The 144,179-nt window shown below is 39.4% G+C and overlaps 3 protein-coding genes and 1 pseudogene across 13 annotated transcripts; 3 read left to right on the top strand and 1 right to left on the bottom strand.

Annotated features, from left to right (window-relative positions):
* The first annotated feature begins 72,105 nt into the window (after positions 1–72,105).
* PLSCR5 (phospholipid scramblase family member 5) lies at positions 72,106–83,550 on the top strand. Its single transcript, XM_068692429.1, has 8 exons — positions 72,106–72,325; positions 74,848–74,999; positions 78,890–78,932; positions 79,756–79,976; positions 80,790–80,951; positions 81,793–81,954; positions 82,931–83,009; positions 83,096–83,550. Exons 1-7 carry the CDS (start codon positions 72,313–72,315, stop codon positions 82,967–82,969), a joined length of 792 nt encoding a protein of 263 aa, XP_068548530.1. The 5' UTR covers positions 72,106–72,312; the 3' UTR covers positions 82,970–83,009; positions 83,096–83,550.
* Positions 83,551–88,058: 4,508 nt separating this feature from the next.
* Positions 88,059–116,014, top strand: LOC137861155 (phospholipid scramblase 2-like; annotated as a pseudogene).
* PLSCR1 (phospholipid scramblase 1) lies at positions 101,918–136,999 on the top strand. 11 transcript variants are annotated; one of them, XM_068692252.1, is made up of 10 exons: positions 124,955–125,661; positions 127,938–128,040; positions 128,561–128,587; positions 129,374–129,475; positions 131,281–131,450; positions 132,443–132,485; positions 133,579–133,799; positions 134,243–134,404; positions 135,424–135,585; positions 136,633–136,999. In XM_068692252.1, the coding sequence occupies exons 1-10, from the start codon at positions 125,626–125,628 to the stop codon at positions 136,690–136,692; spliced, it is 1,086 nt and encodes a 361-aa protein (XP_068548353.1). In that variant the 5' UTR covers positions 124,955–125,625; the 3' UTR covers positions 136,693–136,999. The 11 variants fall into 11 exon arrangements, with proteins under 11 accessions (XP_068548361.1, XP_068548357.1, XP_068548363.1 ...); XM_068692256.1 differs by lacking the exons at positions 124,955–125,661; positions 127,938–128,040 and adding an exon at positions 101,961–101,984 and having other exon boundaries at positions 128,556–128,587; XM_068692262.1 differs by lacking the exons at positions 124,955–125,661; positions 127,938–128,040 and adding an exon at positions 124,125–124,393 and having other exon boundaries at positions 128,556–128,587.
* On the bottom strand, positions 116,316–122,756 carry LOC137861156 (uncharacterized). The gene is made up of 2 exons (XM_068692263.1): positions 122,481–122,756; positions 116,316–118,833 (listed from the first exon to the last, which is right to left on the bottom strand). The coding sequence occupies exon 2, from the start codon at positions 117,619–117,621 to the stop codon at positions 116,656–116,658; it is 966 nt and encodes a 321-aa protein (XP_068548364.1). The 5' UTR covers positions 117,622–118,833; positions 122,481–122,756; the 3' UTR covers positions 116,316–116,655.
* Positions 137,000–144,179: the final 7,180 nt, after the last annotated feature.

The following is a 144,179-nucleotide window of genomic DNA, read 5'->3' as shown; positions in this document are numbered from 1 at the left end:
TGCTTAAGTATCTTAAATATATGAGTAATTCAACTGACTTATCAGGGACTGCTCAAGAACCCTAAAATTGATAGTACATTTCAGGATCATGACCTTAATGTGTGTGTGTGGAAATATTTTTGTGGGGATTTCCTATTTTCAGTTCAGGGGCATTGTACTTAAAAGTCCTTGTGAGTGAAACTGACTGTATTACCAAGTTTATAGCACTGCTTCACTTTACAGTCACTGTCATAAAAACAAAAACAAAACAAACAAACAAACAGAAAAACACACACACACACACACACACAAAAAAAAAGTTTAATATTGTTCCATTGTGTACATTTTACAAATACTTTTATAAGAAAGAGTTAATGATAAACCATTTTCTTTCTTTTTCCCATAATGGTTGTTGTGACATGACTTCCAAATTTTAATGCCTAATATGATATTTGAAAAGCTATAAACTTCTAACAGACTTTAAACATAAAGTGAGTGAATAAATTGCCAGGGAGTCTGTGGTTTGATCCCAGGAAATCCTGATTAATAGCCTTTAGTTTTAGTTAGACCACCCTGAATAAATTGTGAAAAACAGTTGACTCATTTTATGGCCATTTAGATTGCAATTCAACGTACTAAATTTATAACATTTTTTTTAAAAACACTAAATGAAGACATAAGAATTTATATTTCTTCATATAAGACCATATGCTGAACACATTTCTTGGTCTATTTAATTCGATCTTATAAATGTATAATTCTGTATATTTGCTAACCACATAAAATCTATTTTTAATGTAAAAAGGGCTTAATCCAAAACCAGTGCAATAAAAATAATTGTATTCAGAATATTTCTAGTGATTTTCATTGATTAGGACTCCCGCATTTAAAAGTGAAACTGTTGCACATGTGTTTTTGAAACCCTCCTAATAATGTTTTTGGTAGGAATTATAAAAAGTAAAATAATTTTTGAAGATAATTCAATAGATAATCTTTTTTTTTTTCCCCTCTTTATTTAATGTGTAGTTTATATAATGAGTATCTTAATAACATGGTAATCACATTTTATTATTTGTTAGTATTAATTAAAAGAAATATGTTGTACTTACTGCTGGTCTAAATCTTGACTTTGCTAGTCAAGGTCAAGGCATAGTGATAAATATACTCATTTTGTTTAAACATCATGGTTATCTTCAGTGTGCATCACTTTACAGAAACTTAATTCCTTCATAGGCTAAGTTTCCAGAAACTTGACTGTGTATTGACCCTAGAATGAGCATGAGCAAAGGTGGCAAAATATGACCCATGGTTTGCAATTGCTGCATAAAAAGGCTCTCTCCATACAAATAACATTTTAATGTTCTTCTGCAGTTTTCATGTGTACATACAAAAAGAACTTGATTTTTTTTCTTATTGAAAATGGGATTCTTTTGGGGAGGTCACAGTATTAGCAATAAGATGCAAAAGAAAAGAAATAATATTCTACAATGCTACTGCATAAGGCTGATTACTGAAAAATTAATTTGCATATTGTACACAATTTAACAAATCACACTGAGTAAAAAAGTAAACAAAACATCTATATAAAAACCTCCAATAGTTAAGTAGCAGGGTATAAAATAAATAGAGGGTATTTGCATTGTGTCTTTTCAATATGCTTGGATTTTCTTTTTCTTTTCAATAAAAAAATAAAGGATTTTCCACATAATAGAAAATTGACTTTACTATTTCTAAAATGCTCTTAACATAGAAAAAGGAAACATTTTAATATTAGTGCTTATCACAATATCTAAGGCATCACCATCCCCCTCTCAGGCTTTCTACTCTTAAATAAAAAAGGAAAAATCCTATTGTTTTCCTAGCTTCACTTTGCTTGTAGTGATTGATGTAGAATTTTACTGCCATCCAATGGCAAGGACCTATTATAGCCTAAGTAAATGTCTAATTCTTTTTGATCAAATTGCAGTCTAGGGAATTTAAGTATGTAGTACACTTAGAATTTACATCAATACATCTCTGTTCGTTACACAGTGAGAAAGAAATATGACTACAGTTTCAATTTATTCCGTGTTTCCTAATTCAATTTAACTCTGAATTACTAATAGTGGTACATAATTACTTAAATGAATAAATCAACCTAAGCTATTTACGAAAAAGAACATTAGCATATAATATTAATTTTTGTATGTACCTTGTCATGTTAGTTTAAAAGATTCCTTTCTCTACAATTAAGAGTTTTTTCTTAGTCAGCAAAATATGTTTGTACTATTATACTCTTCTCCATTTTACTTATTTTGTCTAGAGACTTTACAGATGTTATTGTATGCTAAATAATTGCTTTATGACTCTCAAATGCGTCTTTTTTTTTTTTCTTTTTCTTTTTGGTGTTTACTAACACACACACACAAACCTCTTAGAAGGACAATTGCTGAAAACTATTATCTGCAATGTCTGGATTTTGGTATACTTTTTTTCCTTTATGCTTTTCAGATTCAGCTTCAACTGGCAGTCCAACTTAATGGCTACTTTATACAGTTCTAAAAAGCAATTTAGTATTCTAACAATGCAGATACATCTAAGTGATATAACTTCAATTTGGGGCAAGAATATAAAATAAAGCCACCATCTTTTACTGCTAAGGAATATTAAATTAAGTAGAGACTCTTACAGGAAAAAACAAACAAACAAACAAACAAACAAACAAAAACTACCAGAATGGGGACAAATATAAGTATAGAGTAAAAGACCAAAAACTAAATAATGCAGAGAAAGGATAGACTCCTTTATTTCTGTTTAATTCTGGTTGGAAGACTCATGTATGGTCACTCCATTAGCATTCTCTCCATTGCCTGCTAAAGCCAACAGACACATTTCAAGTGACATAAAGGAGAACTGAAACACGTCCCTCTGAACCATTCCTATCTCCTGACATGGATGGCTACCTGCTGTCCCACAAGTATATTTCAATTCAGACATTTGTAAGAACCTTTATGGTTTCTCATGAAGATACATCCAGTGGATAACTAGTTAAACATCACACCAGTTAGGAACACTTTGTCAGACATTCTGTTGATGTCTTGCTGATATTTTAATTCTAACAATTCTTTGCCCACAGTCTTTGACTATTACCACAGTTGTACAGAAAGAATAATCTTAGATTAAATTACCTCGTTAAGATGGAGCATGTTACAGAGTGTAAGGTTATTGGAGGTGAAGCAAGAAGTAGAACATAGAAGAAAGTCCCAGAAGCCTCAGAAATATGCATTATTTAGCCACGCCTTAGTCACTGTAGAAAACAATTACAAAATTAGAACTTTCCTGCTATAACTGAAATACGTTGGTTTTAACCTGCACAATCTCTCTGGAGTGAGTGTTCATGGAATAGATTGACTCGGTTAAAAAATAAATATTAAAATAGGCATGCGTCTGCTGTCTGACACTTTAGTGCTTTAAGAGGATCAATATAATAGAAAAGTATGAGGAGAAAATGAGGATCGTTGGAAATATATGATTTGTATTATTATACTTATTTTGCAATTAATATCAGGACACCGCAACTGTACTTGGAAAACAAAACTCACTTTTCTCAGTATTGCCATATGAACATTTAATTACAAAAGAAATTAAATTTTCTCTCCACTTTTTAGTTTAAATTTTTTTGAAAATTAAATGTTTCATGTAATGTTGATGTTCATGAGCTTAGAACTGGTTGAAACGGGTGGATTGCTATGATATCATGACATACAGATATATCTTCTTTTTTCCCTTCATAATTTAGATTAATTTCAAAGAGCACTAATCTCAGAAAAGCAATTTATGTGAGTCCAGCACATATGTTCTTCCTAGGAAATAGCCATTTATTGCTAGGTAAGTTCCTAATTTATTCTCTAATATGTTCTTATTACCATAGTTCTCAATGTTTTTGCAGCATATGCTTATGCAAATTTATCCAGTGAATTCAGTTTTAGTTTGTTCAAGACAAAACACTGCTACACTTTAGGTATTAATGCTCCAAGTGAATACACTTTTCACAGAGCAAATACATTCCCATATTCCTCAAAATCCACTTGATCAATTTCTAGAAATGGATGGGAGGAAAAATTGATTTCAACCACTTCCTTCATGTTTTGAATAATACTTTCCCTCCCACCCTGGTCTTTGAAGGAAAGATCTACGTGACAGCTAACAAAGCTGCCCTGTCTTTGTAGCCCTCATTTTATGAGATGTGAGATAAGAAGCTCTCTGTATGGGTCTTGGCGAGTTCAGCTGGCCGCAACACGTGGGAATCTTTCAGGAAACGAAGCCTTCACCCTTGTTTCTGCACACAGATGTGTGCAAGGAGTCTCTGTGTTGGTGAGAGGCAAAAAAAAGGAGCTTGGGAGCTAGGCAAGGTGTTCTTGGGCAGGTTTGGGGCTTTACCATTACTGCAGTGTTCCTGAAGCACAGAACTGGTAAAATGAAGACTCTGGAGAATACGGAGTGTAGCATTTGTAAAGGGTGATGGTTGCCTCTGCTCAGATCCTTCCCTCACTGCAGGAAATATCAGTGGTTCATCCTCTGAGGAGCAGAGGCTGTGTGGTGACACGAGACAGCACACGTGACTTGGCCACCAGCCTTGCCTGGGAGAACTTTCTGTGTTACAGCCCTCCTTTCACTCTCCCCACCCATTCATGCATATTCAGATAATGCATCAAAATAACTGGAAGGCAAATATCCCCAGAATCACCATCTCCATTTCATGAATAAGAAACTCACAGTTGATTGCCTTTTTCCCTGTTTAATTTTCCTTGAGCGCATTGCAACAGTCTGTATACTCAATGATGATCACTTTTGTGAAGCTGCATTTCATTTCCTCTGAGCACTAAAACTGGCTTTTCTCACCTGAAACACATATCATGCACAGATTTTAATTATTTAGTTATGATTTAACATTCATGATATATGGGTATCATTATCAATGGCTGCAAACCCTCTTTTCTTTTGGCTACTTAACACAAGGAAGATGCTCTTTGTTATTAACATCTGTTCATTGAGGGCACAGGCCTTCTCAGCATTGCTAGTACCTTCTGTTTTTGTCAGGAGAAGAGATAGGGATCAAGAGCTTCATCAGAGCCTAACTTGGCACTGATGTGTTTTTTCTCTTAGCATAGCCTAGATCTAAATTGTTCCTAAAAATTGCAGTAGCTTTTAAAATACTACTTAATAACTAGATCTGACTAGGTGAAGATGAAGATGGTTCAGATACAAATGTAATATTATTTAAATGTTATGATTATGTACGGGCTACAAGATGAAAAATGAGTTATAAAAAAGATGCTAATCTTATTTTTCCCCACTAAGCTCATTCTAGTTTTTCTACAGCTCAGCAAAGGCCTCACAGCAGAAATGTCCCCTGTAAATAACATTTACCTTGTTATTTCAGCAGGCTTTTTATTAAGCCTTTCAAGGCTAGATCTTTGGCTCCCAGTAAAACAAGGTGTTGTTTCCTCTCTAATGACATTGCTGCGTAGGCACCGAGTCACTTGCAGAAAGGTTCCTCTGTGCTGACGCTTTCCATCCCGACTGATCCAGAGGGGACAGTTGTGCTCAGAGGGGAGACTGAGCCTGAACTTTTTTGCAGATCCTTCTCACAGAAAAGGTAAACAGAAAAGAGATTTCTACTCAATCACTCAATTCTGTGAGCTTTGCCAATACATACGAAATGTAACAATGTTTGTGCTCCAGACTAGGATCTTATTTCTTCCTAAAAGAAAGCATCAAAATCTGATCATGTAGATAAAAGAGAAAACTTCTCATGAATATACTCTACATGATTAAAACTCAAGCTCCCTATGGTTTAGACCTGGAAGACATTTTAATTATCTATCTAACATCTTGCTATTTCTGGAATTTTTACTGCAAATGTTTCTGACATACTGTTTCATGGAGTATCCTTTCCTCACACTGTGCTTTTTTTTATACTCCAGATGTACAGTAAATAACAAAAGCTTGTTTTATCTTTTACTCTCCATCAGATGAAAGTGAAAGATACCTAAAAAAAAAAAAAAAAAAAAACACACACCACCACCATCAACAACAAAACCTTGTAAAAATATATTTTAATCATAGACATCGTGCTTATAATCTAAAAGTCTTATAACAATTTCAGTTACACTTTACCAAATAGACAACTACTACACATAACTACAAATAATTGAAACATTAACTTTGCTGTGAATAAAATTAAAAAAAAAAAAAAGAAAAAAAATCTAAAATCATCTTATTACTTTTTAAACTAGAACAGCAGACTAATGGTTTACTGAATCTAAAAAGTTGTCAAAAGTTTTCCAAAGTTTCCATTTCCTATATTAGTCCCCGAGTTGAATTTATATCAAGAAAATGATTGGTATCTGTCAGGCCAGGTTTTAACCTGTAGGAATGCCTACGCTGTAAAAGTGAATGTAGCGGCTAGATTTGTGAGTTATTATCTTATCTTGTAAGGCAGTCCTGTGTTATATAGCTTGCCAAACAGAGTTTAACTTCATTACCCGAGCAGTATTCACTGCTGCACTTGGCACTCTTTTACAGGATGTACTAGCTGAAGCACAGCAGCCTGTAAGCACAGCTGGCACCTGACTCAGGGTCTTCATCGCAACTGGCACCTCAACCTGTGCCAGACAGGGCTTTACTTGGATGTGGGCGTACCTCAGGTGTCACGGTGTCTGTTGTCTTCAGCAACATCAACAATTTGCAAGTTGCAAAGAAGTTTGTAAATGAAGTCTCTGAACTAGAGACATGGTTTCATGAGACAGGTCTACAAATATTATCTTTCCTCATGAGGAGAAGAAAAACATAGAAAAATGAAATAGTGAATTCTTACATGTTTTTAAGACCAGACTAAACACTTTGATGATAATCTAGCTTGTTTTAGTGAGTAAGGTGTACTTTCATCTAATGATTCCTATGTTCCTAACTTCACATTGAGAAGGAGAAGGATATCTTTAAAAAGCCTGCTTCTTTAAAAGCAGTCATGTCAAACTAATTTTATATGGTGACCTGCTCTGATATTGTGGTGTTTGGCATCAAACGGTTTCAAATAAATTATTAAATTAAACAGTATTAATGAAAGAAATAAGCTATATGGTATGGTTACTTTTTTTTTTTTTTTTTTTTTTTTTTTCCCCATTATCAACCACTATATGTGTGTTAATAACTATATGGGAAATTATTGCTACATCTATTGGCTGCTGCCTCTTTTCTGTTCACCTGAGTAGAAATGGTGGTGTTTTGAAGGCTGATATGGCCAGCTTTTAGTGAGCTGGTTTGTGAATTACTTGGGCCATGGATGTAGTGATTGCTCAGGACCACTCAAGTGCAACAAGACAGAAGCTGCTCTCAGGAGTCAGAAAGTGCAGCAGGTCTCCTACCACACAGGGCCTGATAAAATACACCTGCTCTACCCATGACAGTGGAATATACATGTATGTTCAGCCCCAGTGCTGCCTGGCAGGAAGTAGAGGAGGAGTATGCTATCTCAAAGGCAGTCAGATCCATCAGGCATCTGCGAAGTCCACTCAGGTTATGCCCTTTGAACTGCCCATATGGAAACACTCTTTTAGTAGCTACCAGATTTCAGAAGGGCTATTTCAGGCAGGTATTCGTCTGTAACAATGTATGGACATGTTCAGGGCTAACACTGGCCTTTGTATAATAAAATCTTGGTACTGAGGTGCTTAGAGCATAATGTAGGCATACCAAATAGCTCTGCAGGAAACAGCTTTGATACAACAAAACTCATACTGTTTTGGAGTTAATTAGTTAGTCTAACTAAACCAAGCCTGATTTCTTATGGAGAAGCTGTGAGATACATATGTAGTGCTCTGGGTTTGAATTTTGTAACACTTTTCTTCTTTGGGCATTTACATTAGCTATGGCCAAGTCTCTCGTTCTCAGAGAACAAAGAGTTGATTGGAGAGTGGATGGCACACACACACATTGCATTCAGCCTACCAGGAGCTGCTGCAGAACTACTCCAACCTACATTAACTGCTACAATGCCTCTAAGATGAGTAAATATGGAGCATCTGGAGTGACTCTTGAAAGCATCATGTCCCACTTAAAAATACTGATTTACTGCTTCCTCCCAAAACAACATCCAAGCCTTGTTGTCCTTGGAGTATAGGAGTGTTTAAAACACATATCTGGGGTAAATTCAACTTGTAAAAATGTCTTGTACAATCAACTCAAATTGTCACCCATACTTGACAGATCAGAAATTACCTGCAATTATGCAAGTTTGGAAATTTTGGGCAACATCAGAGTATATTCTGAGTGACCATTTCTGCTCAATATCTCTGCACATCAGGTTGTGTATAAAAATCATCCATGTAATGGATGACCATTAGTTCTCTGACACAATAACAAGCCACTGAGCTATCAAAACTCATTGCTTTCTCTTAGCAAGGCAGCTTTAGGTCAGCAAAAGTAAATGCAGGGAGGTGAATTTGTGAAAGGTTTTCTTTCCAGTTGTAGGTAAATGGTTCTGTTAATAGATAGCCAGCTGTGGTAGTACCTCAAAAATTTTGAGATAACCCACCACACAATTTATATTCTGAAACGCGTTAACTTCTGAACATGGTTCAAGAAGGTTCTCAGCTCTCCCCGTACTGCCCATGAAGGGTAAATGGCAGCACTCACCCAGAAAGCTGAACACTTGTGGGGCACAGCCACACTCATGCATTGGGGCTATAACAGGCTGCATCTGGGCTTACTTGACTGGTTACTGAAGGGGAAGGCATGGGGCAGCTCTGAGCCTTGACCAGCAAACAGCTGATTTGGAGGCTTTGCTTGTGCTGCTAAGGCTTGGAAACGGGAGGGGTTGATTGGAAGTGGTAAGTGATTTACATGGATGTCATGGTCATGAACCCATGGTGGGTAATGGGAAAATTATACTGTTTTAGAGAGGGGTGCTAATGACTGAGATCTCTTTGTGAGGGGGAAAACTTGCAATAATGGCTTAGCCTGTTGAAGCAATGATTTCGGTGTTTCTGTGTTTGGCAGAATGAAGGAAGTGCATTCATCATGAATGTCAACAGGCAAGTGTGAATCATCAAAAGCTGGAAGGTTCATCCCCTGGAACAGAGATATCCAGAAGTGAATGCTATTACATTAACTAATGGCAGTCAGCCAGGCAAGAAAAACTAGTTAATGTAAAAGGTTCTGTGACGACAGTCAATGTAGTACTGGTATGGAAGTGTAGGCTTAGTTTTTAGTAAGAGATTGTCTTGGCCGTGGTAGGAATAGAGAGTATGACATCAGTTCCTGCTTTTTGGTGCCACTTTGTATAATGCTTACACAGTGTTTCAGATTAGGTGGACTGATTGAATTCCTGTGAAGGAAGGCTTATTTTCTGGTGTTGGCTGATGAATCTTGGTTGACATTTTTGTTATTTAATTTTAGTTGTGAAGAATGCCAGAGTAACAATGAGGGGGGGGAAAATGTTTGTGAAGTGCAGGCAGTGGTAGGCAAAGTGTCCAGATATTGTCTTCTGTGTTTTATCTCTCTGCTCTGGAAGCTGTTTTAGAGCTTGAAAGATAGTGCAGTCTCCATAATCATTGCTAATCCAAGAATCCAGTATGTTAAAAAATGTTATTTATGCCATGAAATTGTTTCAAAGATTAAAATGTCTTATGTGCCAGCACAGCAAGTTTCCCTCGAGGTTCAGTTAGGACTGGATTTAAATGGCCTTGAGTCCAGCTAATTGCAGGCCAGTTAGCTTTAACCATGCTGAATCCGGAAAATTGCCTCTTTCAGGAAGTAACCAGATTCATGCCTAGAAAACCCCATTTGTATTCTGCTCTGGGGGGTGGGTATAAATCTTTAGTATTCTCATTAATCTTTTAAGCTGGTGAACATAAACATCTGGAAGCTTGCACTTTCAGAGTTCTGTAACAACATCTCCAACTGGTTATTTCACTTCTTTTGTCTATAATATTGCCCTTTTCACTCCCTGTGTATTATTCATATCTTAAATTTAATCACCAACCCACTAAAGTTAAAATCACTCTACACCTGAAATATAAACACCATCACACTGAAGTTGAGAATGCATTATGCCTTATACATAATTACCGTTATGCTGAGGTAAGGTTCCCACCTTTTTTTGTGAAGCCACAAAAGATTTTTCTGGTTATCGGTGCCTTTTCATACCTGTGTAACAAATGCAACCTTTTGCAGTTCTTCTTCTTGTACCTTTTCAGAGGAAACTCTCCCACACAGAGAGAGTTTTCACATTTCCTGCTCAGTCTTCATGGCATCTAGGGCTGTGCTGCCTCCAACTGCTAAAATCACTCTGGGTGTCCTTCACATTCCCCAGCAGAAGCACTGTTGTGCTTTCTTATGTTAGGCAGGGAATATCTCCAGCAACGAACCAATACAGTGTCCTGCTTTTCTTGAGCCAGCTCATCCTGGCTGGCAGCTCTTGTCTGCATTTGCTCCCCAGACAATTCAGTGATTTCAGTGGTGAACAAAGACTCTACTATAGGTTGTTGGCTGAGTATTTCTACAGAGAGCTCTTCTGTATTGTTGGGGTGCATGTTATAACAGAGTTCCCAAGAGATGGAACAGTGTACAGTGGCAGAGTTGCAGTGTGCCAGTGTTTGCATGAAAAAGGATTGAAGCATCCTTGTTAGAGGGGCACTGTGTCAATAAAGCTGGTCTAGTAGTTTGGGCTTTTTGTTGAATTGCTTGATCTTACCTGAAAGTCTGTAGACCAGTTGAATTCTTATTCTGTCTTCGATTTCTGCAGATGTTTGCTGTTGGTTACTCATCTTTTATGTATGTTTTCTGAGCAGTATCATTCCTTTTTTGCTCTTGGTTCTCAGGTCTGTTCAAGACACTAGCTGAACATCAGCTTTCCTTCAGGATGTCTTTGAATAGTGTAGTTTATTACTGACATATATTAGCCGACTATCTTGAGTTCTGATGTTGCCTCCCTACATTTCTTTCACAGCAATGAATTTTGGGAGGATGAAGATTGCAGGATCATGCTTCTAGTATATTTTGCCACATCACATAATAAAACCCTGGTTCTGAGGGGAAAAATAACTTAACACTTCAGACACATAGTAATCACATTTAAGGGTCCTAAAAGGTACTTATTTGCAATATTTACTCAGTGTATATCCAATCGGTATCAAACGTCTTCAGATGATGGAACGGAATTGTGTACTTTGAATATTTCTTAATTTAAACTTTTTCATGGAAAGCAGAAACAAGTTACACAATGCAAAAATTAAAATGAACTTACGTCTATTAAACAGTATTTAGTATGGAGTATTATTCCCAGTATTTTCTCATGCTTTATATGAAGGTAATATGTACACTTAGTGCTTTTTACAGAAAGCTGAACTTTTCTCTGACCTTTGAAGTACCTGGGTTCAACAGTGCATAATGGAGTGAGAAAAAATTATTTGAATTTGTTGTCTGGAAATAATTAAAAACAGTAATGTAGTTCTAATGCTGCCTTTGTTACAGGAATCACAGCGGTGAGTGTTACATCTCACCTTATGTTATCTTCAAGAAGCCTTTCATGCTTATGTATTTAATTATCTAGCTTTCTTTTAATGTATTTGTCAAGCAATCTTAAATATATTATTGCAATACCATATCTGTAATAGTATCTCCACATAAACAAATGTGCTTTTTAACTACAGCATTGAGAACTCCCTCTGGTAGGATTCCCAAACTGCTCTGCAGGTTGCTGGCTACAGCAGACTACCAAAACAAATTTCTTACCATGATCAAGGTCAGAACCAGGTCAGTCATTCACAGAATATTACATCTCTGTTTGGAAGCAGGAAGCATTTGATATTTGATTTCCCTATGTGCCATTCTTTGATGGATTTTCCTTTTCTTTCCTGCAGAGGGAAGGATCTGTTATGTTAAAACTGTTATGTGTATTTACATATAATGACTGATATATATTTAATACTGATAGTGTCCTGGAAAACCATTAAGGAAATGCATCTTCTGGATCCGCAAAAACATGTAATAGGCATTCTGCTGGAGTCTAAGGTAATTCTTTATGAAAAGTATGTTCACATGAGGACAACGGTCATAGTGACTTACTTTGACATCAGGTATTTCAGTAAAGTCTCAATCCCTAAATAGACTTCTGCAATGATTTAGGAGTGTTCAAAGAGAGGAATGCTGCTATCACTATAGCTGTAGCTTGTCTAATTTTGTTAGACTAATTTGTAAGGGTAAGTCAGAGCTTTCCATTGTCTGTATGTGTACATATTTACAGCTATGGAAAGTGAGCCCCAGAATACTGGGGCTTAAAACTGAGCAATGTGTATGCGTGTATGCAACCCTTAAACCTTGGGTTCTAGAGTTTTGATAACACAAATAACAAAGTTTACTGAGACTCTAGGATTTGTATTTTTCATTTCATGGTCTTCTCACTTTTTTTTTTTTTTTTTTTTTTTTTTTTACTTTATAGCTGATAAAATGTTTATTTTGCATAGTTCTGTGATTTGGGATTGTTTTGCATGGATTCAACTACTTGCTTCAATTCCTCCCTCCCCAGCTCTTTAATACTAGGGTTGTAAGGGACTTCTGATGTAAAGAAAATCTGAAAACCTGAATGTGTTACATATATTCAATATGAAAGGGGGTACTTGTTGGTATTCTGTGAGTGTTGTGATGAAATGAAGAAAAACTTTTGGTTTTAAGAGCTCAGAATAGAGTAAAAACCCGCTTAACTGAAATTGAATAACTTCCCTGACCTTGTCACATATAACAATGTGCTGTAGAAAGCCAAAGATGGTAGCAAAACATTTCATTGAACTTAGCAATGATAAACAAAGCTGTGGTAGGTCACATTCCTACTGTAGTGCAAGAGCCCTCCCTCATGCTGTCATGGAGCATGACAAGCATGACCAACGGCCAAGGGAAACTAAGACCAAAGAACATGGAATTTTATCATGTGCATAAGTGCTTAATTTTACTTGCAGACCTGTATGTTGCTCAGATATACCTGATGCACTAAGTACCTGAATACATAGGAGAATTTAGTTTGAGGTACTTAGGACCCATGCTTGGCAGCTCTTCAAGCTCTATAACCATAGCAATGGAGTATATTCACCTGAAAACAATAGTTGAAAATTTTCTGTGTGATAAAGTAGATTAAAAGTGTCAGGTTTTTTTTCAGTATAACGCTAAGGAAGTTTAGGTATCTTATCTGGTATCTTATCTGGTTTGCAAGCACCACATAATAGTAAAAAGTTTGCAAGGATGGATAACTGTTTATAGTTACTCAATGTGTAAGTAGAAGTTAAAGTATAATGGGAAGTTTCCATAACCACACACATTTTCACCTCACATGAGGTGATGGTAGGCACTGCTCAATTCTGCATTAGTATGCCCTATATCTAATGTAATACCTGTTCATGTGCACACAATAAGAAAGAAAAATAGTTTTCTTGTCATTCCTGATCCAGACATCTAGAATGAAATAAAATAATCCAGATACCACAGATAAGTTTAAAAACAGTGCAATGATATGCTCATTTTTTGCCTTCAAGTCTAAAACTTTAGACTTCGCAAGATTCAGTTTAAGCATTTGCAGTCACTTAAAGTAGCAAAAGCAAAACCACAAGAAAACAAACACAGAGAAGCTTGCAGAAATGTGTATTTGAATCAAAGTTTCTTATTCTGTACTAATTTGATCTGTCACTTCTGATGAAAGATGGTGTATAGAAGCGTCTGGATAAGTGGAAAGTAGCTTGGAAAATATAAGTTCCCCTATCTTGCTAAGTGGGGTAAGGGAATGAATACAGATTGCATGCAAGAAAGGGGTGTGTGTAGGCAGGACATAGTAGGGAAGTGGTAGCTGGGTAATTCTGTGACTACGTCTGTAAGGGCCACAGAAGGAAGGCAACCTCACCTCCATAAATTACTCTGCATGTGTTTTTATGTGCATGTTTGCAAGGACATCTTAAATGCAAAAGCTTCCAAAATAACAAGATCTCTTTGACTATTTTTGGTTTAGACCTGGCTCAAAGCACTCAAAGCAAAGGGTAGTCAGGGTAGGCTGCAAGTTGCATGTACTCAAGAGAAGCTGTAGCACACTCATGTTTCAGACTTAGTTTCATGTTTCCCTGGACAGTACTAGGAATGAACCAAATGGTACCCAAGCTACTGTAAGTCATGTCATAGTTGATGTATTAGAGAGTAGCCAAATATGTCTCTGTTGCTTGTTCTTTCTGATCTGGCTTTGTTGTTTTTGGTTATGTGAGTAGACATACCAAAAATTCTTCTACTAGTTTGATGAAGTATGTAATCCAATGGTAAATTGTACTTATTTTGGCATTTGTCTCGTTATTCAAGATAGATGAAGACTAAAATGTGAAGTAAATCCTAATATAAAGTGGCTGTGATGGATGGTTGGCTTTCTTTTATTGTTGCTTATAGTCCTTTAACTGCTTGTCATTAAGGACTAAGATGGTAGAAGTGTGAAAATGCCTTGGAAGTTTTTAGGGCTCATTACCTTCATAGTTTCTTAGCTTCCAGTGTCCTGGGAAGATGTTAAAAATCTTTGTTCTTAGAAAAGTTAAAAACCTAATTTTAAGTAATTTCTTTGCAATCAGTTTTGCAGTTTACTAAGAAGCTGAGGTTGAATTGAGGGGTGCCAGACAACGTGCATAGCTATCTCTGGACAGTGAGTCTAACATTTACTTCTGCAAGTCTTTCTCTAGAATGGAGACTGTCATTCTCACAGTTATAACTGTGATTATCATTGCTTGCAATCAAAGTCTGAGAAGGTAGAGACTTAGTTCTGTTGAGGAAACCTGTAGGTGCTGGATTAGTGCAATAAATACAGTGGTCTTTCATCCAAACAGCCTCACTTACTGAAAAAAGAAACACATAGATGCACATAATGTACCTTTTTGGTTTCTTCTCTCCAATTATGCTAACAAGCTTCATGCTGAGAGAGGATTAGGGATGGTGGACAATCAAAGGCAATGCTTTCTTCTTGGTAAAAAGGTGTGAAAAGATATAGGCACTAGAGCTGGAGTTATTAGGTGTACCTGCAGGAGGCCATATGACTAAGGCCACAAGAGAGTGAAGAATTGAAAATGCTTAGTCACTATTCTAAGCTCTTCAATGACATCTTTAACACCTTTTGATTCGAAAGGAAAAGCCACAATGCAAATATTCCCCTGGCAGGTTCTGCTTAGTGTTTGTGGCTCAGCGGGGCTGTGACACCTGGCTGAGTAAAATTCCCAGTGGGAGACCTGCACTCACCCTGCCAGCACTGAAGGGTACGGCACCTGCAGGAGCTCAGAAGGCAAAGCTGAAGATTAAAGAGGCAGGAAGGTCCTATGGAATAAGCCCTCTACCAATTTTATTATGTATTCCATAGTGTAAAAGGAGTGAAATAAAAGGAAAAATCAAAAGAATTGTGTAAGCCCCTCTAATACTTCTACTATTAACAGTACTGTTGCTTCTTTGGAGCATTTCAAATAGCCAAAGCAAGATGGTCAGAAAAGACAAAATTTCTTGTTCAATTGCATTATGAATCAATTATGAATTTTTAAAAGGAAATGTATAGATGCTCTGGCTGCCTTGGTCTTTTATTTGGCCTTTCCTGAAAATATTTCACTCTAATTTCAATAAGTGAAATTTAAAAATTGGATCAATTTTATTTCTGCTTTGTTGCTGGCTGTTTATTATCCCTTTTAAATGTATTCCTAACTTATGTGTGCAGCAGTTATTCTGGAAAACCTGAATTATATCTCAGCTGCTCTGTGACTATATGCAGTATTGATGCTTGCCTGTGAAACCCACTGGTCGCCAATTGAACTAATCATAAAATACTATGTCAACATCTCCCTGCATCACGGATATATATTAAGTTACATTCCACACAGACAATGTGAAATGCAAATAATGTAACTTAGAAATGGGTATCTAACACAAATGTTATTAATGTACCTCCCAAAGACTGCTCAGAGGCAAAGGTGACCACAGGGGTGGAGGTAGCTGGTTACAGGCTGCCTTCTCTAACATCTGTGTAAATAGTGGAGTGGTGGCCCCTTGAAGTTGCAAGGGCTGCAGTTTCAAATATTAAACTACAAAAAAAAAAAAAAAAAAAAAAAAAAAGGCTGCTTGTGACTGTACTAAAGAAATTGCCTCTAGTATCTTTTCTTTTTTCTTTTTGGCTGCTGTTATTAAGAAAAATATCAGAAGACCACCAAGGAAGAAAGGAGCGGGAAAAGGACACAAGCATAATGAATGCCAAGATTTAATTGACACAGTAGCAGCTCATACTGCCTGTTCTCTTTGTGGAGATGTTATCCTTCATATGTTGATAACACTAATCTAAAGAACTATATTGAACTGACTCATACCTCTCTCCCCAATATTCTAGAAATAAAACATTTCTAAAAAAATAAAATAAAATTCCCTAAAGCCAAATATCCTGAATGTTCAACCACCTAAGCAGAATGTTTACAATAAATTTTGATCTGTAGGAGAGAGAGTTATCATTTAAGGCTATTTAAGTGAGAATGCAGGTATGAGGCTGTGTTAAAATTTGTCTTGTTTTAGTGCTTGAAGGATGAATGCAAAGAAAATGTGGTTGTGTATAGATGTAGTCTGCCATTTATATACAAAGATAAGGTAATAGGCTGGAAATCACCAGTTCTAAATTTCAACATTTCCATTTTATTTTCAGTAGATAGAAATGTCTGCACAGTATGTGGTCTTATGACCAGTCCAAATCCACAAATATCAGTAGTAACAAAATTAGAAAACTTAAGAACTGTTTTCCACTGCAGTCGGTCACATCAGCTTAATATCAATGCCAACTTCTGATTATAATTAATCTAGGAGAAAACTGCATTTTACAGCAGAAATGTTAATGAATTTGGATAATGTGATATAAGAAAACAGTAGATTGTATCGGAACTTGTTTGCTGCACATCAGAAGTACTGCAGCATTATTTTAGAAGCTCCCTTAAGTGAGAAGGCTCTGTAGTACACTGGAAATTTCTGTAAGGCAATTGTTCTTTCAAATAATGTCCAGGGAAAAACTCTAGAACTCTTTATCATTGTGGCGAAAGTCCTCTGCAAGTAGTTTAAGTTCACAGACAGTATTTTGAATATTTACCCTTTTCATTCCTAGTTTTCACTTTTTTCCTAAAATCTTATATTTCAGGGCAAGCTGTGTTTAAGTTACAGTCTTGTCTGAAGCCTAGATTTTCCCATTGGAAGTGGGGAGTGGGAGGGAAGGAATGCAGGGACAGTAGAGAAGGTAGGGTACGGAATTGCTAATACCTCAGGGGTATGGTAATTTACTTGGTTAGTGAAGAAGTTGAGTTGAGTTTTAACAATGGGAGCTAGAAAGGCAAAAAATAAGAAAGTTCAAAACCAAGCAGATATAGGTATTTTATGATCAGCATACAGTTCTGTATACAGTTCCTATAAGTTCCTATAGAGTTCTTATAGGTGATGGTCTTCCCTATGACAATGTCAATGTTATAGTTTGTGTAAACAAACTGAACCCAAAACCCCAGAGATCTATTTTTTGATCTCTAATCTTGTCTTTTGGCAAATGAGGATTGATGAGGCTAACTACTTAATTTCAAGAACGTAGTTTCCAAAATAAATCCAATGCTTTTCTTTAAAAAATATTTATATTCCATATATTCTTTAATGTGGCCTCTCAGAGGAGGCCTGTGTAGTGCAGTACAGTGAAGATATATGTGAGGAAGCTCTGAGCAGACATGTGGGATGACTTAAGTACATCTTCTGTATGGCAATATTGCCTCTGGATCCTGAACCAGATCATTTAACACTGCACCTTTCACAGCTGTCCTCTTTCTATTTCCTCAGGAAAAACATTTGAATCAAGCCTCACTGTAACTGAAAGAGTTGAGAGGTACATATGCAACTGAAAGAATGTCAGCAACAATGTATGCATGCTTGAAGATTTTGATTGACGAGCTGGCAGAAGATTGGTCAGAAATATGTAACTGAATTTTACTGGAATATGTTTAAGACAGAGTAGGTGTGGACTTAATGCTGAAATGACTTATTGCTTAACATTAGCAGGACAGCTTTGCTTTTTGTTTCATTGTTTGGTAGCTCTGACTTAGTGAAGCAGCTCCTGATTAGGTGATGTTTTTCAGATGAAGGTTTTCAGGCCAAACTAAGAATGCTTCAGGCACATAGCTCAGATGTAGACATTCAAGTGAAGCAGTGTAAGATGTGAAATGAAATCCCTTTGTACTCAGGAGGGAGTTAGTCTAACCTAACTATTATGGCTATTATGGCCATTGCATGAAAACTGGGTGACTTTTTTTTTTTGGAGGATACTGCTACTGGAAAGGTAATAGTGATTGCTGTGGTATGTGCTGGGCTCAGTGGTCTCCTGATGTGGTTCAGGACACAGGACGAGGAACACTAACCTGGACACTAAATGGGAGTAGAGATGCCTACTGGCCAGTTCTGGGTGCTTTAATGCAAAAGTATGTGCAAACCCAGGCAGAAATGTTGTGTGGGTGTCCGAAAATACCAGAGTAGTCTGTAGAATAGGCCGCTGGCCGAATTGCTGACTTGAGCTGAGCCAGTACAGGGACCTGGCAGCTGGTTTGTGCTCCCACCTCAGAGAAGAACTGGGGACACAGCACAGAAGTGCTCTGCCATTATTGCATGCCTCTTCCCAATGGCTTCCCAACACGTAAGAGGATTTTTTCCTCCTCACTCATGCAGCAGCTGCAGAAAGCTGGTACTAGATGAACTGCCTGCTTTCAGCTGAAGTTAGCGCAATATTTTCACAGTGGCACACTACTTTATTGACTAGAACATATGTATATTTTTATTGTATCAGAATTTACAATTTCCCAACATTATTTTAATTGGAAGTTAATGATGTATGGCTCTTCTAGTAACTAAATGAATATTTGAACTACTGCAAGTTGCTTTAATAATTGTTCAGCTAATCATTTAAATTATCAAAGATCTTTACTTGTGCAATGTCATATAAATGGTAAGAATTAAAAATTAATCAACTTGATTTACGTAACTAAAAGCTGCAATCTAATGGATATTGTTAAATAAGAAGACAGCAGTAATTATGCCAAAAAAAAAAAAAAATTGTTCCTGTAGTTTGAACGATTATAGCAATTTCCACCGGGGGATTTTGCAGTCAGGTTCCAGTTCTGGGCAACAGTGATTAATATAATGGTTATTAATGAGAATCCATTTTTGTACATGGAAGGGTGCTTCAGTGTTCCAAAAGCAATGTGGTTAGCATATTAATTATAAAAGATAGCATTGGACTGGTGACTAAGTAACTATATTGATTTTTTTTCCTCGTTTTCTGTGATGTGAAAGGTCAATTAGCCTTATAGAAACAATGGAGTCTTTCACAGCAGGAACCATCATTTCTCTGTGCTGACATCTTTTTAACCATGTACAAAGTTCATTAAATGTGCAAAGGTAGTAATGTTAAAAGGAAGAAAGTGATTGGGTCAGAGGTCACAAACCGTGGCAAGCTGACAGCCTCTTGTGGATTACGCTACGGGAGCTAAGTAATAGTGAGAATTGCCTTTCAGGTTGCCCACTGGGACCAAGGGGAATGATGTCATAAGCAGCTAATACTATCGGGTTAATTAAAAGGAATATTGACAGCAGCTTTGTTTGTCTTTGGCTTTGAATAGGATGCTGTTAACCAAGCATTTTATCGGGTTACATAACATTAGTGAATTTGTCTTGAATAACAGATTACCAAATCTTAAAATCTACTGTGTTCCAGTAAGCAAGTATTGAACGGAGCATGTCTGACACTTGTACAGCCTTCTATTTCACTGTGTCCCTCTATATGGTATGTTGTCAGATGTAACCCATTCAAGTCATTTTCCTTTCCACTGAAGCTGGCTCTCCCAGGTGTTAATGTCCAGACATTTTCACAGGAAGGTTACAAGCAGCTAAAGCTCTGCTTCCTGAGATATCATAGCTTGCTAAATATAACTGGAGTGCCCACTATCCTCCTGTTCATTTACTCAAGCATTTATAACACTTTTAAATTCTAGTCACTGTCTCATTTAAAACCATAAGAATCAAAGCATGGAAGGTAAAACAAATTCCAGTGTTGAGGACAACAGGTATTTCAATTTAAAACTTGATTTGTTATTGTTCTAATGCTGGCAGAAGAGCTGGGCAAAGTATTCTTGATCATCTTGGTGAAATTAATAACTTAATAAGCAGCACATCTGCAGAGATTTAAAAATTGTCACTGTTGCATGAAAATGGCAGGCTTTCATACTATACATTCAAGAAAATAATCCTACATTTTTAGAAGTTTTTAAAGTGTTTTTCTTCACTGAAATGCTGAGAACATTAATTATATCCTAGATGTAACTAATTTGCTTGTAGTCTTCATCTCAACACGTCAGGGTTTTTACTTCTCCATGCTAAAAAGAAAAGTTGATGTGAAGTCTCCTTGTAGCAATGCATCTGATTGCTTCGAATTTTGTATGATCGTTCTTTGATTTCAAAATGAGCTCAGAGCTGGCTGTGCAGTGAAGATGTACAGGTAGACTTCAAAGCTGACTTTCTTCTTCCATTTTCTGTTCTGACACTAATGTCCCTTTGGTTTGTTTTGCAGAAGCCTACAGTAACACAGCCTGAATTATCTGACAATGCTAGCAAAAAATGGAAGCAGAAATATAATTACTCTTCTCCTTTCATATCTTGGTTGATAAACGGTGAAGATGAAATCATTCCTTGCATGTACAAGAGAAGCACTTATGAACTGTATTTACATCAGAAAATTGTAAAAGCATGTGTTATTGTGATATAACCAGATTGCTATGAAATAGGGATTTCTACCTTTTAAAAACTGCTATGACTGCAAGAGAGCTGGGAGTGTAGGAGACTTTTGAAGGAATTGTACATCCACAGATTATTAGAACCCCCTGTTTATGCTTTTTAAAGGTTGGATGGCTTAAGTTCAAGAAGGAACAAATTTGACACCTGACAGAAGCTAGCCTTCTAATAAAGAAAATGATCTTGCCTTTCTGTGCTTCTTCGATTAAATAGCTATGCAGTTGTAGACATCTGTTTTGGTACATTTATACTGTAGGGAGGGTGCACATTCTGCACATAAAGTTCAATTCATTAATGACAGCCATCTCACTTGCAGTTACTCTTCTCCAATATCTTTTTGTAGCAGTGTAGATTAAATCTTTCACTGCACTACAGATCAGATCATGTATCAGATAACCATTGTCTTGCATGCTTTGAATGGATGGAATCTTACAGGAATGCCCTGCAATAACTGTTTTGTGCTGTTTGTATTCTTAGGAAGTTAAACCTCTCATCTCAGAGGAAGTGCCCAAGCTTTTCAGAGTTAAGGTTTACTGCACAGCACCCTGTCAGGTACAGAAGTTCTGCCATTCAGTCTCTCACGCAGGGATTTGGGCAGAGTCTTGCCCAATGTTTTACAGTGGTATGGTATAATAGATATCTCAGGGCAGGGCCTGCTGTTTAGTATCCTAATTGCTAATTCACTGTTGCAGGAAGAATGGCCTAAAACACGACAGACACTAATATGGTCAGATCATGCTCTCTCCTTATTACCCAAATAGCCTGACTTTTATAGCAAACTTAACAGGGGCAGATAGTGTCTCACACAAGATTATTGGTCAAAAGCACTCAGACAAACAACTGCAAGAAAACAACCCCTTTGTCATTAGCAGTCATGTAGATCCCATCCTTGAAGCCAGTTGCTGGCAACAATGTTTTTCTGAATTCCTCAGTCGGGCGATGTGGGAATACTGTCATGGGAACTTTTCGTACTCATCCTGGTAGCTTGGTTTGCTCAGCTGCAGCAAGTCATGGGATCTTTGCTGTTTCAAAAATCCCTCAACAATTCACCTGTTCTTTTATGAGGTGTGGGTGCTATATTGGTTAAGGTAGGGCCATCAAGCAATAAAACTTCCTGCTTCTATAAAAGTTAATAATAAGTAATATCTCCACTGATAACTCTCTTATCAGTAGAGAGCTCAACAGATATAAAGAAGGTGAGATGGAAAAGCAGCGTCTGTTCACATATACTGTCTCTGAGGTAAAGCAATATATGCAAGTTCAGTCAATGAGCACTGCACTCTAGAGAGAGAACTTGACACTTGTATTCACATCTTTCACAGTTCTTTTCTGCAAGTGACAACTTTTGACACCACTACCTGTGTGTGAAGGGTACTGATGGCCAGAGTAATACACAGTTACTGTCCTGGTAGTGTAAGGCTGGCACTTGAAGCATGTATAACCCCTCTAATGAAATAGCTCCATGGGTTTGCACTCCAAGCTTACGTGATCTAATTTGAAGGCAAGTGAGTCATACCTAGTACCTAAGCATGAGCCCTCATCATTAGTGTGCCTGTTATCCAGTGTTGTGTAGCATATCTGCAGGGGTGCAATCTTGCCTCTGGGTGTCCCTGATATTTGTGGTTACTGATTAGTTGCTGCCACAAATTCTTCCTGATAAATTCCACATATAGAGGCTAGAGCCTGCAGTAGTCTGTCATGATGCACTGGAAGTGTATAACCTGTAGTTTCATCAGCATTACTGATTTGTATGCTTTCCTATGCTACTTTTTAGTTATATGTCTGACTTGTTGACCAAGATTTATGTACAAAAGCAGCATTGCCCAAACTTTACCTGCAGCACGGGTTATATTTAAAAGCTGCTGCTGTTTACAAAGCATGCTTTTGTCTCTACAGTGGATTTACACATGAATATCAAGTTGGCAGAAAGAGCAATGGGGTGCAAAGGATTATAAAGCTAATCAGATTAATTCACCTCCTCTTGTACTGATTACAAATGAAGTATATTTTCATACTTGTACTCTGAAACGATCAAAAGGTTTTGTCCTAATGCATGTTAATTTGCTACAAAAAGGGTGGACCTATGAGCTTGGTTGAGCACAGACCTCTGTGAGTTAGCACCACATGTATTCCTAACGTATGGGCATAAGCCAGTTCAAAACCATGAGCTATAGCTGCCAGTCAGATGTCCCAGTGTGCCTATGCAGTGCTCTTGCTTCCAAAAAAGCTTTGGTCTCACAAGTCACCCTCCTGAGCCATGGGGATCTCTGTGCTAGCACTTCAGTGGAGATCAGGAGTGAGGACCTGAAACAACTCTCCCAATTGTCCTGTTGTGTTGGAGCACATCAGCTGGATTCCTGGCAGGTGAAATGCTTAAATATAAGTCACATTTAAGTCTGATATATATCTGATATCTGTCAGGAAGACCACTTTGACATCCCATGGCAGCCTGACTTTCAAATAGTTTGCAGATTTATAGCCTTCAGCAACTGTGTGGATTCTGTGAGGGGATGTAGAGCTCCTATGCCCTGTTTGTTATTCCCTGCCATATTTTTGATGTTCTTTGAGAACAGCAGCTTTTACTCCTTTCTCTTCTGCAAAGACTTCTTGATCATGTAAGCTAAAGTTACCACAAATTTTCTGGAGGCTGTCTGCTTTATATCTCAAATATTTTATTCTATTTTAAAAAGTGTTTTTGGAGCAAATGCCTCTTGAGTAGAAAGCGCTGTTACTGAGAATGCGCTTCAATGGGAAGGTGCAAAAATTTAAACAATCTTAAAACAATCTTCTAGTATGTCAGATGTTTGCTTCCCTATGCATCTTTCTGTTGTCATTCAGGCTGATGTCACTGTTTCTTCACTCACAACTGCCTTATTTCAATGTTATATGAGAAATGAAGCAATTATGCAAACCTCCTACCCACTCTATTACAATGTCATGTGCTTGAGGACAAATGAACTCATTTATTTGGGAGAGATGACATCCCAACAGATGTGCATGGCTGGTTGTTACCTTTTCAATAAAAGATAATGGTGTAAGAATGAAAGAAAACTTAGTAAGTACTATTTCTTTAAACTTCTGTTTTAGAGATGCTTTCCTGAGTAGAGACCTTATTGCAGAATGGCATTTCATCATCCAAACTTTCTTATTGAAGGTGGAAGGATTAAATAATGTATTTGAAGTTATTCCTGTGCCTCATGGTCACAAGCTTCTCCTTCAGTAAGCTATTTGGTGCCAACTATTCACAGTGATCAGTTATACCTACTGAGTTTTATTACTCTCAGACTTCTCTTGGTTCTTAATTGTTCAATAGAATATGAACTAAAGTGTGTTGTTTCTTTGACAAGCAGACTGTTTGTTTTCCTATGCTTCAGAAAAGAAAAAAGTTGTTACGTAAGTTATATCTATTCTTTATTTCATTTCAAAAAGAATTTTGAACTGTCTGCAATAGTGAATCAAAGTCCTGATTTCTAATCTGATAAATTGATCTGCTGAATGTCTATATTCAAGCTTACTCTACTAGTTTGTATGGCTGTCTAATAGAGTCATAAAAGTTACAAAATCAAGTAACAAAAGTACATGCAGTGATAACCCAATAATGCCAGAAGTGCCCTTTGTCCACCATTATGAAGAATAATACCAGAAAATGGCGATTTTGAGCTTCTAGAATGCCAGACTTAATTGCAAATTTTTAGGAATTTTATTTTCTATCTTTAAATCTGAAAATTAGAACACTATTAATTACTTCCAGATAATTAGCCCTACATACCAAGGCAAACTCCCAGGCCATTCCCCTTGATTCAGTGTCCTGACTACGAGCAAGGCTGTTACTTAGAAGAAATGACTAACTTCTGGACTGAACTGCCCACAGGGACAGTTTTTCTCTAATCCTCATTATTTAATGTTGGCTTATATTCCACAGCATGATGTTAAGCAACTAAGATATATCATCGGCGGCAGGAACATCCCAGACCTGAAAAGCAAATTATTTAGGTATGTTTTCCACAACTTATCAATTTGCACTTCAATGAAAAAAAATAAATAAAAAAAGTCTGCAACAAGTTCCTTTCAAACGTATATTGTGCTGCAGCATAACAGTTCTATAGGAAGCAAACTTACTCTTATTAAAGTCAGGCTTCATCTAATAGCTTTGACATACTTTAGCATGGAAAAAAAGTTATATACAAATGTCCTCAGCCTTTTGGAAAGGCTGTGACCTGCATGATACTTAAAAGTCCACAGGAGTATATAGGAATGAACACAGCAGTTGTTCTCTCATACTATGTTATTACAAAGAGAACTGGGGGTCAAATTGCATGAATGATAAATGGAAGGTGCTTGAAATGAGTTGGTTCTTTTTTGAACATTATACATTGACCTTGGCAGTTTTGACAATTACATCCATCATTTCTAAGAATCCATTCCAGAACACCCGTCTGTTCTCTAATGTGGCCAAGTAAACAGGATTTGTGAGTATATGAATCAAAGACTGATCTCCTGTGCCTATACACTGATTAACAGTTGGTTTCTTAGTGCAACTTTTTCATTCTATGAATTATGTGAAGATCATAATTCACCATGTCACACCTGTAGACAAGCATGTTGGAATGCTTTAAACTTTACTCACAAGTTCTCAGTAGGATCGATAGTTGACCTATGAGTTTGATAAGCAAAATGGAATAAAAACATTAAGAAGCACATTGTATAGAGTAAAAATGATGTTTCAATGCCTTGGTGTTCCTCGTAGCAACAGAACTTGATGAAGACAAAAGATGGGACAAATGGGTGGAAAAACTTAGCTGCCATTGAGCATCAACATTCCCAGACTTGTAAAGTGAAAAGCTTTTCTGTTAGGAATTTACAGCTTATCCATCTCAGACTGACTGTGCAAACAGGTTCTGTAATCTTAAAAGAAGTAACAAGGCATGCTTATAAGTGCACTGCTAAATAGGGAGGTACTCCTGAGTAATGTTTTTTTCAGATCACTTCAATTCATTTGAAAGTCATTAAGCTGAATCAATGAAGCTGGCATGCAGCTTAGCATTACTGTAATACACAAAATCATCTCTTATGCATGCTGTATGTCTTTCAGTGTTTTACTACATTTCTTTAACAAAAAAATGGAAAGTGATGCAAGCCTTCCTTGAAGAAATGAAGGCTGAAATAACAGAACTTGCTCAGAGTAGAAATGGATGCAGATTAAGATTGAAGTCCCCACAGCAGTAACAACCAAGGCTTTGTCTGCTTGGAAAGGAACCAAGTAGGAGCCATCCACACATGAAACAGTAATGTCAAAACCTGCATCCACAGAGTTCATATAAGGGGATTCAGTTATAGTGTTAACTGTAAAATAGAGCTTTATCTCAACTTTTAATTCTTCTTTTCAGAGTACATGGCAAATCTGATGCTAAGGAGAGCACCAAGAAATAGGTGGATTGTTTGAGAGGGTTCTAAGATTTAAGCTTTGCTAAAAAGTTTTAACTTCTGTAATCTTTGGGTAATTACGTAAAAAATAATATTTAGTCTTTACAAAATGATTCAGAATTGGAATGTATTAAGAGAATAAAATCTTTACTCTGTGAAAACTCAATCTTAATTTTACCTGCTATTCTTTCCTATTTATTTCAGTAGGATTGCTTGTGCTTCTGTAAAGCATATTTGTGAGTCTACAAAAGAATCAAGCTTAAAATGCCTGTAGAAAATGTTCTTGTTTGGGATACAAACCATAGAAATTTAAAATGTGAACAGTACGATGCCAATAAAATAACTTTTGTCCACTGATATCTTTGATTTGTGCTCATCCAGGTTATCTGTAGGTGTGTATTACTTTTAAAAACTGAAAATTTTGCTTTTTAAAACAAAGCAATTTTCTCAGTTGATTCTTATTTTAAGGTGGAACATGCACTTAAAACTGAGTATTTAACTTCCTTCAGGGACACAATCTGGCATAAAACTTAGTGACTCATGTCAAATATATTAAAGCATTCAGAATTGCCTTAATCAAAGTCAATTCTGAGCTTTCTTGCTGTTGTGGTTTAATCTGGCCAGCAGCTAAACACCACACAGCCGATCACTCACCCTTCCCCCTCCCTCTCAAGGATGGGGAGAGAAACAGGAAAGTGAAGCCTGTGAGTTGAGTTAAAGACAGTTTATTAAGATAGGAAAACAATAATAATAATAACAATAATAACAACAACAATAATGATGATGATAGTACAACTACTAATAATGTGTACAAAACAAGTGATGCACAATGCAATTGCTCACCACCCACTGACCGATGCCTAGCCTAACCCCGAGCATTCTGGCCCCCCTCCCCCCGGCTAGTCACCCCTATATATTGTTTAGCATGACATCAGATGGTATGGAATACCCCTTTGGCCAGTTTGGGTCAGCTGTTCTGGGTCTGTCCCCTCCCAGATCTTGCTGCACCCCCAGCCTGCCCGTTGGCAGGACAGAGTGAGAAGCTGAAATATCCTTTGCTTGGTGTAAGCACTGTTCTGCAACAATTAAAAGATCAGCATGTTATCAGCACTCTTCTCATCCTAAGCCAAAACATAGCACCGTACCAGCTACTAGGAAGAAAATTAACTGTCCTAACTGAAACCAGGATACTTCCACACTCATGGTACCAGCACAGAACTCTGTGAGGTCTTAGAGCTGAGCATCTGCTGTGAGTGGCTCTTGAACCACTCATATCTCAGATTCAGTGAGAAGTATTTCCAATCTCCATTTTTTCTTTGTATTGCTGTTCTCTTTTCATGTTGCTGTGAGAATGTCATACCTCACACAAAGATGTGGTATTTCAAATTGAGTCACTTATTAGCCCATGTGATCTCTTAATAGCTATGAATAGCAACATAACATTTCCTTGCCTACAGTTTAGGCTGGCTAATACAGATGCTGCCATTGGTACATGAACCTATTTTGGTTTTTGGTTCCCTATCTATCTTTGTGTATTACAATACTCTTTTTTTCCACACTTGTATGATGTGCCCTGAAGAAAAAAAAATTAAAAAAAAAAAAAAGCTACATGTAAGCACCCATGGGAGCAAGTTCTGGTATTAATTTCATGTATAGGAAATGACAATCTACTGTTATTAAGGTAAATGTCACAGTGCAGTAAACATTACCTTTAACCAAGTCCTCCAAGCTGTCCACCAGTTTGGTGCTTAACATATCATTATGAGGGAAAAATGGATTTCAGCTACACTTCAACGAAGACTGCACTGTATTCCTGTTTTTTTCAGTTTGTTTTAAATCAGTTCTGTAAATTTAACTTTTTATAGAAACTGCCTCAAGTTTCTAGAGAGAAACATTCTAGAGCAAGTTACTTGAAATATTATTTGTTTTCCAGAACTGTGCTTCCTAATAGCAGCCAGCCTCCTGTCCTCCCTCTCCATTTCAACAACAAAAAAACCCACCACCAAAATAACCCACCCCTACCCTGGTCATGTGAAATGCAAGTCCTCACCTAAATCAATAGGATTCATTTATGTTCATATTTTCCTGGATATTTTGTCTTATGATATAAATATATTTGAAACAGTTCTTCTCCAGTGGTTTGTCTGACACTTGATCTCTTCAACCTCGAGTTACCAGTGACTGCATTAAAGCATTTTTAAAAAATTGTACGTTTTCTGCTGTGGGATGTTGAACTATCATGCATTCTTTCCATTCCTCTCTTGGGAAATAACTAGTAACATCTTAAAACATGAACAGCTAACATCACTGTCTGTGGAAAAAACAGCTTGCATGATATGTCCCTGAAAATCACAGGACAGGTTTGAAGAGTCAGAATTTTCCATGCTACTCTGTATCATGAACAGAACTTTCCAGTTATATATTGCCTTGGGGCAACTTGAAGGAAGTATGCAAGAAAGTGACTTTCTACATAAAATCATCTTGTCTACCTCTTGAGGAAGAGAACTAGAAGAGAAGAATGGTTATTAAAATATTTTAAGGGCTTCTTGTTATTCTTTTCCTGTGGGGGGAGGGAAGGGACAAGAATAAAGATTAGGATTAATGAACTGCTCTTCTGTTGGAGCAGAAGGTTGCCTCTCACATAATCTAATCAGGTAGAACTCTTTCATACTGGGCCATGACCCAGGAATTTTCTTTTTCACACATGGTTCCCAATGTCTTTAACTGCTGCAGTTTCAAAACAAAATTGGTAATGTTTATACTCAGAAGGTTAAAGTATATCACTTTGGCTCTTGAGTATATCAACAACTGATACAGCACTTGCAGTTTACTCTAAGGTAGAACCAAAGGTGAGCAGGAAAATACACAGACCAAGGAAAAAGAAAATCTTCCTAACCTGACTGGTAATACCACAAGTGTACCTTCATACCTTACAGATGGTGGGAAGTAGCAATGGTTTTCCTTTCCGCTCCTCCTGTGGCACTAAATGAACTATAAAATGACTCAAGTGGTTATGTGGCACAGAATTAGAGATTGCAGCAGGTGGTATCACAGGTGTGTGCTTAATCCCTGTTGACGCACTCTGTAGCTCAGAGATGGAGGGATGAAGATTCCCTGACTGCTGGTAAGAATAAGGGCAGGAAGAGTCAGATTAATAGCTCTTGCTCAAGACATGAGCCTATTATAGGGGATTATTATTAGTGGAATTAGGCATCTTGTAACAGACCATGGTTCCTCTTGAGTATTGTGTGACATAGGAGGCATCTCCTGATGTGTTAAATGAAGGTCTGTGGTGTTCCCTTTCAGCCCTCCCAATAAATGCAAAATGGTCAAATTTGTGTTGTGTCCCTCCCTCTCCCTGGACCAACAGAGGGATTGCTTCAGCAATTTGCTTACAGCTGGCTAATGCAAGCACAAAAATGTTCAAGCTGTGATGAGCTCTGTATTGTTGATGCTGTTGGTCAGAAGACGAACTCCTCTCCAACCTACTGACAGAGCTGTTGAATTTGGATTGTAAGGTTCCCGATTGGGAGCATCAGATGTTGGTTCATGAAGGACATGCATGGAGTCCTCCTACCAGATGGGATGCTTTGCTAATCAGTTAAATCTACTTTAGCTGATCTTTTCATAGCATGGACAGAAAACAGATTTTTGAGTTCATTTGAGTGGGATGGGAATATCTAGCAGCCGAATGCAGACTTCGCTTTAGACTGCAATGCTTTAACTGCAAGGAGATATAAATTAATTCCCCTTATAAAGGCAAATGTATCTGTTTAATACAAGTGTATGTATCTTTTTTTTTTTGTAAGGATTGTTCTCACATGTCTGCCTAGGTGAGCAACAACCAGATATAAATTCATTGCAGTTGGGTGTAAATAACTCTTACCTCTGTATGTTAAACTTTTAGTGATGGCTTCCAGGAAAATCTAAGTCTTTGAAAGACTACAATAATGCCCTGGTTTCAGTTGGGGTACTGTTAATTTTCATCTAGGTAGCCAGTATGGTTCTGTGTTTTGGGTTTAGGATGAGAGTAGTGCTGATGACACACTGATGGTTTAGTTGTCACAGATCAGTAACAACCAGTAACTATATTTGCAGAGGATATTAATATCATACAAGACAGGAATGGTAGCTCTGTTTTGTACAAATAAACTTTCAGTGGTGTAATGAAAGCAAGAGGAGAATAGCTCCCATGTGAATGACAGAAGTATCGGAATTATGCCCCAAATCAAGAAGGAGGTATGTAACTGTGGCTGAGGAAGAAGTCAGGTGAACAAAAGACACATGTGAAGGTCAGCCCCTAAAAGCTCAATTGTGATGAAGCTCAATTGAGATGAAGTACAAAAGGATGGAGAAACATGAATTTCCTGTATCCATCAAAGGGAAAATCTGCTGTGAAAAAGGGTTTTAAATCTGCAGGCAGTTTTGGATAAGGAATGTCTGTTTTTCTTCTGTGGTCACCTATAGCTGCTGCACTGCTTCTGTTCAGTGTGCTTGCCTGTGTATGGGGCTGTATGAGGCTCTTGGGGTTGGGGTGAGCTGTGGCACAGCTGAGCTCCTGGAAAGTCCTGCAGTTTGGTGACTTCTGAGGCACTGAACAGGGTACTAGGTACTTAGCTACTTCTTGGCTGGGGCTGGGGATGTCATCCTTACCTCCTCTGTGTGCCTACCCCATACTGCGTGGATGCAAAAAGAACGGAGAAAATGCCCAAAAACATATGTTAAAACATGTTTTAGGATTGAAATTTAAGTAGAGTCTGGGCATTTTAATCTCTAGGTCTGAGTGCTTGTAGCTTTACCTAGAGCCTGATTTATATAGATAAGCAATATGTGCTTATAAGTAGTCTGTTTTAAATGGATTGTGCTTTATTAAATGATGTAGTCTTGATCCATGCAGAAACCTAATAATAGGTAGAAACATTATGCACTTTAATCCAGTCTGCATAAATCAGGCCACATGAATGACTTTCTGTGCATTGAACACAGTGCATCACAGGGTGTTACAGTAGTCACAACCAATCTCCAAAGGATGAATTTTAAACCCTGAATATCTGCATGAACTTAGTAACATCAGTACCTCTTCACTAATAACGAAGAATGGTAGTATCTCTTATAAATTGGACAATGTATCTTTAAGGGCAACTCTGCACAATTGACACATATATAAGTGCAGAAGGGCATGAATTTTTTGTTTGTCTTCTGAACTGGATGCAGATCTAGTCCAGCTTGAGGACATCTTGTCGTGCTAGTATGGCGTAATGCTGAAGCATGTCAGCTTAAAAACAGCAGTTATTGAGTTTGGTGCAGCCTGGTGATAATGTGGTTACTTGCGTCTGGACAGGTGCAGACTGCGAGCATAGCTTGCAGAAGCTGAGCTCTGCCTCTACATCACGGTGTTTTAATTTTACATCAACACTTGCAGAGCCTTTTCCCTCTGCCTATAAAGAAGCACCTAATAAAGGTGGTACTTTTATTTTTGCTCTTTTTTATCTCTTTACTTCTCAAACCATGTAGTTGCTAAAAGATACAGTTCAGGTCAAAAGCTGAGAAAAGATGTTTCTTGTAATTTGTTTGATTATAGGTGATCCGCTTGTGATGGTATATTTTTTAGTGAATAAAATAAAGGGACCTGCAAGTCATAGTCTCTCTTTTAATTGGTTTGAATTTTCTTCCTCTTTAGTTACTAAGGTCAAATTTCTCTTCTCAGTTTTCCTGGTTTGTATAGTGGATGTTGTGAGGAAATGAACTAAAGAGGAAATGTGAATAGTAGTATATTTTTGTTTGTTTGTTTTGGTAGCACTTTATATCCTTCAAGGGAGTATGTAAGCATTTATTAATGAGTAGCAATCTTTCTAATTAAAAATTATCGATTTGTTGCTTCCTAGTCAATGGGAATTGGGTTTGCAGACAAGAACAGGAAGAGTTTTAGATATAGGGAATCTTTTTAAAAAAAAAAAAAAAAAAGCAGATTCAGTAGAGATGTCTTGACATTCTTGACTTTATCTAATGCTGGTAACTTAGTTAAAATCATGTCTATGCTGAAGTGTTCATATATACATGACTAAAGTAATATGGGATCAACTCCTGATTGCCACTAGCCAAATATCTTCGGTATTAGGCTCGATATAGATCAACGGTTTTGGTATTTGGTGTCTCAGACTGGGTTTCATATTAGCAATTACCATCCTGGTACTTTCAGAACTGCATAGCTAAAAACTACCTTACCCCTATGTGAGCTACAACCACAGTAGTGTCAATGGTTCTGAAAAACACCAGCTGATTTTGATGAAACCTTGGGTGAAATTTTGCCTGTGTACACTCCAGCTCCAGGTCAGTCACTGGGTAGACATCCGAATTAAGCTAACATGTATATAACTCTTGTTTAAGAAAGAATGAATGGTTTTGTGTAAAAAGGACAGGCCTGATTTCCCATTCAATCTATGCATATACAGTCTGCTTTTTAATGTCTATTGTGTTTGTGTGCCTATATGATAATGACTCAATACAACATATGGGTGTTACTTTTTTATTGAATATATATTACTTGCATATGCATAGGGCTGGATTGTGCTAAATCCTATGCATAAAAGATCACTTCATAACTTTCACATCCCTTGGTAAGAGGCATAAAAAGGAATGTGAAGTGGATTATCTTTTTTTTTTTTTTTTTTTTAGAAATGTCTAGAGGCTTAATGTGTGGAGACAATTTACTGTCATATGTACAGCTATTGCAACATGAAGAAAATTCTTTGCCTAGTGAATGGCACACCTTACATTAACAGAATAGTTTTCATACTTTTATGATGATACCTAACAACACAGAGTGTGAAGGGAAGCATAAACCATTACTTTTTTCTATTAACTCATTTTAAATGTTAGAGTAGCTGGAGCACTAAAATACACAAGGGGCATCTCCCTGCACAAGGATTTTCTAAAATTTGCAGGAAGAGGCAGGTTTTATCTGTGCCACTCTGGATTTGGTGAATGTTGTACGGTTTCCCATGTTACCTGAGGCACAGTGGTACTGACAGCAGGAAACAAAATTTTAGACTGCCTGAGCTGGATTTTAGATGTAGCACTTTTTGTAGATAAGTTTAAAAACACATTGGTCCAAGCCCCTGCACTGCCACTGGTCAGGGATTAGTACTGTGATGTGTTAAGCATTCTCATGCCTATGTAGCCCTGATAATTTGATATTCAATTTGATATTCCCTTTTGAAAAGAACAGCTTTTGGTCACTTTAGACTTTATGTACCCACTAGGTAGTGCTCTTTTGTTTTGTTTTGTTTTGTTTTGTTTTTTACTTGGCATCTATACATTATTTAACTACTGATTTCCAAATATACAGCATATCTAGAGCCTAAGTATATTTGAGCAGTCTGTTTGCACAGTAAGCAATAATTGCATAAGCAATATTTTCCAACCAGCTGCATGCCTAAGCTTTAAATGGCAACTTTCAAGAGTGGTCTTTCTATTGCTTATAGTACAAGATATAAGAATCTGTATACAGTTACCTTAGGTTAATAGCATATTTTACTGCGATGCTTAATCCCTTCAGTTTAAAATAGTGATTTGCTTTCAACCTGTGTGCACTGAAGACATTTTTGTCGGGGGTAGCTACTCAGCTTCTGCATTTTTGCATACCCTTCCTAAGCTAGATGATGACATGAAATTAATAATTTAGTCAGAAACCACTGTTGTAACAGTACGTGCATGACTCAAAAACAAATTCCAGGCAGGTTTCCTCTTTCAGTGAAGCAGTCAGTTACCATGGTGATGGGAAGTGTATAAGAACTAGAAGAGAGAGAATAATGTATGACTTCAAAGTACAACCCTTCCCACCAAAAATGTCACTGCTCCCCATTCCCTGGCAATTCCTCTATATTGAATAGTATATGCAAGGACATTGAACAAGTCCTAAAAAAGTTTATGCAAAAGCACAGAGATTAGCCCTATTTTCTATTAAGCCAAGTTTTGGTGTCATTTGTGTTTTCTAAATTCTTCCAGTGCGTTGGAAAGTCTTCTGCCAAAAACAACTATTTTTATTCAGAAATCAAATTACTGTAATACAGTGCTTGCTGAATTATAATATTACATTGCTCAGAAGAATAGTATAATTAATATACAAACAGAAAAGCACATGCCAAAAAGAAACAATATAGTTTTTGTTTTGGTACTATATTGTTCCAACTCTGTGATCCAAGCATTAGCTAAATAGAAGAGTTAATGATAAAACTATGAAGAGTTAATATTTAATCTTAAATTTTATGCTAAAATGTATTATTTGAAGGCCAATTTCTGTCCTGACTCTCATCTACAATAATGTCAGAGGGGAAGCAACATCATGCAAGTCAGGGTAGAGATTGCCCCCAAGAGAGAGGCTTTCAACAAAAAGCCAAGTAGGCCCGGAGCCCCACAAGAAATAGAGAAATGTCTGTGTACAAACGGTGGTGCCTGTAGGCAGTGGTAGGCATGCAATTGCATTCACATCTAGAAAATAAGCCATGGGCTCTCGGAAAGGTGGTATAAGGGTAGAGTACTTACGCTCTCTTCCGCTTTAATTCCTACCAGTAGTGGGAACAGATGGTGCATTACATCTCCTCCCCAAAACAAACCACCATCTGCACTCCCACCCACCAGTTTCAGCATTGCAAAAGAGGCAGAGACCTTGGAACAGAGCTCTTTCATGCTGATTTTTTGTTGTTTTACTTCCATTGAAATGATTTGCATAACTCTAATGGAACAGATAGTTGGTGCTAGAAAATAATCATGTTGTCTTCAAGAGAGGGAAGAAGAAGTCTCAAGGGATGTTTGGAAGAGCATATTGAAGACGGATCCAATTCTAGAAAATGAAGTAGTCAAGAAGGCTAAGTTCAAAACTGTCTTGATGGAGCAGATATCACCAAGTAACCTATGTGGGGGAAAACACATTTTTATAAATCAAGCAATTTCCCTTGAGGACACTGTTTAAAGACATGCACGAGAACACCAAAGAAGTCAAAACCATTCACCCACTCCTCCATATAGAGGTATCTCAGACTCTAAAAGAAATTCCCAAACTGAATAGATATGTACTCCTTTCAAACTCATGAAATTATACTGACCACAACCACTCTGACTAGGTTAGAAGTCAACTGAGTCAAAGCTCATTAAAATTGATGTGCATATACCAAAATGAAATTATGAAACTTTGATATGACCCCAAGTGAGCACCTAGACTTCATTGTAAACAAAGATATTATACATGTACACATATTGCAGCGTTTGGGCAAAGCAAAAATGGTTTTGAAGAATATCTTTCATGTTCTGTTATGCTCAGAGTCGGAATTTTTTACTTCAGAAGTCTTTATTGCCCAGAACTATTTAGTTTTAAGGAATTTCTCATGGTTTATGTTCTTTCCATATATATCAATGTTTTCTGGTCAACTTGTCCTCTATATTTCTGTTTTTTTATGTGTTTGTGTGACACCAGGTGACAAGAAGTACAATAGTAGCAATAGTAGATGATTCATAAACAAATATTACAGGAAATGCCTAGAAAATAATTAGCAAGTTAGTTTTGTGGTTTTCTTTCTTCCGTTCTTGCTCTCTTTCTCTCTTGCTCTCTTTCTTTTTTGACCTTTATGCAGCTGCAAAGTCAAAATAAACATCAGAGGAACACTTGTCCTGTGTATGACAATAAGGTGCAGATAAGTTACTGGCTATTTATCAAGAAACTAATCATCCTCCTTGTTAATGTTTTCATATTGTTTTGTTTAGTGAAGCTGGTTTAGATGAATGCAAAAGATACCTGGGTTATGTTGCACAGTTCTGGGTTGTACAATGGGTGTAGAGCACCCTCTACTTTCTTTTGATCAAATAACACTACTGGGCTTGAAGGAGAGGGTGTGTAGGGGGAACATAGATGCTGTTTTTCTGCAGATTTTTGTACTGAAATCAGAAGAAAGAATTTGTCTATAAGGTTCATTAACTGTTGGCCTCTGCTGGCAGTAACCCATGTTATAGAGGCCACCGTTGTGACATCCTCAAAAGAACTCCCTGAAGGAGGCAAAGTCTAGAAGGAGAATATCTACTCTGAGGTTTCCCACCTTCCCTGAACTATATCTGCAGAGCCACCCCAGGAGGGGAGAATGTGGCTTTGAAAAATAACACCTTTGTTATTCCAAGTGTTAGAGATGAAGCAGAGTTTTCAGATGGCCCCAAGGTTTTTGCACCCTTCACCAAACACAGATGGAAACTGGACTCTTTGAACTGCTTTGAAAATCTGTTACCGTGCATTGCTGTGGGGCCTGTGAAGCAGCCATTGCTAACTTCTGTCTGCCTGCAATTTTTATGGCCATGTGATGACAACGGATTACATAGCTTCATTTTAGCAGCAGACAGCTTTTATATGTAAAAATGAAAAACAGAATAAAACAAAAATCCCAATAATTCTTTGCTCAAGGCAAAACCTTAATAGACATTGAGGTAGCATTTCAATGAATGAGGTGAATTTTGAAGTTAAAATGCAAGCAGTTTAGAAATCAGAATTTTATCTTAGGCAATAGTTGCAAAACCTTTATAACATTATGATCTTAGTACGTTGGAATCCAGAAAATAAAGATTATCCCTTATTTCTCTATTTAGAAATCTATTGGAATTACAGTATATAGTACCATGACTGTTCCTTGTGGTGTAGCTGTAATTTACATGGAATTATTATGGAGGTGCTGAAAAAAAGTCAATTGTCAATTCATATAATGAAAACTTCTTTGACTCATCTGAATTGTTGTTGATGGTGAATAGCATAGTTTTCTATAAGAAAACATGTTCTCTAAGATTTCTGTTCCATCTTATTCATTATTCAGACCATTATTAATGTATGTGTTTATTTCAACTGCTCTTGGTTTATTAGAAAAGCTAGAGCTTTTTTTTCCTTGTCATTATTCAATATATTGAATTTAACTAGCAATAGATTGTCTTGTATTTTCATCTTTTTTATTCCAACAGTATTTAGTTTGCATGTTAGTGAATAAAAACAATCTATTTTTCATAGATATAAAGCAATTATCTCATTTTTCCAATTTGTATAGCATGACTGATTTCAGATGTATGAATCAGGAGATGCACCATGCTATAAACTTCATCCACTTTTCATGAGCATAATTACTTTGGGCAAATTCAACAGCATGCAATACAGCTGAATTAACTGACCGACAGAGAGACACAAACCTAGGCTATAGACAGTTGTATTCTTATCCATTATAGATATAAAACTTATGTGCATCAGCTTTGCTAGTGGAGCAGCTAGCAAAAGGAGACAAAAGTGTGATGTTTTCTACATATTCTGCCTTTGTTGCCCAGGCAAAGGTCTTCGGCACTGCAGTGGGCACAGGATCATCTAGGCTGCACTTCCTCCTCCTTCAGGCTAAGGTCTCGTCTCCGGATACTCATCTCTTTGTTAAGGCATGAGAATCAGCTTTCCATGAGCCGTGATCCTTTCTGAAACATGATTTAATGATCTGATATTCTGTCTGGAAGGTGAATCTACCCAGGAAAAGAGACTACTGCTTTGCAGATTCTCTGTAAATTCCTCATCCCAGAGATGACCAAGGCTTTCCCTTCTCTCCACCAAAGACTCCCACCTGATGCTCCTTCCCCAGGAACTGGTACTTGCTCTGACCAGTAAGAGAGGCCAGTTTGGGTCTGCTACATTTCTGGGTGGCATTGTTTATTTTGAAATAAGTTGGTAGTGATGGCAAGTGCTGGGAGGCACAAAGGAATGTAATGCAACCTCCAAGAACCAAGGTTGGTTCAGCAGTCCTATGGCTAATTTCCAACTCATCACTGAAGTGATGGAATTGATCTACCCATTACCACAGCAAGGCAGTAGAGTTCGCTATAAAATTTCTCTGCTCTGTGTAACATATATATTATATTATAATATATATAGCATATATATTATATATAATATAGCTAAAAGAACAAAAGTGTGTTCTGCATATATTGCCACTGCATATATACTCATGAAATGAAACTTTATTCCAACTCGAGGAATTTTAATTACAAGCCTCATTGTCATAGCTGCATCTTACATGGAAAACAGCTTACAACAGACATGTCATGTTTTAGAATTTTCCCTTTAGAATTATTTTTTTCTTTAATTTATATGATACTATACAAAAGAAAATTTTGTGATGAGATGAAAAATAATTAACATGCAAGTTATTCTCTTTCACTTGCTGATAAAGACAGGAAGAGTTTAAGACGAAGTGGGACAGCTGGTAGCATGAGGTGTGGAGACACTGGGTCAGTGAGGGCAATTATAATCTTGTAGCAAATCTATAGTACTTGCTTGCCATTAGTCCTGCTGAAATTTCTTTATCTGCTAATTGAAATATTTTTTTTCTACTTCAGTGAAAAGCACAAATCATTTTAACTCTGAAGAAAACTCAGGATTTTAATGTTTAATCATAAGTTTAAACCAATACTGGAAACATAAGGGATCGTACTTCCTTTATTAGAGGTACTAAAAAAGAATATAAATTTTCTGTATATTTTGCTAGAGACATGTAATCCTCAACAGAATTCTGATTACTAATTTAAAAAGCTACGTTATCTAAGATGCATTCAAAGAAAATTTTCTGGCTCGCTTTTTTTTTTAAACATTTCCTTAAAGAGTAAGGGTCACTAACTGATGCCAATAAAATCAATGAAGCTGTGTTAACAATATTTGGAACGAGAACAAATACACAGGCAATTATGTCAACCCCTTCTTTTTTCTGTAGATTTTTTTTGTACGCATTTTAAGTCTTATAGGAAATATTCTTAAGAGCTTGTTCATCAAGCATGAGGTAGATTTTGATCAGAAATTGGATCTTAGTCCTGAGACCTTCCCAGAGAGAACCTCTCAAAAGCAACAAAAGATTGAATAAATTTTCATTATACTACTAAAGTGTGTGGTAAAGTATTTGGAGTTCCTCTAGACTGGCTAGACTCAGATGTTCAAGATCAGTGCAGAGTCCAGTAGGAGGAAAACAGTGAACAGTGAACAGTTAGCAGGACTGTTGCTGAGTTTGCAACTGGATGAAATTTTCATAGGCTTCAAACGTAATCCTTGTAGGTGTAGTGGTGAGGGGTGGAGGTTGACAGGGTAGCATCCTGTGCAAGTGAGCGTGCACCAGTGGGCTGTCTTATTATGAAGTGTGTCAAGTTTTGGAGATGTACGTCCCCATATCAGTGGCTGTATTGAGAGAGATCTGAGTCTCAGCACTCAATTACCCCTGTACTTCCTACTGCTGATGTAGGCTGTCTGCAAATCCTGCTACAGGCACAGATCCCTGTTATGTTGCTAATACAATCGAATTATCTGCTCAGAGAAAAGTGATATTACACTGGAGATATTCACTCTTCTTTCTATGGCCAAATCCTTTTGTAGCTATGTAGCAATGAAAGATCACTTCATAAGCTTTTCCTTCTCTGAACTGCATGCATGCTAGTCCTGCTCGCCTTTGCAGTATAACTGCATTGGTCATGTCTAAATAGTAGATCAACTGATCTTTTTTTTCTCCTCTTGGGCCTCAGCACAGAAATTGGAACATACAAAATGTAATATGCTTCAGACTGTATGCACTGACCCTTGGTTGACTCATGAACTTTCGGTGTCTTCCTGTATATGGGCCATGGTGTCTGCCCAAAGCAGACTGCTGTGCAGAAGACCATTGCCTTCTACCTCTTCCTTCACCCCAGAGGCAGGGATGGATTCTTTCCTTTGTACTATCTGCAAAGTGGCCCCAATTCTTAGTTGTAGCAAGAAGTCTGTGAGTACCTCTGTGGGATGTCTTCATTCATTGGCAGGAGTGGGGCTCATGCATCAGCTTGGCACTGTGTCAATCACTGGGCAAGAGAAGTCTCCACTAATCATTTCTCTTGAGTAGTTTGAAAGTATTTGGTATTTCTGCATTTGTATTTACCAAAACTATTTGGTACTGACTGCTGCTGCTAAAAGCGTACAGCTAAATGCTACTCATAAAATATTTTACTGGTCTGTAGGTATGTAACATGCCTATGCAGATACATAATGTGGCATACACTTCAGATACATGCTAAATATATGCCCGAGGGGAGCCAGGAAATAACTGGAGGGGAGCAGGTAGTGTTTTTTAGACTCCTTCAGCTTTAAATGCAATGGGAAAGAAATTCCACTTTTTCAAAGGAAGTTATGAAATACTGTGTTCTATATTGTTATTTTCATGGAGAAACATTCATTTTGCATTGATAGATGACGAATAGTGACACTTGCCTCTTGGAGGTTTTCTGACACATAAGAGACAGTAGAATTGGTGGAAGCAGATTCAAGTCTCTTCTAACACTTTCTAATCAGTGAGCGAAATTCCCTGCAGTAAACGGCCAGCGGTGCAACATTTTGGGTAAAACTCTTTAGTATGTCTCTGTGCAAGATTTGGACATGGTCAAGAAATACTTTTTAGTACATGGATGGCAACTCCCCATTTTATGGTTTATCAACTTCTGCTGAACATGGCACAGCCATGTAAAACACTTTCACAGCATATAAAACACTTTCTGTACTTGCAGATGTCTGTGCTTTGGCTTCTCACCACTGAGTTAATCAGTTATTAACAAGTTAAAAGACTAGAATAAATGTTAGATCCTGATGCCTTATATAATCAGTCATGTAAATACAAATTCTCTGGGATTCTGCACTGTGGGGATGGGAAAGACATGAAAGCCTTAGCAACAATGAACTTGCTGGCTCCTTAGTAATCTACAGTGCTGTGTATGTAGAAGGTAATGAAAATTGTATTGGATACAATTTAAGAAAAAACAACCTATTTATAATTTTTTTAAAAAGAGGGTTATGCCATTCTGAAAATAAGTGTTTGTGAAACAAGTTTCTAAAAGGAACTCTGGTATTATAAATAAAACTACTAAACTGCTAAGCAACTTATTTTAGTAGTCGTAAAAAAAAAAAAAAACAACTCACCTAATTAAATTTAGGCAGCACACTGATCAACCAAAATCATCAGGGAAGAGCAATAAGACAAATCTTGTGAGCAGCTGTAATCAATCTGTACAGCCTAACCTGAAAGTTTGTGGGGGGAAACAATGCAGAAATTACATAAATCTTAATTTCTTTCATATATTTTATATCTCTTAAAATGAAGGAAATCTCGCTCATAAGGTTTTTCAAGGAGGAACGTTGGGTGAATAGAAGCTGAATCTATAGAAACTGAATCTATTGTGTGTCCTTTTGTGGCCTTACAGTCTTTACTTCCTATTTTTTCCTTTTTTTTTTTTTTTTTTATACTGCAATTGTAGTTCAGCATCTCATTTTTCATAATTTTGATATTGAATATGCAGTTATTCCTTTGATGCACTCTTCTCTTGGAGTGCTACATCCTCAGCTGGTTGGAGCTGTTTAGCTCCTGTTGTTCCATCATATTCAGCTTTGTTTATTCACATCAGCATAGGATCAGGGCCTGGATCTTTTTTTTATTTTTTATTTTTTTTTAAATATGAACTTTAATGTTCTTAAATGTTTTGGCATATATTAATGCTAAAGGTCACCTGGCTGATTTTGTTATTTCTTTGCAACAACCCTTTGAAGAGTGTTAATTAATTGTAATCATTTTAGTTAATAAATTTCAGGGGATCATGAGCCTATTTTACATGCAGGAATTGTTTACTTTCAGGCAGTTCACAGAAGAAGTCAAAATTGCCTTAGGTTAATTGTTTCTTTATTGCAAGAGATTGTTTTGTATGTATGACACTGGTTTTATATGACTGGAGCTATGGGAAGAGTATGGCTTCCTGATACACAAGTTGGAGAAAAATGTTCTTTAACAATTGCTGAAATGGATTAACATTTCAGAAGGTTTAAAGTTTCCTCCCAGAACAAAAATTCAAAGATACAGAGAGTGTGAATGGGACTCTTATGGATTCAACTTTTCTAAAAACTCTTTTTTTTTTTTTTATTGAAGAAAAAAAATAAATTGGAAAACAGGAACCTTCTACACCTTGATTTTTATAACATTCAAGGATGCTTCACTTGTGCAACATACTACCCTTCCAATCCATATAGTAACTTTCAAAATTGGCAGATGTTCAGATATATTAAGCACTGAAATTCTGAGGGGAAACAGAAAAGGCTCCTGACAGAAGTATTGCTGGCTCACTAAGGGGCATGCTATTAGTGGAAAATGAGAGGGAAGGTAGTTAATGTGAATCCCAGATTTCTGGTAGAAAGAAAAAAAAACATAAGTATCAATAAAATGAAATTACCCGGGTAAAAAATCTTCACTTGTGGGTGAAATAGGATAAATACTGTGAGAGAGGGGGACTGCAAATTAAAGTCAGTTGAGCATAAATTTGACCAGATAATTGGAAACTCCACAGATGGAAGCAGGCGAAGGGAGAGAGAGGAGCAGCATTCACTTCAAAAAATGAGTAGAAATAAAGAGTACGCGCTGCCATGGAGGCAAGGAGGTACGTTTACAGGGGGTGCAATTTTTCATGCACCTTCCCTGCACCTGGGACTGCTGAAAAGGGGTAGTGTAGCTGCTAAGCCCACTAGCTGGCAGAAGCTGGGCACATAGGCCTGTGCCCTCCGCTCTACCTGCATGTTCCCACTTTGAGGCATGGGGGTTGTTTGGCTTCCAATTCAATACTACTTGTATGTGAAGGTTTTAATGGTCGAGAGGAGTGAAAGCAGCAGTGATTAGTCTGGTGAAGCTCATGTCGAGCCTTCAATTTTGTCCTTCCCTGCACGAGGTTTGGAGGGGGGGAATGGTTGTACCTGGGACTCATCCTGATCCATTTTCTCTTGGGCCAAACACCACTTCAGTCCCTTGGCCCATAAGGGAAAATACATGGAGCAGGATTTGCAGGAAAAAAAATATATATAAAAATTGTGCTCTGTGGAAAAAAATTAAACTGTTTTCGGTATGCTAACTTCCAGAAAGAAACAGGAGTTACAGCAAACTATAGCATGTTCCTTCTGAATTTGTCTGCCTCAAAAAATCTCAGGTGCCTGACTCATTTTATATACCTTTCTGGCAAGAAATTTGAGAACAATATAATTGTCAGTATGATAAATGAGAAGGCAAAATACTGTTGAGTAGTAGAGGACACCGGGTGTTATTATGGCCTATTGTTGCTATGAATAGAACCACCCAGACACCAATTAACATCTCATTGCTATGATTACTTGCTACAATATCTATTCCACTAATCAAACTTGCACCTTTTTAGTCCATATTTTGATTTCAAAAAGTTATACTAAGAACAGATTACATTTGTCTCAAATGCAAATAAATGTGAAGCTTAAGAAGCTAATTAAGCTTATAACCACTGAGAATAACATTAAAAAGAAAATTAAATTGCTTGGTTTGGAGGAAAACGTTTTAGGAAACATTTGTTGAATAAACATAAAAGAAGTTCTCTTAATGTACTCTTATGCAAATAGTGTTCTGTTTATATTTTTCCATATGTCAATCATATATAACTCATAATTTTTCCTTCACTGAAAGTTCTTCTTTATAGGAATATTTACTGTCAAGTATACAATATGTATTAAGTATGAAAGCTATATGACAGCAATCTGCCCAAACTTTCTGAGATATTCCTTTTCTCTCTCTCTCTCTCTTTTTTTAGTGGTCATAAAAAGTACCAGATTGAAAGCCCTGGAGGAAGAAAGTTTCTGCTTATGTATAGCACAAACATCAATAATGCAGAATTTTTGGGGCTGGGCTCCATCTTATGATGTGCTGTGTGGCATTGCTAGTCTAATAGTCTAATGCACCTGCTAAGACGCATCCATCATCTATCGAAAGTCGATGAGAAATCAAGGGTAGTTAAGCAGACTGGTAAGTGTTTTGGTGGGTCATGTTGCTCAGTGCCTTGAAAAGCTGAGCCCATGCCGCAATGCCTCAGCTGTGGGACTTCCCACTGGGAGCAGTCCTGGCTGGTGCAGGTGTCCTCTCTGCAATTCCAGAGAGGACGAGGCTGGGGAAAGACTCCCTTCTTGGTGCCTACATACTGGTTTAAGATTTGTAAGCAGCAGAGTTGTTTGCAGGGTGTCATGGCAATACAACTGTAGCTCTGACTTGTCCTGTAGGGTCTGGGTGTCCTGGATGAGCTGTGTGGTGGCCCTACCCTACCCTACCCTACCCTACCCTACCCTACCCTACCCTACCCTACCCTACCCTACCCTACCCTACCCTACCCTACCCTACCCTACCCTACCCTACCCTACCCTACCCTACCCTACCCTCTACTGGCAAGAGCTTAGTTCCTCTGAGCTGGACATGATGAATATAGGGAGGAGAATATTGTGATGGAAGTGATGGGTATGATGACATTACCGAGGCCTTGGAATTAGTATTTTGTTAATCCTTAACACTTTAGCTTGCTGGTGTTCAGATAGCATCACTTTCATTTCAAGGGTTTCAATTACAACTACAATATTTTGAATTTTGAAATGTGCCCCTGATGATCCATCACATTTTTTTTAAAGCTTTGGACATGGAAGAGCAGTGCTGAACTTGGATCTTGGATTTAGATATAATTTTTTTATAAAGCAGCTGACAGGTTTGCTGTATTAGTGTTTATAATACTTATTGACATCCCATGATACCTTTCCATAGCTGAGCAGAGTTTAGATTGACTCTGGGGTGTTAGTACTTGATGAAGGTAATCTGTTTTCTTGGCTGAAGCTCACAAACAAAGCAGTTAAATCCCCATTACAAATGGCTAAACAGGGACCCATTAAACTTCTTATAGGCCTGTCTGATTTCTATAGCCCCTGAAACATTTATAAAGGGCACTGTTAAAAATTTACAGAACCTTGAGATAGTTTCTTAAGCAAAGCTACTCTGTATATATTACCTGAAATATACAGTCTTCCTTTAAAGAATAAAATAAAAGTCAGTAATTTTTTTTCCTATACCCTTTGACCTACAGTAGCTGTTTAGACTTTTCATTCTTTATTTTCAAAGTTTCATAGAAAAATAAGTGTTACAGGTAGGAAAGACCAATTCATACTGAAGCTATCATAGGAAGCACTGGGATTGGAAATTAATAATCAAACTGTCTTTGTTAATGTCTATTTCCATTATTACTTCTTCAATCGCCCTTTTTATATAGAAGTCACTCTGGAAATTGTTGGCACCAAATTTATGATGAATATGGTAATACTGGATGTTTCATGCTAATGAGAATTCTCATATTAAGAAATATAAGACATTATTTTAATGATTCTACTGGCATCAAACCATGGAAGCCACAAAGTTACTTTTTATTGAGTAAATCCCTGCAGGCCTAAAATAATTGTGTGAAAACTGTTTTTTATTTTATTTTTCTTCCAGTAAAAGACAACCCCAAAATGAAATTATACTTTTCACTGTTTTGGCTGATGTTTTGCAATGATAATACCAGGTATTTGCAAACCTCAAAAGAAAGAAAATGTTTAGCACAGTGCTGGATTGGGGAGGTTGAATGAGGCCTCCCAATGCATGGCAATAAAGAGGTGATAATTAGAAGAAGGAAAAAAAAATTAAAAAAAAGCCTTCATTAGGCCACAGATTATTTGAGTTGCATGGGCAAACTGTCAAATTGAGCTCACCAGGGATGACAGTATTTGTGAGACAGCCTGTACCTTAGTGTGTGGGGATAGTGGCATTTGTTTGCATAATGCAGACATGGGACTGGGAAGGGAGAGGGGATGTCCAAGAACTGAAAAGCACTATTGTCTGGTTTGATTCATTATATTCTTATTCTGATCATCCTTTCTAAGAGATTAATCTTCTGCTCAAGTAATAAAAAATAAAAATAAAAAAGTTAAAAAAAAAAGAGAGAGAGAGAGATTCTGTCTTCCTAAATATAGGAGGTGATGCAGAAGGGTAGGAAATAATAAAACCATTCTGTGTATATATTTTCTAGTTCCTGTGAATTTTGGTAATTTGCAGATGGTGACTTGTAAGTTTATCCACCAAATGTGAAGGATGGTTTTTTAGACCACAGTATGTATTCTAAGACACCTCTAAAATGTCCAGAAAATTGGAGTCTTTAGGAACTGTTTTTCTCCCTCACTGACCACTGTTGTTGCAAGGAACAGTAATAAAGAAGTTAATATGATAGTGTGTTTTTTATTTATATGGATTCTGAAAATATATATTAAGCCATCTATACCATCTGCTCCACCAGGGTCAAAGCTGCAGCTGTGCAAGCTTTAGGAGTAAGTGCTGTAGAATTCATATTTTATGTGGGATGAATTTGGTGTTTAAAGTAGCCTTTAAACAAGCAAGTCTTTCACAAAATTCAAGGATGCAACTGACACTTGTGAGTAGATTCCTTCTTGTGAGTTTTTAGTTGAAAAATAACAGACTTCTTTGCCAGGTGTCTTAAGCAAGTTATTAAAAAATTCCCATCTGATCCCAGCTGAGATGTTAAAGTGGCTTGTTTACTTTTACAGTATGTAAGGGAACTACTGGTCCAAATAGCCAACTAAATATCCATCATCACTTAATAAGGCAGTCTTCCATTTGAACAATTTCTACCTGCCCAGCTCCAGAATATAGATCAACTAAAAACACATCCCTGTGCTGGATTCCTTTCTCTTCTTTTTGTGCTGATGTTTGTCAGTTTCTTGTTAGCTAAGTGCAAGACATTAAGGAATTATACAAGCCCTTATGGTACTTGTATGTGTTCCAGGTACTTTTTTCAGCCCTGTATCCTTTTCAAGTGGGGAAGTCAGACAAAGGACATGAAGTGTAGGAAATTAGAAGCAGCAAAAAAGATCTCTTTTGGATACCCATGTCCCAGGATAGTTAGGATGTCCCTAGGATGTCCTGAAAGAATCATCCTTGTTGCTAAACAGTTTGTTTTGAATCTTGGCTGTTTTTAATCTTTGTAGATAAAATGTGGCACAAGTTAAAGATTGCAGAACTTCACACAAATATTTGGTCCTTTTTTATACTGTCTTGGCTGGCTAGTTTCCTAGAAGATCACATTCTCATGTTGCAATTACTTTCACATCCTTATTGATCCCAAATGCTTTTTTACTAGAAGTAATTTTAACTATGAGTATTTATGATCCTGTGCATCACAGCTGTATGATGCCGTATAATCATAAAAGCACATCTTCAGAATATGACAGAGTTGCATGTAAAATTACCAGGGATAATCTTCCACTTTCCCACAGACTTTGTAGTCTCTTCACTCCTAGATATCACCAAGTATGTCAGTACTTACATACATGACAGCCTATGCTTGAAGACAATCGTGAAAACAGGACTGAAAATACATGTAAAATTCAGAAATACTGCTGAGGGAGAGCAGGGAAAAGTAAACCTCACATACCACAGTCCTACTGTTCTGTCTGTTTAGCAGTTATGCCAAGTGCCAACATGACATGCCAGAATGTTTCAATCATCAATTTATTATCGTTATTACTAAATAAAGAATTTTAAATCCATGGCTGGCACCACTTCTTGAAATGCCATCTTACTAGCATATCTGATGAAGTGCTATTTGTTTGATACTTGCAGGTCATGCTTAGATTAACTTTTCTGGGAGCTGAGTTTGCCCTTTGGAGCATTATATTGGTACTGGTATTAGTTTGGAATAAGCAACTCAAGTCCTCTATGCATTCTTCTGCAAATCAAATTATCTACTACATAACTGTGAAAGCAACAGCAGACAAAAAAACAACTTGTCTGAAGAAAGAAAGTCATAAAGAAGGGTAGTAGTAAGAACTCAAGTTATGGCATTTCATACATCAGTGGAAGAGAGGAATGCAAATCTGGAGTCTGACCACAAGCACTGTTTAGTAAAAATGCAGTTGTAATTGCACTTGCTACAGGTCTGTCCTGCTCTTTTCCTCTTTGCTGAAAGTCTGACTGCAAGAGGTGTTCCTTGTTATGAGAAGTTATTCAAGGGCCACACGAGGCCTGCTGTAAAACCCCTCAGTTACTGGGAGGTGGTATTTTCTCCAGACACAAGTATGTCTCTAGTCCAGTGCCAATGAAGTAATGAAGATGTGTCAATTTAGGCGTTAAAAGCTGAGGATGTTCTATGGAGTCTGCTTCATGTGCAAGGCAGATTGTTTCAGAGTTCAATCCATTTTTAAAATGTCACGTCAAAAATTAGTTTTTAAAAAACAAGTATTTGCAGGAATATGGTACAATTACAGCAACGCTTTTGGGAAAACTTCTGTACCTCTGCAAGGGAATTTCACAAGAACTGACAACGCTGTCCCAGAAGGTCATTTAGTAGTTTTGTCTTCCTGCTCAGGAGGAGGAGACAGCAGCTCATATACTTGTCTTCCTGTTTAGGTTAGGGGCTAAATTGATAGTTCTTAATGTTTATTGTATTGCAACCTCTGAGTGGACAAAAATGGGTGTAATTGCTTTCTGTCCCATAGGACAGAAAATCCTGGGCCTGATTCAGAGTAGGAATATCTCTGCGATGTCATGGCCTTGGATATGCCCATCGAATGGCTGGGATTCCTTCTATGTCTGTTTGGCAAAGGTTGTTCTTCAACCTCCTTACAAAGCAAGAAAATCGTTTCCTACTAGTTCTTTCATTCACATTGCTCTTTTTCAATAGAAAAACATTGACAACAAGTTTCTACAAAATAGTTCTGACTAATGTGCTCATACACTTGGGGAAAGGAGAGAACAGAGTACTCAGTGGTCACCTTGCTTAACTTGTTACTGGAAGTTGTCGAAGGTAGCGTTGTGGGAATACTTATATAAAGCATTGTGTAAGTTATCCTGAATCTCTTGGTCATGCCTGCAGTGTTCCAGAATATATCTCAAGTATCTTAAACTGTTTATTTTCACTTCCATACCTTGATGATATTGTTAGATACTGTGGGAGTTTTGTGGGGGTTGTGGGTTCATCTTGCTGTGAATTCAGAGAAGCCACACTAAGCCTGATATGGGTACTGAATGAGTTGGGCCGGCTGTCAACCTCTGCCCAGGCCTCCAGGGAACTTGGTGGGCAGGTGCAAGACACCTTGTTGTTTCATGAGCCAGTGCCAAGGGCCAATGCTGCTGAGTGAGGTTTAACACGTGCTTGCCCAACCTTGAGTGTACTCAGTATTTATTTCCCTATTTTTTCCTTTAGCTCAGACTATCCCTGCTTACCATTACCCCAGATAATGGACAAGTGTTTCATTTTTGTGGATATGATTGACTACTTCTTTTCCATTCTCTTGGGTTCTCTAAATATTTCAGAAGCTCTCAGAAGTAGGAGCAGACTTCCCATTTCCAAAATCATGACTGCAGGCTCTGTGAAGTAATGTCTCTTTCTCGTCATAAGGTATCTACTTGTATGAGAAATGTGTGGTTTTGGCAGGTGCTAAATATTACTGCTTAAATCTGTTACAAGGAAGCACAATTTTCTGTAACTTAATTTCCTAAGCCTAATGAACCTAGTAAAGTTCCTCTGATGTCTTCCCAAGTTAATATGATAAATCTAATTTATTTGGGGGAAAAAAAAAAAAAAAAAAAAAAAAAAAAAAGACAAATTTCCTCTTAATTGGATTAACCTAGAAGAAAAAAATGTATTGTTATGGAAATCTGTGACTAATAATTTCTGGGTTTAGCTCCATTCATTTACTAGCCTACAATTGCTATTTTTGTTTGCTATAATTTAACTAGAAAGAGTTGACTGCTGCATATATGTATTTGAAAAGTTTCATAGATGATACTGAATTACTTTCTTGTAATGAAATGTCACAGAAGATTTTCTATCCTACATGATTATTTGTATACTTACTGGATATTATATTCACCCATTGATTTTCTTGACAAGTTATTGGTATTTTGTGAACAACACTAATAAGTGGATGATGTATTTTCATAAGCAGTAATATGTTCAAAGTAATTTTGCAATGTTTGGAAAATTGAATCACTGAGAAGTTCCATCAAAAGCTAAAACAAAACCATGACTGGGAGCAGGTCCTGGAAAAGTTCAGTAGCAAGACCAAAACATGAGTTTGTCTATGTATCCTACTTTGATATTTTGTGAATAGGGTATAAGAGAGATATATAGATAAGAGGGACACGATTATGTTTTGTTCTGGAATGCAATTCATACTCTTCATGGCATCATCTATGCTCCTGCTTTCCTGACGCCTGTTTATTACATGTGGAGAATTATGATATAAAGAGTGGAGCCAAACCTCTGAAAAATATATTACAAGGGCCAATAATGAGTGCAAATCCATGTATGACCTTTAGAGCATTCATGCAGCTGTCTCCACCCTCTGATGTGGCTTGCGCTGGAGGAATCCTACTGATACCTAGCATTTCAAAATGACTATGTATATCAAAAGGATAGGACTGGATTCTTTTGTTTGTACATCTCTACTGATTTCAGAATTGCTCAGAAGAAAATATGATTTTAAAACCATATGCTAAAGATCTTTCTAACATTCTTATATTTTAAAGTGACAGCTAGTGATGTCTGATAATATTTGTAAATGGTCCAGAGTTTTCCTGCTTTTTTTTTTTTTTTTTTTTTTTTTTTACCCTGACGTTTATATCTTTTTCAGCACAACAGCAGTTGTATGAAAAATAGACAATGAGCTGCAATAGTAAGGTCAACAGTTTTAGTATTAAAATCAGTTTACAGTATGTTTGCTTGAAGTGCACATAAATTCAAAGAGGCAATAAGTATAAACAGAATTGCTGATTTCTTGGATGCACTCCAATATAATTATAGCTATTCACCCTTGTGACTATTTGTGTGTGTAGCTTAAAGCTATTTGCCTGCCCTAAGGTACAGTAGCAGTATTTTTATACATCTTTGTATCTGATTGAAATGCAAAACTCAGTAAACCTGGCAAGGAAGCTAACAAGCTTAAAGAAATGTATGAGTAAAATTAACCAACAGATTGACTGTGCATTTTTGACATTTGTTAGCAGCACCACCCAGTTCTTGGTGCAGGTACCTCTCATTTGCTTCAGTTTTGAAACTGTGAGATATCCCTAAAGGATTTGTCACCAAAATAGTGTACTTCTAATAGGCAATTATGAAAAAAAAAATCATCATCAATCACATTTATTGCAAACATCTCATAAAACAGTAAAACATTTGTGGCTATGGAAGGCAACTATGTTGCCATGTAAAATACTAAGATTTGCATATAAAGAACAGCAGGCAGCAAACAAGTATCTTTCCCTTTCTTATTCCATTTATACAAATGCCTTTGATGCAATGCATATATTTAATTTATATCAAAATGTTATAGCTGCAACACCTGAGTGATATTAACTGTCATTAGGTCTGGGAAGAAAGCAACATGACAGTAGCTGATAATGCTGCTGTCTTCAGGTAGGGTCCATCAGGCATGTTGCACGTTGTCACAGTCTGTTTGTCACCAAGGAGGCAAGGTTTTGTCTCAAGCTGATGTGCACCTGTCAGGGATGGGTTTTTTATTATTATTATTTTGCTTGTTCCCTCCCCCTGTGTCTTTTTTTTTTTTTTTCACCAAGCATTATTCATGTCAGGACTTTGTTTTCAAGCTAATTTGGGGATAGTGGGACTCTGTGTTGTTTCCACGTGAATAAGAATAAAATGTAGTTGCTTGGAAAGACACAGCTCTTTTTGGGGAGGTGGAGAAGGGGGAAGCGCATGGCAGCTGTCTGTCAATACTGAGATTTGCTAATCTCCCCTTTAATCATATGTCCTCTTGCTCAGCAAATGCTCGGAAATCATTTTCTTGAAACTTTTTTAATAGCACAGAGTGTGTCTACTGTGGGGCTGTTTGATACGAAATGACTACTAAAATGTGAGATTATTTGTGTGTCAGAGTTGGTAACAACTGTGTTTATCTGGCTTTTTCCACAAGCCTGAAGATAAAATGAAGCAGGCAGCATGGCAGAGAAAAGAGAAATGAATGACATCACATTGTACAAATCTGTGGGATTTTTTGACATTTGACTTTCAACTATCATTTTAAAAATTCTGCCTTCTATTTACTTGTCAGAACTGGATTTAATTCTTATATCCTACAAGGAATTCGCTATTTTAAGATATTGATATAACAAATTGCTGAATGTTTTAGAGATTGATTCTTGCTGACCAAAATGGGCTTTCAGATTGGAAGTCTTTTTTTTCTAGAAAACACCTGCTGAGATAGAAGTCTGACTGCTACACAAAGGAAATACATGGTTTGTTTAGTCTGCTTCTATCTAGCAATTTGCAGATGCTATCAGAAATTGCATTTTTTTAATGAAAATTACCTAAACATTTGGCAAAGACCTTTGGTTTAAATGGACTGAGTGGCCAGTGTCAGGCCAGTATTAGCATACTGATTGGTTGTTACTTCTGTCAGTCTTTCTGCAAAATTATGACAGGCCACACAGCAGGGAGCAAATGATCATTAATACTTCATCCTCTGGGACACAATAAACTGCCATTCACTTGCATACAAATAAAATACATAAAGCTTGTCAGACAAGATGACAGAAAAAGGTGCTTTTTCAAAATGATTTTATACTACAGTGGGATGTGATCATTTAAGATGTTTTTGTATTGTGCAGTATATGATCTTGGCAGCAGAATCTTTGAGTTTTTTCCATGTTAAAACAATAGTGATTAGTTCTTTTTCCCAATGTTTATTTTCGTTCATTAGAAGACAATAAGATTTTGAGCACTGTTCTCAGCTGTACAGTGGAAAGTTAACACTAAATCTTGCAGGCAGCAATGTTCCTGCTATTTAACCCAATCCCCCAAATTATGCATGTGCTTGTGCATGCTCTGTATAGGTGCATGCAAAGTCAAATTCCAAAACATACCAATTAGAACAAAGATTTCCAAACCAGAAGGGAAAAAACAAAACAAACAAACAAACAAAAAATAACAAAACAAAACAGAAAAACTGTTCTAAACTTGAATATACAGTTTCCACATTTTCAGTAGTGGAGGAAAAAAAGTGTTATATTGTGTTATCCTTTTGGTAAGGTCAGAAAGAGCCTAGAATTTGAGGTATTTGTTTAGCCAGTGCTTCCAGTAATGCTTTTTCTGTTCTGGGAAGTGCACTGAGAAAGATAATTACTGATTTATGAGGAGATTTTGCATGTTCTGCCTATAGCGTTTTCTGTTTTTTTGTTTTTTGACGCATCTAGCAATGAATTATTAGGTGGTTATTGCATTGGAAGGTCTGTGTAGGGAAAGGGGCATAGGATTGCTTAACCGGGCAGTGTGGAGCCTGATAATCTCACGATATTGGCAAGTAATTCCTTCCACATTTACTATAAAAGCAAGTTTTCTGACAAACTCTTAGTGTTTTAACCCATTTTACTACTTCAGTCTCCCATGAGATATTTATGGGATACACTGAATATCACTTTGTGCAAGCATACGGTTGAAATATTTCAATTTCATTAAAAATACATTTTTTAAGGAAGCAAAAGATGTTTTATCAAATATTTTGACTGAATTCTGCAGGTACAGCGCTTTGTATCATACTACTGGATCCCATCTACAAAACTTCGAAGTCATACTTGCTTTCATACTTCAGTTCCAAGGCCTGTTAAGAAATTTGGACTTCTCCTTTGTCAAAATTGATTCTGAATTAATGCTTTCAGAGTTTGGCTTGGATTTTTTCTTCTCCTGGCCTTGATGGCAAGAAAGAGTATTACTAATGAATGTTCTCTCTTGACTGAGCTAGAAGAATCACTGGGAGTTTCACAAGAAAGCTTAGCAGATCCATCAATGTTCTCGTCTTGGGTTTCTGCCACTTCCATGTCCCTGTTAGTGTTATAATGTCGTCTACTTTAAAGACCCAATATGGCAAAGCATTGATGAATGAGAGTGAATGTTAGTAACTGAGAAACAAGCATAGGTGCCACTGAAAGTGTTGGTGAGGAATCTGCCAATATAATGTAAGAAGAAAAAATATAAGTGTTGAATCCATGTCACTGGTATTCTTGCATGTATGGTTGGGCAGAGAAGGAAAAGAAAAACAAACAAACAAACAAACAAAATAAAAATACTTGTACAACTTCTCTAAACCCCTTCTCTAAACCCTGGATTAAATTCAGATAATGGAACAGCAAAACTAAACAGCATTCTGGAAATATAGGTGGAGGAGTCTGGCTGTGATGGAATGTTTTGTTTGTTTGTTTGTTTATTTGTTTGTTTCCCCTTTAATGTTGATGCATTAAACACTTGTGGTTTATTGTATTTCTGTTATTTAGGAAATGCCTACTGATTTCAGGCCTGAATAGGAAAGTAAACCTCTTGTTTTGGCAGAAGATTATCTTTATTAAAGACTTAAAAAAAGATAGTTATATATATATTTTCAGTTGGTTGGTTGGTTTGGTTTTAATATATTAAAGCTTATCTTTACTTTAAAGGGAATACTCCACAGGACAAACCATGAGACTGAGAGCATACTGGATACAGTAATGGCTACCTTGAATTCTGTATGATATATTGTTAAATATTGTGGTTCACATTGCTCGGGAATTGTGAAACCCAGTGATGAAATATTTTTTTGTTTTGTTTTGGCATAGTACTTTCCCTTCACCTTCCTTCTGGTCCTATCCCTTCTGGTTTGTGCATGCAGAAGCATAAAAGTTAGGACTGATTAGCTGGCATTGGCATTGCAAAATCCCGAGAAAAATACTACTGTTAATAAGAATTGTGCGTATAACCCCCTGCTAACTGCAATGACAATTCACTCCTCTGACTCTGTTAAACATTACAAAAAATAAATAAACCTGATAGCTCAATAATAAATAACTCTTCAAGACACATTTTAAAAACTTTAAAATGCAATAACCTAAATCCTCAGCTAGATTGAATCCAACTCTCTCCACTGTTCAGGGCAGCTAAACTGATTTACAGTGGCTGGGGAATTAGCCTGTCGTGACTCAAACTGTAAAGTGTACAAAGGTTTTGAGAAATTCAGTTGGAACACAGGCGGAAATGAATATGGGGGTTTCAAATGTTAAAACAAAGCATTGGTTCATAAAAAATAATACAAAATACTTAAACTACTGTTTGAAAATCCTTAACTTACCACTGCATATGTTCCAGTAATTTGTTCAGCCATGCATTGTGCTGTATTCGCTAAAGGAAGAAAACTTCTCATGAGAATGTTTTAAATGTCACTGAGGTTCAGTGTGGATCAGGGTGCAGGTGGCTCTACAAAGGCTTTGCTGAGGGGATGTTTATACAGTTGCTGCTGATGGATGATATTGATTGGGTAGGCAACTAATAAAACAAACCACCTCACTTTCATCTTTGTTCCTTCAGTACATAGAAAAGTGGTTTTAATTATTCACATAATCCATTTTAATGTTGTTTTTCTTTTGTTGTTCTTTGTTTGTTTGTTTCTTTTTTTAACTGTCATCCACCCACTGTCTTATAAGCAAGTCCTATTTATGTTTTTTGATTATTGAACAAAACTTGCAAGGGGGCATACGAGTGAGTACAGATAACAAATTTTTGAGAACAGGAGAGTTGGTGCTGCATTGCTGCTAAGGTGAGCAGATGTCTCCATGTAATAAGACCGTTTAAGTCAGCTTCAGGATGACAACACTTGACAGTGCTGTCATGGACTCAGCAAAGAGAGCACAACCTGTAAACATCACAGTTTGAAAGGCAGCACATGCCGATGCCTGTGAACCAAGCATTCCAGAGCATCCAAGGATCCACGCTGGAAGCAAGTACCATGCAGAGCGTGCCCTACCCCTGTACCATTGTGCTGTGACTGGAAGCAGATGTGGGATTGCTTGGCATCAGGAAAATTAGAGCTGCCTTTTGAGCACCTTGGACTTCAAGTCCTGTTTTTCCACTAATTACTTTTTGCCTGAAAATCAGAGTGCTGGGATAAGTCTTTTTGTTTACTGTGCTCTTGCCAAGCTCCTCTTAAAACCAGTGTTGTAAGTTTTTGTAATAATCTACCTCAAAGGGAGGGCATATGGATCCAAACAACAACAAGTATTTGTTTTTAGATGTAAAAACCATGATACTCTAAAAATACAAGTCGCAAAGAAGTACAAGCAAAGCATTTGGTGGCAATACGTAAATCCGAGATGCTGTAAAATGTTGGCACCATAAAGCTGACCCAAACAGTCAGAAGAAAGTAAGAATATGACTTGGTTAGAAGACAGAGGGTGGATGAGATTAAAAATAAAATGAAATAAGATAAAATGGATTATGTGAATAATTAAGTCTACTTTTCTATGTACTTGCACAGCAAGTAAAATGAGAAAGTATAGATGGGAGAGTTCCACAGCCAACTATTAGAAGAGATTGTTTGGAGAAAGAGCTGTAGTGAAGTGACCTTTTTTTTTTTTCCTTCCTTTCTTTTTGAGATATTCCATTTTCCTTGAAGCTAATTTTAACTTTAAAACATCTGTGATTATTTTCTTTTTAAATCAAGTTGGGCTGTATGGGGAAGGGAGGCAGAGAAATGAGCCCAAAGGCTGTGAGGTGGGATCCCTCCCACTGCACAGGCTGCTGGTGGGCACAGTTCCAGAGGGAATCACTGATGGATGGCAGAAAAAGCTGCCTCACCATCTCTGTGACAAATATGGAAGTGAAAGAATAAGAGTACAGCTTTTCAAAACCTTATTTTATGTTTTCTTCATATTTAGCAGTCCAATCTTGAATGCAAGTACCAGTTTTGTGTATTACTTTTATGCTTTTGTTTCCTCTAACATCAGCCTGTCTCTCAGAAGTAATAATTTGAATGTGGAAGAAAAAGTTGAGCTGATTACAGAGGATGCATATTCCCCATCCCCAGTAAAATAAACTAGGAATCCATGTAAATGAGGCATACAGTTTATAATGAATTGGGCTGATCGCGATGATGTGTTTGAGTGTCTCTCTCAAAGTTCATTAACTTAATGTAATATACAGTGGCAAGAATGATACCTATGATTACTCCAATTAAAATGATAGTTTTGTGCTTTTCTGCGCTGCAAGTTAGTGCTGTGAGAACGTGAAACACCTCATAAATGCTACCCAGCTGCAAAAGTGACAAAGTGAGTCTGCCAGCTTTTTCTAGCAGCATTGGGAATAACAGGCATGGTGGTGGCTAGATTCTGTCATTGCTGAAAACTGTCAGTTCACCAAGCATGGTAAAACCAAGGCACTACGTCTGTAATAACATTGCTCAATAAGTCATTAAAATACACTAAGGAAAATGTGAAAACATATACTTTTAAATTGAAATAAAAAATAAACACAATTAAAAGCATGGTGTGTGGATACCACTACAAGGAGGCTGTAAGCAAGGCTCACCGTCCTGCTCAAAAGAAGTGCAGGATTAAAGCTGTGCTCTGTTTTGAGCTCACTGCTTATTAATAAAGAGTGGATGGTAACTGAAGAGATGAAGAGACTGTGTTGTGTGACACCACAGAGTTCTGCATGTGTGATGTTCCTTCTGAAGCCATAATAACCATTTGATTTCTGACCCTGAGGTGAATTTTGTATACTCATATGCATGAAGGAGGTGAAAGGATATGAGATATGCCCTTCTTTCCACACTGTGTTTTTAAAGGTGACATAATTGAGGTATAAATAAAATAACAAAGAAAGCTTTTTCATATATACATTACTATTTCAAACTGCCAACAGTTGTCTTCCCGCTTGCTGGTATTTTAGAGTCCTGAATTTTAAATGGCACAGCTTTCCTTTACCATCTCCTATAAAATGCATTCAACAGAGAATGCAACTTAAGGGAAATCAGGTCTGTAATCAGGTCCTAGGAACTTTGCTGGAGTTTCCTGCTCATTTCCTATTTGTTCTGTGACAATAAAGAATACAGAGCCCTAAAATTGGCCCTTAGCAATACACAAGGCCATATCCTTTCCCCAAAATTAAAATGAGGACCTTGTGCATGGTAGTTGCTTAAAGTGTCTGCCATTATGTGGAATGCCAAGATGCCATCCCCTGCTGTTTTCTATTCAGATGAATGGGAAACCTATGGATAAATTACCACTTGCAGCGTGTGATAGCGGACATTGTAAGCAGCTGTCACTATAGTTCTGTAATTATGCAAGTATTTTTCCAATATTATACAATTAGATGGCCCCATCTCTCTTTCTTTCTCTTTATAATGTTTTTGTGTCTTGATAATGTTTTTAAGTGCTCTTTGTCAAGAGCACTGAACTCTCTCCTTGTTCTATCAGTTACATCTCAGTGCAGTACAGCCAGCACTTTGCTGATGGTCCTGGAGCTGGCACTCTTCCTGTACAAGGGGTTGTCTTCTGCTGCATTTACAGTACTATCTCACTTTTTTTTTCTTTTTTTTTTCTTTTTTTTTTTTTTTCTCACTGTGAGATAGTGAAAATCATCTGTCAGTAAGCAGTTACACCTTACCTTTGTTAGGGATATCAGGCAGAGTTGGTTGTTAGACAGATGCCGCTGGCTTAGAGCATTTGGTGGCCTAAATGTGATGTGGGAGATAGACCAAAAAGTGGCAGTACCTCCTGCAACACTCTGAGGGGACTTTGTACTACAAGGATGGGAGAGAAACTGGATGGTATGACACAAAGCCAGCTTTCTTAAAAGTAAAAAATAGAGTTCAGTTCTCAGCTATTAGCAAATTGTTAGTTTGTTCCTCAAAGTTGTTCAGGAAGTTATGTTTTACTACAGAATGCTACCTCTTTCATTATCATCTCTTGTTCCTTTCCTTAGGATGCCTATAATTAATGGTGAGATCATGAATACTAAAAAAAAAAAAAATACATTTTCCCAAAGATTGTTAGTAAGAATGGCTATTTTTTTTTTTTTTTTTTTTTGCTACCTTTATTGTCATTTTACAATTTAGTATTTTTGATTTTGCCCATTTATCATGCATGGTGTTTCTGCAAGTCTATTTGAACATCAAACTGTGGAGATCTGAGGCCACACAGCGTATCAAATCTCATCCTCAACAGGTGGTCTCCTTTCTGAAGGGGTCTAAATATTTATTGTTTAATCATCCTAAAAAATCTGCTGATTTCATTTTCATCCTATATCTTTTAACCTAAAGAAACTCTGTTACATCAGAAGGGGATTTGTTCTTCGAGGCAATCAATCTTTTTTCTAATAAGACTAAAGTTTAAAATAATTTTAGATTCAACACCAAGGTTGCTAATTAGTGCCTGTTATTTTTATTTTTGTTTTACCTAAATTTGGGCTAAGTCACAATGAATATTTTATTTGAAAGGCTTCCTTCTTGCTGCCTTAAAGAAAATTCCCATAAACAAAAATTATGAGCCAATTTTGAAATTGCCTTTAATTCTGCTGTTTACAAGATCCTCAAACCCTGTCTCTTCAGTAAGCATGCAAAGATTATTAAGCTGGGCTCCTGAAGCAGCTGTACCAATTAACACGTTAACCCTCTCTATGCATTGACATGGCACCTGGCTGTGTGCTATATGCTAGTCAGCTCGAGTGCAGGCTCACAAGGGTTTTACTGAAACCACCGCTTTTACTGACCTGTGCTCATGGTGCCAGTTGCCCAGACATATGAGAAGCGAACAGGGATACTGATGTTCTAAATCACTGCACTTATAGGGACAAACATGTACCTCTGCCCAAAGCCTCCTGGGCAGTTGCACCTACGGCATGTCCTGCAGTGAGCCCCTGGGACTTCTGCTGGCTGTGGTGGGTATCACAGGAGCCAGGAGGCTGGCTGCAGTATGGTGGCAAAGCCAAATTAATGTGGCTGGGCATTGCAGAATGCAGGTTCTCCCACTTGTGTTTGATGTGCTGCATGAAGGCACAGGTGGATCAGGGCCATCCTGCTCTCTCCCATCACTGCTGCAGGTGCATTTCTTCTCAAGTCAACAGCAAGTGAGGGAACACTGTCATGCTGTCATGTTATCTTTCTCATCTCTTTCCATAGGTTAATCCCTTGCTAACTTTGTAAATGTACTCAACAACTCATTCGGGGGGGGGCACATTACAGATTTATCTACATATTTCAGGGTACATAAATGGATCTAAAATAAGTTGCAGGTAATAAAACAGGATATGCAGTTTTTCTTTTGGATGTCTGGAAATGTTGACAAGGCAGAGTTTGTAGAATATCATTTTCTGCCTTTATTTCTTGAGCTTGTGCAAATATAGGACTTTTGAGAGCCTGATGAATCTTGATAACAGAGCATCATTCTAAATTGATAAATGAGAAGTACGAACCATGGTAACATAATGCCCCCTATGGTTTGCAAGGGAGTATGTACAACAGCATTATGAGGAATATTCCCTACATACTTTCCTTCAGTTAAATCACAATTACATATTATGCTCCTCAGCTACAGAGGGAAAAATAGCTGGCTGGATTTTCTTAATAAAGAGGTCAGATGCTGCTAATTTAGATGCTTTGAATCTCCTCCTCCTTTCTGGAGATTCAAAGCAATTGGGATCAAAAATGTTTTTAAGTACAGTAATTGCAGAACCAGTAGCAGCTGGGTGAATACATTTATGTACTGGACTGGGGTCTGAAGGAGGAGGTCACCTAAGGAAAACCAAGCACCTGCCCCAGAGGGGAGAGGGTGCTCTGTAGTTGAGTAAACGGCCACTTGATGGCAACATTTTACCACGCATAAGTAAAGCCAGCAGAATTTGACAGTAGAAACTATAAACCTGGAGGGAAAAACAAACAAACAAAAAACACAGGCAAACAACAACAAAAAGACCGTATGTTTCCTCGAGACCCATTAAAAAAAAAAAAAAAAAGACTCCATATATTAATTCAGCACTGTTTTCCCACAGCCTTTGCAAATAGTAGCTTTTTACCCACCACATCTTGTACATGCCGTGACTGTAAGCACATTTATGTGTTCCCTCGTTAGAAGATTTCATTTAGCAAGTTAGTGTTTCCTTCAGCATGGCAACCCTTTTAAGCAGAAGAGGGCATAATATATTCTTGAGTTTGCAGAGTAGTAAGTTGCCTCAGCAGCAAGAGATACAGAAGATAATGAATAAATAATGATAGGACATTTTTCTGGTAAATTAGCTGTTTTCCATTCAGAGTTCTTTTCTTCTGGCTCCCCACATCCAGTCTAAATGCAAGTCTTCCCCCTTTGACCTCTCAGTTTCTTTGATTCCCTGGTCACAATAAGAGCAAAAGCAATGCTGCACTCGGGAGGGGAGCAGACATGTCAGATCTGTTGTGATCTGAAAGTATGGGCAAAGCCATCCGACCTGTGAGAAACACGTACATAAGTGTGCCATGGAACTGTGAAGGCAATGAGCAGGGACAACCAGCTGATCCAAGACCTGCAGCTCATCAGTTCCCTTGGATGCCTACAAAGTTCCTTTTGAACCTTCCTAGAGTACAAATGAAACTGATCCTTGTACAGTGGTGAACCAGCAGCAACTGGGATTCACCCACCAGTATCAATGGATGCACAGATACAATACAAACACAAACTGGCTAGTTCACATCCCCAGGGGGCTGAAGAGCATGTGTGTGGAAGTGGGTTATTCACGCAGGGTAGAAGTAATGTGGTTGCAGAGATGAGATGTCTCCTAAACCCAAAGTTTTGGGATTATGTCATGGATCAGTTGGTGATTCCAGACTTAATTCTTATAATGGCATTCCTCTGTTGCAATAGCTACTGGAGACATCATGTTTGTTTCAAATATTTGCCTTTGCAATCTGGGGATTGGGTAGGAAAGAAAGATAAAGGACAAAGAAGGAATGACAAAGAAGGAATGACTTGTTCTGTTTTGCATTTTGTCAAAACATAATGAAAATTATTTTGGTCCTCTGCTTTTAAGTTGAAATTCAGGTAGCAAACTGTAGTTGGACTGATTTAGCAGTATGTATATTTAGAACTTAAATAAATAAATAAATAAATGTCACCAATAGTCTATGGTATTAATCCTCTTGCTACCTCTCAGTTCCAGAGTGTGTCTGGAGTGGGGAGTGCCTCCTCTCCCTCTCTGCTCTTGCAACAGCCAGTTTATTTGTTGAACTGGGACTGAAAACACAATTCACTGCTAAATTTGCAATAACAATTACCATTAAGTGCATGGTAATTGTTATTCCAGCTACTGGTCCATGGGCATATATACAGTTAATATTTAAAATCCTCAAAAAGACTTATTCAGAAGGTTTGTGAAAAATGAGGCAGTTTTTCCTCCCATAATGTCCAGACCTCAAATGAGTTATGTTGTCAATGGGAGCTCAAGAGGTTATATAGTTTTCCATAATCTATAAAGCTTCTTCAGAATCATGTCATTAGCTTTCCTGTGGTAGCGCACAGCAGAGCTAATAATGCAATTATGGTTCATGTAGTTAAACTATGCTATTGATATTTTTTTTTCCCAGGAAGCCTTCATTTCTAGCAATTCTAATCATCTTCATTGTACAGCTGTATGGTTTCCATGTTTCACTATGAGGGAAATAAAATTGCAAATAAATAACATATTTCCTAATGTCTCTGTAAATGCCAGATTTAGTAACCATTAACCAAGTGTTGGAGTCTATAAAATGTATAATTTTTTGTCTTAAAAAAAATAGAAAAGACCATATTCATGTCCCAGTCACTAGAATAAACTGTTATGCTGGAGTAAATGAGAGCAGAATTTCATCCAATATTTGGTTAATTCTCATTTGCTGAAAGTATAATTCATTATATTTCCAGGTTGTGTTATCCAACTTTCCCAGTATCCACTGTATTTAAAATGTAAGTGTTAAAGTAAATTAGTATGGTTATCACATGAAAATGGCATGTGTAAAAAGTTGTCTTTTAAATTCCCATTCTTTGGAACAAATCTGAAGAGTGGAGTCTTTTACCAGATATGCAATAAATGTGAGACCTGGCACTTATAGAAATGTGTTTTTTATTATTATTATTATTATTATTATTATTATTATTATTATTATTATTATTATTATTATTATTATTATTATTATTATTATTATTATTATTATTATTATTTATTTTATTATTATTATTTTATTAAAGGAATGGTGCCATCTGTGCCAATCCCCACCATAGCAAAAATCTCAGTCCTGAGAAATTGGAACCCTCATTCAAAACTACAGCAAGTAGTGAAGAAGTTCACTGCCTCCATGGTCTCTGTCTTCCATGTTTAAGGTTGCTACAGGAAGAGAAAACAACAATGATGAGCCTCTGAAAGGACTGCCCTGTTTTCTTGATGTAAATTTTGTCTGTGTTAACTGTTATGTTTCTTCTTGAGTAAACTATCAAAGGCGTTACAAAGCCTTTAGAAAAAGACAATGATAATAGGGTGTTAATCATTTTTTCCGAGGAAAGAACTCCTTTAATGTTCTGGGACATGAACGTGTTGAAACTAAACACAAACAATGCTTGCTATGAGGTGGCTGAGGAAAAACTCCAGATACAAGAGTAACCTGCGAACTAGGCTTCCTCAGGGGACTGCATGGAGATGGAAGGGAGCTGAAAATGCCATTACAAAAATAAACATAGCCATTCTTTTGAAAAGTTGTTGTCTGTTATAATGAACTCTCCATGCTCTGACTCTCGGTCATTCCCCTGTGTGCGGCAGCAGCAGAGCAGCACCAGGTTGTCACTGGGGATCCCATGAAGAGTATGTAGGAACTGAGGCAGCTCAAGACAAACCCAAGGCAATTGAGACAGAGAAAGAGCAGGAACAACTTTAAGGGTCTGAGCACCTTGTTACGGGCATGGAGCTGTTCCTTCCATGATGGCCTGAAGAGAGGTGCAGTGACAGAACTGGCAGTTGTACTAGTGAAGTTCATGTGTTTTCCCTTATTTTTCAATTGCTCAACTTTTTCTACGTGTTCTATTTATTAATGCTATTTTATTTTTTTTCAGTAACTGTTGTTACTTTTGTTGTTCAGTAAAGTACAGAAAATATTCAACCTGTCAGTCTGAAATCTTTAAAGCCAAATTGTACATGCATATCTTCCTACTGGCCTCTCACTCTGGTTTGCTTGCAGATGGTGCTAGGTCAAAGAAACAGGCTGTGTCTGTATAGGACAAGTGGTTCTGAAACAATGAGCATCAATTTCATCTATGTAGAAGTTTTCTTCTTAGCTTATTTTGCTATAGCTTATTTTGCTAACCTAAACCATTGCCAGCTTGCTAATATTTTCTTCTCTCTTCTTGTCTTACATAATGAGGAATTTGCAAAATTCCTGGTAATTATTTAAAGTACAAATCTGTCACTTCTGGCAACTCTAGAACAAATTCAAAAAAATTTCTGTGATTTTTCACCAGTGAATGAACTGTGATACAAGAAGAGATGAACAAGAAACAAATTTGGGAAAAAAAAAAAAAAAAAAAAAAAAAAAAAAAAGATTCTGCTCTCCAGATCTAGTGCTGCTTTGAGCAGACTAGAAAAATGTGACTTGACCAGTAGTGTATCACCCAATTGGTGAGCACTGAATAGTTCAGGTAAACCAAGGTGCACAACACATTCTGAGAAGCTAGTGTTCCAGATATGTTCCTAGATTTTTACCTGACACAATGGGATGCTCATGTAAAACAGCAGTGCATAAGGATTTTTAAAAATCCATGTGTTATCCCATGGGTTGTCAGTTTTAATAGTAGTAAACAGTATGGAAAATAAAATTAGCTGGTATCCTCTAAGAATTATTTTTCTTGGTAAGCAAGCCACTGTCATCCCTTCAATAAGTAGCATGTAACAAAATAAATGCAAAAACAAAATGTTTTCAAATTTTAAAATATGTGGAATAGTTCTGCTATAGCATTGGGTAAAATTTCTATATCTTGCTGCTAAATGGAGAAAGCAAATTGGAATGAGATCCTCAATTCCTTTTATTTTACTTATTTTACGGGTTGAAAAACTTTTTTAGAATTAAGCTCATCTAAAACTTATTATTCTTTCAGTATGCTAATTAATAGAGCAGGATCATGGATCTGTTAATTAAAATAAGATACCTCGGGGAAACTGAAATTAATTTTGATGTCCTAATAGAGTTACCATTATGTCATCAAATCTTGTGGTTATCTTATCCATTTCTCTTCTTTCCCCCTCCCCCCTCCCCCTAATTTAGTTTAGATTAGTTAGTTAGTTGGAAGTTGGAATTAGAATATTGAATAGTGACTTCCAAAAATGCAGAGATCAACTGATAATTTTGATTTGACCTTCATAGGGCTGCCAGGACTGTTCACCTAATAAACACCTAATGTGCTCTAAAGGAGCACGAAACTGTTCACCTCTAGGTCACTGGGTCTGTGCTTCCAGATGTTAATTTTTGAACAATCACTCCAGCTGCCTCACGGAGTCATGAAGCAATGCTGGTTTGTATGACAAATGGAACTAGAAAACCCAACCATCAGGCAATCATCTTAATGACTGCCAAAATTTACTGCACCTTAATGAAATGTCTTTCCTGGCTAGAAAGTGTCATATGATGGCAAATACTGTGGTCAGCTGGGTGTGGCTGTGTTAGTGATGTAGTTCAGTCAATGTTTTTAAGGCAAACTCCTGGTCATCGCCACAAAAAAGCATCCAAAATATACACAGTGTTTTCTGATAACAACAGTTCTGATTTTACCTAATGAATTTTCAAACCTAGTGAAGAAACTATGAGTGATTAAGCTGTGGAAAAGCAGCATCTACATTAAGACACATGGTATCTTTTCTCTATGGACCCACCTGGTTGACTGAGACTCTCTTCAGGAGGGACATGTGTGTTTTGTCTCTGCGCTGTCTGAGACGATGATGTCATAGTCTGTGGACATGTTTCCTACAGGCTGCAGTACTCTGTGTAATATATACCCATTAATTGTAAAGGTGATTGTGTCAGCTTATGACAAACATAGGGATAGATCTCTGCGTTTCTGGAGAAGAGGTGGTTATAGAAAAGAGTTGTCCGTTCTTTTACATCAAATACTGATAACGAGTGCAAGAAAAACAATTGTTGAAATATTAAATATAAGCAAATGGTTGGCTTGAAATGCACAGTGTCAGAACTACAATAGTGTAAATGCGTGGCAGTGTAATGAACTGAAAGCTTCTGAACATTTCTTATTAACATGGGATGTAGTATGAAAGCAACATTTTTTGTACAACAGAAACAATTACTTTGTGATAAATACCATATACACCTGTGCTAACTGCAGGACAGAAACAGGTAAATAATGATCTAAGGGGAACCATTACCTGATCCAACGCCTCTTCTAGTAAAATCAAACACAAATAATTAGATATAAAGACATTAAAAGCTAAATATACTATATTTCCTTCTTGATAAGCAAATTTTAAAGAAAAAAAATGGGAAGGTTTCTAGACATAAACTCCTCCAGCCAAGCAGTGCTTGCCTGATCTCAAAGACTCTTTGATTTTAATAGATCTACCAAGGTGCTAACTTGCAACTTCCAATGATTTGTTCATCAATCTTTATAAACTTTACAGAATGGGATGGAGCAAATCTATTTTTCAGTTAAAGGGAATGCACATACAGTCACTCAGTTTTTGTTACACACAAATTATTAATACCTGCAAATATGTAAGGTGTCCAGCACCTTAATACAGAGGAAGGGAGCAGGCTCAGTGTTAGTGTTCAGTCCTAGTAGTGAAGCAAATATAGGCAGTGAGCCCTGAAGCCTTCAACAGGGGGCAAAGGTTCCCAGCTAACAAACAAACAGCTCAGTGTCTTGGCAGAATTTGGGTGCTGCAGTTCTAAGTCCTTAAAGGTTATCTAGAATTAGTTATATATAACTATTCGTCATAACTAATATATACATATATTATACTATATATATACATAATTATACATATAATTATATCATAGAATCATAGAATATCCTGAGTTGGAAGGGACCCTTAAGGATCATCAAGTCCAACTCTTGACACCGCACAGGTCTACCCAAAAGTTCAGACCATGTGACTAAGTGCACAGTCCAATCTCTTCTTAAATTCAGACAGGCTCGGTGCAGTGACCACTTCCCTGGGGAGCCTGTTCCAGTGTGCAACCACCCTCTCTGTGAAGAACCCCCTCCTGATGTCAAGCCTAAATTTCCCCTGCCTCAGCTTAACCCTGTTCCCACGGGTCCTGTCACTGGTGTTAATGGAGAAAAGGTCTCCTGCCTCTCGACACCCCCTTACGAGGAAGTTGTAGACTGCGATGAGGTCTCCCCTCAGCCTCCTCTTCTCCAGGCTGAACAGGCCCAGTGCCCTCAGCCGTTCCTCGTACGTCTTCCCCTCCAGGCCTTTCACTATCTTTGTAGCCCTCCTCTGGACACTCTCCAACTGTTTCATGTCCTTTTTATACTGTGGTGCCCAGAACTGCACACAGTACTCGAGGTGAGGCCTCACCAGCTCAGAGTAGAGCAGGACAATCACCTCCCTTGACCTACTAGCGATGCCGTGCTTGATGCACCCCAGGACACGGTTGGCCCTCCTGGCTGCGAGGGCACACTGCTGGCTCATATTCAACTTGCTGTCTACCACGACCCCCACATCCCTCTCTTCTAGGCTGCTCTCCAGCGTCTCATCGCCCAGTCTGTACGTGCAGCCAGGGTTTCCCCGTCCCAGGTGCAGGACCCGGCACTTGCTCTTATTGAACTTCATGCGGTTGGTGATCTCCCAGCTCTCCAACCTATCCAGATCCCTCTGCAAGGCCTTTCCACCCTCATTCGAGTCCACAACTCCTCCAAGTTTGGTGTCATCAGCAAACTTGCTCAAAATACCTTCTATTCCTACATCCAGATCATTTATAAAAATATTGAAAAGTACCGGCCCTAAAATGGAGCCTTGAGGGACCCCACTGGTGACCGCCCGCCAGCCTGACGCAGCCCCATTCACCATAACCCTTTGGGCCCTGCCCGTTAGCTAATTCCTCACCCATCGTATGATGTTTTTATTTAGCTGTATGGTGGACATTTTGTCCAGTAGGATCCTATGGGAAACCGTGTCAAAAGCCTTGCTGAAGTCCAAAAAAATCACATCGGCTTGTTTCCCTTGGTCCACCATACGGGTGATCTTATCATAAAAGGAAATCAGGTTAGTTAGGCAGGACCTACCCTTCACAAACCCATGCTGGCTGGGACCAATGACTGCTTTGTCCCCCAGGTGCGCCTCAATAAGTTCAAGAACCATCTTCTACATGATTTTACCAGGCACTGATGTGAGACTGACAGGCCTGTAATTGCTAGGGTCTTCTTTCTGACCCTTCTTGAAAATCGGCACAACATTTGCCAGCTTCCAGTCTACCGGGACCTCTCCAGATTCCCAGGATCATTGAAAAATAATTGAGAGAGGTTCCGCGATGACGTCCACCAGCTCTTTCAGCACCCGGGGATGAATCCCATCTGGACCCATGGACTTGTAGGGATCCAGGTGGAGTAGCAAATCCCTCACACGTTCAGGATCGGTTGGGAGTTTGTCATCCCCACCGTCCCGGTCCTCCAGCTCAGGGCACCCTGGGTCCCGAAGCCCATCATCGGCATTGAAGACAGAGGCAAAGAAGGCGTTAAGCGTCTCTGCTTTGCCTATGTCATTGCCTGTGAGGAGACCTTCCCTATCAAGGAGCGGCCCTATGTATTCTTTAGTTCTCCTTTTTCCATTCACATATCTAAAAAAACTCTTTTTATTTTCTCTCACAGTCACAGCCAGCTTCAACTCTAGGTGTGCTTTGGCCACAAGAATTTTCTCCCTACAAACACGAACAGCATCCCTGTATTCTTTCCATGACGCCTGGCCCTCCTTCCAGTAGCGAAACGCTCTCTGTTTCCGCCTAATCTCCATAAGAATGTTCCTGGTCAGCCACGCCGGCCTCCTGCCGCGCCTGCCTGACTTGCGATATTTAGGAATTGCCTGATCTTGTGCTTCTAGGAGGCATCGCTTAAAGAATGACCAGCACTGGTGGACATCGAGGCCTTCAAGAGCGGTTTCCCAGGGGACCTTGCTGACTAGTTCCCTGAGCAGCCTGAAGTCCGCTTTCCCCATATCTAGGGATGAGGTTTTGGTGGCACTTTTCCTTCTGTCACCGTAAATTTTGAACTCAACCACTTCATGGTCGCTATGACCGAGGCGGCCACCAATCACCACATCTCCCACCAGACCCTCTCTGTTTTCTAGCAACAGGTCTAGGAGGGCACCTTTCCTAGTTGGCTATTATATTATATATATATTGTATTATATATAATATATAATTGTATTACAATATTTTATATTATATATATTATACTATAACTATATATATAGTTATATTATATATAACTATTAATTATAACTAATAGTTATATTTAATTCTTTAAATGTTCCTCCCTTGTTTGTAGTTTTTCTCTATGTATTTTTAAATAGCACCAAAGGATGCTTGCGTTTGTGGATAAATATGATTAAGTCTTCTGTTGCTCCAGTCCTTAGTGAGGCTGCCTTAAATCACAGCTGGAGCAGTTTTTGACCAATATGTGAGTACTTAATAAAAAGATAAATTGAGATTGAATAAACTGTTAAATACATAATTTTAATTGTAAAGACCTATCTCAGTGCAAAACTTGTTTTCAATTCCTGCAGAAATATCTTGATGTAATCTACTAAAATGATTGTTTCAGAAAAAAAAAAAATAAAATAATAATAATAATAATGTGGTAAGAGGGGACATTGTGAAAGATATGGAAATTTGTACAAGAAATGGAAAAACATAAAACGCACTTCAAGCCACACTTTGTATCTTTCTATTACCTGTTTCACAGAATTTTCTAGGTTGGAAGAGACCTCAAGATCATCGAGTCCAACCTCTGACCTAAAACTAACAGTCCCCACTAAACCATATCCCTTTTTTACTGCAATTTTGTAAATAATGCCAGGAAATTAGTTCTTTGGGGCAGAACTGCTTCAGGGAAATGTTTATTTCATGAGCAGCAGAACAACGAAGCCTGGTCCCTGCCTGCGCGTGGACCTGCCCATGGCACCATGGCGGCTCTAGCTTCTAGAGGGAGCCCATGCTCTGGAAGGAACCTCTGCGGCTCCTCCCTGTGCCCCTGCTGGGGCAGCCCAGCCACCCTGCTGCCCTCCTGCCTGCTGCCTGGCACCGGGATCTGGCTGCAACTGGCTGCGGTGGGCAAAGCAGAGGGCTCCCTGGGCTGGGCTGCCCCAGGCCCTTACAAGAACGGGTTGTGGATGGCAAGGACTAGCCAGAGAGCTGTTTGGAGTTCTCACAAAATGCTCTGCAAATGTTTGAAACCTATTCCTTCAGCATCTATCTCTAAGTGTGTTTTGCCTGTTTTAGGCACGTTTTTCTTACTGCACCACACTTGCTTTATGTGTTGACAGAAGCTTTTTTGTTGGTGGTGGTGGTGGTGGTGGTGGTTTGTGGTTTTTTTTTGGTTTTCTGGGAGGTGAAGCAAGTCTTTTTTCATTTTCAAAGCTGGGTTAGTGCTGTATCTGAGTTGCTTTTTGAAATTTTCTATCCATCGTTTTCAAAGTTATGTTTACGATATTTTCCCAGAGCTTTCCCTCTCCTTTTCTTCTTCAGAAATCTTGTTTAAGCTTTGTGTCTGCTCCCCAGGTTAGATCCTCGCTCAGAAGAAGCATATCTTTGACAAGGAGAAAGGAAGCAAAAACTTTTAGTCATTCCTAATCTTTCTTTCCAGTGATGTCAAATTTCTTCCCAGTCTGGAGGGATTTCTTTAGTGAGGCATTTTTCAGTAGCCAAATTCCTTTGTCAGTGGGCTGCCTTCTCCCTTCACGCCGTGTTTCCGGGGGTGAGCCCAGCCAGGCCAGCTGGGTAGGGCTGCACTGCCCAGTGACTTCCCAAATGTGCAATGACAAAATGCGGGGAGGTTTCGCACAGCCAGATTTTCACATGTTCCACTGGGAGACCTGTGGGATTTGAATTTACTAATACAGTCAATAAAAAATAGGTTCCGTGTTTGTTTATTATTATTATTATTATTATTATTATTATTATTATTATTATTATTATTGTTGTTGTTGTTGTTGTTGTTGTTGTTGTTGTTGTTGTTGTTGTTGTTGTTGTTGTTATTATTATTATTAGGAAGGTTTTTCTGTATTCTTCCTTCATAGATTCTTCCTTGTCCATATCTTCCTCAGCTGTACCCTCTGGACTTAAATCTGCTCGGATGTGCCCCTACAGAACATTTCAAACCAATAGGACCTGCAGTAACAGGATAGAAAATGGTCCCCAGCACCTCACCCTACTCCTCTGCACCCTCTGCTCAGGCTCTGCCATTTTTGCAGCCATGCATCATATCTGTCTGTGGCTCACAGGTGCGTGATCTCCATGACGACTTGGGCACTTGAAGTAGAAATATGAGCTGGTAAGTCAAGGTTACTTTCCATCCTCCTCCCTTCCGTTCAGTGCAATGCTGGTAATTACGTGTGATACTTTTTGGACTGGGCTGTGCTCATCCGGAGCAGAGCACAGACAGCGAGTTTTAATTCATCTATACAGTTTGAACACCTCACAGGGATCAGCAACGGAGCCCCACATGTCAAGGGGCTGTGGAGGGGCTGGCACAGGGTCGTTTCCTGGGGCTCAGTGATGTCCCTTGCAGGGGACACTGATGTGGAGCACAGAGAGAAAGCCCAGGGAGCTCCCCCGGCTCTGAGTACTGGGTTTGTTGACTGAGGGCCATCAGTAGGGAAATGCAGGTAATTAGCTCCTTTGTCCTTGCTGGATAACAGCAGAGGATACCAGCAGAAACAGAAACATAAATATTGAATTATAAAAACAGAATTTATATAGTCATGGAATGTATACATACATTATAAAGTGGAATTTCAGGTCTAAAGCATTCAGTTACCCAGTGGGTACATTGAATTTTTGTCTCTTTGTATGCACAAAACACTTCCTCTTTCCATTGGTGCAAATAACTTGAAATGAATAATGTTTTTCTTGTTTGTTAGCATCATCTCCCCCTGTTGTCCATCGACATGAAATGCAGTGTTCTGAAACATGAGAAAGGCAATACATTTCCTCCAGTTCTTTGTAAGCTGATACGAAGTAGACAGACACCTTCTGAAGTTTTGTGCATGCTGTGCTCTTTTTTTCTTTGCTGCAACAAGAAAAGTCTTTTCTTTTAACCTGGCTTACTTTGAAGAAGTAACTCAGGAAGCTTCATGGCCTCTCAAGGTAAGTGCATCTATAGTCTGTATTTTTAGATCATGTTTACAGAAAACTACAGTCTTGTTTCCAGCAATCAGCAGTCTGATGAAATGAGAGTTTCAGGCTAAAATCACAGCAGCCAAAGTATGGTTGTTTTGGCTTCCTTTAATTTGTCAGCATTCAAGAGGCTCCTAAGGAGACTAAAATCTATACTGGAATGTTATTTGAATAATATATGTTACAAAATGTTAGTATCTGCATTCAGTCAGAAAATGGTGTGTTCATGTGTTTGTTTTTAAACCTGTCAGTATAGGCTGTATGGAAAGACATGTGTTGATCCAAGATTAAAACAGATTTTTACACTATTCTTTCCTATTCCACTTTGAAAATACAAAATCTGCAAATGCTTTTCACTTTCAAAACTGCCTAGAGTAATATAGGAAAAATAAATATCTGAAGGAGGACTGAATTTAACCAGATTACTTCTATCTGGGTTCATTTTTGTCATGTATTGTCTTTGAGCTGCAGCCCATTGGGTATTCAGGGCTACAGATAAACACTATATGATCAGATATATAGTAGTATGCTGATCTAAAAAGCCATCAAAATTCATTTTTTCTATTCTGACAAATACTAAAACTAAGCAGAAAGATACAAATCTGTTTTTTCTTAATGTGAATGCAACCCCACAGAGGTCACCCTGGTATGACGTATGGAGGCAGATGCTGGCCCAGGGAGATCCAGCAATGTCTGTGTGTTTGCCAAATGTTTACCACCCTCATTCCCCCCCTACAACATACTTAAGACATTCAGCATTTTCAGTGCTTGAATTTATACAGCAGCAAACAGATTTAAGGGCATTGTTGTACTATTGGAATATATGTTTTTCCCTGAGGAGTATACATTTTGCTTATTTTAAGCCATATAAAAGAGTTCTGGTTATGTGTTTTTTAATGTATAGCAATTAACAGAAGTAACAATATATTCATGTTGTGTAAAATAGTGCTCGTAATGAAGGAAGTTGATAATATGCTTCTATAGGAGCCAGTAGCTCCCTACATTATGATTGTACGGAACGTTCACTGTATCATATGGTAACTTTTAAGTTCTCCCATATCGTAAATGAAATAGGAAAGAACCACAATAAATAAATAAAAAATAGACAAAGCCTCAGAGTAGCTTAGGTTGTCATCAACATATTTACTGCTTGATTTTTGCATAGCTTAAAATTTGACAGGTAGAACTGCAATTTGTTGTCTTTTTTCTCTTTATTATCCAAGAATAACACAAACACTCGGCCACTTCACAGCATTTCATGTAACAACAAGAGTTATGGCAGTAACAGAACCCTGTGAGGTAAAATGATGCAGAAGAGCATATAAAATATTTATCACCCAGTTATACATTTTTAAAAGCCAGCTACAAATTCAAAAGGGTTGCTTCTTCCTGTGGCCTCAGACTTTGAAGGAAAGCAGTGGCTGCAAAGGCAAATTAAGATCAAAATATGATTAAACGATGAATCAGCCACACTGGGTTCAAATAAAGCTAAAGGATCTCATTTAAACCCACACCTGCAAAATAGATCTTCAGACCTAGAGCCCAAATTCCTTCTGGACTTCAGGCTTCATTGTGCCCAAATATTGTTATGCAGGAGATAGAAATGATCAGTCTGAAGACTGCTTTCTTGCTGAGGCACAGAGGCTCAGTTTAATACGAGGACTTTCAATGTACGTGCTGAGAGCTTCAGCTGGCTCTTGCTTGTTCCAGCAGAGCTAGTGTTACTGAAGGCTGTGGAAAGATGCTGATAGTGAAACCAATGGGAGTGCAGAATCAAATGGCAAAGGAGCTTGCTGCATGGAGAGAGAAGATGCCTGTGTATATGAGCAGATGCATGCATGGAGGTGCCAGTAACAGTAAATGCTCACATTACCTCCAGCAGCACTGGTCAGGGTAAACAGCATTGTGTCCTAAAGGAAGGGTTTGCAACAGCAGACGAGAAAATACAGCTTACCGGTATCTGATCTCCTGTTAAGATTAATGAATAATGCACTGGAAGAAGCTGTAGACTGTTTATACCACAGCAGTAACATGTAGCATGGAGAATCTGAGATCCCTGGAAATTTTATCTCTAATTAAAGAGAAAACATGCATGCCCTTAAGATGCTGGAGGGAAGCCAGCCCTGACAGGTAGCTGGGTGGACATCAGCACAGAGGCAGCAGTGCCAAGCAGCCCATGCTCAGGAGCCCACGGCCACCCCATGTGTGAGCATGGCTCAGCTCCAGTCTTGTCCCAGCATCTCTGAGTTTAGTTTTATCTGAAGGGGTCTCAGTTTGCATGCTCCAAGACAGCTTTGTAGGGTGAACTGGAGTGCTGGAAGTGAGGGAACATCAGGAGATTAGCTTCAGACCCTTGCTCTTCATCTGAACTAAAATGCTGATGTAATTCCAGGCAGAATGTGACACTAATGTCCCAGTTTGGATCTGAGCAGCTAGCTGCTGTTTGACACTGCTCATTTCTGATTTTTTTTTATTATTTTCTCCTCCTGCAGAATCTCAACAACAAACAACCACAATCTTTAAGGATTACCTCCCTGGTTCTTCTGGCCTTCCTGAACAAGAGAAGCCTGTTGAACCCACAAGCCTCTGGAAGCAAACATCACAAGCTCATAACTTGCCACCTGGTCTGGAGTATCTGAATCAGGTCCTGGATATTTTCAAATGCTAAAACTGTTCTGTTTTCATCATAGACTGATAAATTTGGGGGGTGGGGGAGTGTTCTTTTTTTTTTTTTTTTTTTCTTGTGAAGAGGAAGTTGGAGAAGGGGAAGCTTATTGGTTGTCTGATATTACTATGAAATAAGGAACATAGGACTAATAGGCTCTTCCTTCACTGCTGCCATTCATTTTTATGGAAAACCATTTGTTGTGTGTACAGTTCTCCTTGCCCCCCAAACACAATTTTCTTCTCTCTAGGACTTGCTTTTTCCTGATCATAACTTTTATCCCTCTCATTGTCCTGCCCAGATTCCTTCCAGCTCCTTAAGAGCTCACTTCCAGGGAAACCACTGCCAACCTCCGTCTGACCTCAGAACTAGTCTGGTTGATGAAAACAAGCAGTGTGCTGAAGGAACTGTCACATTCCATCCTTTTGGGAACATGCAGGTCTTCTGAGCAAATTCCTTGTGCCCACTGGGACAGTGTCCTCAAGGTTAGAGGGAGGGTCCTGGGAAAGCCATATCCCAAGGGGATGACTTGGTGAGTGAAAGCCTGAGCAGCTGCAGACCCACGCCCACTCTGGTTTGGGCTGTGGGGCAGGAAAGGGCTAGTGCCAAAGACAGAAAATTGCATGGAAATGGAAGCTAAGGTCACAGGCAGGGGAGGGAAAGGGAAAGGGAATGGTAAAAACATCTTAGTCCTGGTGCTAAGTGTGCACCTGTTCACCTTGCTCTGTGAAACCACACAGCCCCTGGAGCTCAGATCAGTGGTGGTCTGCAGCTCCATAGCTTCATCAGGTGAGCTCCAAAAGTTTCATCTATTCCTGATTTTTTTTGGAAGTCCACCCCTGACTACTGCTTTGACACTGTCTCCAGTTTGCATTTCACAAATGGCTGGATCCTGTCACTCTTACATACATCGAGTAACGCTTCATGCATCCCAGCTGGTATGTCAGAGGGAAGAATCAGGCCCACAGTGTAGTCAGATGATGGTGATACACACACTTCTGTTGTATTTGTGTTTAGGTAGTGCTGAGAAATGTTTGTTTCACTTGAGGGCTCTATTTCAAATATGCTTGTCTGTAGCTTGATTTAGAAACAGAAACTGAATGCATTTTATATTTGAAACCTAAGCCACGTAGATAGCTAATGAAACCAGGAGATCCTTCAGAAATCATCTTCGAAGTGGCGTTATGATTTTCATTTCATGGTGCCTGTGCACAAAATGATGTGTTGTCAATTACAGAAGTGTTTGTTCACAGACTGTCGAGCTACATTTTTTAGTCAAAAAGTGATTATGATAGTAAATACTTGCCAGGTTACATATTCAGTCTTCTGCATGAACATGAATTACACCTCAGCTTTAGCCATACAATGTGGGCAAGCAAATTCTATTTCTCCATTTTATAGAAGCTTTACATCTGACACAAAGACAAAAGAGCAAGGAGCTGTCAGAACTATAACTAGAACTCAAGACTTCATTCATGCTTGTTCTCAAGCCAATAACCATGTGCCTGTGCTGCAGCCCTTCCTAATTATTCTCAATTTGCTCTGCTGTCTGAACAGAGTAAAGAGGGTGTGCAATGCTGAGCCAGCCTGGCTTCCTGACACAACCTTGCTTGCCCCTGAGCAACCCACTGCAAGTTTTCTGTTAAGGATTTTCATTGTGTAAGAAAAAAAAAAAAATACACCTGTTTGCTGGAGAGTGGCTGTAGAGTGTTAAGCAATCTTCACCGAGGTTCAGCTTCTCCAAGGTCAGGTCTGGCTGTTAATGTGGTCTGACAGCATCCCCTGGAGTAAGAGCTAGGGGACAGTAACAAAAAAACATAGCGATTGCACCTCTTTGTGTTGCACTGAAGATTTCTGCTCACCGGGATTTTTGTTACTGATTCAAGCTTTGAATCCAATCTGCTGGAATAAGGGAGGTCCAAGGATGACTTGTGGGTCCATGTCTGCTGTGTCACTGCCTGTGATGCTGCATTTGTGAGAGGATGCAGTCAGCCTGGCCCTCACTGTCGCCCCTGCTGGCCAGGGAAGCTGTGAAAGGAGAACTCTCCCTTCTCCCTCATTCTATGGATTCTACTTTTCTAGATTACCTTTTTTTTTTTTTTTTTTTTTTTTTTTTAAGTAATCCAGTCTTCTGCTCCCTTGTATTTAGATCTATTTAGAGATTGAAACATCCCCTCCTCTGATTTATGCCACACCTAGTGTTTCCATGCGTTGCAGAATGTTTTGGTGCAGGATGATGCTCATACTTGCTGTGAGATCCCCACATTCTTATACAAAACAGGAACTTAGGAGCCAAGCATGTAGTGATGGGTGAGAGGAAAAGAAAATATCTGTCCTGTTAAAGCCGGAAAGAAGTATTTCCCTCTGGAAATACACACCTGAAGCCAGCCATGCTGTGGAGCAATGCACTTGGCTGTTCAAAGCTCTTCAGAGACTGACAAAGTAACGCTTCTGCCCTGGTACACTGATACCATGCTTTCTGTAATTACCATTAAAGTGGCACCCTAAACACTTTTCTACAAGACAGGTTACCCCAAAACCATGATTGACTTCCAGATCACAGCCATAGTTCTTGGAATTGTGCAGTGTCCAACCCAAAGGTCATTCCTTTGCCCAGAGCAGGAATAGATGGAAGAGACCTAAGATAAATTTTCCAAGATCAATGTTGTGTTGTGCCACTATCCAAGCTTAATCAATTTTGTAAGAAGTTTCCTTGTTTAGATTTTGTTAGACTGATCAGATATAAATTTAATACTGACAAAACTAAATTCTGACAATTAGCAGTGTATAAGGAATTTAAACACATCTGAGCTCAAGAGGACCGAGACCCATGTAAACCAAAGGGCTTTGGATGCTTTCAAATGAAGTGCAGAATTCTCTTAATCCACAAGTGTCCTAATAAAAGATGCATCAGAACGGCTGCCTTGCAGAAACAAGGCAAAACAAACAAGCCTAACAAGTGGTACTGCTGTGTTGTCTAAATATTGCCTCTGCCTGGGACACAACAAACTAATACACAGAACAAAATCACTCAAAGCTTTTAACAATACAGGCTCATTATTCTTCTTTTCCCTTTGAAAATCTATCTGGAGGAAAGGAATACATATTAAAATCAATACTAAAATATTAAAATAGCTCTGCCATCTTTAACCTGTTTATTCATTTTTCATCAGCAGAGCTCTGTATTAACTTCCCATGAGCTCTAAGGTTTCTCATATCTCATGAAATCTAAATGACAAACAGCGAATATTATTGGGAGAAGATTTTTAAGTCCAAATATTTTTTATTATTTCTGGCATGTGCATTCCAGAGATTAACGAAAGGGATACAGAAGTTTCTCTCTTACAAGTTTTTCTTTGCTGCCTGCACTAGCTGCAGGAGATGACTGGAATTGATAAATGGCTGCAACAGTTGGAATGTGTACCAGGTAAGATTTGTCAATTGTAAAATATACAAATGCCAGAGAACTGCGACATGCTGGTCTCAGAAGTCCATCACATGCTTTTTGACTTCAGCTGTGAGTAATGGCAAAACCCTGTGTCAGCTGTCTGATACCTACCAGGGTTTTGAGTAGAAGGAACTAGCAATGCCTAACATGTCAGGTAAAACATGCACAAAAAGTCACATAAAACTGGAAGGTGGGCTGAAATCAAGGTAGACTGAAATTAAGGTTTTGTAGGACTGGTGATTGTTTTCTAAGCCAGAGTATGGCAGAGGTACAATAAGCACAGAAAAGCTGTGTGTCATGGCAAAGAGTTTTTCTCCTGCATTTGTAATCATTTCACAGATGAGGACAGTTTCAGACAGTGAAGTGTAGGCTCTTCCAGCACTCACTACTTTGTTTTTTGTTTTTTGTTTTTTTTAAACAGCTGGACCGGATAATTATTCATCAGCAGGTGGAGCTCCTTGAAGGTATCGTGCAATACTTATCATGCTCTAATGGTGCTGGTACACAGGTATCTCCAGAAGGTTTTCAAGTCTTCTCCCCATCTTGCTGAAGTCATTGCAAAGTCTTCTGCTGACCTTGCGTCAGGTCTCTACTGTGGTGGTAGTACGGTGAAATGAGGAAAGAAGGATCACAAAGAGCCTCTGCCTCAGCCCTAAAACCCCTCTCTCAAAGTTATTAAAGATGAATTTTTTCCATGGATTGGAAGGATGGTTGTTGTCCTTAACAGCAATTAACATATGACAAGTGAATAGAGAAAGAAAGGTCAGGAAAAAAAAATTGAAGCATAATTTTATTTACATAGTTCCTCAAAATTTCAAAGTTTCGAGTTCTGCAAGTAAACAATTTTTTAAATGCATTTCTCCATCTTGAAATGTTTGTGGCCTGATTCTTGGGTATCTCCCAAGTTGTCACTGTGCAAGTTGTCACTGAAGTGGGATGGCCTCATATCATTATTCTTCACAGGTTAAAAAGAAGAAGCCAAAACCAAAACTCAGGACATGAATTCTGTTTTGTGATCTATACTTCAGTGTACGGCAAACCAAAGTCTTTGAAGTAAATGTTATTTCAAAATACAGAGCTGACATTATTATATCATTATCATTGTACTTTGTGTAATTTCAAAACATTTTTTATACAGTCTCTGTTCATAGATTTTAGAATATATAAGGCAGAGAAGACTGAAGCTGTAAACTTGTATGCAAAGCTGAATTTGGTGAGTCTTGGCAGAGGCTACCTCTAATTCTAACATTACGGTACAGTAACACCTGACTTGTTTTGCTTTATTAGCCATACTTGGCACAGAAACCTGCAGCAAATATGAGATAAAAAACCATTTGGGACAAAGAGTTTACTTTGCAGTGGAAGAAAACGGTTGCTTTGATCGTAACTTGTGTTCGCCTATAAGGTCTTTCACCATAAGGATTGCTGATAACTCAGGCCAAGAAGTGATTACAGTGAATAGACCCTTGAGATGCAGCAGCTGCTGGTTCCCCTGCTTCCTGCAAGAGGTGAGTGCTGCCTAATTGCCTTTTGTCCGAGCATCTCACTGCATGTGCTCAGCATTAATTAAGCTTTGTGCAACCTCAGTGAGGATGGCAGGAAGGAATTCCCAGCCCCATCCCAGCCCCGGGCTGTGCGGAGAGCAGCTTCTGTTCTCACTTCTGCATGTGTCCAGGCAATATTACAAGTGAGAGGAGAATAAAAACCTTATACTGGCTACTGGGCTATGTTCTTACTTCTTTTAAAGACCATTCTTACAAACAGGCCTTAATTTAGAAGCAATTATTGTAGAAAAACAAACAAACAAACAAACAAACAAAAAAGGCTTCTTTGAGCGAAAAATACAGAATCAGATTTTTTCATTCCATTTTTGTCTTCTTCTCATGCATCTTTCTTATTTTATTAAAATGTTTTATAGCATGACTCACCTACCTATTTTATTGGTGCTGCATCAGGATTTTAGAAAAAAAGGTCCTTGGGTAGCACAATTACTTCATGAAAAAGCCTGTAGGATACTCGCTGATTATAATACTTTTGCATTACATTGTATTACTTTTCTCAAATCTTACATCGGTGTTAGCTTCTGGTGCAGCTTTTGAGGTTTACATTGTTCACTGTATATAAAAACATATATATATATATATATATATATAAAAACACCATTAGACAGCCATTAGATATCCAGTTCATGATTCAGTAAAATTATACATAATTACGTTCAGTAAAAAAATATTTTGCAGTTATCTAAATGATACAGTATTATGGAAAAATACACTAATATAAGACCAGTTTATAAGATTTTGCTTTGTTTTGTTTGATAGCTAGAAGTGCAGTCCCCCCCAGGTACAATAGCTGGGTATGTTGTACAGAACTGGGACCCTTTTCTGCCTAAGTTTACTATACAGAATGAAAGCAAAGAAGATGTCCTAAAAATAATTGGCCCGTATGCAACCTGTGGCTGTTTTGAAGATGTTGAGTTTGAGGTATGTTACTTACGAGTGGTAAGAATTTTAAAGTTACTGCTTTGAATGAATTTCTCACTTGAAAATCCTATTATTCTACCCTTAAAAATATTAAATACGCTAAAATAATTTGGGAACATAATTACAATGATGTGTATTGGAGTTCCTGACTTCTACGTGCAGATTCCTGCAGGTGTTTTCTGAACAGGAGTGACAATTCTGCATCCATTTAACATCATTTGTCAGGAGAAAAGTAATTCTGAAGAGCTGTTGAAATATTTAGAGGGAGATTTATGAGATGAGAGGGAGAATGGGAGATGACTGAAGAAACCATGGACTGAGGTTTCTGATGTGAACAAAGCTCTTTCTCTTAGTTAAAGATTCATAAGAGTACTTCTGTGTTCTTCAGAAGAGTTCAGTAGGGAATGTCCCAAATTTCAGTATAGTCTGAGAAACTTGAAGATGGCTGCACAATCAAGAACATATCTGTTAGTTGTGGGGGACAGTGGTCCACAGCAGTGATACTACTGTGACTTGGAGCACATCAGATACACAAAATGGGGGAAAAAAATCTGTTATGAAAGAAGAATTGGTATAAATTTTCACAATTACCTTCATCCACTTTTCCATCAGCTCTGAAGATGCTGATATCTCCAAATGTGTAAGAGAGACCCTTTGTTGAGTGCCATTCCTAAAAGTAAATCCGACACTAATAGAGTATTTCAATGACAAGAGCAGCCTGGCAACTATGGCATACTCTGCATAGTGGGGCAGTCATTAATTCTGTTAGGATATAATAAGTGCGTATTAGATTTCTTTACTTTTTTTTTTTTTTTTTTTTTCCTATCTTTCATTGGTGCAGGTAAAAGTTCTCAATGAAATGTCAACCATTGGCAAAATTTCCAAGTACTGGTCTGGATTTGTAAACAATGTCTTTACCAACACTGCCAACTTTGGGATCCAGGTCCCAGTAGATCTTGATGTGAAAATCAAGGCAGTGATGATTGGTGCATGTTTTCTCATTGTAAGTATGAAAAATCAAGAGGTAGTTTCATGGAACTGGACAGCCTGCGGGAACAAAGGGACCCTTGCTGTCAGCTGTGATCATACAAAGGCATACATGCAGTGAAAAGTCAAACCACTGCCTGGAGGATAGCAGTTCACTGGAAAGCTTTTATTTTTTATTTTTTTTATTTTTCATCCCATTTTTAGTTTTTCTATTTTTGTAATATTTTGTTCACTAAACTTTTAAAATAGTATTCTATGTGTAGTTCAATATCTTGCATGACAGGATCAAATATCAAATGTAGCAAACTTCCCCAAGCTTCTTATCTGCTGTGTTTGTATGATCCATAACAAAGGTTATGGTAGCTCTGGTGGTAATTTAAAACACTGAGCCCAGTTCTTAAGTTCCAGGGGAAAATCAACCATCTAAAAATTAACTGTTCAAACCTGGTCCCCAGCTGGGACTCCTTGGTGGGGAGGGAGGCAGCTGCCTCTTCAATAACTCTGTTGAGTGTTTTGCATGTATAATATTCAGGTCATATGATTTCTCCTAAAAATAAAAAAAAAAAAATCTCTTGTGAAATTAATTGTAAGAAAAGAATTACATATGAAAAAGAGAATACTGTTATTTTCTTAATGCTTGCTGCTTTTGTCAACTTTAACATATTAAGAGTAGCATGCAATGGTATCAGTCACCTTCAATATATACATCAGAAAACACAAAAGGACAAAAGTATGTAAATTATTCACTAGAAAGTCTTTGCTTTAAAACATCAACAGCTCAGATATTTAGTTTTTATTAGGTTAGAAATGTAACTTGTGGTACTTAAGATTTTTGGATTGTCCTCTGAAACTCTGGTTGCTCAGTGGCAAAACAATATAAGTTGATTGACTGACCTAGTTACTTTATGTAATAAAAGCCTACAAATATGACTTTTCATATTAATTGTTGTATTTTTGTACCTTCCTTACAATCACAGTTTGTTTATTTGTAGGACTTAATGTTCTTTGAAAACTCTCTGGATGGATTATAACAGGATGACAGAAACAATAAAATATGCAGAATGTGTTTCAGTAAGTAAAAATGAACATAAATTGATCTTCTTGCTTTGAAGACTTATATGTTAGATACTTTCTAATTCTTTTTCATTTTCTTCCAGAAATCCCTTGAGCTTTGGACATTATTTTGAACTGCACAAATCCTTGTTCCATACAGGAAAAGAAAGGGAGCTAATGATGCTGTTTATTAAAATATCTCTCATGTAAATAATAATTTTGCCATGTATGCATTGTAGCTAAACATATACTTTTCCCACAGAGCACTGTTGCTTTGGAACAGTGCTATTTTCTTTCCCTTTTGATGTTTCTGCATGGGAAATCATGAAAGATTAGACGAAGACTTGCAGCATCACTGATGAAAGTCTGTGTTTAAAGAACCCTTTGATGCTCTGTGAGTTATGCTACCAGTTACTAACCACATCAAGGTGTGTTGTGTGGGTTTTGCTTTTGCTTTTCATAATTTTAGAAGTAATTTTCTGATTTGTAATTTAATTAATAGCAACAAACTGAGTTTGAGAGCAACAAATATAAAGACATCACCCAATGTGAACTTCAAGATGGTATCTATTTAAGTAAGTTGAAAAAAAAAAAAGAGAAATGATGTTTGCTAGTAATTTAATTTTATGGCGAAGATTTATTTAATGAGCAGCACCCAGAAATTAGTCTTCCAACACTAGAGTGGGGAACAAAAATTCCATTCAGAAAATCTGGATTTTCACTTCCTATACTGAAGGTAGGAAATAAGGTTTGAGAGAGAGTCATCCCCTATGTGCTAGAGGTGCAAGAACCACTTAACATTTGAACTATTTGATTCTGAAGGAATCAGAAGGATTCCTTCAGATTCTGAAGTCTGAAAGATTCTTGTTCCCATGAACAAATTTTTTTTTTTTGTCCTCTTTATAATATCTGGTGGTAGATAACTTCTCATTCAGCCTTACCTGAGGCCACTCTAGAGCAAAATGCCTTCCAGGGACAGAATTATTCTTTCCCTTTGGCAAAGGACTATACAACAGCAGCTTTTTCTATTTCAGGTAAGTTTTAAATAGCTGTTCATTCCTGCAGTCACACCTCATAATATTGTTCCTAATCATTCACACCAACAGGCTTTTACTACTACAGGCATCCTGTCTAGGAACATCCATGATACACATAAAATATACACAGTAACGTTTTTGTTGCAAAGTATTTGCTGTGCAAGGTTGCTTATGTCTCTCTTAAAAAATACAATGAGTCCTTCAAGAAGCAGAACAGCACCATAAAATACTGGTGGTAAAACCAAATGCTGTCATAATCACCAGTCAGGTTCACAAGGAGAAGATTTTACAAATCCCCTGGAATGCAGGATTTTGTAGCGTGAACTGGTAATTCAGTTCTTGTAAATAACCAAACACACCAACGGAAGGGAGAGGAGATGATGAATTATTCATAAAAATGAAACAGAGCTAAATTTATCAGGTGATTAATTCTCAACAAATATTTAGACTAATTTTAATTTAACGTTCATGGATATGAATTCAAACACAGTGAAGCCAGGAAGCAGCAACTAATATTCCCATAGAGAAATTAGCTCAGGAACGCTTATAGATTTAAACAGTATGTTTTAGATTATATACCAGACTTGGGTATTTATACAGAATCACATATGTCTTGAAAATAATTGTGGTTAACAAGCTCTGACAATCATCATTATTTGTTAACCGTTTTGTTACCAGCTCTCACTATAATTCCTAGCAGCACACCAGGCTAGAGCCATCCACAGTGGTGAGCTCCAGGGAAGCACTGCCATCTCCCCTCCCGGTACATTTCCGTGTTCTCTACCTATGGGTTTCGTGGGCAAGACGCTCCCTCCTGTGGAAATTTATAGTTTTGCAGAGAGGTACAGACGACATGCCAATTTGCTCTTCTCACTAGTTACACACTGGTGTAATTCTAGTAAATTCAGTCCTTTTGCTGCTGACTTAATCTAATGCAGACTGAGGAAAAGAGCAATATTACTGTTTTAATTTATCCCTTTAAATCACCTTGCTACCTTAGACAGAAGTAACTGTACTGTAGCAACAGTGTTGGGTCTCATGTAACACCATGTTCTTGTACTGGTGGTGTGTGTAGCTGAACTCAGGGCCTGGTGAGAGCAGCTGGTCCTGGGTTATCAGCCACTCTTCTTCCAGTTTCCAGCCCTCTGATGACCCTTAGCAGCCAAAGACATCTTTAAAGCAAATGTGTTCAGTCCCCACTGAAGTCAATACAAAACAAGGTTGTCTTTACCTGCAGGTCTGAATTTGGCCATGAGTATCCACATACGCCCTGTAGGTGAATTATGCATACTTCTATATATTTTTATATATTGTAACCAGATGATGGTACTGTATTTCTTGTTCTTAGTGACATTGTTGCTGGTCTTGTATGTTAATACACATTATTTTTCTTTTTCTTTAAAAAAAAAAAAAAAGAAAAAGGTAACAGATGTGTAGGAATGTATGAATGTCCCTGTTTACAGCCAGGGACAGCTTTTGAGACATACAGAAACAGGCTAAGCCCCTGGATAAAACAAAGCAGAGGGGCTGGGGCAGCTCTTGCTGGCTAGGAGAACTTCCTCAGCAGTCTGCTTGACTTTGGTCCTAACTTCAGCATCCTGGTATAAATCTAGTGCCAATGCCAGCAGTTTTTCAACTGGAAGTTCCTTCACTTAAACTACAGTTGCCATGGGAGAGCAGGAATTCATGCTGCCAAAAGATGAAATCCTAAGTGATATTACGAAAGAAAAGTTAACGTACTACAAACATTTTCTAAGTAATAAGAATGTTCTACTAACGTTCTTATTAACACCAATGCATTTCATGTGATGGAAGCTACATGAACTCTTTACAAAACTTCCATTTCACAATTCCCCAATGCCATGAGTGGCACTCCAAAAATTTGGTATTCCCCCAAAGGAGAACAGATACTGTCTAAAGCAGAGTCATGTCCTGAACATCTAGAAAGAAACATGTTTGTTCTAATGAAAGAGAAATTTTACTTAATTCAGCCAAGCGACTACTTTCCCATTTGATAGCTAGCTGTGGATCTGGGTAGTACATAATTCTTGTGTGCAGTAGGTGGCAGCAACAGTTCATTATTGGAATATGCTACAAGTGTACCCGGGACACTGGTTAAAAGATCAACATGCTTTTAACCTCTAATTGATTTCCAAACTTAAATGGAGGATTTTTTCTTTGTTGCCTGATATTAAACCTTTGGCATAAGATGCTTGATTGTCTTTATTGCCCCAAATTTACAGATGAGTCATGGTGACATATTTTGTGACATCTGGTAGATGCACACGCAGAATCCAGTCTACCTTAAAGAGGGTTCTTTTGGTCAGTCCAAAATCTATTCTGTACCTGGGTCATCTCTACAACTTCCACAGGTGGAGAGGGGAGAAGCTGCAGTCCCAAGGCACTCCCCACCTTCTGCAGAAACAAAGTGATGTGTCTAAAGGAAACTGCTTTGTGGTGGGGTCCCTAGAAGTGTGGGGAAGTTTTCTATTAGTGAAATTTGTCCATGTGTCATATTATCATGGTCTATCACCATGTGCTGTAAAGATGGAAACCCTTGGTACTGCCACAACCCCAGGTGATACCAGTAACCTGGGAGGGAGCTGCTTTGTTGATGGAAAGAGTGGCAACACAGAATCTCTGCAGGCTCTGAGATCTTTGGTTATCTAATAATTTGCGGTATATGAAAGTGCTTTTCTTTGAATGACTGTGATGCATATATTGAAAAACATCTTTGTAATTATTTATTTTAGAATTAGACAAACCTAGAAATGATGCAAAATAATCATTTTCTAATGGAGCTAAGTGGTAGCTCTCATTAGGAAAACCAAAATGCAACTTCTTCCTATTAACAGTCTTCTTCTTTGTATTGCTTTCCTTCAATTAGAATGATATATTCTCTGTTAGAATGATACATACTAGTTTAATTCAAAGATCAGCTCTAGGTTTTTAAATGGTCTAGGTTTAAACCTAGAGGTTAAAGAGGTTTAAACCTAGAGGTTAAGCTCTAGGTTTTTAATATTTCTCTTCCTTAAAAGTGTCTCCATGGTGGGGGTAAGGACTTTAGATCCTTAGGAAAAGTTACCCCATATTCTGTGAGAAGAGATTTGTTATTTTTTCTGGAATCCAAGATACTTTGCTAAACCTGATTCCTCTTAAGAATAGCTTCCTTAATGCCAAATCATTGTTGAGGTCCTCTGTTAGCAATTGCTGTGAGATGGACTTGTTTATTTGCCACTATTTTGTCCCTTCACTCTTCTTAAATGAAGCTAACAAAACAAGCCAAGACAGATACAATTTTCTGCTTTCTTTTCTGTATTTGTTAGGGTGCATTTGTAAGCACAGTACTAACCTCTTACAAAATAAAGGTCAGCTGGACAGACTGACACATGCCCAGTGACTGTACCCCAAAACGTGTACATTCCTTTGGTTCAAGAGGAAACTCTTGGCACTGCGAAGAGGAGGTCTGCAGGTGACTTCATTGTTGTGCATCTCCTGGGTTGCCATTGAAAATTCATCTCAATTCACAATTAAGTCTTACATTCCAGTCTCTTTGCAAAAATGGTAAAAGAGACTTCTCACCCTCATTCTCTTCCATTTTCTTCTTACTTGAGTTATCCTCAAATAACTATGTAATAAAAGACGTCATCAAGACCACCTGAGTTCTCACATGACATCCTAACTGGGAGGAAGGTTGCTGCTCACCTGTCGGACCTTATTGACTGTGCTTGCTAGTAAACATTGACAGGCTAGACTTAGTGTGCAAGAAAACACAATGGCATTATGTAAAAGCAGAGGACAGAAGTGCAGGGAGCCACAGGGTGGCCCCACGAGAATGTCGCTGCCACCCAGCTGGCCCCAGGTCGAGGGTTCCCTTCCACCTGCGTTTTGGGAACACGAGACTGGAAAATATGGATGCCCTCACCACAAATGATCCATCCTTAACTTTCTGTTGGTCAGTTATAGCACGACTAATAGTGCTTTTATTCCAGTAAATGGCAGTTATTGAGGGGAAAAAAAATCCCACAAGTCATTTCAACAGGACATGTTAGCTCAATGCATGTTTCCACCCTCAGATATTACTGGCAGGGCCTTTTTACTCCATGCTGACCACATCAGGTAAGTGCTCTACTTACAGCACAGTTGTTTTGTATTAAAATAAAAACCCCAAGGTACCACTGGTAGCCATTGCTCTACACAGAAATACTCCTTTCTAGATAGAAATGAACCTGGATACCTTTGTGTTTTCTTTTCTTTGTCTTTTGTTTGTTTGTTTGTTTCAGGTGAGAAAGAAAATGTTGGTGTGTATATGGTAAGTTTCAGTGTTGCTACATAAGTATTTTCCCAGTTGTTCATGAATTGCTCACAGAATCTTGGGGAATTTTTTGATAATTCTAATAAATGTGTTACCTTTCTACCCATGTCTCATTTTATGCCCAATGAAGAATTATATTTTGCCATCAGGAATCATTTTGTACAGCCATCTTTAATGATTATGCCCCTGATAAAAGGGCTATAAAGGACTGAAATAAGAAATGCAGGCTGGGATCAAACTAAGGATCATTTCTAGAAATGCTTCATATGCTGCATTGTGAGAAACACTCTGTAGCCAATAACTTAGGCTCAGGCAAGGATCTCAGTGAAGTAGTAATTTATTCGCGATTGCAATAGCGGGCGCCCCACAAGCAGGAGAGCGCATCTACTAGTTCCAAAACACAGTTTATATACTTTTTGACAACAGGACTTTCCCCTGTTTCCCCACTGAGTGAGTAATCCAGGTTCACAATCTATCTGATGCTTCACAGACAATGCACGGCCTTCAGTTGCTGGCCTGTTAAATTTCAAATTTCTTTTGACACTTTTACTGTTTAAAGTGGTAATATTCCTTCACTTATCTGACTTAACACCGTGATTTTCTAATTGCTCTAAGGAGTCCGGTTGTCTGCATTTTACAAGGTTGTTTGTTGAGCTTTCTTATCACTGCAAGCATATCTCAATACCACATTCCTTCCTTCTAAACAATGTAACTCTGCAAAAACATTTATATTCCCACAATTCCTCCCTTTTCCTTTTTTTATACACCGTTGATTTTTGCAAAAACTCTTTTTAAACTCTTTATTTTTATTTTTTTAAGTGTAATTTGGTAAATATCTTCCTCTTCTTCACTTTCTTTGCTCTCCATTTTCTCTAATATCATCATTTTATCTGAGTAGGGTGGTGGATCCATGGTCATTTGTTTCAGAAATGTGGTTTCAATTAACCTCTGGACAAGTCCCCTTACACAGGGGATAATGCAACAACCAATGGCTGTCAAAACTCCTACGATCTACTACGATCAAAGATGTAAATATAGACATTACCATCCCTTTCCATTTACCAAACCAAGATTCCAACCATCCTGTGATGGAAGTGTCTACTCCTGAATTTTCTGCCAATTCATTGGCAAGGGTGGTAAGCCCTTGCAATGCTTTTGTTACTGTGCCATCCGGGGCAGTATTGTTAGGGATGAAAATACAACAACGGTTGCCCAGCATCACGCATACACCACCCTTCTCCGCAAGCATCATATCTAATGCTATCCTGTTTTCCCAAGCCGTTTTGCTGACAGCATCTAGTTGTTCAGTGATTTCTCTTATCGCACCCCTGGTATAATTGATGAATCTCTGCTGATTATAATAGATATAATTAACCCAATCCACAAGCTAACACCTCACAAACATCAAACATGACGGCTTGTGGTACATAACCCTCTGTCACAGTCACCCATATTTTGATGGGGTATCCCGTTTTTGCTATTTTCTGGTCATGCCTTTTCCAAGTTGCCAGTTGACCAAGGCCTTCTCTGAGGCCTAGAATCACTAAAAACAAAATTAGTAATCAATTTTTCCCTGTCATTATTTTTAAACCTTAGGTTTCCAAATAATTATTGATACAAAAAGTAAGATGTACACTACTACTATAACAACCCCCCCCCTTGGGAGCACTGCAATTCACTATAGGTCTGTTCTTTCTCTCAATCACAAGTCACAGTCGTTAGTTACCTGTGAAAATAAAAGGTTAGTTTACAATTGTAAGCTCTTATCTTGCTCAGAGTCCACTATGAGATTTTTCTCTTCAATTTCAACTTCCAACAAGTCTTTCGTAGGAACAGCTTCCCAGGTACTAGCGTCAACGGATGCCTTCACTCGAGTATAGTGAGTCCAACCTTTTTGCACAGTTCTTACGGCTGTTTCAGTGGTTAGTAATTGTCCTTCCCATTCAGGCCGGAGTTGACTCTTTCCAGGTCCAAACCAGGACCCGGTTTCCTGGGTGATGGTGGTGAATGGGGAATTCCAAAGGTGGGGTTTGAGCCAACAACCCACAGGTCCTGAGAGATGACAAAGAAGAGGACAACTCCAGAATACAGTTATTAAGAAAACTCTCTTGTTTTGAATTGTGGTATCTCATCCCTTCTGCCCAGATAGGGCAATCTGAACAGCATCCCATATGGTGAAATTCCAATATCCTTTCTTGGTGCTGTTTGAACCTGTAGGAGTAAGCATTTTACCCAAGGAAGTTGGGTTTCTAACACTAATTTAGTTAATTGCTTCTTTAATGTCTGGTTCATTCTCTCCACCTTCCCAGAAGAGGAGGGGTGCCAGGGGCTGTGAAAATCCCACTCAATCTCTAAGGCCTGCTTTAACCCTTGCAGTAAAGCTTTACACCCATCCAGTCACGTGGTCAATTAGGACAAACAAGTAACTCAGTAAAGTTTACCTGTATACTTTGGAAAGGTCAAATCCCTGGCTCTTGTCCCCCTCTAGATGGGTTACAGAAGACCTTTTTATTTACCTTTTGACATATGGTACATCCTCTGCATATGTTCTTCCCTAAAGTGTATATTCCTACACAGACATACTTTCTTATCACACATTGCTTGCACCTCCCAATGACTCTTCTGATGTAAAACAGTTAATATTTGCCTCATTATCACTTTATTCAGCATTTCTCTCCCATCAGGGAGTATCCATTTTCCTTCAGACTTCATTCCTTAAAAAAATCTTTCTTTTAAAACTTTTTAGTTCTTTCTTAATTTCTTAATTTTCAACAATTCCCTGAATCCTCTCTGCATTTATTCTTTGTTTTCCTTCAGACATTAGATGCCTTAAATACCTGACTTCTCTTTCTCCATATTGTAATTTATTTTTCAATACTCCCAAGCCCTACTTTCCCAGAAAGTTAGATAGCTTGTTAGTAGCTTCCTTCACAACTGTTTTCTCCTGTCCTGACAATAAAAGATCATCCACATATTTGTAACAGTAACACCTCCTCAGGAGGTTGGAATTGCTCCAAAATCTGTTCTAGAACTTGCCCAAATAAATAGGTGGCCCTGTAAACCCCTGAGGTAAAACCGTCCATCTGTATTGTTGCTTCTGCAAAAACAACATTTATATTCCCACAGCATGCATTTTTAGAATTCAATTGAATGTTTCAAGCTTTTTTTTTTATTACTACTTCTGAATACAATAGAAGAATTCAAAGTGACAAAATACTGTTTTATTTTAAAAAAAGTAATCCTATTTCCTTTCATTTTCAGGAGGGATTTTTTTACTATTATACAGACAGCTTGCTGAGTGTATAGAATAGAAGTGAAAAAAAATGTTTTTTGATTTTTTTTTCCACCTTTTGTCCTATCTCTACTTTCATGTAGTTGTAGTATCTGAGTTGAGTATCTGGGAACTCGGTAAGAGCCACAAGTAATGCCTTCCCTAACCTTCAGCATTGCTCAGCACCAAGGCAGCAATACCCCACCTGGAACTGTAAGTTTTCCTCCAACATAGGGCTAGGGTTAGACAACATTAGTGTTTGTGATGCAAGGGGATTTTTAAAATGTATTTGAATCAAGAACCAGATGTGCACTTTAAACTCCTCAGAGCTTAGAACTGTTTTGTTCTGATATTTATTTTGTTCTGGAACATTTCCACTTAAAATAATTGAGCCCACCATGTGGGAATGGCATCACTCCAATGCCCTAACAGTGCAACAGATAGATAAAGACAACGAGTTTAGTGGGATGCAGAACAATCAGGTTATTAATTGAATTAATAATTTAGCAAATACACTAATACATTAAATGGTTGCCTATCGGACAGCTTTATCACAGTCCTTATCGCTGCAGACTGTCAAGGCCAGCAAGATAATGCACCAGAAAAGTGAAAGCCCAACAGGAACTTGTGGTGCACAGTGTCTTTCATCCTTGTGACATCCTTGTGACACCTGTGCTGTGGATGTTGTCCCAGCGAAGTCAATGCGGTACCACAGTTTGATTCCTTTGATTTCTTAATATAGTCTAATAGAAAATTAGAGACACCTTTTATTTTTGATGATCTGCACAACACATCATTCCCAATGCCCTCGATCCACATGGACATTTGTCATAATTGTACTATCAGACCTGTGCTCACATAATTAAAAGCACAGTGGTACTGTGCTTTAAGGAGACCTTGAACAGGTGTTTTCTTCTGGTTTTGCTAACAGCAAGCAGCGTGTGACGGAGAAACCTTAACAATTCAGGAAAATAATGTGAGGCCAAGAGACCAGAAAAAAAAAACAGGGCTTGGAAAACTGACTGCAGAGAGCAGTGCCTGTGTAAACAGACAGGGTGTGTCTTCTGGCACAAACTTTGTTCAGAAACAGAACACCAGGCTGATAAGCTGACGTTAAACGTGCTGGTGTTACACCTAAAGTTGTCCCTGATCCATAAAAGCCTTTTGTAAGCTAAAATTGTTTGCTTTTAGCAGCAATAGTTGGAACCAGTGGCACGTAGCAATTTTACCTTGATTTTTTTTTTTTTTTTCCAGCACAAAAAATTATCTCCTCCTATGGTCATATTCACACAACTTCCACACTCAGACCAGGTGTGAGACTGTTAGCATAAGAAGGTGTGGTTATATGGCTGGGGGAAAAAATAGGCATAGGTGTGACCTGACTTCATATTAACCTGCTTGCAAAAGCAGCCTCAAAATACTTTGTCTCAAGCGCTTTGAGTCCTTTGTTCAGTCTACTCTTGTAAGGACCAGATTTGGCTCATTTTAGGAACAATGCATTTTATAGTTGAGCTGTCACCACCATAAGACCATTGTCATGATGTCAGTGAAAGGTCAAATGATTGTGAAGTTAGGAAAGAGGAAGAACCTGACCCAGATGAATCACTGCAAAACTATAAGGTAACTTTCAGGAAAGAGTGAGGCTATCATGGGAACAGAACGGGAAGGAGGCGGAGGAGGGTGCAGGGAGAATAAAATATTCCTAGCAAGATAAATAAACTCTTTCAACTAAGTGTTCAGTTTAATCATGTCTGTATAAATCTAAGCTCATTGGAAAAAATATGGTGAACCTTCATTACAGAATAAATGTCTGCTTGGTGTAGTTAGTTTTCTAATGCACTGTTGATCTGTTCAAGCAATAATGCTCTGTTACTTTAGACTTCAGAATATCACTGAGAGAAGATTATAAAAGAAGGAAAAAATGTCTTAAGAAAACCTGCAGAAGTGGGTGTAGGCACTGGCTAAATTCCTCCAGATCTGAATATTGAAGGTCTGCCTAAAGAGTGTATTTGGTTCCAGAAATCTGCAGGGCCTACCTGCATGGACTTGTGGACTGGCTCATCCCACCTCACCCACAGAGACTGTAAGTCTCTGATGATGACAGCAAAATGCTGTCTCCAGCAGGAGAGGGGGGCCCCTTTCCTGCGTCAGGCTGCAGGGCACCAAACCTCCTCCAGCAGCACCTGCAGACCTCCTTGCAGCAGGAAGCACCAGTAGCTTTCTGCAGGGAGCTCCCAACAGAACCTGTCCTGGCACGGGCATGGAGGCTGCATTCAGACATAGTTAGGAGAGGGCATCTCCTCCATCACTGGCAGCCAGCAGCTCAATTATGTTCGACAGTTGAATCAGGAACTGGCTGGCAAATACAATTTATAATGCCATGTGAGAGACCAAGCCAGAGCTGTGAGTGACAAATCTGGCAATTTTAGTTCAAGAACTACTAGGGCTAAATTTGAATCCCATGAAAACTGCGCTCAGGATTTCTAACGAATGGTCCCGGCCTGAGAGTGAGTTTTCTGCTTTGATGAGCAATTTCTTCATGTGAAATTCTACTTCCAAGGCAATCTATATGAGGTAAGAGAGTTTATTGTAATTGACATTGGTATCTGGGACTTAACAGGCTTTATGTCTGATGTAAATCTGCTCCATTTGCCTTATGTATTTCCTTATTTCCCTTTCCAGCTTCCAGACCTCCCTGCACTTCCCAGCTTTCTGTGAGCAGCTGTACCTGGTCCTGGGTTCTTAACTGACCTTAACTACAAGTTCGTATCATAAACCCTTTCAGATCAAGTGGCCCTTCTATCTTTACAACTTAACTATCTTCTTAACAAATGAAGTCCTCAGTGACCTCAGTACATTCTTATCAGATGAATCACTTATGAAATAAATCTTTGACTTGGACTTTATTGGTTTTAATAACATCTTGTGCTTAGCCTGGTTATGCGTTTAGGTATTGCAACATTCATCCTTGGGTTGATAAAAAGAAGCAAGTGCCAGTGTATTTTACAGAGCAATCAGAAACCAACCCCATTTGTGGTTTCACCTTCCTTTAGGATCTCCCTGACAGAGATAAGGGTGCAAGGTTAAGGACAGTGATGTAAAGGGCATCATATTTTTCATAATACCGAATTCAAAAACAATGCAAGGATCCAAAAGACTAGTAACTGTAAATGAAAGCAGGTGTGGGCAGGGTGCTTTGAGATATTCTTTGCTGTGCTGGAACAGAGGTGGGCTGGGGAGTGAGGGGATTTGCACACAGCTGCCCCTTTGTGCCATTTCATGTAGCTTTCAAAAAAGGAGATAGACAACAATTCAAGGCCTCAGGTGTCCCAACGTAACTGAGTGGCCACAATTCCATGCTTGTACACCTTAGCAATGTCAGATCTGGAGGCATTTGGCCAGCATGGCCCCTGCATGCTCCTTGCTGGTGGTGGGGTCATGCTGCAGGGAGGGCAGTGAGCAGGGATATGGGCATTGCGTTGCAGCTGTGAGGTTGGAGGTTGCCTGGGACAAGGGTTAAATGACCTTGGCATGTGCAAAAAGCTTAAAACAACTCTGGACAATTTAAATTGCCTGGAAATTCAGAGCACACGCTTTAACATGTGGAGCTGCATTGCCTGCCTGCGGGGTGAGGCGTGGGGATCTGGCTGCAGCTGGCTTTCTTGATATATTACTTAAGCTTGTATTACTTATGCTTTTTAGGAAAAAATCATGACTATGAAAACAGTGCCCATAATATCTATTTGCAGTAAGAGTTTTTCTTTAGTGGAAAACAGGATTTACACAAGCTGCGTTTTAAATTTGTGGTATCCAAGTTAATCCTAAATGTTCCAAACTGTAATGGCGTATTTCTTTGTTGAGTTGTTCTTTTCCTCTCTATACCCTGGTTTCTTACTCTAAAGCAGCTTATACTGGTTTGTATTTCAGTGCTGACATTCAAAAATGTGTCTGACTGTCTGCAGTAAAACTTTATCAGCTCCTTCCTCAGCATAAGAAATGGGTTTGGCACAAAAACATTTAGTAGCTAAATCAAGTTTGTTGTATTGGAACTGCTGTTCCATTGTTGTTCCCCCCCCCCCCCCCCCCCCCCCCCCCCATAACCAACTTGAGAAAAGATGGATAACAATGGATGTCCATTCACTCTGGGAATTGCTTTTCCTGTTTAGATGATTATCAGTGCCAGCCTGAGGAAACATGCCGCAGGTCAGTAGGTGTGGTCCAGACCACTGCTTTGTGTGATTTGGAATTCTTAAGCATAAAACCCTCTCATCAAGATGCTGATTTAACAAAAATACAACAATACTAATTCCATTTTCACCCATTTTGCTCCTCTAAGAAGAATGTAAAAGTAATTTGTTAAGACTACAGGCATGATGGCTAACCTGACATCACTAAATGAAATCAGATAAGTCAACAGTCCTGTTACCACAGACACAAATATTTAATACAGAGATAACGTGTTAGCTGCCTCTTCTGGCTTCATGAATACAGCTTTTATTATCTTAGGGAAGGCCTATTCATTGAGACAAAAAGAGAACACAACGGGGACTTGGGAGATGTCGGCTCATTTCTCTGCCTGTCAGCTGTTTTTGTGATGGGATCCATTTGCCCCAGTTCCACATCAAAGAAATAATAATAGCAATTTATCTATTAAAAAGAAAAAAAGTTTAGATTTAAACTGCCTTTTACTACATGTATGTCACCTCTGACACTAGTGGTTGTTGGGTATTGTTAGTCATGTATGTTGGGTATTATTAGTCAGGTTGTTGGGTATTAGTCACGTTTCATCGACATGGTTGATGTCTCATTGTCATGGTTGGGTAACACAGGATCCAACAAAGTACCAGAGAGACTGAAGCACTAGTAAGTGAGATTCTGAGCATGATGAACATATGCAACGTACATCAAAAATGGGGTCAAGAACCTGCAAATAGTGTTTCTTTTCAGTTAAGCGTGATAAACCTAAAGAGTAGTTTAATAGGAGCACAGTCCCCTTCTCACTTCTTTTGAAGCAATTCCAATCTCTGTCCCAAATGTTTAAGGCAATTATTAAATTTGCTAACTGGAACAAATAAAGAGGCTCTGTGTGATCACTGGCAGGCAAACACTGACTGCCAGTTGTGACACCAATGACTCCAGTTAGATATGAAAACAATTTGGGTATTATTTGATACCGCAAAGACTGATGATTTACATTGTGTTGTATGAAACACAGCATACTTCTTCTGCCCCTGCAGGTGATTAGGTTTCTTCCTACTGTTATAAATGAGGTCTGAATTCAATCTGAATTTTGTAATATTTATAAAACAAGTGTTTCTAAAAGGTATAAAAGATATAAAAAGGTATAAAAGGCATAAAAGGCAAGTAAACAGCGCTGGGTGTGCGGGGAGTCTACACTCTACCAACATGCACACACACACATCAAACATTCTAAATACATGTATACAGAACATCGCTTTACATAATAACCCAAGTATGCCTATACATACATACAATCAGGATAGGTAACCAAGTAAACAATCCTTTAAGTTCCATAACGTAACAGTCTCCATTTTCCATTCCTTTTGAACAATGTCTTGCTTTAAGTTGTCTCCTTGTCAAGGCCAATAGGCCTGGGTCAAAAGGCACGTCCAGGTCAGCAGGGAACAGCAAAAGCCTTCGATGGCTGTAGCAGCAGAGGGGCCGATGGCGTAGCAGTCGGATCAGTAAAGGAGCCCGCAGCTCCCTCACTATCTGGCAAGCCACACGTTTGTGATTGTGGCTCCACACGGCTCTTTAAGGCCTCAGAGACTGCTCGCCAGGTGCCGAGCAATCCCACTGCAACCTTGTCGTTTTTAGTTGCAGAGTCCCACACCTTGACCTCAGTTTGGTCCCATATTTCAGGTTCATAAACTGTCCGATTGTTAAGAAGGAGAATGAGCTGTAAGGCTACCAGGACAATCTTTGTTCCTAAGGACGTATGATTCCCCATAATGCGCAACTGCTTACCAGCGAGAGGCAGTTGTGTGCACAGGTCCACTTCTCTCAGGCTCCAGCTCCAGTGCCGCCTATTTCCAGTGACTTTCTGTACGAGCTTCTCTGAGCGGTTTGCTGAGTCTGGCCGAACCTATCTTCATGAGGCGATCAAAGTGCCTGTTCCCATCTTGGTCTCCATTCTCCCAGACTGTTCCTCTTCACTTCTTTTTCCTGCTTCTTTACTGATGTAACTTTATCGCGCTGCCTTTTTTTTTTTTTTTTTTTTTTTTTTTCTTGAGGGCAGGCTCCCCTCTTATACCCTTCTCTCCACAGCAGTTCTTTTCAAAAACACTTTTCATTGGTCAAACAACTTTGAATGTAACAACAACAGCAAACACCCAGAAACATCCATGCCTTAACGGCTGGAGAACAAGAGAACCAGCTGGAGAACAAGAAACCCCAGACTGCATGGAGTCTCCTGAATCACCCTTCTTTGTTCCCTCTAAACTCTTTTACATTCCTGATGGCCTCTTCCTTAAGAGTCTAATGTTATCTCAATCATGGGGTTTTCCAAACCCCATGGCCACATTCCTAAATCTCCCCCTTCTTTATTAATACCAACCATTTTCTCGACACAAATTACTACTCCATATATAACACTACTGAAAAATGCCTGAGAGGAAGAGATACAGTGCTAACTCTACTCTCCTTGACAAGACAAAGATCATCATGTAAGAAATAATGTTCATACCTACATCGAACAGCCATGTTTGCTAGGCAATAGAATTTAAATTTCTGGGCTGAACTGAGCTAATTGCAATTATTTCATTTCCATTAGAAAAGAATACTAGTATAATACACTGTGAGAAACACTCCGTAGCCAATAACTTAGGCTCAGGCGAGGATCTCAGTGAAGTAGTAATTTATTCGCGATTGCAATGGCGGGCACCCCACAAGCAGGAGAGAGCGCATCTACTAGTTCCAAAACACAGTTTATATACCTTTTGATGGCAGGACCCTCCCCTGTTTCCCCACTGAGTGGGTAATCCAGGTTCACAATCTATCTGATGCTTCACAAACAATGCATGGCCTTCAGTTGCCGGCCTGTTAAATTTTCTTATCACTGTAAGCATATCTCAGTACCACATTCCCTCCTTCTAAACAACGTAACTCTGCAAAAACAACATTTCTATTCCCACAATTCCCCCCTTTTCTTTTTTTTTTTATAAACTGTTGATTTTTGCAAAACCTTTCTCTAAGGTGTAATTTGGTAGATTTCTTCTTCTTCTTCTTCTTCTTTGCTTTCTTTGCTTTCCATCTCCTCATTATCTCCTTATCTGAGTAAGGTGGTAGCTCCATGGTCTTTTTCAGGCTGAAGTCTGAACAAGCATTTCTTGCCCTGGCACTGCTCATGTGTGGGGCTCTGGCTCAAGGAGTCAGAGCTGGGACAGGCAGGGGAGTTGCTCACCAAATGGATAGTGCTCCTTACTGCAGAGTTTTACTACAAGGTTGACTTTGCTGCAATCTGAAAAAGTTCTTTCAACTTTTCCAGATGTATGCAAGTTTTCAAATACTTAGCATTGACATCCTGGGCCAGCTCTGATGGTATCAGGGAGACTGAGCAGCTCCATCAGCACTGTTTTTGTAGCAAACCACACCATGGTGTGCATAGCACAGCTGTCTCAGGTCACACCACTGGAGCAGCACGGACTGGATCCCTCTTGGATGAACCAAAACCAAAAATCCTCTCCAGGAGCGCCATAACACCCTCTGTCACAAAGGGGAGGTTCAGACTCTCTCAAGAGGCCCAGAGACAAGATGGTGGCTTGGAATGGAGATGTGCAGGCTGAGCAACCTCATGTTGCTGTAGTTGAGGCCTAGCTGCCAACTGCTCCATAGCCACCTTAATGCCTTGGCTTGTATCTTCACACACTGCAAAAAATGCTTTTGAATCATATTACAAAAACTATGATTCAGATAAAAAGACTGGAATTTAAAGCACCTTCTACTTGTTGATACATATTAAGTATTTTTTAACTGAATTATCTGTGAGTAAAGGTCTATACACAGAAATTTTGTGTAAAGCTAACAGTCACTAAGAGGAAATGTCTGTTGTTTCAAAACTGTGTGAAAACTAATCTGAGAAGACTGGGATTTCATTAAGTGAAATACTTTATATTTCAGTTAAAGGTCTTCCACTATTTCACTTGATGATAACAAGATTGCTTCCAGGCATTCAAGAAATTAAGTAAGCAATATGCTTTCTCAGCCTGATATATTTTTTCTAACTTTTTTGACAGCTATGTTTTGTAGGAGTGGTTTTTATTATTTTTATTATCTCATTATTTTTTACCTCCACCTGTACACACTATACATGTAATAATACCCAGTCTCCCAAATGACTTTCAACAATAAAAACAGTTTAGAAGATCCTAAAAGTCCCTAATACTTTTATTAAAATAATATTAAAAAAAAAAGTTCAATTTAAATTTATAATGTTCATCAAATGACCTGGGAATCAAAAACATTAAAGTAACTAGTAGGATATTTCAGTATTAGATTAAAAGCTTAGGAAAATATTTTGTTATTCTCTGTAACATGTTAGAAAAAAAATGGAATTTAAATATTAAGATGTCATTAATATGTAAATAACAATCCATTACGGTAAAAACAGACTTACACATTTGTAAACAATAGGACTTCCATGTAAATCTTAAATGGCTTGTAAAGAAATGTCTCTGCAAGCTGATCCTCTGCAATATGTTTTACTAGTTTATCTGTAACACTGAAATATAACGTGATTATTGTTGATAAGCATTGCGTAAATCTACAATGACCCTTATAAAATTAGGCATTTCACTTAAATATATCTATGGTTTATCTAGGTGACATTTATGTTCACTGCACCTTTTAATAATCTTTAACCTGAAAATACTTGTAATATGTTTGGTGATAATGCAGCTTTTCCAGTAAAAAGCTGAGCTGTAAGTGAAGGATTTAACACTTTCCTGTCTCAGTCTGACCTGATCCACCAACAAATGGGACACTTTTGATGAAATATTTATATAGATAACATGTATAAAATAATTTTATAATATATAAAATATAAAAATTATATATAATATATATACAACATATATAGTATTGTAGGCCTTTGGGTCCCAAACTCCAGGTGCTCTTACGTGAGGGACCACCAGCAGCTCTCCTTCATCACTGATGGATGGGCTATTAACAGATTAAAGTCTGTGTGGCTCCACAGACTTTACATGGAAACAGGAAAGTACAGTAAATTTTGTTCCACCCACAAAATCTGTTCGTATACAGGCAGTTTTGAAGTTAAAGTGTTCTCTGTCTTTCTTGGCCTAATATAATACGGGCCCCCTTTCCTTACCATATTTCTCGCAATCATGTTCTGTGTCTGGAGTATGCATCATGAAGCTGCCTCTTTGTAAGACTCATTTTTGGGTAAGCTATCCAGAGGTAAACGTTCTTGAAATAAAACAGCTTTAAAAAGAGACAAGAGACTTTTTATAAACTTTGGACCATTTCAGACTTAAAAACAGCGTTTCCTCAAGCATTATGAATCCCTGGCACCATCCATTATTTCTCCAACTAGTGCCATTCTGTTGGTAAGTACTACAGTAGTGTCAGGCATTAGAATGAACCAAAGGCAAGGTTATCATAAATAAAATAGAAATAAATAAATACAAATAAAATAAAATACAAACAAAACCTATATATATATATATCATATGTTTTCAGGAAACTTTTCAGAAATAGTTTTCAGGGTAGGCACTATTCAAGTGTATTAGTGATTTTTTTTTTCCCATTGTGATGTGTATTTACGAGACATCAGCTGTCTTTGCTGAGTATTTAGGTATTACTGGAAAATGCGTTGGCAGGACGTGATCTTGTTAACACCGTAGGAAGCCTAGGAGACGCTTTTTAGGCTTGTAGCTGACTGTGAGTAAGCATTCGATCCGCATGTAGAAGCCAACACCTACACAGGCAGGGCCGGAGAGCCAAGCCTCCTTAATTTCAGAGCACGTGTTGTTTGAGTTAAGCCCGGAGAGCTGCTGCCACCTTAATCTGCCTTCGCAAGAAAATCTTCTGGAACTGCAGCGGCGCTTCACTTCTATAAACACTGCCGTTCCGTTCCGCCACCAGGAGAGCGCCGAGGCCAGGCGGGGGCTGCCGGGGGCTGCCGGGGGGCTGCCCCTGACGCACGAGCGCGACACCGCGGCCAGGCCCTGCTCCCTCTCCGCCCCTGCCCGCCCCGGAGGCGGTGGCGCTCCCCGCCCGCTCCCGCCCCGCTGCGGGGGGCCGGGTAGGGCCGAGCAGGGTCGGGTGCTGCGCCGCGGCGACGAGGAGGGGAGCAGGGACTAGTGCGGGAGCGGGTGGGGTCTGCTGGGGAGGTGAGCGTGTGCCCACCGCGTGGGGTTTGTTCCAGGGGCTTCTGTAAGGTTTGTGGGCTTTTGCCATAGGGACGGGAATGGTCGGGGGGGGGCACGTTTGGCTATTCGGGGATCGCGCAATGAGTGACAAAATGCTTCTCTTTTGCGGTAGCTAGTTGTTAGAGGTGGCGAAGCACCCCTCCTGCTCCCAAATTATGGGGAGGGGGTTTCGGAGACGTCTTGCTGATGGCCGCTTGGGCTCGGCTCGGCACGGCTCTGCCCCGCTGTTGGCGCCGCGGGCCGTTAGGATTGGGGTCCGCGAGGGCCAGGCTGCTCGCTGCGCCCTGCCTTCTGGACGGGCTGTTCCGGTATCTTGAACGGGAAACAGCTTTTAATTCCATCACCCGGATGGTTTTTTTTAAGCATGCTGTGTTTCTGGAGTTGGGACTTAAATCCAGGGTATGGTTAGTCGGACGTGGTGATCAATGTCTTCAATGCCGATGATGGGCTTCGGGACCCAGGGTGCCCCGAGCTGGAGGACCGGGACGGTGGGGATGACAAACTCCCAACCGACCCTGAACGTGTGCGGGATCTGCTACTCCACCTGGATCCCTACAAATCCATGGGTCCGGATGGGATTCATCCCCGGGTGCTGAAGGAGCTGGCGGACGTCATCGCGGAACCTCTCTCAATTATTTTTCAACGATCCTGGGAGTCTGGAGAGGTCCTGGTAGACTGGAAGCTGGCAAATGTTGTGCCGATTTTCAAGAAGGGTCAGAAAGAAGACCCTAGCAATTACAGGCCTGTCAGTCTCACATCAGTGCCTGGTAAAATCATGGAGAAGATGGTTCTCGAACGTATTGAGGCGCACCTGGGGGACAAAGCAGTCATTGGTCCCAGCCAGCATGGGTTTGTGAAGGGTAGGTCCTGCCTAACTAACCTGATTTCCTTTTATGATAAGATCACCCGTATGGTGGACCAAGGGAAACAAGCTGATGTGATTTTTTTGGACTTCAGCAAGGCTTTTGACACGGTTTCCCATAGGATCCTACTGGACAAAATGTCCAGCATACAGCTAAATAAAAACATCATACGATGGGTGAGCAATTGGCTAACGGGCAGGGCCCAAAGGGTTATGGTGAATGGGGCTGCATCAGGCTGGCGGGCGGTCACCAGTGGGGTCCCTCAAGGCTCCATTTTAGGGCCGGTACTTTTCAATATTTTTATAAACGATCTGGATGTAGGAATAGAAGGCATTTTGAGCATGTTTGCTGATGACACCAAACTTGGAGGAGTTGTGGACTCGAATGAGGGTGGAAAGGCCTTGCAGAGGGATCTGGATAGGTTGGAGAGCTGGGCGATCGCCAACCGCATGAAGTTCAATAAGAGCAAGTGCCGGGTCCTGCACCTGGGACGGGGAAACCCTGGCTGCATGTACAGACTGGGCGATGAGACGCTGGAGAGCAGCCTAGAAGAGAGGGATCTGGGGGTCGTGGTAGACAGCAAGTTGAATATGAGCCGGCAGTGTGCCCTGGCAGCCAGGAGGGCCAACCGTGTCCTGGGGTGCATCAAGCACGGCATCGCTAGTAGGTCGAGGGAGGTGATTGTCCCGCTCTACTCTGCGCTGGTGCGGCCTCACCTCGAGTACTGTGTGCAGTTCTGGGCACCACAGTATAAAAAGGACATGAAACTGTTGGAGAGTGTCCAGAGGAGGGCTACGAAGATGGTGAAAGGCCTGGAGGGGAAGACGTACGAGGAACGGCTGAGGGCACTGGGCCTGTTCAGCCTGGAGAAGAGGAGGCTGAGGGGAGACCTCATCGCAGTCTACAACTTCCTCGTAAGGGGGTGTCGAGAGGCAGGAGACCTTTTCTCCATTAACACCAGCGACAGGACCCGCGGGAATGGAGTTAAGCTGAGGCAGGGGAAGTTTAGGCTGGACATCAGACAGGGGTTCTTCACAGAGAGGGTGGTTGCACACTGGAACAGGCTCCCCAGGGAAGTGGTCACTGCACCGAGCCTGACTGAATTTAAGAAGAGATTGGACTGTGCGCTTAGTCACATGGTCTGAACTTGGGTAGACCTGTGCAGTGTCAAGAGTTGGACTTGATGATCCTTAAGGGTCCCTTCCAACTCAGGATATTCTATGATTCTATGATTCTATGATTCTAAAAAAGTACCACAGAGCTACTTAGGGTGAACTAATGTGTGCTTTACAGGTATTCAGCATTCTGTTTTTCAAATCCTAAACCTTCTCAGAAAGGGCTTGTTTTGGTATTTAGGTGATGCTGTGCATGATGTCACTTGGGGGCTTGTGTTAGTGTGCTCATGGCAGTATCTTACGCAGCAGGGTAAGAAATGAAAGTGGTGGTCATGAATGAAGCCGGTATTATTTTCCAGATAAAAAGCAGAAGCTCTGCAGTTAAGTGAATTAAGATGTCTCTAAATTAGTTGCAGCCTAGCTACAGACATTCATCAGGATAAGTGAGATTTGGAAAATGAGAAGCTGTGCGATGCAGTTCTTAAAACCAGAAAATGAACCATGGGTGTTCTTCTGTCCATTGAGAAGGAGCAAACAGTCTCAGGCTGTTCCCTTTTTATTGTTCTCTGAACTGGAACTGTTTTATTCTGATTTTGTTCAGAACCTTCATTTCCTTAGTTGCTTTTCTAGCAGGTTTTGGCTGACCCTTAGGTACTTGGGCTGAGACCTCCTGGGGAGGGAAAGCTGCTGTGTTCCGCATGTGGGTGCAGCTGAAGGCTGCTTCTGTGCCTGTTAGAGTAACACTGCAGGAAAGGAAGGTTGGGTGTGTGCTGCCTTTGGGCTGTTGCAGCACTTTAGTGTGAGCTCTGAGAGCAGAGGGAAGAGCCTGGGAGCTCCCCAAGGGTGTGGATGAGGATGGATGGCACTGACCTAGACGGCGCAGCGCTTGAGGTATTGAGAGTGAGGCCTCCTGTGCCCCTTCATCTCGCAAGTGCTGAGGCACGTGTGGGGCTTGGGGCTGGTGTCCCTGCAGTGCACTGCTGTGGGCCCCCGAAGGAGCGGTCTGTTTGTGGGGTGGCTGGGCCCTGTCACTCACTTTTGACACTGAGGTGGCGGTGCTGGCTGTTCTGGGGGGGGGGCGGCTGGCAGCCAGGTGGTCCAGGGATGGCATTTCCTAAGGGCTGCTACTGGGGCAGCTGCTTTGTGAGAAGTGCTCTCGGTTTTCCTGCTACTTGCTTCCTGCCAGGGAGGTGGCTTCTGCTTTTGCCTGGATAAAGTTGAACCAAGAAACATAACTCCTCTGGCAGGGGGAGGATATTTATATATTTATATCTCCTGTGAGGCCAGAGCTATAAGTTACAATGGGAATCTTAGCCAAAACAGGACAAAGCTTGAACAGAGTGGTGAGGCTTTTCCTGGCATGTGTTCCCTTCCCTAACCCAGGCCCAGAATAGCCCCAGCAGTGCTGGAGCCCCAGCCAGGTCCTCTCGTTGCCTGCCCTCCCATGGGGATGTGTGTGGGTGCCTCACGTGGTACCATGGCATTTGAAGGACCCTTATAATCATAGCATAATTTAGGTTGGGAAGGCTTAAAGGTCATTTGGACCACCAGGTTCCTTCAGGCCTTTAGGCTTTTCAGGAAATGTATGCAAAGATACGCAGTTTCTGCTGCTGGGACATGAGCCAGGCTACTGCCTGCAGTGCATCTTGCTCTGGATTTATGTCCTGAATGCAGGTTGCTGCATGTGGCCAGCACAGCACAAGGGATTCATGCAGCTACTATTTTTGTTGGTATATTGGTATAAACCAAAAAATTCAGTGATGGGTATTTGCTGTAACTTTTAAGTCTGTGGAATTTTATCTCCATTACAAAGAATTAGCATTCTTCCTTCTTTTGTATTACCAACGTACTTTTACTTTTCTCTGCTCAGTAAATATGTTTCAGTGGTTGCTGCCTATATTTATTTAAAAACTGCTACTAGAGCTAGTACCACACAGCAGTATGTAAAGCTCTTTATTAAACCAAAATGAAGGCGTAGACTTTGAATCACAGATCTTACATTGCTCAGTGTAACTGAGGCAGCTAGGAACCAAGACATTTTTTTCAATGGAGCAATTGTCTTTTGCCTGTTGCTACATTTTCTTCACTAGTTAGAAATTTCCCTGTATGTAAGAAGGTTGCTGAACAATAAATTGTGTTATAGAATGGCAGAGAAAAACGAATTTTTGTTCCTTTGGTACTTCATTTTTTTTGTTTGTTTGTTTCACAATCTTTTTAAACTAGTTGGATGAAAAGGAAGGTATGACTGACAGTGTTGTGTTAATCTTGGTGGCTGAATCAAAAGCCGTAGGAGTTGATAAAAAGCAATAGAAGAAAAGATCATGCTATTGAAAAAAATATCTCTTTAGCATCTTGTTAGATGAAATGGGGATCGAGCTCTGTAAAATCTTTATTGCTTTGCTATCTGTAGAGCACATTTCAACATTTTCTGAATCATATATTGCACAAAGGAATGTATGTATGGCTGTAAAATAACTCATGATTCTGTTCCTATTTGCCATTTATGAAAGGGTTCAGTTGTAATTCTTAATGTTTCACTGAAATTCAAGTACATGGAATGTACTCACAGTGTAAACTGATAAACTGATCTTTTGCTAGTTAAAATAACATTTTTTTAAATCATCTTGAATTTGCGTATTCCTAAAAGCCGGAAGTTTTATCACCATATTTTAATATGGATGTAAATTAAACGTGTCACACTAGATTATCAACAGCAAGAACAAGGTTTAAGTTACATACTTTGAATGTGTTCTTTCAGGTTTTTTTTCCTTTTTAGATTAGATGCATAATATCAAATAACTTCATATTACTGTTTTTTAAAACGTTATTCATACGAGACTAGAATCAAAATACATGTAACAGTGTGATGTTTTTGTTAGTAAGGTATGCTAGTACAGAAGAAAAAGTATATTAAAAAAGAACACTTTTAAAATTAATTATTAAACGACAAGGATGTGTGTAAGCTGGCAAGTGAGCTGGGTGCCATATCATCCCACAACCATTCATCCTCTTGGATACAGGATGCTTCTGGGAGTCAGAAGCATGAAAGGAACTGTTTTCAGTTTCAGTTTAACTCCCAGCGTTAGATGAGCATGTTTGCTGGACTGAAATAATTGGATGAACTGTAGCAGACAAAATATATTACTAGGTTTTACTGTTTTTTTTTTTTTTTTTTTTTTTTTTTTTTTTTAAACTCTGGAGACCCTGGAAGAGTAGAAAGAAAAAGACAAACTTTTTCTCCTGGCATTCTGCTGTGGATACCCATTTGCCTGTGCAAGCCTACCTCTTATGTGTGGAGACAAAAATAAATAAATAAATTATATGTGATACTTGGTAGTACTGCTTCAAAAGTGGAATAGCATCAGCTGAGTAGGTGGCAGGTGTCACAGCTGCTGCAGGTTTTACGCAAGCAGGTTTTGTAGTCCACATCAATAATGAAACCAGTTGCCCTGAAATTACTGTTCCGTTTGTTCATATGAGTTGGCCAGTGGTTTTGGATAGTTGCACAATGTAGTCCTGCAGTCCAGTGAAATAACTGTACAACCTGATGCTTTCCGCTGAGTTGAGGATGATTTCAGGATACACAAAGCATGAATGCAGCAGGTAAAGATAATTCAGATTAATTTGCAGTAGAAGCTTAACCTAGAAGGAAACTGAGATATTTAAAGTTATGTTAGCTTGTATTTATAATTCATCTGTCCCATATAATTTAGACATGCAGATATCTTTGATCACTAATTTAAAACTGCGTAATACCACGCAAAAGTAATTCATTCAAAAATAATAAACATACATTTTGTTTTACAGAGCAGTTATAAGCAGATCCACGGCAATGGAAGGTGAGTAAAATATAAACCAAATGTTGTCTTTTGTCATATCAAAGATAATAGGGTTTCTTCAGGAATGTTCAAGCAATATTAGCTTAGGTATAAGTTTGCCTAATTTATGATAGATGTTTGAATGATTTAAATTTTAAAATTGAATAATTTACAAAGTATACAGCTTACATTTTAAAATCTTAATTTCTGAGGTTAAGTAAAAAATAAATAAATTAATCATATTGAAATGCAGGCTACTTCTTCTTACAAGCTGACCTTGTTACTTAATCCATAACTCTGAGCCAGCTGGTGACGAATTAGCATGTTACAGGCTAGAAGAACTTGGGAGAAAATGTTTTATGTAGTGAAGAATGGCTCATTAACCAGTCTGTTCTGTACAGGAGTGCAGCCTGTCAGTTTGCTGCTAGTTCTTTGCATTAGAGCCTTCTTGTGAATATAAATGAACAAGGCCCTTCTGATCCAGACAGCAAGTGAGCTGACCCTGCTTGGCTGGGCTTTAGGTGATTTCCAGAGATCCCTTCAGGCTGAAATGGTTCTGTGATAGCATGACATCAAGTGTAATGCCTGTCTGTTTTTCTGCACTTTAAGGGCCAGAACTCTTTTAAGTCATACTCTGCTTTAATACACATATTTTGCATAAAATATAAGCTTATTATATAGTTTTTGCTATTCAGAAAATAGCTTAATTTTTATGTATCTACTTTGAAGAAGGCAGCAGCTTGGGGATCTTTCCCCCTATGTGTAGGAGGAAATGAGCAATACTCAAAATATGTGTTGCATTCTTCTAGCACATAACCCTGCATCAGCACCTGGATTTGCAAATGTTGGCTAGGCACAGGGAAATCAGGTCCCCTATGGCAACCCGCAGTATGCACCTGGGAATTTCCAGGGTATGTCGCTTGGCTACAGATCTGCTATTTTGTTAGGAAATGGGGAGCAGGAGGTTTCACCAGAGCAGCCATCTTTGATTTACTTTTCTAATATTAATTCTGTAGAGTTTTTGGTAACTTCTATTTTGCTGAAAGTCTTACTCTTTTCTTGGTGTTAGTGTGTGCTGAGCAGTGCCAGTAGCAGAAGTTTAAAATGCTGGATGTTCTTCCTCACAGGTCACCAGTTGGAGTTTGTTAGGGAGGTGTCACTGGTGCAAAGCAACCAATGTATGACAGCTTCTTGCTATTGATGAGTTTTTTTTAAATTGAAGTGTTAGTTTATTTTTCTTCAGAAATCCAGAACTGAATAATTGTTTTCCTTTCACAGTTCTCCTGGTCATGTGGATCCCATTCCTTTTTCCTACCCTTTTGCTGTACTTTGCACGTACACTTTCATTTCCTTTCCACTTTTTCTCTTATGTTCTGTATTCAAAACACAGCACTTGTAAATAGTTTCTCATGTCCTGGCATCTAACTGTCTTCTGAAGAACCAAATCACAATAAGCAGTATCTAACAAGCTCTCAGAGCGTATGTTATGGATAAAGTGCAAAATGTTTGGCTTAGGTTTCTGTGTTCTATATAAGTTAAATCTTGTGTGTCTTGTAGCAAGGAAATCTGAGTTCTGCAAGTTTGCTAGATTTCAGCAAGGAATGAGCATGTGCTACCTGTACTACAAAGGTCAGGGGATCATATTTTTGTTCCAAATAATTGGGCACATACACTTGCACAATGGTAGTCAGTATGTGTGCAAGGCCTGTGCTCAGATGTACGAGGGAGTGTTACATAAGCGTGGTTCCTCACCAGAGGTGAGTGTTCCTGCTGGCTACAAGCTTTAAGCCGCTGTTCATCACCTGACTTATGGCCACAGCATCATCTTCCACATGTAATAGCCCATGTTTTGTAATGTAGTATGAAACATTGGCGCTAAAGGTAAATCTATGAGTCAGCATCTCAAATTAGTTGTCTTTGTACAGCTCTACAAAAGTATTTGTGGTGGTTCCTACTTGTATTTTACTCGGAAGCACACAGAAACAAAATTCCTCTGCATCTGATTGAAGGTCTACTGGGTAGGGAAGATTTACAGTTCCTGTTTCATAACTTCCAGTATCAGCAGCATCAGCTGACCCAGCTGCAGGGGCCCAGGGCTGCTCCGTGCTGCGGGCACCATCTGCAGGGCTGGGCGCTTACATGCCGGGCCTGCTGCAGGAGTGCGGCTTGGAAAGCGCTGCCTTGGCCCTGGTAGGCCCTGGGGCTTTTTCCTTTGGTGTGCACCTCCTGCATGAGGGAGTTGTGAGTTTTGGGTGAGAATCCCCTGAATTCAACAAGCGGGAATGTACAGGTTTTCGATCCCACTCATTTAGTTTTAAGCTGGAGGTGAATTTTGCAGAAAGGACATTTCTTATCATGTAAGTAGAAGGTGTATTCTAGGAAAACTCTGTCTTAAAATTCGTCTGGTATTTACAAGTTGTCAGTTGAGCAAATACTTTTCCTGTATTGTAATGTATTGTGTCATCTTTACTTATAAATAAATAGGATTATTTCTTTTTTAATTTTTGTGTGAATAAAATTTCTACTATATACAAGAGTAACATATTTGTTTATTTAACTTGTTTTTGTCTGGAGGGATTAGAACATCCCCATCCATCATGACTTCCTTGGGTCTGAGGATCTTCATGCTTCAGAAAAGTAAACAAGTCTTTTTGAAGATCCATGGTGCAGCAAGACCTAAGCTTCCTAACTGTATCTCTCCTTATGCTTAGGTGGTGCCAGAGCAGGGCCTTATGGTTTCCAGGCACAGCCCATGGGAGGCCCACCTGGTCTGGGTGGTCAACCCATCCAGAACCAGCCCATTGCTAAGGACGGGACAATCTGGATGCCCATCCCTCCTCCTCTTCCCAACTGCCCTCCTGGGCTGGAATACCTCACACAGGTACCTGCGGCCTTCCTCCTTCCCCAGGGAACAGGTGGTCACCTGAGAAGCAGCCTACATCTGTGGGAAAGCTAAAGAACACACCTGCCTTTGTTGCATCTGTCTTTTGGGCTGCTAAGTAAGGCCTTTTTTAATGTGAGTAATGCACTTTTGAATGTGGAGGTGCCTGTTACGGCCAGAGTACATTGTGGGGTACCTGTGCTCCTTCCAAGTGAGATGCTGAAGGGCAGGGGGCTTGGATGTATTATACGTCTTTCCTGTTTCTAAAGCTACTGTTCATGAGAAGTAATGTGATTTGGCAAGGTGTTTAGAACAGATACGTATAATGTGGGTACCGGTAGCACCTTAGAGGTGCTTTCTTTTCTGTGTGATGCTTTCTCAGACACTAGTCAAGCTTCACAAACTTAGAGAATGTTCATTAGCAAAATGAGAGTTGCTCCCATGTTGCAGGATAAAATCTTGTACCGTAAAAGCATGGTTTGTCTTATTACTGGGACTTAATACCAATATATTGCCAGTTTTGCAAATTGCTCTAAAGGGGGGAAAAAAGCTTCCTGAGTTTCATTCAGAGCTGAGCTTCTGCTCTAAAATTTCTGAATTTCATGCTAGTGACTCCTGCTTTTCTCTGTACAAATTCCTGACGTAGCTATCTGGGATGTGTGGTGTTCAAGGATTTGTTAGCCTCTGTAGCAATGCTGAGATACACTACGTCCTGAAAGGATCACAGGCACGTTCGTCCTGTGTGCTTGTAACCAGACCAGCTTGGGTACAGCACCATCTTCTGTGGTGCTCTGAAACACTGTTCTCCTCTACTGACAGAGGACAGGACAGGGAGGACGTGAGCCATGTCCACAGCTTTGCTAGTAGACAATCAGTCTCTAGGCAATGTATTGCTCCATAAATCTGCATTCTGAAAAAAAAACAACAATGCTTCTTAAAACTAGATTTCTCTTATTAACTGTTTATTTTGTTTCATTTTTCAACCATGAACAGATTGACCAGATATTAATTCATCAGCAAACCGAACTTCTTGAGGGTAAGTGAAAAGTGTTTATCACAGAGAAAATATTTAAATCTAAGAGTCCCCAAAACTCTAAAGTATAGACTTTCTTTGATGCTACTTGTTTAAAATAGATCCTTTCATGGATTGTTCCCTCTCTCTTTCCTGCCTCTTATCTGTCTTAATTCACACAGAACTTGTGGAGGAGAGGAGGGAAGAAGAAAACAGGAGGGTAGAAAAAGATTTTAAACTGGTTCTGTAGCTTAAAAGATACACAGCAATGCTGTGTATCTGCTGAGTAATCTTTGTAACCAGTTGTAGCTGAAATCACTAATCTCCCATGCTATTCATTCATGATTGCAGCTTTCCTCTCTTTACTACTTAAAGATCTTTTTATGTCTCCTCTTGCCCCATCTAAGTCATTTGGCTGGCATGCTGCTCCAATTCCATTTCCAGGCAGTCTTGCTCTTCTAGTTTATTGAACTACTTTCCTTCTGCTCCTGTCATTCTGTTCACTTTAAGAATATCAAAGTTGTGTTATCAGTGTATTTCAAACAGAATAAATGAAATGGACCTTCCATCTTAGCGGACACCTAATGCTGCTGCTTTTGCTTTCCATAATATTTCAAGGGAACTTCTATTTGTTGGAGAAATTAATCAAAATTTCAGCCCTAGTTCTTGCTATTTTCTATTTGTGCTGCTTTAAATCTTGACTGTGAGGCCTTTTCGTGGCTTTCTCATTCTGAACATATTCATGCCCTCTGGATCCCTTTTCTTGCTTCACCACTAAACTTAAAATCCTTCCTAATTTTCACACCTTCAGCTCTTCCCTAGGAACCTTCCATGCTGCGTGACTTAGAGTGGCAGTGCTCGCTCTGGCAGTGGGTGCCCATGTCTGGTGGGAGGAGAGCTGATAGACATTTCTGTGTTCTTTCTATGTTGCCGTGTTCATGATGGCTTGTCCTCACTGAACTTCTCTGTGGGGCTGGCCTGCTTGAGGGCCCTTTGCCAGTAGCTGCCTGACAGATTCCAAATGAGACCTTCCCAAACAGCAGTGTAGAAGTAGCATGGTGGCTTTTCTTACTGTTTTTCACACATACACACCTAACAAAACTGTTAATTCCTTACTATTTTTCAGTTTTCCTTGGATTTGAATCAAACAACAAATATGAAATCAAGAATACATTGGGGCAAAGGATATACTTTGCGGTAGAGGACACTGACTGCTGTACAAGGAACTTCTGTGGGCCATCACGACCTTTCACCATACGGGTTATGGACAATCTGGGTCGTGAGGTGATAACACTGCAGAGACCCCTGAGGTGTTCGCCAGATTGTTTCCCCTGCTGCTTACAGGAGGTGAGTTGTTCCCTCAGTATATGGGATGATTTTGTTTTTCATGTTAATAATTATGGGATGTTGCAACTTCTGAGGCTTCAAATCTGAGTTTACTCAGAGCTTTTACTGATGAGTTTGTAGTAGCTGCTTTCTGCGAGGTATTCACTGAATGCTTTCAGGATGTCCAGAGTATTTTCTTTACTAGACTTAAATCATTCCACTGCAGACATATAGCTTGTATGTTCTATAGCCTTAGGAGTATGTTTCTGCTTTCAGTGACGGCAGAAGTTGCATTTGGATTTGCGGTTCTGTAGTTTTCTTAAAACAATTGCAGCTTCATTGGAATTTTTCACTGGATTGTTGTGGAAAAATAAACTGTGCTTGGTCTGTGTGTTAGTGTGGGTTTTTGTCTAACAAACATATCAAAGCATGAACTGCTTCACATGGGGGGATTTCTTTCTCCTGTGAAGTTAGAAATTCAAGCACCTCCAGGAACACCAGTTGGTTATGTTGTCCAGAACTGGCATCCCTGCCTACCCAAGTTCACTATTCAAGATGAGAGAAGAATGGATGTACTGAAAATTAGTGGCCCGTGTGTTGTCTGCACCTGTTGTAAGGATGTTAATTTTGAGGTATGCAATGCAAAAATTGTTTGTGTATATCTTCTTTCAGATAATTTGACAATAGTTTGTTGCTTCACTTACTATCAGTCAGCTGTATGTATTAAGTAAGGAGAACATAATATTTTAATGCTAATACAATAAATTCACTTCTCTAGATCATTCTAAGTAAGCCAGCTAAATTTCCAGAAATGGCATCTTAAGGCCAATCATCAGTGATCTGTGATTGCACACAAGGAATCAGATGGATTTGTAATGGATATATTTAATGCAAAATCTTTTGAATCCATTATGTTAGTTCCTAGCAACAAAAAAAGTTATTTTCTGTTGTATCAGCTGTTTATTAAAATGACCTTCTGCAACCACCCATTCAATCATGTAATAATAATTCAGTAACAAGTAAATGGACATTATTTATAGCTGAAACTTTAACTAGAATGAGTGAAGAATTACAACTTCCGTTTAAAAATAAGGTATTGATGCATCAGTATTTTCATACAGATTAACTAGTAGACACTAGTCTACTGCATTGTTTAAAGTGATGTTGTGGATCACTGCTAAAGCAAATTTAGTATGATTTTATTTTGTGGATTAGTCTTTCACGCTATTCAGAACACAGGGTACAATTTCAGGAAAAGTGTTAACCTCTGCTTTGGAACAGGAGAATGTAATTTGTTTGATTTTTCACTTGAGCCATTCCTGAGGTATGGGAGGAGAAACTAATTCCCTCTCTTGGCTAAAAGACAACATTCCCAATGGAATGTGTGCATGCTTGCATGCAGTAGCTGTCCTCCAGTACTGTTAAAACATTGAACATTGCAGTCAGATTTAGAATTAGATATCTTAATTCAGACTGACTTTCTGATAGTCAGGGTTGTTTTTCTATACAAATGGCTGCATTCAGTGACTGCATTAATTTAAGTAACACAATTTAAAGCTTTCAATTAGATCTATAATGAAAATAATTTGGGAATATTGTAAATGATGGAATTGTTGCTGCTTTTTTTTTTTGTTTATTAAACCAGGTGAAGACTTTGGATGAGATTTCTACCATTGGGAAGATTTCTAAGCAGTGGATTGGATTTTTGAAAGAAGCATTTACAGACGCAGATAACTTTGGAGTTGCATTCCCAATGGACCTTGATGTAAAAATTAAAGCAGTCATGATTGGCGCTTGCTTTCTTATCGTAAGTCTGTAGTTCACTAATCCTCGAATATGAACTGACTTCTTCATCTGAGCATTCAAACTGTGCTTGGTAGAGTTTGACTCTGAGCTTCTCAAAGTGAGTGAGGATTTGTTGTGGACTTCCTGTGCGTAAAGCTAACCCTGGAGGGAGTGCAACAAAGAAGCATTTCAGATAATCTTATTTTAGACTACATGAAGTGCTAACTGTATTTAAGAACGGCTTCATGTGTGTTAAAATTGAGAAATCCTATAAAAGGAAGACTACTTTACAGACTCTTTAGAGGTGAGCATGTTTATGTGGATGGTGAGACCAGAAAAGTGCAGATCAGCAATAGCCAAGAGACTCAACCAAAGCCAGAACAGTTCACTTCAAAAGTGCACTGTTTCCATGTTGGCAGGGCTCAAGAGGGAGAAGAAAGGTACATACACAGCATCTGCGTTTGGAAAATTCTCACCAGTTTTTACAGCCCAGCTCATGAACCAGGTTTTCTTTAGCTGTGTGTGTTCAGGTGCTATGATGTACGTGAAGAGTAGTGAGTACAAATGAGGACTCCAGGCACAGAAGGTGTGCTTTTCCCCCCTCCTCTCCTGTAAACTAAAGATAATGGCAATTATGATAGATTCCAGCTTGAGGTGAAATTGAAGAGACTGAGTCAGGCTGAAGGAAGACAGGATGGAAATCCTAAGGAAGTATAATTTACGTTAGTGATAATTTTAGTTTCCATCTAGTTTCCATCTGCATAGTTTCTGAATAGTTTCCATCTGCAGCTTTCACCACTTCTTTCTCTCTCTGTGGATATCCTTTTACCTCTACATGACACCCAGGGATAGGGGCTGGAGAGGGGTACCCCCAGCTGCTTCTCATCATCCGAAGTTTCTGAGGGGAAGGTGCTTTGAATATCTTGCAAAATAACCACAAACTAAGAACCAGATTTTAAAAATGCTGATTTTGTTTGCTTTTTGTTTTCTTAGGATTTCATGTATTTTGAGCATTATTGGTGATAACCTGCAGCAAACAGGAGTGTGGAAGTGAAACCCAGAACTTTTTATTTAGAATGAAGGAAATAAACCACCCAGCTTTCCAGTGGGTTGCAGAGCTCCCGTGAGAGTATGAAAAATATATATCTTGTGCTTGTAATTATATTTCTATAAACTCTATAAATAGCTTTATTTTCTAGATTCTGTTTTTGTAATCTAATCATATTATTTGTAGTATTAAAATAAGCACCCTTTGCCTGTACAGATAAATACTGTAGTGTATAACAATGTATAGTAACCTTTTTCCAAGAAATTTGGAATTGTTTATTAAAAATTTTTATTGTAATTCCTAAAAAAAAACAAAACAAAACAAAACAAAAAAAAACTACTTTTTTTGTTCTATATTAATATAAGCATTCAGCCTAATAAAGAGGTCCTGACATAAGGAGTGTGAGAAACACTCCGTAGCCAATAACTTAGGCTCAGGCGAGGATCTCAGTGAAGTAGTAATTTATTCGCGATTGCAATGGCGGGCGCCCCACAAGCAGGAGAGAGCGCATCTACTAGTTCCAAAACACAGTTTATATACCTTTTGATGGCAGGACCCTCCCCTGTTTCCCCACTGAGTGGGTAATCCAGGTTCACAATCTATCTGATGCTTCACAAACAATGCATGGCCTTCAGTTGCCGGCCTGTTAAATTTCAAATTTCTTTTGACATTTTTACTGTTTGAAGTGGTAATGTTTCTTCACTTATCTGACTTGACTTGACACCGTGATTTTCACCTAATTGTCCTAAGGAGTCTGGTTGTCTGCATTTTACAAGGTTGCCTGCTAAACTTTCTTATCACTGTAAGCATATCTCAGTACCACATTCCCTCCTTCTAAACAATGTAACTCTGCAAAAACAACATTTCTATTCCCACAATTCCCCCCTTTTTCTTTCTTTATAAACTGTTGATTTTTGCAAAACCTTTCTCTAAGGTGCAATTTGATAGACTTCTTCTTCTTTGCTTTCTTTGCTTTCCATCTCCTCATTATCTCCTTATCTGAGTAAGGTGGTAGCTCCATGGTCATTTGTTTCAATAGTGCGGTTTCAGTTAACCACTGTACTAGTCCTCTTACACAGGGGATAATGCAGCAACCAATGGCTGTCAAAACTCCTACAACTACGATCAAGGATGTAAATATGCCTACTTTTTCTGCCAATTCACTGGCAAGGGTGGTAAGCCCTTGCAATGTTCTTGTTACCGAGCCATCTGGGACACTATTGTTGGGTATAAGAGTGCAACAATGGTTGCTCAGTATTAGACACACAAACACACCTACTTCCTCTGCGAGCATCATATCTAATGCTATCCTGTTTTCCCAAGCCATTTTGCTGATGGCATCTAGTTGTTCATCGATTCCTCTCATCGCATCCTTGGTATAATTGATGAATCTCTGCTGATTATAATAGAAATAATTAATCCAATCCACATTTTTATTGATTGTTACCCACCAGAACAGTGACTCAAACCCTGCAGCAATTTGATTTCTGGCTTTATGTTCATCTGGAACTCCTCTAGGTACCCCAATAGAATCTATATATACTCTATCATCAAATGATATTCCTAAGCCTCTTTTACTTCTGGGTATTTGTGATGTTTCTCTTTCAAATGCCAGGGTGAAGGGTATAGCTAATTGAACAAGTGCGCAAGTGCCTTCCCAATTAGATGGTAGGGTGGACCGTAAGATCTTCCCTCCACCATACCACCAGAGATCTGCCCTGGGGATCTCTAGTCTTGAGCAGTTTCCCATCAAGTCCTTGGTAGCACAAGGCAAATTCTCCCAGATGCCAGGTAGCACTCACACCCTGCCGTGAGAGGCAAGCTGTATGGTTACCTATAGCTGTAGAGAATGCAGGGGGAACTGCGATATTGTTATCATGCAAGAAACAGCAAAGAGAGACTTACAGGCCTCATTTCCCCAGGCAGTCTTTTCTTGGTACAATGCAATCATATATCGCATCCCTTGGGAGTCTTTGGTCCACCCCCATGGGAAGGGCACTATCTGGGCAATCGGTCATCCTGAGGCACAAGCATAGCAGTAGCTACGGTTGAGACTCTGGACGGTATATTTGACCCATTCTATCCAGGCATTCACATCCCCATACCTTGTTTGAACCTCAAATGTTTGAACTGCCACATTTCAGAGGGCCTCCTGTTTTCTCTCCTGTTTTCTCCTTGAGTTTCTCCCTTTCTCTGATGGCAATAGAGGATTGTTTCCATACAGTATTCTCAATCTGGCTGTTGGGTCTCTCTCAGTTATTGGTTCTCTCTGCTCAATTGTCGTTAGGCATTTAAATCTCCACAAGCTAACACCTCACAAACATCAAACGTGACAGAATGTGGTACATAACCCTCTGTCACAGTCACCCATATTTTGATGGGGTATCCCGTTTTTGCTATTATCTGGTCATGCCTTTTGCAAGTTGCCAATTGACCAAGGCCTTCTCTGAGGCCTAGAATCACTAAAAACAAAATTAGTAATCAATTTTTCCCTGTCATTATTTTTAAACCTAGGTTTCCAAATAATTATTGATACAAAAAGTAAGATGTACGCTACTACTATAACAACCCCCCCTTGGGAGCACTGCAATTCACTATAGGTCTGTTCTTTCTCTCAATCACAAGTCACAGTCGTTAGTTACCTGTGAAAATAAAAGGTTAGTTTACAATTGTAAGCTCTTATCTTGCTCAGAGTCCACTATGAGATTTTTCAATTTCAACTTCCAACAAGTCTTTTGTAGGAACAGCTTCCCAGGTACTAGCGTCAACGGATGCCTTCACTCGAGTATAGTGAGTCCAACCTTTTTCCACAGTTCTTAGGCTGTTTCAGTGGTTAGTAATTGTCCTTCCCATTCAGGCCGGAGTTGACTCTTTCCAGGTCCAAATCAGGACCCGGTTTCCTGGGTGATGGTGGTGAATGGGGAATTCCAAAGGTGGGGTTTGAGCCAACAACCCACAGGTCCTGAGAAATGACAAAGAAGAGGACAACCCCAGAACACAGTTCTTAAGAAAACTCTCTTGTTTTGAATTGTGGTATCTCATCCCTTCTGCCCAGATAGGGCAATCTGAACAGCATCTCATATGGTAAAATTCCTATATCATTTTTTTTTTGGTGCTGTTTAAACCTGTAGGAGTAAGCATTTTACCCAAGGAAGTTGGGTTTCTAACACTAGTTTAGTTAATTGCTTCTTTAATGTCTGATTCATTCGTTCCACCTTCCCAGAAGAGGAGGGGTGCCAGGGGCTGTGAAAATCCCACTCAATCTCTAAGGCCTGCTTTAACCCTTGCAGTAAAGCTTTACACCCATCTAGTCACATGGTCAATTAGGACAAACAAGTAACTCAGTAAAGTCTACCTGTATACTTTGGAAAGGTCAAATCCCTGGCTCCCGTCCTCTTCTAGATGGATTACAGAAGACCTTTTTGTTTACCTTTTGACATATGGTACATCCTCTACATATGTGCTTCCCTAAAGTGTATATTCCTACACAGACATACTTTCTTATCACATATTGCTTGCACCTCCCAATGACTCTTCTGATGTAAAACAGTTAATATTTGCCTCATTATCACTTTATTCAGCATTTCTCTCCCATCAGGGAGTATCGATTTTCCTTCAGACTTCATGGCTCCTGATTCCTTAAAAAAATCTTTCTTTTAAAACTTTTTAATTCTTTCTTAATTTTCAACAATTCCCTGAATCCTCTCTGCATTTATTCTGTTTTCCTTCAGACATTAGATGCCTTAAATACCTGACTTCTCTTTCTCCATATTGTAATTTATTTATTTTTTTAATACTCCCAAGCCCTGCTTTCCCAGAAAGTTGAATAGCTTGTTAGTAGCTTTCTTCACAACTCTTTTCTCCTGTCCTGACAATAGAAAACGATCCACATATTTGTTAACATTAATACCTCCTTGGGAGGTTGTAATTGCTCCAAAATCTTTTTTTAGAACTTAACCAAATAGATAGGTGGCCCAGTAAACCCTTGGGGGTAAAATTGTCCACCTATATTGTTGCTTCCACCCCCATTTCAGGGTCTTTCCAGTCAGAGGTGAATATACATGTATGTTTGCTCTCAGGGCCTGAGAGCACTCCATTAATAACAGTTATTCCAGTCTAACAATTTACTATTTGAATGCCCAATTTAATCATTAAATCCCTTCTCAACAAGTTAGTCCCTGCCTTGGGTACATACAATAATTACCCAGTGATCATTTTATCCCCTGGTCTCAGCTTGGTATCCCCCAAAAGTGGCACTGTTATCCCAGCCCCTTCTGCCCCCATCACTTCTTAGGGTTTCATTAGTTAATTTAATCCCTGATACTTTACAAGTCAGTAATGACCTAGCTGTTCCCCAGTGTATTGGGTTTGATGGCAAGGTTCGGGGGCTGTGAGTGGGGGGCGTGGGAAACTGCAGTGGCAGCCCCCGTGAGAAAAACCCAGAAGCCTCCCCGTGGCAGGTAAGGGACAATTTCATCTGGCCCCAAAGGGGCCCACTGCCGCCCAGAGCCAAGCCATGAGCAATACAGTCCGTGCCTCTGTGAGAGCACAGCCACGAAAACAAACAAACAAACAAACAAACAAAAGCCTGCTGCTCAACAGCAGTTGGGAGAGCGAGAAACCCCCCCGCAGACACCAAAATCAGTGCAGAAGGAGGGGGAGGAGGCGCTCCAGGCGCTGGAGCCGAAGCCCCCCTGCGGCCGCTGGAGAGGCCCCTGGTGGAGCAGGCTGTTCCCCCCTCCCCGATGCTTGGGAAACTGAACAAACACCACAGCAAATATGCAAATATACCAAAACTTCTAGACTGTTACTTAGATAATGCCTACATCACCTTTCCCTGCTCATTCAACTTCAAACAGCTCTGTTAAATACTACATGCCACACCTTTAACACCTTCAGCAACCCTTTTAACACTTCCTTTATCTTTCTCCAGCCTGTACTTTTCTAATACCAGCACCAAAGGCTCAGTCAGGGTCCAACTTAATTCCATACCTTTTCCCTCCAAGATACTGAAACAACATATCAATATAGTATATTTCATGCCATTTTCCTTCTTTCCTCCTTCTTCCACTCCCGATATTCCTATTCGAAGTGGCCAGCCTGGCCACACTCAAAACATCTTATCAAAGCCTGTCTCTGCTAGGACTCAGGCCACAACACAGGCAGCCTTCTTTGCCTGCCATTCCTTCATCTCTCTTCCTCTCCTTTCCATCCTGGCCCTGACTCCCCCTGAAGATTTTCTTCCTCTTTCTCCAACCCTCTGCCTCACTACCTGCTGCACTGTCAATACCATTAGTTTCGCCCTTTTTTTTTTTTTTTCCTTCTTACCTCCCCTCCGGACACACACCTCCAGGGCCTCCCGCAGGAGGGTCCCCCAGTGACTGTTCACTACATCCCCCCACCTTCTGAAGCATTTTCTGCGTATTCTGCCAGGCTTTAATCACACAATGAACTTTCAAGAGCCCTTGGGATACTGGGTCCTCAGGTCTCATCCCCAAGTACTTTCTCATTCTGACCCCAAGTCTCTCATATGATTTCTGTGTTGCACACTATTATTATTCCAGCCAGGATTGGCAAGTGGGTATTTCTGCCCTGCCGGTATTACCCCTGGTCCTGGAGGATGAGCTCTTTCCCATTCTTGTATAGCAGCTCTCCTCCTGATCATTCCCATTTCTTTCCCTGTAAACAACATACTTAGAGACATAATTCCCTCCCCCGAGAGTATAAATCAGGTAGTAGGAAGTGGTCTAATTGTTCAACTAGGCTGTTGGGGTCCTTGAATAAAGACTTCCTCTCCTTCTTAAAAGTCCTAACCTCTCTGCTGGTAAGGAGGAGGGGGTAGTTCACCTAAGAGGATACACAGTTAGTGTTAGTATTGTTAGTATCAGGGAAGGCAAAATTCTCAACATATCTTCTACCTTGTTCTAATTCTTGCCAGAGCCTAGAGTACGATCCTTCTTTAGGGACAGTGTTAATTACAGTCCCTGTCTCCCTTCCTGGAGTGACTGCTGCTGCCACCAGTTCAATATTAAGATTATAGGGAGCATAACTTGGCTCCTTCTCTGAAAAAGGAATCTTATTGTTTACACATAAATTTAAAGCCTGAATTTTCATCAGACCTGTATTTTGGCCAAAATACTGCTGTTTCCTTAATTGATTCTTTTGTCCAGACTGATACACAATATTTAACCTTTTAAAAATCATTTTTCTTTTACAATCCCTCTAATTTTGGGATAATGTTTCCAATTTCTTATCATTCTTCAGGAAGAACTATTAGTAGGCACTCCCCCAGGGATATCTCCCTGTCCCCTGGAACTCATATTTCCCATTTTTCCTAACCCTCGCCAGTATGTGCTACAGAAATTTCCCTTCTGCAGTGTACCACACACCAGCGTACTGAAAAATGGGGGTGTACCGCCAAGCACTTCCCCGTGCCAGCGTTACCGCACACCTGAGTTTTCCAGATTCCCCGGTGTACTTCCAAGCACTTCCCCGTGCAAGGATTACCGTACACCAGATTCCCCTGGTGTAGTGCCAGCACTTCCCCGTGCAAGGGCTTACCATACACCAGATCACCCGACCCCCAAGGCAATACTTAATATTTCTTACCTTGGTCTGTGCACAGAGTTACCGGATCGATTCTTAAAAACCCGGAGTGCCTACCTTCCTTTCCCCACTACTTCACGGATCCTGCCTCTTTAACCAGTCTCGGGCCCTCTGTCAGCTTTCCGCAGAACCGCCACCGTCGATGCACAGGACCGCTGAAATCAGCGGGGCATGCCTTCCTGCTGCTGCGGCGGTGGGGCTCCCCAGTAGGTGACTGGATCCCGGACGAGCCCCCAAATTGTGAGAAACACTCCGTAGCCAATAACTTAGGCTCAGGCAAGGATCTCAGTAGAGTAGTAATTTATTCGCAATTGCAATGGCGGGCACCCCACAAGCAGGAGAGAGCGCGTCTACTAGTTCCAAAACACAGTTTATATACCTTTTGATGGCAGGACCCTCCCCTGTTTCCCCACTGAGTGGGTAATCCAGGTTCATGATCTATCTGATGCTTCACAAACAATGCATGGCCTTCAGTTGCCGGCCTGTTAAATTTCAATTTTCTTTTGACATTTTTACTGCTTGAAGTGGTAATGTTTCTTCACTTATCTGACTTGACTTGACACCGTGATTTTCACCTAATTGTCCTAAGGAGTCTGGTTGTCTGCATTTTACAAGGTTGCCTGCTAAACTTTCTTATCACTGTAAGCATATCTCAGTACCACATTCCCTCCTTCTAAACAATGTAACTCTGCAAAAACAACATTTCTATTCCCACATACACATATATAGTATGGTAGGCCTTTGGGTCCCAAACTCCAGGTGTTCTTACATGAGGGACCACCAGCAGCTCTCCTTCATCACTGATGGGCTATTAACAGATTAAAGTCTGTGTGGCTCCACAGACTTTACATGGAAACAGGAAAGTACAGTAAATTTTGGTCCACCCACAAAATCTGTTCGTTTACAGGCAGTTTTGAAGTTAAAGTGTTCTCTGTCTTTCTTGGCCTAATATAATACGGGCCCCCTTTCCTTACCATATTTCTCGCAATCATGTTCTGCGTCTGGAGTCTGCATCATGAAGCTCATCAGAAAGAGACAAGAGACTTTTTATAAACTTTGGACCATTTCAGACTTAAAAACAGCATTTCCTCAAGCATTATGAATCCACGGCACCATCCATTATTTCTCCAACTAGTGCCATTCTGTTGGTAAGTACTACAGTAGTGTCAGGCATTAGAATGAACCAAAGGCAAGGTAATATATAAATAAAATAGAAATAAATAAATAAATACAAATAAAATACAAACAAAACCTATATATATATATATATAATATATTTTCAGGAAACCCTTCAGAAATAGTTTTCAGTGTAGCCACTATTCAACTGTTAGTGATTTTTTTTTTTTTCCCCATTGTGATGTGTATTTACGAGACATCAGCTGTCTTTGCTGAGTATTTAGGTATTACTGGAAAATGCGTTGGCAGGACGTGATCTTGTTAACACCGTAGGAAGCCTAGCAGACGCTTTTTAGGCTTGTAGCTGACTGTGAGTAAGCATTCGATCCGCATGTAGAAGCCAACACCTACACAGAGCCAAGCCTCCTTAATTTCAGAGCACGTGTTGTTTGAGTTAAGCCCGGAGAGCTGCTGCCACCTTAATCTGCCTTCGCAAGAAAATCTTCTGGAACTGCAGCGGCGCTTCACTTCTATAAACACTGCCGTTCCGTTCCGCCGCCAGCAGAGCGCCGAGGCCAGGCGGGGGCTGCCGGGGGGCTGCCCCTGACGCACGAGCGCGACACCGCGGCCAGGCCCTGTTCCCTCTCCGCCCCTGCCCGCCCCGGAGGCGGTGGCGCTCCCCGCCCGCTCCCGCCCCGCTGCGGGGGGCCGGGTAGGGCCGAGCAGGGTCGGGTGCTGCGCCGCGGCGACGAGGAGGGGAGCAGGGACTGGTGCGGGAGCGGGTGGGGTCTGCTGGGGAGGTGAGCGTGTGCCCACCGCGTGGGGTTTGTTCCAGGGGCTTCTGTAAGGTTTGTGGGCTTTTGCCATAGGGACGGGAATGGTCGGGGGGGACACGTTTGGCTATTCGGGGATCACGCAATGAGTGACAAAATGCTTCTCTTTTGCGGTAGCTAGTTGTTAGAGGTGGCGAAGCACCCCTCCTGCTCCCAAATTATGGGGAGGAGGTTTCGGAGACGTCTTGCTGATGGCCGCTTGGGCGAGCTGCGGGTGGCAGGCACGGCTCGGGCGGTGGTCGCGGGGGCTCGGCTCGGCACGGCTCTGCCCCGCTGCTGGCGCCGCCGGCCGTTAGGATTGGGGTCCGCGAGGGCCAGGCTGCTCGCTGCGCCCTGCCTCCTGGACGGGCTGTTCCGGTATCTTGAACGGGAAACAGCTTTTAATTCCATCACCCGGATGGTTTTTTTTAAGCATGCTGTGTTTCTGGAGTTGGGACTTAAATCCAGGGTATGGTTAGTCGGACATGGTGATCAAAAAAGTACCACAGAGCTACTTAGGGTGAACTAATGTGTGCTTTACAGGTATTCAGCATTCTGTTTTTCAAATCCTAAACCTTCTCAGAAAGGGCCTGTTTTGGTATTTAGGTGATGCTGTGCATGATGTCACTTGGGGGCTTGTGTTAGTGTGCTCATGGCAGTATCTTACGCAGCAGGGTAAGAAATGAAAGTGGTGGTCATGAATGAAGCCGGTATTATTTTCCAGATAAAAAGCAGAAGCTCTGCAGTTAAGTGAATTAAGATGTCTCTAAATTAGTTGCAGCCTAGCTACAGACATTCATCAGGATAAGTGAGATTTGGAAAATGAGAAGCTGTGCGATGCAGTTCTTAAAACCAGAAAATGAACCATGGGTGTTCTTCTGTCCATTGAGAAGGAGCAAACAGTCTCAGGCTGTTCCCTTTTTATTGTTCTCTGAACTGGAACTGTTTTATTCTGATTTTGTTCAGAACCTTCATTTCCTTAGTTGCTTTTCTAGCAGGTTTTGGCTGACCCTTAGGTACTTGGGCTGAGACCTCCTGGGGAGGGAAAGCTGCTGTGTTCCGCATGTGGGTGCAGCTGAAGGCTGCTTCTGTGCCTGTTAAAGTAACACTGCAGGAAAGGAAGGTTGGGTGTGTGCTGCCTTTGGGCTGTTGCAGCACTTTAGTGTGAGCTCTGAGAGCAGAGGGAAGAGCCTGGGAGCTCCCCAAGGGTGTGGACGAGGATGAACGGCACTGACCTAGACGGCGCAGTGCTCGAGGTATCGAGAGCGAGGCCTCCTGTGCCCCTGAGGCACATGTGGGGCTTGGGGCCGGTGTCCCTGCAGTGCACTGCTTTGGGCCCCCGAAGGAGCGGTCTGTTTGTGGGGTGGCTGGGCCCTGTCACTCACTTTTGACACTGAGGTGGCGGTGCTGGCTGTTCTGGGGGGGGGCGGCTGGCAGCCAGGTGGTCCAGGGATGGCATTTCCTAAGGGCTGCTACTGGGGCAGCTGCTTTGTGAGAAGTGCTCTTGGTTTTCCTGCTACTTGCTTCCTGCCAGGGAGGTGGCTTCTGCTTTTGCCTGGATAAAGTTGAACCAAGAAACATAACTCCTCTGGCAGGGGGAGGATATTTATATCTCCTGTGAGGCCAGAGCTATAAGTTACAATGGGAATCTTAGCCAAAACAGGACAAAGCTTGAACAGAGTGGTGAGGCTTTTCCTGGCATGTGTTCCCTTCCCTAACCCAGGCCCAGAATAGCCCCAGCAGTGCTGGAGCCCCAGCCAGGTCCTCTCGTTGCCTGCCCTCCCATGGGGATGTGTGTGGGTGCCTCACGTGGTACCATGGCATTTGAAGGACCCTTATAATCATAGCATAATTTAGGTTGGGAAGGCTTAAAGGTCATTTGGACCACCAAGTTCCTTCAGGCCTTTAGGCTTTTCAGGAAATGTATGCAAAGATACGCAGTTCCTGCTGCTGGGACATGAGCCAGGCTACTGCCTGCAGTGCATCTTGCTCTGGATTTATGTCCTGAATGCAGGTTGCTGCATGTGGCCAGCACAGCACAAGGGATTCATGCAGCTACTATTTTTGTTGGTATATTGGTATAAACCAAAAAATTCAGTGATGGGTATTTGCTGTAACTTTTAAGTCTGTGGAATTTTATCTCCATTACAAAGAATTAGCATTCTTCCTTCTTTTGTATTACCAACGTACTTTTACTTTTCTCTGCTCAGTAAATATGTTTCAGTGGTTGCTGCCTATATTTATTTAAAAACTGCTACTAGAGCTAGTACCACACAGCAGTATGTAAAGCTCTTTATTAAACCAAAATGAAGGCGTAGACTTTGAATCACAGATCTTACATTGCTCAGTGTAACTGAGGCAGCTAGGAACCAAGACATTTTTTTCAATGGAGCAATTGCCTTTTGCCTGTTGCTACATTTTCTTCACTAGTTAGGAATTTCCCTGTATGTAAGAAGGTTGCTGAACAATAAATTGTGTTATAGAATGGCAGAGAAAAACGAATTTTTGTTCCTTTGGTACTTCATTTTTTTTTGTTTGTTTGTTTCACAATCTTTTTAAACTAGTTGGATGAAAAGGAAGGTATGACTGACAGTGTTGTGTTAATCTTGGTGGCTGAATCAAAAGCCGTAGGAGTTGATAAAAAGCAATAGAAGAAAAGATCATGCTATTGAAAAAAATATCTCTTTAGCATCTTGTTAGATGAAATGGGGATTGAGCTCTGTAAAATCTTTATTGCTTTGCTATCTGTAGAGCACATTTCAACATTTTCTGAATCATATATTGCACAAAGGAATGTATGTATGGCTGTAAAATAACTCATGATTCTGTTCCTATTTGCCATTTATGAAAGAGTTCAGTTGTAATTCTTAATGTTTCACTGAAATTCAAGTACATTGAACGTCTCACAGTGTAAACTAATAAACTGATCTTTTGCTGGTTAAAATAACAATTTTTTAAATCATCTTGAATTTGCGTATTCCTACAAGCCAGAAGTTTTGTCACCATATTTTAATATGGATGTAAATTAAACGTGCCATACTAGATTATCAACAGCAAGAACAAGGTTTAAGTTTCATACTTTGAATGTGTTCTTTCAGTTTTTTTTTTCCTTTTTAGATTAGATGCATAATATCAAATAATTTCATATTACTATTTTTTTTTTAAATCTTATTCATACGAGACTAGAATCAAAATACATGTAACAGTGTGATATTTTTGTTAGTAAGGTATGCTAGTACAGAAGAAAAAGTATATTAAAAAAGAACACTTTTAAAACTAATTATTAAACGACTAGGATGTGTGTAAGCTGGCAAGTGAGCTGGGTGCTATATCATCCCACAACCATTCATCCTCTTGGATACAGCTTTTGCTGTGGGAGTCAGAAGCATGAAGGAACTCGTTTCAGTTTAACTCCCAGCATTGGATGAGCATGTTTGCTGGACTGAAATAATTGGATGAACTGTAGCAGACAAAATATATTACTAGGTTTTACTGTTTTTTTTTTTTTTTTTTTTTTTTTTTTAAACTCTAGAGACCCTGGAAGAGTAGAAGGAAAAAGACAAACAGGTGGCCCTTTTCCTCCTGGCATTCTGCTGTGGATACCCATTTGCCTGCGCAAGCCCACCTCTTATTATGTGTGGAGACAAAAATAAATAAATAAATCATATTTGATACTTGGTAGTACTGCTTCAAAAGTGGAATTGCATCAGCTGAGTAGGTGGCAGGTGTCACAGCTGCTTCAGGTTTTACCTAAGCAGGTTTTGTAGTCCACATCAATAATGAAACCAGTTGCCCTGAAATTACTGTTCTGTTTGTTCATATGAGTTGCCCAGTGGTTTTGGATAGTTGCACAATGTAGTCCTGCAGTCCAGTGAAATAACTGTACATCCTGATGCTTTCCACTGAGTTGAGGATGATTTCAGGATACACAAAGCATGAATGCAGCAGGCAAAGATAATTCAGATTAATTTGTGGTAGAGGCTTAACCTAGAAGGAAACAGATATTTACAGTTATTTTAGCTTGTATTTACAATTTGTCTGTCCCATATAATTTAGACATGCAAATACCTTTGATCACTAATTTAAGACTGCATAATACCACAGAAAAGTAATTCATTCAAAAATAATAAACGTATATTTTGTTTTGCAGAGCAGTTATAAGCAGATCCACGGCAATGGAAGGTGAGTAAAATATAAACCAAATGTCTTTTGTCATATCAAAGGTAATAGGGTTTCTTCAGGGATGTTCAAGTAATATTAGCTTAGGTATAAGTTTGCCTATCTTATGATAGATGTTTGAATGATTTAAATTTTAAAATGGAATAATTTACAAAGTATATAGCTTACATTTTAAAATCTTAATTTCTGAGGTTAAGTAAAAAATAAATAAATTAACCATATTGACATGCAGGCTACTTCTTCTTACAAGCTGACCTTGTTACTTAATCCATAACTCTGAGTCAGCTGGTGACGAATTAGCATGTTACAGGCTAGAAGAACTTGGGAGAAAATGTTTTATGTAGTGAAGAATGGCTCATTAACCAGTCTGTTCTGTACAGGAGTACAGCCTGTCAGTTTGCTGCTAGTTCTTTGTGTTAAAGCCTTCTTGTGAATATAAATGAACAAGGCCCTTCTGATCCAGACAGCAAGTGAGCTGACCCTGCTTGTCTGGGCTTTAGGTGACTTCCAGAGATCCCTTCCAGCCTGAAATGGTTCTGTGATAGTATGACATCAAGTGTAATGCCTGTCTTTTTTCCTGCACTTTAAGGGCCAGAACTCTTTTAAGTCATACTCTGCTTTAATACACATATTTTGCATAAAATATAAGCTTATTATATAGTTTTTGCTATTCAGAAAATAGCTTAATTTTTATGTATCTACTTTGAAGAAGGCAGCAGCTTGGGGATCTTTCCCCCTATGTGTAGGAGGAAATGAGCAATACTCAAAATATGTGTTGCATTCTTCTAGCACATAACCCTGCATTGGCACCTGGATTTGCAAACGTTGGCTATGCACAGGGAAATCAGGTCCCCTATGGCAACCCGCAGTATGCACCTGGGAATTTTCAAGGTAGGTTGCTTGGCTACAGATCTGCTATTTTGTTAGGACATAAGCATGGGGAGCAGGAAGTTTCACCAGAGCAACCATCTTTGATTTACTTTTCTGATATTAATTCTGTAGAGTTTCTGGTAACTTCTATTTTGCTGAAAGTCTTACTCTTTTCTTGGTGTTATTGTGTGCTGAGCAGTGCCAGTAGCAGAAGTTTAAAATGCTGGATGTTCTTCCTCACAGGTCACCAGTTGGAGTTTGTTAGGGAGGTGTCACTGGTGCAAAGCAACTAATGTATGACAGCTTCTTGCTATTGACAAGATTTTTTAAATTGAAATGTTAGTTTATTTTTCTTCAGAAATCCAGAACTGAATAACTGTTTTCCTTTCACAGTTCTTCTGGTCATGTGGATCCTGTTCCTTTTTCCTACACTTCTGCTGTACTTTGCACGTACACTTTCATTTCCTTTCCACTTTTTCTATCTTATGTTCCATGTTCAAAACACAGCACTTGTAAATAGTTTCTCATGTCCTGGCATCTAACTGTCTTCTGAAGAACCAAATCACAATGAGCAATATCTAACAAGCTCTCAGAGCGTATGTTATGGATAAAGTGCAAAATGTTTGGCTTAGGTTTCTGTGTTGTACATAAGTTAAATCTTGCGTGTCTTGTAGCAAGGAAATCTGAGTTCTGCAAGTTTGCTAGACTTCAGCAAAGAATGAGCATGTGCTACCTGTACTACAAAGGTCAGGGGATCATATTTTGTTCCAAATAATTGCGCACATACACTTACACAATGGTAGTCAGTGTGTGTGCAAGGCCTGTGCTTCAGACGTACGAGGGAGTGTTACATAAGCGTGGTTCCTCACCAGAGGTGAGTGTTCCTGCTGGCTACAAGCTTTAAGCCGCTGTTCATCACCTGACTTATGGCCACAGCATCATCTTCCACATGTAATAGCCCATGTTTTGTAATGTAGTATGAAACATTGGCGCTAAAGGTAAATCTATGAGTCAGCATCTCAAATTAGTTGTCTTTGTACCGCTCTACAAAAGTATTTGTGGTGGTTCCTACTTGTATTTTACTCAGAAGCACACAGAAACAAAATTCCTCTGCATCTGATTGAAGGTCTACTGGGTAGGGAAGATTTACAGTTCCTGTTTCATAACTTCCAGTATCAGCAGCATCAGCTGACCCAGCTGCAGGGGCCCAGGGCTGCTCCGTGCTGCGGGCACCATCTGCAGGGCTGGGCGCTTACATGCCGGGCCTGCTGCAGGAGTGCGGCTTGGAAAGCGCTGCCTTGGCCCTGGTAGGCCCTGGGGCTTTTTCCTTTGGTGTGCACCTCCTGCATGAGGGAGTTGTGAGTTTTGGGTGAGAATCCCCTGAATTCAACAAGCGGGAATGTACAGGTTTTCGATCCCACTCATTTAGTTTTAAGCTGGAGGTGAATTTTGCAGAAAGGACATTTCTTACCATGTAAGTAGAAGGTGTATTCTAGGAAAACTGTCTTAAAATTCGTCTGGTATTTATAAGTTGTCAACTGAGCAAATACTTTTCCTGTATTGTAATGTATTGTGTCATCTTTACTTATAAATAAATAGGATTATTTCTTTTTTAATTTTTGTGTGAATAAAATTTCTACTATATACAAGAGTAACATATTTGTTTATTTAACTTGTTTTTGTCTGGAGGGATTAGAACATCCCCGTCCATCATGACTTCCTTGGGTCTGAGGATCTTCATGCTTCAGAAAAGTAAACAAGTCTTTTTGAAGATCCATGGTGCAGCAAGACCAAAGTTTCCTAACTGTATTTCTCCTTATGCTTAGGTGGTGCCGGAGCAGGGCCTTATGGTTTCCAGGCACAGCCCATGGGAGGCCCACCTGGTCTGGGTGGTCCACCCATCCAGAACCAGCCCATTGCTAAGGACGGGACAATCTGGATGCCCATCCCTCCTCCTCTTCCCAACTGCCCTCCCGGGCTGGAATACCTCACACAGGTACCTGCGGCCTTCCTCCTTCCCCAGGGAACAGGTGGTCACCTGAGAAGCAGCCTACATCTGTGGGAAAGCTAAAGAACACACCTGTCTTTGTTGCATCTGTCTTTTGGGCTGCTAAGTAAGGCCTTTTTTAATGTGAGTAATGCACTTTTGAATGTGGAGGTGCCTGTTACGGCCAGAGTACATTGTGGGGTACCTGTGCTCCTTCCAAGTGAGATGCTGAAGGGCAGGGGGCTTGGATGTATTATACGTCTTTCCTGTTTCTAAAGCTACTGTTCATGAGAAGTAATGTGATTTGACAAGGTGTTTAGAACAGATACGTATAATGTGGGTACTGTTAGCACCTTAGAGGTGCTTTCTTTTCTGTGTGATGCTTTCTCAGACACTAGTCAAGCTTCACAAACTTAGAGAATGTTCATTAGCAAAATGAGAATTGCTCCCATGTTGCAGGATGCACCCTTGTCCCGTAAAAGCATGGTTTGTCTTATTACTGGGACTTAATACCGATATATTGCCAGTTTTGCAAATTGCTCTAAAGGGGGGAAAAAAAGCTTCCTGAGTTTCATTCAGAGCTGAGCTTCTGCTCTAAAATTTCTGAATTTCATGCTAGTGACTCCTGCTTTTCTCTGTACAAATTCCTGACGTAGTTATCTGGGATGTGTGGTGTTCAAGGATTTGTTAGCCTCTGTAGCAATGCTGAGATACACTACGTCCTGAAAGGAACACAGGCACGTTCGTCCTGTGTGCTTGTAACCAGACCAGCTTAGGTACAGCACCATCTTCTGTGGTGCTCTCAAACGCTGTTCTGCTCTACTGACAGAAGACAGGACAGGGAGGACGTGAGCCATGTCCACAGCTTTGCTAGTAGACAATCAGTCTCTAGGCAATGTATTGCTCCATAAATTTGCATTCTGAAAAAAACAACAATGCTTCTTAAAACTAGATTTCTCATATTAACTGTTTATTCTGTTTCATTTTTCAACCATGAACAGATTGACCAGATATTAATTCATCAGCAAACTGAACTTCTTGAGAGTAAGTGAAAAGTGTTTATCACAGAGAAAATATTTAAATCTAAGAGTCCCCGAAACTCTGAAGTATAGACTTTCTTTGATGCCACTTGTTTAAAATAGATCCTTTCATGGATTGCTCCCTCTCTCTTTCCTGCCTCTTATCTGTCTTAATTCCCACAGAACTTGTGGAGGAGAGGAGGGAAGAAGAAAACAGGAGGGTAGAAAAAGATTTTAAACTGGTTCTGTAGCTTAAAAGATACACAGCAATGCTGTGTATCTGCTGAGTAATCTTTGTAACCAGTTGTAGCTGAAATCACTGATTTCCCATGCTATTCATTCATGATTGCAGCTTTCCTCTCTTCACTACTTTTTATGTCTCCTCTTGCCCCATCTAAGTCATTTGGCTGGCATGCTGCTCCAATTCCATTTCCAGGCAGTCTTGTTCTTCTAGTTTATTGAACTACTTTCCTTCTGCTCCTGTCATTCTGTTCACTTTAAGAATATCAAAGTTGTGTTATCAGTGTATTTCAAACAGAATAAATGAAATGGACCTTCCATCTCAGCGGACACCTAATGCTGCTGCTTTTGCTTTCCATAATATTTCAAGGGAACTTCTATTTGTTGGAGAAATTAATCAAAATTTCAGCCCTAGTTCTTGCTATTTTCTATTTGTGCTGCTTTAAATCTTGACTGTGAGGCCTTTTCGTGGCTTTCTCATTCTGAACATATTCATGCCCTCTGGATCCCTGTTCTTGCTTCACCACTAAACTTAAAATTGTTCCTAATTTTCACACCTTCAGCTCTTCCCTAGGAACCTTCCATGCTGCGTGACTTAGAGTGGCAGTGCTCGCTCTGGCAGTGGGTGCCCATGTCTGGTGGGAGGGGAGCTGATGGACATTTCTGTGTTCTTTCTATGTTGCCATGTTCATGATGGCTTGTCCTCACTGAACTTCTCTGTGGGGCTGGCCTGCTTGAGGGCCCTTTGCCAGTAGCTGCCTGACAGACTCCAAATGAGACCTTCCCAAACAGCAGTGTAGAAGTAGCATGGTGGCTTTTCTTACTGTTTTTCACACATACACACCTAACAAAACTGTTAATTCCTTACTGTTTTTCAGTTTTCCTTGGATTTGAATCAAACAACAAATATGAAATCAAGAATACATTGGGGCAAAGGATATACTTTGCGGTAGAGGACACTGACTGCTGTACAAGGAACTTCTGTGGGCCATCACGACCTTTTACCATACGGGTTATGGACAATCTGGGTCGTGAGGTGATAACACTGCAGAGACCCCTGAGGTGTTCGTCGTGTTGTTTCCCCTGCTGCTTACAGGAGGTGAGTTGTTCCCTCAGTATATGGGATGATTTTGTTTTTCATGTTAATAATTATGGGACGTTTCAACTTCTGAGGCCTCAAATCTGAGTCTACTCAGAGCTTTTACTGATGAGTTTGTAGTAGCTGCTTTCTGCGAGGTATTCACTGAATGCTTTCAGGATGTCCAGAGTATTTTCTTTACTAGAATTAAATCTTTCCACTGCAGACATATAGCTTGTATGTTCTATAGCCTTAGGAGTATGTTTCTGCTTTCAGTGAGGGCAGAAGTTGCATTTGGATTTGCGGTTCTGTAGTTTTCTTAAAACAATTGCAGCTTCATTTGAAAGCTGGATTGTTGTGGAAAAATAAACTGTGCTTGGTTTGCGCATTAGTGTGGGTTTTTGTCTAACAAACATATCAAAGCATGAACTGCTTCACGTGGGGGGTTTCTTTCTCCTGTGAAGATAGAAATTCAAGCACCTCCAGGAACGCCAGTTGGTTATGTTGTCCAGAACTGGCATCCCTGCCTACCCAAGTTCACTATTCAAGATGAGAGAAGAATGGATGTACTGAAAATTAGTGGCCCGTGTGTTGTCTGCAGCTGTTGTGAGGATGTTAATTTTGAGGTATGCAATGCAAAAATTGTTTGTGTATATCTTCTTTCAGATAGTTTGACAATAGTTTGTTGCTTCACTTACTATCAGTCAGCTGTATGTATTAAGTAAGGAGAACATAATATTTTAATGCTAATACAATAAATTCACTTCTCTAGATCATTCTAAGTAAGCCAGCTAAATTTCCAGAAATGGCATCTTATGGCCAATCATCAGTGATCTGATTTCTTGTGATTGCACACAAGGAATCAGATGGATTTGTAATGGATATATTTAAAGCAAAATCTTTTGAATCCATTACGTTAGTTCCTAACAACAAAAAAAGTTATTTTCTGTTGTATCAGCTGTTTATTAAAATGACCTTCTGCAACCACTCATTCAATCATGTAATAATAATTCAGTAACAAGTAAATGGACATTATTTATAGCTGAAACTTTAACTAGAATGAGTGAAGAATTACAACTTTCATTTAAAAATAAGGTATTGATGCATCAGTATTTTCATACAGATTAACTAGTAGACACTAGTCTACTGCATTGTTTAAAGTGATGTTGTGGATCACTGCTAAAGCAAATTTAGTATGATTTTATTTTGGGGATTAGTCTTTCACGTGATTCAGAACACAGGGTACAATTTCAGGAAAAGTGTTAACCTCTGCTTTGGAACAGGAGAATGTAATTTGTTTGATTTTTCACTTGAGCCATTCCTGAGGTATGGGAGGAGAAACTAATTCACTCTCTTGGCTAAAAGACAACATTCCCAATGGAATGTGTGCATGCTTGCATGCAGTAGCTGTCCTCCAGTACTGTTAAAACATTGAACATTGCAGTCAGATTTAGAATTAGATGTCTTAATTAATGACTTTCTGATAGTCAAGGTTGTTTTTCTATACAAATGGCTGCATTCAGTGACTGCATTAATTTAAGTAACACAATTTAAAGCTTTCAATTAGATCTATAATGAAAATAATTTGGGAATATTGTAAATGATGGAATTGTTGCTGTTTTTTTTTATTTGTTTATTAAACTAGGTGAAGACTTTGGATGAGATTTCTACCATTGGGAAGATTTCTAAGCAGTGGACTGGATTTTTGAAAGAAGCGTTTACAGATGCAGATAACTTTGGAGTTGCATTCCCAATGGACCTTGATGTAAAAATTAAAGCAGTCATGATTGGCGCTTGCTTTCTTATCGTAAGTCTGTAGTTCACTAATCCTCGAATATGAACTGACTTCTTCGTCTGAGCATTCAAACTGTGCTTGGTAGAGTTTGACTCTGAGCTTTTCAAAGTGAGTGAGGATTTGTTGTGGACTTCCTGTGCGTAAAGCTAACCCTGGAGGGAGTGCAACAAAGAAGTATTTCAGATAATAAGCTTATTTTATTATCACATGAAGTGATAACTGTATTTAAGAACAGCTTCATGTGTGTTAAAATTGAGAAATCCTATAAAAGGAAGACTGCTTTACAGACTCTTTAGAGATGAGCATGTTTATGTGGATGGTGAGACCAGAAAAGTGCAGATCAGCAATAGCCAAGAGACTCAACCAAAGCCAGAACAGTTCACTTCAAAAGTGCACTGTTTCCATGTTGGCAGGGCTCAAGAGGGAGAAGAAAGGTACATACACAGCATCTGCGTTTGGAAAATTCTCACCAGTTTTTACAGCCCAGCTCATGAACCAGGTTTTCTTTAGCTGTGTGTGTTCAGGTGCTATGATGTACGTGAAGAGTAGTGAGTACAAATGAGGACTCCAGGCACAGAATATGTGCTTTTCCCCTTCCTCTCCTGTAAACTAAAGATAATGGCATTTAAACTAAACTAAAGATAATAGACTTATCTTTAGACTATCTTAATGATAGACTAAAGATAATAAACTAAAGATAAACTAAAGATAATAGATTCCAGCTTGAGGTGAAATTGAAGAGACTGAGTCAGGCTGAAGGAAGACAGGATGGAAATCCTAAGGAAGTATAATTTACGTTAGTGATAATTTTAGTTTCCATCTACATAGTTTCTGAATAGTTTCCATCTGCAGCTTTCACCACTTCTTTCTCTCTCTGTGGATATCCTTTTACCTCTACATGACACCCAGGGATAGAGGCTGGAGAGGGGTACCCCCAGCTGCTTCTCATCATCCAAAGTTTCTGAGGGGAGGGTGCTTTGAATATCTTGCAAAATAACCACAAACTAAGAACCAGATTTTAAAAATACTGTTTTTGTTTGCTTTTTGTTTTCTTCTTAGGATTTCATGTTTTTTGAGCGTATTGGTGATAACCAGCAGCGAACAGGAGTGTGGCAGTGAAACCCAGAACTTTTTATTTAGAATGAAGGAAATAAACCACCCAGCTTTCCAGTGGGTTGCAGAGCTCCCGTGAGAATATGAAAAATGTATATCTTGTGCTTGTAATTATATTTGTATAAACTCTTTATAGAGCTTTATTGTCTAGCTTCTGTTTTTGTAATCTAATCATATTATTTGTAGTATTAAAATAAGCACCCTTTGCCTGTACAGATAAATACTGTAGTGTATAACAATATATAGTAACCTTTTTCCAATAAATTTGGAATTGTTTATTAAAAATTCTTACTGTAATTCCTAGAACAAAAAAGTAGTCTTTTTTTTATATTAATATAAGCAGTCAGCTTAATAAAGAGGTCCTGATCTTTTCCTATTGTTATAAATTGCTTAGTCCCAAAATAGGATTTTAATCAAAGTTTAAAATTTATTAAAAGAATAGAGGTAAGCAAACAGTGCTGGGTGCGTTGGGAGTCTCCGCTCCACCTAGACACACACCAGTTATATCAAGTAGCTAATTTTTATGCTCCTAGGCTAATTCATATTCATTACTACTTCTGAGAAAAAACGGGTTATTATAATTAGCTTCCGGGATCCAAACCCTCCTACTGGAGCATGCGCATCCGTCTCCGGTGGTCTCTCTGGGGGTCTTTCATGCTGAAGGCTTGTAGTCTTCCTCTCAGTTTTTTTTTTTTTGTTTGTTTGTTTGTTTTTTGTCTTTCCCCCTTTGTACTCCTTGGCAGCATGTCAAAAGCTTACACAGTGTCCCCTGCAAGTTTTGTCTTCTAGCCGTCCTTCAGCTTCTTTCTTTCTTCTTAATCTCCTGGCCACCTGGCCAGATATCATGGGCTTGCATAGTGTCCCCTTCAGAAGCCATAGCAGTTACTAGTTGTTAGCAGTTGTTCTGAAATCCCCAGACATCAGAGACTTCAAAGAAAGAACATACAAATACAAATAGCTCTCTATTGACACTTCAGGTGTTGTTAAAACATTCCTCACAGGCCATTCACAGGGACACTCCAGTCACATCTATAGCAGTGCTAAATCAACCACAAAGAAGGCAAAAAGGCTGTAACTGTTAGGAATAAGAGTTCAGAATAACAAAAGCAAATAGGCTCATGGATTTGAGGAATATTTCTGAAGATTTGATAAATTGACTGTAATGAGGGGGAGAGTGGGACACTGGGAGGAAAGGGAAGAAACCACATCTGTGGAAGAATTAAATTGCCAGTGCAGGACCCAGAGACAGACAGAACTGCTCTCTATTGACACGAATTGTTAAAATATTCCTTTGCTAGGTACAAGAACTATATACGTTAACCATTCTGTTTTTCTTAGACTTGTGGTTATACAAGGGAATGTAAGACAGAAGGTCACATTCATCATACCATGTGACCCTAGCACTGTTCCATACTGACACGAATCAGATGAACATAAGTCACTGTGTCCTTCTTTGATAGTTTCAGCTTGGTGTTGATATTGTTTCCAGCTTATCAAGTATATACATTCGAAACAAAGTATTCAAAATGAACAGAGATATCAGAAATCATTGCAGAATTGTATTAATCTTATGATGAATCAGCTGTCAAATATGACTCATTTAGTGTAACAGTTCCCTAATTTTCCTTGAGTGTTTTAAAACTTACGATTTTGATTTTCAACAACAGAAGTTAGAGGAGACTGGAAACATAAATGCCTGTGGTTGCTTCTATTTAATGATCCTCTAGGAATTGCCTTGTGTGTTTTTTTTTCTTTTTTTCCCTGAGGCAAGGAAAAAGTAGCTTTCAGTTTCTTCAGTCATTTAGTCCATAGTTTCCACAGTTTGCAAGTCTTTAGATATGATGGTGCAGGAATAATAAACAGAACAATCCCACTTCAAAAGCAGGTGCATGAAATGACACATTTATATCTTGTCATTTATAACTTTATTTAAAAGTGCAGGCAATGGAGAAGTCGCTGTTTCTTACCCCAACTTCACACAAGAATGTGTGCATAGCAGTTCTTGGGATCTAACTACAAGGACAGATTCTTGCCAGTATTTTGAGTTGTATTCTATTTTTGTTAAAGATTTCTTTTGTTCAGGATTTTCAATTTATTGATGGCTCCTGGCCAGTCAAAGAGCAGAGGAGTATCATTGCTGCTACGTACTGACTCTTAGATGTTCTAAGAATAGTATAAATCCATTATGACAATGTATATTGTTATGAAATTCTTTAAAATTGTCTTTTATGCCATTTTCAGGTTAACTTTTGCTGCTAACAACAAAATTCCTTGAATATAGTGGTCTTTGAGGATTGTTGGAGATAGGCTTTGGTTAATCAGTGCTGTTCTTAGGGAACAGTTGTGCCTTTTTTTGGCCTGAAAGCACCATCAGCCCAACCTGCATGCAAAATACATCTCTGTAGAGCAGTAAGAGAAGAATTTGAGAATGGAAAGAGCTGCGAATGTCCAGCTTCACATCAAGATGTAGGAAAAATATGTATTGTAAGTAAGAAAGAAATACGAGCTAAGCCTCCTAGATTTGCCAGAACTGCTGTAAGAACAGGGAAGAAATTCTATAATCTTGAGTCTTGAAGGCATGGAGAGACCCCTGGACTAGGGGAGCTTTCCATCACCTGGATAGTTCTGATACTAGGTTCCACAGCTCCGAATCTTTTGCCTTGTTTCAGTCTCTCATGACACTGAAAATATTGCATGAGAAGTCCTAACTGAAGCTACCATGGGATAACTCTTTAGTTAACCAAGTGGTATCTTACCACTGTCATAGTCATTTACCTTTTCCTAATCTATTTAGCCGAAAAATTGTTACTCCTTAAATTTTTCAAGAGCTGCTGGAAGCAGCTATATTCACTTGTGCATTTATGAAACTGGTTGTGCTAAGTACAGAACAGATCATTCTTTGAGCAGTCTTTTTTCATTCTGGAGAACCCATGACAGCTTTCATACTTAGTAAATAACCAGGCTCTAGAAATTCACACTTTTCATCCATTGGGCTTTAAGCAATACAATGACATCCCCATAGTCATAAATCCAGCCTTTGGAAAGCATGAGAAGTCCTTCAGCATGCTGCCTGTTATTCAATTCCACCTCAGTTAGATAAAACTGTTACATAAAACCTTTATAGAGTGAGATTTGCAGATGGATTTCTCTAGTGCTGTTGATGACCTTTCCATCTGCATCATCCCTCTATGGTTTTCATCTCCAGCTGTACAGGAGATGCAATTGCCTAATGAAACCCTAGGGTACATAGGGCATAATTTATACAATGTTTCTTGGTAAAAAATGTGTGATTAATTTCACTTTCCCAGAAACCAAAAGCAAGAAAAGAAAAACAAAAACCCTACCCCTTCCTTAGTCCCAAAGCAAAATTGCAAAACTGGTTTTCTGCTAATTGACGAGAGGATAATATTGCGAACTGGAGATGAGGAGTATCCTTGTTTTAAAGTATGTTATATTCCAGTTGGTGTCCTAAAGTTGTCTGTATTCCTGAATATGAATATGAATGTTAATGCTTTGTGACAGAAATACTTATGAAATTGTTGAATGCTAAAGATAAGTGGATGATGCCAGGGTGGAAGTTGTAGAGTCAGGGGCTCACACATAAAGGAAGCTCTCATGATCAGAAGGAAACAAAGACTTCCTGCATGGAGGAGAAACTACGCAACAAGATGAAGAAGCCACTTCAGTCAAAAAAGCAATTGTGTAATGAGACCTGATCTTGGAATCAGTGATACGTTAGAGTGAGAGGTATTAAAGCAAAACAAAAGTAACAACTGGCCAGTGAAATAAAGAAAAAGCTACAGCCCTTCTGGGGTGGAGGGAAGAGGCCAGGTATCAGAGAGATCTGTTGTCTTAGATCAGTCTGTGTAAGGGCATGATTTCATGATACATGCTCATACGGTCTATGCTTATGTACTGGATCGGAACACTAGGATTCAAATGCATTACTCCACATGGTTCCCTTTTTTACATTCTGCCTCCAAACCTGAACAACAGTATGGAAATAGGGTTGTGGTGGAAGGCAGGCAGCTAAGTCTTTGCGTGGCCCTAAGCCTCAAGAGGCTGCTTCTGGATCTATGTGCTACTTGTATATCTTTTGGATGGCCACAGCTAATTTTTGTTGTATCCTAGAGAAGTCACAAACAAAAGCACCTGAAGTTTTTGTTGGGTTATTTGGCTATAAAGCTTCTTTTGGGAAGGTGTTGCTGTCTTTTATTCTCCTTATGGTCTCCTCCTCTTTTTCCGCTCCCATTCTCTCCTTTCTTGTTTTTTTTTTTTTTTTTTTTTTTTTTTTTTTTTTTTTTTTTTTTTCTGTTATGTCGTTTACTGTCAGTGAAGTAAAACAAAGCAAAGCTCTCTCCTAGGTGCCTCCTGCCTTCCCAGCACACAGAAAAATGATGGTGAATCTTTGGGCTTTTGTTTCCAAGTGTTTGGTTTCAAGTGTTTGGTTCTGAGTAGAAGAGAAGGTGAGGAAATTAAAAAAAAAAAAAAAAAGTGAAGAAGCCCCAAACCTCCATATAATATATAAAACATGAGGTATCTCTATTTATCTATTTATTTCCTTAGGATTGCTCCCATCCCTGTTTCTGTGATCATTTTGAAGAAACCTGTGTATGATCTGCAAGAAAGACACCCATACAGGTTTTGTTCTGGAGATCCTGTACCCTGTGTTCAACAGAGATACTCGACAGATGGCTTGGTTTACCATTATTTTTTTTTAATCTGCATTTTATTTTTAGCACGGTGTTTTAAAAACAGCAAGGAGGGGGAAATGCCCAGAGGACATTGCAGGAGCAGCCACCGTGGTGCTGAGGCCTGTGTCCGGCTCCTCAGGCGCCATGCTGGGCTCTGCGGACGGTAGGTGGCATTGCGAGCGCAGAGATGGCGCCTGTGCCGCTGCGGCCTGCACCCTTAGCTTCCGTCAGCTGTCGCTAGCTGTCGTCCTGCTGTTTTCTGTGGAAGAACCGCAGATTACGCTATCTCCAAAGTATGTTTTCCCTAAATGCGTGTGGAAAGCTAGATGGGCTTTCCCATCAAAGCTGCAAAATCCTGAGCCTACGTGCTGCTAGGCAAATTAAAAAGTGCATGTGGAAGTACGCTAAACCATGACTGTTTAAGGAAACCCAGCCAATTACAGTGTAGTGCACTTGAAGTTGCATTACTTAGTAAATGAAAGAAATTGGAATTGGATTATGATTTCTGACATGATTTACTGCAGAATGAGAAAGTTATTAATGTATCCCAGGAACGACCATGAAAGCACACAGGCTGGTTTCATTGCTTATTAAATTATGAAATCATCAGTGGTTATGTGTGCGTTAAGGGAGCCACTACCATGCAGTGCCAAAGTAAAACATGAACTAAACACCTCTTAAGCTGCAAATACGAAATCAATACAGCAATTTTTTTTTTTTTTTCCTGGGGATTAGCACTTCAGTAATTTCATAGTGAAATTCAACGAAAGCTTTCACTATCAGATAAACTCATGCCATATTTGCTAACAGAAATATGCACTGGTCAAGTTCTTATCTTTTCAAAAAGATGTAATGAGGTATAAACATCAATTAAATATATTTGACCTCAAAATCCTATTGAGCTCAGAAAAGTCAAAGCCAACGAAGTGTCCAGTCCAGAGGGCACCTAGCATCATGGATGAATCTCCGTCCTTAGCTCAGATCCAGCCACACCAGTGGCACAGATTAGGAGAGTCTTGGTTGATAAACATTTAGATTCTAATAAGATTAGAATCTGACTATATGACTAATGTAAAAATACAATATGCCTGCTGGCAATAGAAAAGATACGAGAGAATTATGATAAAAGTAACAGGGCTTGAAATCTCACCATAATCGAGCTGCAGTCTGGAGTGGTTAAGAAAACGTAATGAGTGCTTTCTCTGAAGACATGCTTTGGTGATACCTGATTACAGGAATGTGGAAAATTGTCACACTTTCTGAAACTTCATCCCCTCCCTGAGACCATCACCGTCCTCTCCACCTGCACTACCCACCTGCTGTTCATACTAACTAAAGTATTTTCATCCAGGAGGAGGAATATGGCATACATATGGAGGAATATCCGTACATATACATATGTGGCCAGGCCACAACAACTGGTGCTACCTGTCCTTTTTCCTGCTGAGGCTGTACTGATAAAGCATTTGCAAATGCCTTCCTACAAACTCCCACGAAATGCCAGTAATAGTTGGTGACTTCTAACAGGCGGTCAGCATGGTATCAACAGTTCAGTCTGCTGAGGACCAAAATCATAGAATATCCCGAGTTGGAAGGGACCCATAAGGATCATCAAGTCCAACTCCTGGCACCACACAGGTCTACCCAAAATTTTAGACCATGTGACCAAGTGCACAGTCCAATCGCTTTTAAAATTCAGACAGGCTTGGTGCAGTGCCTACTTCCCTGAGGAGCCTGTTCCAGTGTGCAACCACCCTCTTGGTGAAGAACCTCTTCCTGATGTCCAGCCTAAACCTCCCCTGCCTCAGCTTAACACCGTACCCACAGGTCCTATCACTGGTGATTAAGGAGAAGGGTCCCCTGCCTCTCCACTCCCCCTCGCGAGGAAGTTGTTGACAGCGATGAGGTTGAAATTGGCAGTCTCCTCTTCTCCAGGCTGAACAGGCCCAGTGCCTTCAACTGCTCCTCATACGTCTTCCCCTCTAGGCCCTTCACCATCTTCGTCGCCCTCCTCTGGACACTCTCCAACAGTTTAATGTCCTTTTTGTAGTGTGGTGCCCAGAACTACACACAGTACTCAACGTGAGGCAGCACCAGCGCAGAGTAGAGCAGGACAAGCACAGAATAGAGCAGGACAATCACCTCCTTTGACTGACTAGCGATGCCATGCTTGATGCACCCCAGGATACGGTTTGCCCTCCTGGCTGCCAGGGCACACTGCTGGTTCATATTCAACTTGCTGTCAACCACAACCCCACTCTGTGGGGCTGCTCTCCAGCGTTTCATCACCTGGTCTGTATATATTGCCAGGGTTGCCCCATCCCAGGTGCAGGATACTTGGTCTTGTTAAACTTCATGTGGTTGGTGATCGCCCAGCTCTCCAATCTGTCCAGATATCTCTGCAAGGTCTTTCCACCCTCACCCCAGTCCACAGCTCCTCCAAGTCTGGTGTCGTCAGCAAATTTGCTCAAAACACCTTCTAGTCCTACAACCAAATCATTTATAAAATCATGGAAGAGGACTGGCCCTAAAATGGAGCCTTGAGGGACTCCACTAGTGACCATCCGCCAGCCAGATGTGGCCCCATTTACCACAACCCTTTGAGCCCTGCCTGTCAGCCAATTGCTCACCCATCGTATGATGTTTTTGATTAGCTGTATGCTGGACATTTTGTCCAGTAGGATCCTATGGGAAACCATGCCAAAAGCTTTGCTGAAGTCCAAAAAGATCACATCAGGTGATTTCCCTTGATCAACTAGATGGGTGATCTTATCATAAAAGGAAATCAAATTTGTTAGG

The sequence above is a fragment of the Anas acuta genome, chromosome 9 (assembly GCF_963932015.1).
Source record: "Anas acuta chromosome 9, bAnaAcu1.1, whole genome shotgun sequence".
Classification (NCBI taxonomy): Eukaryota; Metazoa; Chordata; class Aves; order Anseriformes; family Anatidae; genus Anas; species Anas acuta.
The sequence above is the reverse complement of the archived record's forward strand: the minus strand, read 5'-3'. Positions and strand labels throughout refer to the sequence as shown.

Coding starts and splice junctions, on each gene's coding strand:
- PLSCR5 (XM_068692429.1), top strand. Junction 78,933..79,755: donor GCAGGTGGAGCTCCTTGAAG/GTATCGTGCAAT, acceptor TTGCTTTATTAG/CCATACTTGGCACAGAAACC. Junction 80,952..81,792: donor TTGAAGATGTTGAGTTTGAG/GTATGTTACTTA, acceptor TCATTGGTGCAG/GTAAAAGTTCTCAATGAAAT.
- LOC137861156 (XM_068692263.1), bottom strand. CDS start 117,621: ATGGGAAACTGCTCAAGACTAGAGATCCCCAGGGCAGATCTCTGGTGG.
- PLSCR1 (XM_068692252.1), top strand. CDS start 125,626: ATGAACGGCACTGACCTAGACGGCGCAGTGCTCGAG. Junction 128,588..129,373: donor CAGATCCACGGCAATGGAAG/GTGAGTAAAATA, acceptor GCATTCTTCTAG/CACATAACCCTGCATTGGCA. Junction 132,486..133,578: donor GCAAACTGAACTTCTTGAGA/GTAAGTGAAAAG, acceptor ACTGTTTTTCAG/TTTTCCTTGGATTTGAATCA.